Below are 144,179 nucleotides of genomic sequence, written 5' to 3'. Positions count from 1 at the left end.
GGCATTTACTGAACTTGACAGGGTTCTTTTAGGATTTGTAGACCAATTGAAGTCCTTATCTCTAATTTAACAGATCTACAGCTTTGTGGAGTACACTTTCTCTAACTAACCAGCAGGTGGCGTCCACGAGCCACCTGTTCGCCACAAGCCAGTTCTCCCCTGCTTAGCCTTTTTGGTGAGTGGGGGAGTGAGTCTTGTGGGGTCCAATTGGTGTACCAAGCTTGCGTGTGTAGTTGGTGTTGCCTGCCCTGTGTATGGGGCGTGTTTCTGGGCAGTCAGGGAGGGGGGGGTGGCTCTAACAATCAAATCTCCCTGGTGATCCTAGAGTTTTAAAGCTGCTGCAATAGTCTAATCCTTCAGTTAAGTCCTGCCACAGTTTGTCTCTGCCACTGACCCACAAGTCCTTGGTATTGGCGTATGGCTCCTGAGACTTGCAAGTGGGACCCTCTTCCAGGCCATGCATCCCGGGTCCTCTGTTGAGGGATGACTGTGCTATGTCACAGGTGAGTGCCGTCCCCCCAGGGCAGTTCTGGGCTGCTGGGCTGTGTAGGGAGGCTCCCAGTCTGCTGAAATGGTGGCTGAATGGGGCTTTGTTAATTCACACTGCTCTGCCTTCCCAGCTCTGGGACACTCAGCTGAGGTTGCAGGGAAGTCTAATGTCCACACCCAGTTTTGTGGTGTGTGCCTGTTATTTGAAGCACTTCCGTCACACTGGGTTGTCGGGCAGTTCTGGGCTATGGGGCTGGCGATGGGCAGGAGTGTTTCCTGTCCACCAGGATGATGGCTGTGAGCGGACACCCCCCTTTTCTTGGGAAGTTTTGGTGTTTAGTGAATTTTCTCAGCCACTGGATTATTGCCTTTTGTCTCAGAGCTCTCCTAGTTCTGCTCTTGACTTGACGTGCCCAAATTGCAAGTCTTTGAAGTTTTCTGTATTGGGCTTCTTAGATTAATTGTTTTAGAAAAAGAAAAAAGGATTAAAAAAAAAAAAAAAAAAAAAAAAAGGGCCCTCCTCAGAGATCTAATGGGTTATTGAAATGCTAAGAGACAAAGCAACCAGGGCCATTAAGGAAAGGTCCACAGGGCAGAGAGATCAGCTTTTCTTCAGGATTTGCATATGCACCTCAGGGCCCTTCCCCTTTCTATGTTCACCAGAACTCCAAAAATCCTCCGCTTTTATTTTGGAGTTTTTCGTGTTGTTTTTTTTTCTCTGTGCCTGTCTCCTCTCTGCTGGTCTGGCTGCTCTCAGATTCTCTGGTGTCTGGTCTCAGTCTATCTATGGCTGGAGTTTGGATCAGTAGAATGAGATTCCGATAAGGGCTGCCACTGCAGTTCTCCCTTCTCCTTCCCGGAGCTGACAGCCCCTCCTCCCACGGGACTGAGCCTGGCAGGGAGGGGCGCGGGTCCCCTGGCCGCAAAAACTTACAGATTTCGCTGTTCTCAGCAGTTCCACGTTTTCATGAGTGTTGTATGATGTATGCCCAAAGTCAGATTGCTCTGTGGTGTCCAGTCCACGCAGTTCCTGGCTTTCTACCTACTTTCCTGGAGGAGTAACTAAAACATACAGCTCACCAGTCTGCCATCTTGCCCCCCAGTGATTCTTTAAAGTTAAAAGGTCCGCAGTAATTCAGGTGGCCTGAATATTTTTGTCTTACTCTCAATACGTTTAATTAATCAAAATACATTTATTATTTTGAGGGACACAGTCCTTTGCTTAATTTCACATAATTTGTTCCCATTTCCTCCCATTGGGTGCAAGACATTTTTAAAAATGAAAGGGAAGGAAATGAGTTTTGTCTTGAGAATTATATCTCGGAAGTTTTCTGTATCCTTAGAGATGAGGGGTGCCTGCTTGCAGTTTTCCAAAATCAGGATTAGGAAACAGCAGAGTAAGGCAGGGAATGTTTCTGCATAATCTGGGGTTCATTGGTGCAGGGCAGCCCTGTATAGGCTATTTGACAGGTAGTGGCTTTTCTGAGAAAACAGATTAGCCCTTTCAAGATGATGTTTCCACCTAGGATCAGAAGTTCGGTACGCAGTGGGCAGCAAGGTAGCCTCGGTGTGTCTGGCTCTGTGTTGCTTGGCTGGCTGGCATGTGCCATTGCCTCTTGCTAATATGGTACATCAACCTCACCAGCCCTTTCCCTGCTGCTCCTGGCTGGGAGGAGAGGCAACAACACGTGATTCCAAGGGTGGCAGCTGTGGGGCCAAGTGCTTGTTCCTACCCTTGTTTCTGTGCCAAAGCAGCTTCTAGTAAAGGCAAACCATAGGTAAGACTGACTGGCCTCCTGTTACTCCTCAGGCATTGCAGCTCTTTTAAACCCAGACTGGTTGAAAATTAATATCCTAGCATTCTGACGTGCAAGACCACTAGGCCAACGTGAATCCAATAGAATTTCGTATCACTTACAACAGAGGTGCTGTGAGTTTTGCACTTGTGCATAGAGAGAGAGGAAAAAAGAGAGATGAAGAGAAGAAGCTGCAGATCCCTGGGCCAGTTGTCAAAGAACCCTTGATGCTAGAGACAGGAGCTAAGCCAATCTTTTCTGGTTCTTTTAAAGTGAAGTGGGGTTTGAACAGAGAAAATCCTACTGTGTTGAATGATACCATCAGGAGAGAGGTAGAGACTTTGGAATATAAATGAGTATATTTATGAGTTGCAGAATTAAGATTCTCCCTCATCCTTATATTATAGGCTTCATGCATGGTGAACATATGTGTTTCCAGATTAACTGCAACCTGCCAGGGCCTGTTTAATGGTATTATTATTAATAGAATCTTTGATCCCAGCATATGTTTACCGTGCCAGTCTGGGGGGCCTCTGTTCTGATTGGTTTTGGGACCTGGCTTGAGCACGTAGGGCAATCTTGAGGGAGAAATAGGTGATTTTGGATTCCCTGTCATGATGGGTTGGAAATGGGGGAGCGGGGGAACTTTGGTTGTGAAGGAGGAGAAAATCTACAGAAGAATATATCCTTCTTAAGATTATTGTGGGTCCAGGTTCAGTGCTCAGTTGGAAAAAAAGTAACTGATTTTGGAAATTGGTATGAAGAAAACTGGATCAGAGTGTAAATCTGGGGAGAAGAAAGAGGATAGAGGATGGTAGGCATGAAAATATGTTTTTTTTAGAGAAAGATGTGTGAAGAAAGAAAGGTTTGGTAGGAAGCACATTAGTGGAAAGGAAGGTCACGTGGTGGAAGGAGCATGGCCGTAGGCTGCCTGTGGCCTGCCCCAGCCCCCTGTGTGCTTTCCTAGTGGAAAAGGGGGAAAGGAATGGAAAAGTCTTCAAGGCACTGAGTACCACTCTTTCCCCTTCTCTTCTCCTCTTCTTTCTCTCTCCCTTCTCATCATTTCTTCTCTTTATTTGCTTCCTTTGTTTTTGCTTCCTTCCTTTACTACCAACTTCAAAGATTTCTATGAAATTATAGCCTGAGTCTTGGTGATCAGAGCCCTGGTTTTGCCTTTGCCACTAACTGCATGTTTGACTTTGGGTAAGTCTCATAATGCCCCTGATTTTGAGATTCCTCATCACATGTGCATGTGAAATACTCTGTCCTTCAGAATGTGCACACCAGTGAAAGCTAACTGAAGATTATTTGTGTTGTCAAACTGTGTGTGTGTGTATGAGAATCATCTTTGAAAATCAGAACTGCAAGATACAAGATGCATTTTTAAATGTACAACCAAATAGCAGAAGTTCAATGATAGTTCTTCCTTCTGGGTCACTTCATGTGGTTTGCTCAACTGTTGCCTTGGAAGTGAAGCATTCTGGGTATGTAAGGAAAGGTGTGTGGTCTAATCCCTCTTCTGAGAGGTAGGATCTAAGGAAGATTTTTTTTTTTTGGACAAGAAGCCAAATGTATTTACTCTGAATAAGATAAATGAACAAACAAAAAATATTACATGTTATTACTCAACATTGCTCTACTTCAGAAATAATAAGCCCAAATAGACCACTCTTTAAAGAATCGTCTATCCTTCTAGCTTTTTCCCAGGGAGGACCTTGATATCTGGTTACCAGGTATGTAAAGGAGGGTGGGTTAAACTAACTGACCAACCAAATAAAGTCTCCAAATAATGTAGACTTCCAATGCAGTTTGAGATGCATCTAGTGTTAAGTGAATTATGACGTGTTCCACTCATATATTCTCCCTCTTTTCATGGTTGGAAGTGTATGCCCTCCCATCTACCCAGGCACTGAGGAAGTTCCAGGTGGTGGAGAGGTTGACAAGATTTCCCCACATACTAAGACAAGGGCAGAATGTCCCTTTGCTCACTGGAGCAGATGGCTTTGTATAAGTTCTTTAGAACAGCCCGTGTCCTGGCTTTGAGCTCAGATCACTGAGCTGGAAACACGCCTGTCCACAGAGACACTCACCTTGGAACAGTAGTCAGCTGTCCTTTAGCCTTTTGCATCTCTCCTCCTTTCTGACGTTTTGTCCTTGAAATGGAGCTTCTGAGTAGCCTAGTAGTTGAAGCAGATGGAATGGTGGCTGCCTAGACTCTCCAAGCTGTAGTTCACCTGCTTTTATTTTGTTACCAGCTTTAGCTTTAAGATTGTCGACTTGTACCCCATCCATTTGCATCACAATGTAAGATAAAGATGGCAGAGGTTGCGAGGGTGTCTGCCTGGCAGTCATACCTTTTTATGCTGGACCAAGAGTGCTAAAACTCTTGGACATTTCAATATTTCAGACAATGGGAACCATTTTTGCAAGCAAGTGTGTTTTCACAACAGAGAAGATTTTGTACTTGAGAGAGAGGTCAGTGATAAGGAAGCAGTGCTCATTTTAAGTGTGAAGATGCTTCACTGATATGAACAAGCATTGGGATTCTTGCTTTTTACTCCTCCTTCCCTATACTTTCAGTCTCCTGACTACAAATCCCTTTGTAATTATCCCCATCATCAAAGCCTGGAAGGTTCACCTTCTGCAACAGGGGCTATTAGAAGGGCTAAATGTCTCCCGCCACACAGGGAGAAATATTCCTTTGTTTGAAGAGGAGTTTTCTCATCCAAAGATTAAGTCCTCCTGTGACTGTGCCGTGATCAGAAGAGAGAGAGATTTTCACGTTCCCTTGTGCCTGACCATTGTGGAAAACAGTGATACAAGGGTTTAGTAATACCGGGGAATCTCAGAAGATGATGAGGCGGCCTTTTTGCCATTGAAAGGTAATATGACATTGTCCAGGATTAGAGAAAATGGGAGGAGGAAGCTGCCTCAGTGGGGGTTCTGTCGTGTTATGTGCGATCCCTCTGGTCTTAGGACATCCTCCTCCTGGCTTAGCTGCAAGCCAGTGCCTGTGGAGAAAAGAATGGCGCTGGTGACCTAGTTTGTTACATGTTCAGTGTCCCATTTGGACACTCTGCTGGCCTAAAGTGATGTTTTCCAGGCTTTACCCATTAGGAGCATCAGAGTTAGGACAGAAAAGAAAGAGATAGGGTGTTCTGCTTAGATTGGATATAACCTGAGACTTTCAAAAAACGATTAGTACAAAATGATTAAACATGCACTTTCAAGTAGATTATACACCATTTATATGTAAGTACCTTTGTAATAAATATATAATGGCAAATTACAAATAAGATAACTGAAGTGTAGTTTGGTTGTCAACTACAAAACCTGCCTCACTGAAATTTGGGTGAGGATTTTAGCCAGGAGTGGTCTGGAGCTGGATGGCTTCATAGATAGTCCCGAGTCCATGGGTTTGCTCCTGGATCTTGTGAGGATCTTGGGTCTGATGATCAGCCCCCGTAATGCTAAGTAGACCCTCATCTAGGGCAGAAACAGACCATTGATTTTGACCCCCTTTAACCAGGTGAGGTCTCAGGGTGGATCCTTTTCTCAGGCAGTCCAGTATTTGTGGGCTGGTTCTCAGGTCTGTGAAGGTCTCGAGTCAGACTCAGGAATGATAACTACATAGCGAGCCTCCACTTCTCACCCCTAGCCACAGCTGGCATAGCTCATTGCTATGACCTATTTTGCCGTGGGCTCAGAGTCCCCCTGTTCCCAGGCAGCTTCAAGGATTGGCCTGGGAGATGAAGCCCATTGCTTATCCCTTACCCACTGCTTCCCTGTATCTGAATGATGTCCTCATTTCAGGACTTCTCAGAAACCCTATTCTCAGTGACTTGAAGTGCAGCCCTTGAAGTCAAGACTGACTGGTCCACACAAGGCTGGCATGATTTCTATTCCTTATTCCTATTCAGCATATCCACACATGTCAATGCACACAAGCACGGTAGAGTAGAAAGAACATTGTGTTGTATTGTCTGATCTGAGCTTGAATTCTGGCTATGCCACCTAGCAGTGGTGTGACTTTCATGAATTATCCCATTTAGCATTGGGGCTTATGTATAAAATAGGTAAGATTTAAGTGGTAGTTATTGTGAAGATAGGAGGTAGTATAAATAAAGAGCCCAGCATAATTCTGACATGCATTAGGCACTAATAAATGGTGGCTGTTTTTAGAGCTAACACAGTAAAAGAGAGACTAGAGCAAAACCTGGCCTGCTTTCTCTATCCTGCTTATTTCCTTTGTAGGAGTTGTCACTGATTATAGTGATTTTGTTTGTTTGTTTGTTTCAAGTCATCCCAGTTAGAAGGTTAGCTCCATGAGGAACTTGTTGATTTTGTTCACTGCTGTATCCAGAACATAGCTGAATGCCTGACACATAGTTATCACTCAGTAAATATTGGTTGAGATACTGAATTTCCTTTTTTCTTTTCCTTAATAGAATAATAATCTGCAGGGGAAATGTGATGCAGTTCTCCTCTGCAATACTGCCTTAAAAGCTTGCCAGGAGATTGCCTGAAAATGCTGCCTACTTGGCACTGTGGGGAGGGGAGGGATTAATAGGCTTCCAAGGCTTTATATCAGCAGGTGTCTCTTTAGGGTTGGCGGCTGCCAGGAAACCTTTTCCCCTCTTTCTTTACAGCTGTTGTGTGGATCTCGCTTCAAATACCCTGACTGCAAAGATGCTGTCTGACCCTGAGCTGGACTTGGCAGGGCTCAACTGTTGCAATGTATCAGCCTGTGCTGTCCAATAAGGTAGTCATGTGTGCCACTGAAATGCGGCTAGTCCGAATTGAGATGTGCTGAGAGTGTGCAAAACACATGGGATTCTGGAGACTTAGTATGGAAAAAAAAAAGAATGTAAAGCATCTCATTAATAATATTTCATATTGATCGCATGTTAAATGACATTTTTTGCATAAACTGTGTTAAATGATGTCCATTATTAACATTAGTTTTATCTTTATCTTTTTACTCTTTACATATGTGACTTGCATTACATTTCCCTTGGATTAGGGCTGCTAGGAGGGATGTTACACATTGAGGGCAGGGCAGAGGAAAGAGCAGGGGACCGGGTGTCCGGAGAGCAGCTTCTGCAGTAATTTGATATGTGACCTTGAACAAGCCATCTAGCCATTCTGCAGCTTAGCTCTTTATGGAAAAAGCTGTTGAGAGGCTCCAATAGCTATGAAAGAAAAAGTAGTTTTAAAGTACTATACAATAGTTGCAAGGTGCTCATTGTCTAAATTTTTATTCCTTAAGTCACGTTGGAGGGTGTCTGGGGTGCAGGCAGTCACAAATTCCTGATTCTGGGAAGAATACTCCAAGGGAAATTTCCAGCTGCACAAGGCTCACTCTTTGATGGGAGATCATAGTGTTCAACAAGCAAGGCAGGAAATTCTAGTTTTTGGTGCTAACAGGATGATAACACTTTCTAATCAAGCTGAAATTCCCTCCAAAACTACAATTCTTATGAAACAGAATGACAAACTGTAAAATTTTCATCCTTAACCCCTTTCCCCCTTATGCAGTCAATGTTACTTTTAACCACCGTAGACTCATTCAGAAAAACCCCAAGGTTAGTACTTGGACACAGTGCATGCACAATAAAACTTAACCAAACGACCTATTGACCTGGGAAACACAGACCTTTCTGTGTATCAGAGATTCTGGGAAACTTCCTTTCCCACAATCCCTGCTGGGAAGGAATCAAAACTCTGATGATGTTGCTTGTCTAATTGAGATTGTGTCTATTTAATTGAGATTGTGTCTTTCTAATTTATATTGTGAGCCCTCTTGATTGAAATTGAGTCTCTCTTAATGTTCTATATGGTGTCAAGTGTGTTTTCTGTGCTCAGATAATATGAACAATAAGAAACATCTTAGATTCTTGATGTGTTTTTTTGTTAATGTCACAGTTCTTTTATGAAGGAAAATCTCCTTTAGGAGTTGAGGACATTTTAGTTGTGATTATATGTCTCCCAAACATTTGAGGAAAAAGTAGAAAATTGAGGGACCCCCTGTTTATCAACAATTGGGATGATCAGCAGAATATTTTTATTTAAAAAACACAGCTCTTTGTCCTTGAGTAGGAATGGTGTTAAGCTCTGCTCTTTCTTTCACCCACCTGTGTGATTACAAAATTGTTGCATTGAGCAGATCTTTTGGCAGATAAGACTCAAGCCCCTACTGCTTGTATGCATTTCCATTGCTGTGAGTGTACAGAAGGACCCGCAAGTTGCCTTTTGATACATTATTTAATTCCCTTTTTTCTTTCCTCCAGTGGCGTGTGAGAGCACAGACATGGGCTTTGGAGTCTACTGGTATTAGAATCCTTGTTCTGCTGCTTTTCTTGGGTGGTCTTGGGTAAATTATTTCATGATTTTCAGCCTCAATTTCATTATCCTACATTAGGGTAAATTACATCTAGCTCACTATATCTAAATTAAATTAGATCACTTCCATATAACAATGCCTAGAACTTACTGATAGGCTTTCTCATAAAAGTCTAAGTTAGAAGGACACATTTACCTTTCTGCAAATTCATGGATTGCACTAGATTGCATCTACTCAGTACTCTGCCCCCGCAAAGGTAGCCATTTTGGATTTAATTCTGAATATCTTTATTAAATATTTCCTCATGCCTTTGTCTTTCCATGCCTACTTTGCAGAAGGGGGAAGCTGAGGTACTTCAAGATAATCAGAGAGCCCAGTGTTCTCAGCATAGGCTATGATGTCCTTTTGCCAGAACAACTGAAATATGAAAATGCCAACTTTTCCTTGCCAGTGAAGAATCTACTCAACACCATCTACTTTTATATCCCCTGATAGAAACCCGAAAATCCAATACCCAGATCAACCCTACAACCATTACTAAGCTTCTACTGTGTGCTAGACATTGGGAAGATTTCAAACAAGATGAAAAGAAGGTCCCTTCCCTCAAAGAATTTGACATCTAACTGGTGAGTCAGGGCACATAAATACACATGAAAATACCAACAAGGCCAGAGCAAATCAACACGTGTTTGTTGAATCCCCACTATGTACAAAAGCATGTGTTAATGCCTTGTGACTGGCATACAGTAAGGAGACAGGATTCAGAGAAGAGTGGGTTTGCTGAGTGCTGGATGAATGAAGAAAGTTTGCTTGGATGTAACTGTGGCTCCGAACTCGCATTGATCATCAGCATCCCCTGGGCCCTGCCTTCAGAGATTCCCATTCGGCAGGTCTGGAGTGGGACCTGAGGCGCAGCATTTCTAACTAGCTTCTGGGTGATGCTACGCTGCTGGTCTACAAGCCACGTTTGAGTTGTGGGCCTATGGGATGAGTTGTTCTCAGCCCTGGGGGGAGCATAAAAGAGGATATGCCAAGTAGAATGTGCCTGTTTTGCCTGTGTATTCTTGGCCTTTCCTTCCTTGTGCCCTTTAACTGGGGCACCTCTTCACTGTGCTTGGCCAGTGCCACGTGGTTTCATCAGATAGTGGAGTGAAGCTTCTCTTTCTCAAAATATTTGCATTTGAACACTCATTCCTCCACTCTACTTTCTACCCCCATCTCTTATTTTGGCAGCAATGAAGTTGCATGGCTTCCCATTTGAAATAAATTTTAAAAGACTTAGAAATAATCCCACAAATTACAAGTACTAGTATTTACCCAAGTAAAATCCAGTATCCTGTTGCTTTGTTGACAGTAGGTCCCAGCCACCTAACAACTGGGTTAGCAGGGGCCTGCACAGTTGAGCTGTCTCGCCATGGGAAGAGACAGGCATGCACAATCAGATATTTAACACTCCTTAGAAATGATGGGAGTTTATATTCTTTCCCTGGCAGGGAACATAGCCCTTTACTGCAGTGTTTCAAGTTTGCCTCCAAAGCTATCTGATAGAAGTGCTTTTATCCCCTGAAGATACAGTACAAAATACAAATCATCATTGGTTTTATCTCAGCTGGAGCTACTTCTTCTCCAAATACGTTTACTCTGTGCAACTGCCCATCGTGCCCATTTTTCATCCTTCATCCCTGCTCCTTTATGCTAGCTGGGTTTAAGGCCTTTCTTCTGTTCTTTTTTCCTTTAGCTTGGTGAAGTAAACAGCAGGATTGATCTTACACTGCATTTTGGTATTGTTCCTAGTGCTCATCAATAGACACGGCTGGGAATGCACTGACTGGAAAGGAAGGGCAGATGGAAATGCACTTCTTGTTCTTTGTGCCTTTTAGTGTGCAGCGGAATGTCCCTAATCCGAGGGCTGCTACACTGGCTGCCAGTCGACTTGCAAATTCATCAGCAGATGATGAGTCCCATATTAGTTCTAAGGAAAGTCTTTAAAGGTACCAGGGAGGGAAAGAAAAAAAATAAAAAAATAATAAAATGGGCCTTTTCATCACTAGCTCTGTACGCTCAGGTCATTACAGTGTCTTGGGAAAGAGAAAGGGGGCTAAATAAGCTGTTGCCATTGTGTTTCTTTTTGCATTGCATCTGTTCATAGGTACATGAAGAAGTTATTTTTGAGAGATAATAGGATGCAGGGAAGTTTGTGGAAATAATTATCTTGTTTCACATATTCCTTAACAGCGGAACATGCCCCACTGTTTGTCAGGTGGCTGGTAGAGAGGTGGTTGACCTTGCATTGATCACATGGAAAACATCTCTGCTTTGAAAGGGGTCCTCAAATTTAAGGGCAGTTAGGGCAATCCTATATCCTCTCTACCTCAGCTTTGAGAAGGGATGGTTTATCTTTCACTTCCATTTCAAGTTGCATCTTAAGAGTTACTTCTGTGAGCTTGTCCCTAGCACCTTTCCCCCCATCAGTGCTCCATCTAATCCCACCCTCCCCATGTCATTGATCATCCCTCCTTTGTTCTGGAAAAGTACCAGGTACATGTTTTATTGTATACATGTTGTCTATTTTTGATGATCTAGGTTTCAGTTGACCAGCTTGTAAATTAATTGTACTTTTAAAATATGCTCATAAAAATATTACAATGAATCTGCAGATTTCTCTGACTTAAGACTACATAGGCACTAAATTGTCCACTATAACTTTGGAAGACCCCTCTGCCTTTCTAATTAAACATGTACCGTACATCACTAGCAGCCACTTGTGCAGATTTTAATAGTGCAGTATTAGTGAACAGTTATATGTCTAGATACAATGACACTTCCCAAAAATTAAGATATTGGAGTGTAAAAAAAAAAACACCACACAATACTTAACATACTACAAAAACTTTAAAATGTGGAACAGTGTGTAAAAGAATAAAGTATCAAATCAAAACCAAACAAATTAATTCACATATAGCAAGGGGATATAAGTGGTTTAAGGTTAAAAAAAGGAATTAATTTCATTTGCATCCTCAGTGAGTCCATCAAACTGACAGAAAAAATTGACAAAACTGAAAAAATCCTTTTATAACAATCTTGGTAAGACAGTGCTGGTTTAGTTCCATTGGCAGTGGGCAAAAAGAGTGTGCCAGATTGAGCTATGATGAAAAAGCAAAATGTTTCTTTGATGCTCTCAGAACAGAAGGTATCCTTGATTCATCTTTTACTGGTTAAACAATTTCAAACAGGGGCAGGTGATTATAAAAACTGGCATTTGAGACACTTGGCAACAGAGACATAGTGGGGTGGCATGGAGGATACATGCCCCTCCTTATGAGGGGAGAACTTGCAAAAACAAGATCACACTGGTGCATTCTGATCTACTGTTTGCTGACTTCTGTAAGATATGTAGATCTTTTTTTGTGCAAATAGGTTTACTAATGTAAATGAGTTTGCATATAGTTTAAACATCACTTTAAAATCATTTTGTATCCTCTTTCAACTAGTTGTTTTCAAATCCACATTTTGAGTTATATGTGACCTTTCTCCCTCCACCCCAATTTTCTCAAATATCGTAGCTTCCTGGGAAGTAGCTGTTTGTATGTTTGGCTGTGAGCTTCTGAAGGAAAGAGACCCTATTTACTCAACTTTGTTTTCTTATTCCACATCACAGAGCAAGTGCTCATAAATGTTTATTGAATGAATGTTTGGTTGAATAAATAAATAGCTGAATTAAGATCTCTTAGCTCAGATGACCTTGCCAAAGGCATTTATCACAGATCTAGGAGAGAGCTCGAGAAATAGGTTAATCCAGCCCTTTGCCTCCAACTTCTCCTGCAAATTTCAGGTATCTGTGCTGTCCCCATCCACTGGGGCAGACGACTTGTTTTGAGACTCCTGGTTCACCTTCGGTCAACTTTCTCTGGGAACTGCCTGTGCTCCTTGTGTTTGTCGAAAGGAACTGAGATTTAGGATATTGAGAACCTGAGTTGCTTGATATCATGACAGAACAGAGTGGCATTCCTGTGGGAGGAGCTGTCAAGTTACTAGTGAAGACTAGAAGGAAGGCCCGATGACCTCCTTTGATGAGCTCCCCAGAACCATCCTGACTCTAGAACCACTCTCTGGGTCTACCTCTTCCTGGGTCCACCTCCCACTTTTCCAGCTCTATTCTATTTTCTGCCCTCACATTTCAGGAGATCTCTAGTTTTCTAACATCTTACTGCCTCCCTCTCCATACCTTTAATTGAGCTAATTTAAAGGTTCTCTGCAATAAAACCGAATTCAGATTTCTAAATAAAACATTTGGGCAATTCCAGTAATCAAATCTGAAAATCCCTTATTTCTTAGGTCCCCCCTAGAGATGCTGTGTTTAAGTGAAAGAAATTTGTGTTCTCTTGAGTTGCTCTCTGCTGTATTCCTCCTTATCTAAGGGGAAATGTCTTTATTGAAGCCACAGGTTATAAAATAATTTCTCTTCTGAATCAGAAAAGAAGATATGAACTAAGAAACTCAAAAAGCATTAAATTTTAGAGCTGAAAAGCAACAGAAAGGTTTCCACTTAATAGAATCTCAAAAAAAGCTCTTGAGGTGGCTCCCACACTGTTAGCTGTTCCCATCCAACGCCACGACTGGCCAGCTTCCTCTGGTCTGCAAAGTGCTGGGGTCAGTCAGTGACCATATAGCATGAGCAATACCAAGTCATGTGGAAACTTTGGGTAAGTGGGCAGGAGAGAAGATAGCTAGATGATTAATGCAAAGTTCAGATTTTGGTAAAATCATTATTCCACTAATAGCACTACTTCTGCAAAAGTGGCCAAGGGCTTCACCAGTTAGTTTTGCTGGGTTTAATGGCCACCATTTTACCATATCTCCTGTGTTATTTAGGGTGTAGACTCAGCTGCTGTATCAAAGAGACTCCTAGAGACAGTGGATTAACCATCATAGAAATGTATTTCTCTCTAATACAACAGTCAGAGGTTTATCCTCATTAAGTGATCTCCATCTCCTGGTCAAGAGTGGATACTCCAGCCTGAGTTCTCTCTCAGCCAATGGGAAAGGGAGAGAGGATGGGCAAGAAGAGTGCATGCCCATTTATCTTAGGGTACAATCTGGACTTACCACTCACATATCATTGGCAGAATAGAGGCTCATGGTCACATTCAACTGCAGTAATGTCTGGAAAATGTACTATTCTGCTGGGCAACCATGAGCCCAACTCAAACTCCCAACTTTTATTATTAAATAAAAATGCAAAAATGGATATTGGGGATGATAAGCCATCTTTGTCACATTCCCAAACCCACTTCTCCACACAACCTACATACCTCAAATCCATTCATCAGGGAAATAGAAACCCTTTAATAGAAGGGGCACGGGAAACTGAGCTAGAGAATATGGCTAACCAGTACAAATTATATGCCCTGAGTGTGGTCACACTGGCTTTGAGTGATCTCTTTACCTTCTTTGTGTATCTGTCAGCCCAGTCATAGACCTGGGTAAGCAGTTAGGACTACCTCCCCCTGATGAGTGAACATTCTTTATGACTTCCCAGGTAAGTTCTCTCCCCACATCTGCTTGAACACTTAGTCTAAGGTTCATTCTGGGCTTCCGTGTATAGAGAATTACATTGTAAAGATAATTTTGAAATCTAGGGTGGAAAAATCCTTTATTGCTAAATTATCTGCCATTCCCACCATACTCAATAAACAAGAGGAGAGATAACAAGAACATTGAAATTCTTTCCTCTTCTCTGTACATTTAAGTTTTGGAACATAAAATACTGGTGGTTGGCTTACACCTAAAATTGTTGCATGTGACATGCACTGGGATGTAAAGAATCTAAAAAATCCAGAATTTTGAGGTAGAACAATTCCCCCATTTTTGAATAAAATTCCCTAATATTCTTCAGAAAGGTTTTCATTATGTAAATTTAAGATTTTAAAAGAAACTTTGGATTCCTCATGGGGTGGTTTTTTATATCTCTCAATACTCGTGGTATTCTTTCTATGTATCACATGTTATGATCTGCCTCAAATGATCGTTTAAAAATATGTATGTTTATCTCTTATTCAACCAAATATTCTTGAGGAGAGTATCCACTTAAAAGTCTTCTCTGCTCCCCTCAGCAACCAAACACTCTCCTTTCAGTGCAGCAGGTATACCGTATACACTTACTGTGTGGATGAATGAAGTAAGCACTCAGAGCTTTGGACTTGATCTAGGTTTCTACTCATACTTAACCTTCTCAGGGAGGCCTTCCTTGACCCCCTGTTTATATTAGCACAGAGACCCCCTCCCCTGAGCTCATTTTCTGTATAACACTTTCCACTACCCGACATGACTTCATCTACGAGTTTGCTACTGTCTGCCTTCCACTCTAGAGTGTACACTCCATGAGACGAAATAATTCCTCTTTTGTTCACTGCTGTATCCCCAGCCTTTAGAACATTAAATACTTATTGAACAAATGAATGAATGATCACAATGAGATGAAGACAATTTCACTCATCAAAATCCTTTTGGAGAGTTCTATGTATGTATTTCAAAAAAGACTTTGATCAGCCACTCAGGGGTGGTTGTGGTGGGGCTTGAAACAACAAAGAATGTTCTCAAATAATTGAACTGCTTTCTAAAGAGGGCAGTTCTGTTCAATGATGACTTCAGTATTTACTAACACTAGAATGAATTGGGTCATGCAAGTGGGGGGCATAGCTGAATTTTTCTGCACAGCAAAGGGAGGAGAAAAACTTGAAGTTCTTGAAAGAAATTTGGAAGGAGAAGGGATTAATTGGGAAGGGTGGCCACTGGGTCAGAGAAGGGGAGAGAAAGAAAAGTTCTGTCTTGATGTGACCTAGGACGGATTTGGGGAAAATAAAATGCCTAATGTAGAGTTTATAGAATGCTATGTGACCCTTGCATTTACTTGACGCTTCATGAAGCCTTCTTGGTCTTTAGAAAAAGCTACATAAAATCAGCAAATGCTTGGAATTACTGCATTTTTCTTGGAAACTGGTAGGGGGTTGAATTCTGCCTCTGGATTTGTGTGGAGCCAAGGCAGTTTGTATCCCTGGCTGAGGGGATGGGGAGATGTCTGACAGATGTCTGGGTTGCATGTAACATATCCTAAAGGGAGAGAGTGCATCATGTGGGTGTCCTGCCTCTGCTGTTAGATTGTGTGTTCCCCACAGTCAGAGCTTGTTTCTTCAGCTTTCTTTGAAGACTTCACATGGAGTAAGGCACAGTGGTCTGTGTTTAAGGATAACTTAGTGAATGCTAGCTGTATCAGTCAACCACTGCTGTGTGACAAATCACCATATCTCAGTGGCATTCACAGTAAGCATTTATTTCTTGTGTCTGCAGATTGACTTAGGAGCCACTGATCTTAGCTGGGCTAATCTGGGTGACTTTGCTTCCAGTTCTGGGTTCAGCTGGGCCTTGGTCCTCACTGTGGCATAGGCTCTGGTTTGTTCCATGTGGATTTATTTTGACTGAAAGTGTATCTTTTTTAGAGGTGATGGCAGAGTCACAAGAGAATAAGCAGAAATATAAGATGCCTCTTAAACGTTAGACTGGGAACTGGCAAACTCTCATTTCTGTCCACTTTTCACAGGCTAAAGTTGTCACAAGTCAATTCTAATGTCAAAGGATGACTTCTTCTGCTTTGTGTTGGAAGAACTGCAAAGGTTATGGAACCAGGAGTAGTAAAGAATTGGGACCAGTAATCCAATCTACTACCTCAATGACCAGCTGACCAGTCTACCAATATGATGTTGAGAAGCTGGGCCAGAGGGTGAGTCTATTCCCAGCAGGCGTTGGTGTGGCTATGATTTGAGGGCCTTATAGGGAGTTTTCAAATTTTTTTTTTCTATTTTTCCTCTTTGTGAAAATGGCCATTAAAGTTAAAAACCTCATTTTTGTAATAGAATGCACACAACAGTTCACATATTGACTTATGTTTTCAGTCAATATCAAGATTTATTGTCCCTAGAGTCAAGTAAATCGTGATATTGACTCCATCATAAGCCAATATCTGCCTAATGCATTTTTTAAAAAGTATTTTGTATTCATTTATATTAATAGGACACAAGCAATCACTAGAAGTGTTACTTTGTTTTCACATTTTTGCTCCTTCTCCTTTGTTATTTTCTCATTTTCCCTGGTAATTAGTCCACAGTTAATGCAGGAGTTTCTGAAATGGTATGCAAAGCAGGAAAGCACGCCATTAGCAAGTGCCCCTCCATTGTAGAGAGGGATTTGTTTCCTTACAGAACTTTACCTTCTCTGGTTCTGGATAGTGGAAATAAATTCTGTTTTCTTTAGGTGTTTTTTTCTTTTTCTTCTTCCCTGAGGTTCCTCTGCTCTGTGATGTTCCTGTATACATTTTCTTTGGGTCAATGGGGAAATAGGCTTGAGGAAGTAAGACAGAAAGGGACAATGGGCAGGGATTCCTCCATGTCCTTAAATTGGTTCTTCTGGCTTTCGGTCTGTGCTGTTCCATTCTTGATTTCTTTGTCTTTTTCTTTCTTTCTATTTTGTAGCTGGCATTTACATTTTCTGGAGGAGAGGAAAAAAGTATTTCTTTAATACTGAATTCCATTTATCTCCATAAATTGGTTAGGGTATAGGATCTAAAGGACTCAGCTGTTTTTAAAATAGGTTTATTCCTTTCCTTGAAGATTATTTCCACATAGTATAGATGAGTTAGAAGGAGACTCATTTTGTAGGCCTCTGTGAGAGCTGCACATTTGCAAGGTGTCATCTCAGATGTGGAGTTTTTGAACAAAGAAATTAAATTTATATGTATCACCTAAATTATTTTGAATTCATGGTTCAACAAAGGGTTCAGATCCTAATCAAGTATGTAGTTTGCATGGGAGCTACCCTCCTTCTCAATGATACCATGGTAGTTCTATTTGCAGTGTTGACTAGATGGGGTGGGGAGAGATGGCTTTGAGGAAATTTATCCTGGTTTCTACAGTTGGGTCTGTGCTAAATGTGAGGTTTTACCCAATAAAACTTTTCTGAAGAGGTAATTGGGAGAACTTTTCAAACTGATCTCACACCCAACAAATAACAGAGGCTGCCCCCTCCCACATCCACTATTCAACAGTCTTTAAAAGGAAAAAAATTCTTCAAGCAACCTCTTATTTTTCTTTCCGTCTATTAAAATCCTACCATCATGCAAAGTCTCCCCAGAGGCCTCCTTCATCCATGCAGCTTCCCCAGCTGCTGCTCTGCTCCCTTCTCATTCTGACCCCTACTTAGTGGATGGTCTATATCACATTATCAGTGCTTCACTGCATTCTGGGTTGGTTGCATTTTCCTGTTCTTTTTGGTGTCAACCTCTCCACAACAGATTGTAAACTACAAGAGACCAAGGATATAGTTCTTTACTTCTTTAAAAATGGGACTGGGAAAATGATGATGATGGTGATGATGACAGCAGATAACATTTATCATTGCTCACTATGTGCCAGGGACGGTCTTAAGTCCTTAAATAGATTAACTCATTTAATTTTATCACAGCCCTAGCAGAATCAATTATCATCCCTACCTTAGCACAGAGAAGCTAAGCAAGTGGCCTAAAGTACGGGGTAGACCAGTGTTCAGTTTATTGGGCTCTGAAACCCGTGTTCTTAACCACTATGCCCATCTTGTTGGTGAGTTTTGGAGTAAGCCATGGATTTCTTGCTTGAATGTAAGGGAGACTAGAGAAGAAATCTTATAAAAGACCCTCAGGTTCTGCTCTCTTTTACCAGCCCAACTGTATCCCAGCCCACTCACCAAATGGAAAAGAAATCCAAACTAGATTTCTTCTGTGCTATTCTTAGCAGACTGATGCATAATGCTAAGAGGCGATGGCTCAAGGATTTCAGAAACTACAATGCAGGGAATGAACAGGTTTTGCCCCACACAGCTGCCACAGCATGCCCCTGTGCAGGAAAGCTGTCTCCAATTCCTGCTGTAGAATTGTCTAGCTCACAAAGCAGAATACTGTGTGATAGAGGACATACACTTTTCCAGCTGGTAAGCTGCCCTTGAGGCATCGGCCCTTTCCAGTTGGTGGAGAGTACACCCTAACGCTCCATCTAGAGTCCTGATTGGGCTGGGAGTGGCCGTTCTCCTCAGAGGCCATGGGGAGCGAGCCCTGGGCACCACGGAGCACACACAGCAGCTTCCAGCCTACATGGAGTTTCCATATAGGTTGACAGCACAGCTGCTGAATTTGTTTTTCCCTCACAGAATTAAGGTAACACCATTTGGTCATGCATACTGCTGTCACTGGGACTGAACACACATCTTCTTTTTGGTATTCCAGTGGTTAAAAACATGGAATTCATCAATTTTAGTTGTTAATCTATGAGAATAAGGGGGTGGGGGAGCAGAAGGGGGGAAAAGAGGTAGAAACATCTGTGGGCCATGCTGAACCCTTCCACAAATCCCGGCTCAGGGTCCTGAAAGTGTTTCTCTCCTCCACTCTCCTCTGCTCTCCTCTATTCTCCTATCCTCTTCTTTCTTCCTCCTGCCAATTTGGGGCGTTTGGGCATCTGATGTCTCTAGATATAAATCAGCTGGTTCGTGTTCACAGGTGGCAGGCAGATGTTTCTCTGGCTGTTAGTTCCACAAGGGCAAGGTAGAAAGATTGGCTTGAGGATACCTGGCTCCCCTCACTCCAAATGGTAAAAAATTCCTTGTTCAAAACACACCAAAATCTAGATCATCGCCTTCCTCTTCTATGATTCTGAGCTATAAATAGAGTGGATGGTGGGAGGGAAGAAAGGCACTCTGTTGCTCAGCCATGGTCTTTAGTTTGAATTTAGTTCTTGGGTGAAATGGAACCTCTTGAATCTTGCATGTTTTGGTTTGTTTAGTTTGTTTTTTGGTTGGAGTGAGGTGTGGAGGAGTCCTTGAGTACTTGACGAGAAGGGGCTGGACAAAAGATACTCCCTCCCTTCCCCAGGCAAAGCTCTAAAATGGAACATCTTCAAATCCCCTAAGACCTTGTCTGAATGGCTTCATATGCTTTCATATTCCCATTCAGTCTAAATTTCCTGGGTTTCAGTTGAGGTTCTTGAGCATTTTTTCCCCCTCTAACCTCTTTAAGAGTGGAATCTTTTCTAAACTCACTCATTTCTAGAGCTCTCATTTCACTCCTCCACCCCAAAAAATAGTACTAATTAAGATATACATTGATTTTATAATTCAGTTTTTAAGGTTAACCTCAGGATTAAATTCAGTCCTCTGTAAATTCTCCTCTGCAGCTGTTTGACCATAAAGGATCTTGTACAGTGACTACCTATAAGGAAAAGCGGGGATCCTGGAGGTAGGAGGGAAGAGAAGTAATTTAGTGAGTGCCCGGCGGCTCTCTATAGCCTCCTGCTTTTACGCTGGGCTGAGGCACACAGGCAGGTTTCCCTGTTTTACTAAGTGAGCTTTGCGGTTGGAGGCAGGCCAGAAGCCTGAGAAATTTCAGAGGAAATTAACATATGGCTGAGGTCAGTGCTGCAGACATGGTTGGATTGACTCTTGTTTGAAATATTGCTGTTTTCCCCCCCTCTCAGAGGTTGTTTCTACATAGCACTATTAATAAATTAAATAAGAGTTCACTGAGATCTTTTGTGTTTGATAAGCTTTGTGCTGAGTCAGGTGGGAGACACAGAACAAGAATTAGATTGAACTATGTGAAATTGCTGCTATTGGACCATGTTTACCTAAAAAATGTCAATCTCATATGATTCATCCTAATACAAAGAAGCTCCACTTATTCAACAAATATTTATTAAATAAAAAAGGCATATAAATTGCTTAGCACACTGCCTGGTACATGGCAATCACTCAATAAATGGTAGCTATTTTTTTTTTTTTTTGTCAATATCTACTAACTATGGACACTGTGGGTTAGATGGTGTATAATAATCATTCAATCAACTTTAATCAAATGCCTAAAAGTGATCCTTTTGTTTGGAGTGACAGGCCACATTGATCTAAGAACTCATTTTTTATCTAAACCCCTCCCTCAGTTTGCTCAGTTACTTGGTGGAGGGGACCAAGCCCCCACGTTGGTTTGGCAGTGTGGGCAGCTTTTGTCTTTGCTGCTCCCTCTATCACATTTCAGTAGAACAGCCAGTGCTGAATGTCTGACATTTGGGATAAACACAAGTGTTTTCTAAGGTGTGCTTGTATTCTAACCTTTTGAGGAATATTAACCTTTTTCCTAATTTGTGAAATATTCATTTTTCTCTGAATTGTAATTCACAAATATTTTCATATAAACTGCAACATTGAGAACCATAAATCGAATTTGATGGAGATGACAAATTGCAGTTTTTGGATGATTATATCTGATATAACAGCTGGAAAAAGAAAGCCAGAAACACGACAGAGGCCAATAAAAAGCTTTTTTTGGCATGAAGTAGCATATTGTCATAATGTTTCCCCCAAATTGAATTGCCTTAAAAAAAAAAGACTGTAGGAATATTTGAAGAAACACAAATATTTTCTAAAAGGTTAAAATAAGCTCTTTTTGTGAGGGAATGTTTTCAGTACCATCAGCTTTCAGCCTTCAGAGTTTTCCAGAGAGCAGCTCATTCACTGAGAGAGCAAAAACTTTCAGAGTTCTAAGAAGCAATTTCCAAAACACCTTCCATAGACTTTCCACTCTCTCCCTAGACATTTTCCATTCAGATTCAAAATCAGAAGCAAGGGTATTTATGAACTACCTGGTACAAATGACACATCGTGGTGCTTTGAGTCAAAATCCTCCCCATGTTTTTAAATCTCCAGGCTTTCCAAGCAAAAAGAATAAAAGGTCCTTAAGGAATGCCCTTCTGGATTTGTGGCATGGAGGCAGTTATGATGATAGCGGTAAGAACGCCCTACTCCATTTCATCCATCAGGGTGGTCAGTGGTGGCGTATGGATGAAGAGTCCTTGAACGTGAGAGAGGAAGGAGCCTGGGGCATATTTGAGGGACAGAAAAAAGCCAGAGTGGCTAGAGTTTAGGGAACCAGGGGAGATGGGGAGTTAGAAGATGACGTAAGAAAGGCAGACAGTATGAACTAGGTCTAGGGCCTCTCAGGGAGGGAAAGGATTTGCACTTTACCCTGGCTCCTACACTACTAACCGTGTGACCATCAAGCATAAAAAAGGAGGCAATATAACAGAACCTGCCTTGGACAGATGTTTTGTAGACTAAATAATCCGTGCAAAGTACTTAGACCTGTGCCTTACTTACAGCAAGTGCTCAACAAATTATAGATATTATTAATATTTTTGGAAGGCATGGAAGGATTTTGGCAGGAGAGTGATGTGATCTGATTTACACTTTAGAAAAGGTCATTCTGGTCACTGCATGGAAGCTGTGAAGAGGGGAGAGAGGAGGCAGGGAGACCAGTTAGGAGCCTGTTGCTGTAGACCAGCTGAGAGATGATGACTTGGACAGGGTAGTAGAAGGAGGGGAGAATGGTCAGAGTTGAGATATTTATTGGGTTTATAACTGACAGGTCTTGCTGATAGATTGGTTATGGGATGTAAAGAGAATCAAAGATTCAAGACAGTGCTTAGCTTTTAGCGTAAGCAACTAGGTGGATTTTGGTGCAATTTACTGAACCAAGGAATACTTTGGAGAGGAAGTAGTGCAGTTACCCTCTTTGATATCAAAATAATTGGTTGGTTTAGCCAAAGATGGTGAATTCAATGAAAAGCAAGCAAACTTGTGTCTGTGTCTGAATCCTCTGCCCTATTCCTGACCTTGTGCTGGATACTTTGAACTGGGTGTCTCATTTGCTTCTCACAAAAGGCTACATGCTGTCTTGGTCCCTGTTGTGCAGGGGAGGACACTGAGGCTCGTAGGAGGTAATTGATTGGCCCAGATCACCTGGCAAATAATTGGCAGAACCAGGAAAAGAGACTATTGCCTATCCACCAAGCCAGAAGACCTCTCGAATCAAATCATCCAACCTTGTGTGTTGTGGGATAGAGAGGATACAAGGCAGCAGTGGATATGCCTAGAGCAGTATATACATGAATAAATAATTGGCTGAATTTCTCACTTTTTAGCCATAGTTATAACCTTGGTTAGAATAGGGCAATGATGTTGGATGCTTTTTGACTTGCCTGCAAGGCTTTCTGTTCAATATTTCATAGGATTGCATTTATATCTTTGAGGATTTTTTTTAAAAATGATATGAACCGTCTGAACACTCAAACACTTTTCAGAAGGTCAGGGAGTTTCCTTTTTGAAGACAGTGTTAGGCAGCCCTTTATGGGGCTTATTTAAGGGCAGAATTACATAGAGACTGAAGAGTGCCTGTCATGACTTCTCTCAGTTCTGATGTGCACAACAATAGCATTTTGAAACTCAAAGATGAATAAGTATATTGTAATTTGGGTCCCATTTGAATCCAAAGCACAGAGTTACAGTGTAGAGTTCTGATTTCAGCAATTTCTGCAAATGGGTTTGAATTATAAACCTTCAGAAGTCAAGGCCTTGTCTACATTTGCCCAACTGCTATGACAAATACCACACAGTGGGTTGGCTTAAACAACAGGAATTTATTGTCTCAGTTTCAGACGCTAAAGGTCCAACATCAGTTCATCAACAGGAATGCTTTCTCCCAAAGTCTGTAGCATTCTGATGCTGGCTTGTTGCAATCCTTGGAGTTCCTTGGCTTGCATCTCTGCCTCTATAACAAGGTGATCTCTCTCTCCTTGTGTCTGTTTGTCCCGTTCCTGCTGTCTTCCTGTTTCTCCCAGTTTCCTTCTCTTACTGTGTCCACATTTTTTCTGCTTATAAAGAATGCCAGTAATATGGGATTAAGGTCTACTCTGATTCATTCGGGGCACACCTTAACTAAAAATGACATCTTCAAAAGGTCCTATTTATAAATGGATTTACACCCAGGAATGCAGATTAAGATTAAGAACACGTCTTTTGAGAGGCCTCTACCTATACCAGTAAGTCCTGTTTTTGGTCCTTTGTAGCTTAGGACTCTGCAGAAATACTTTCCCTGAGTCATTATGCTCTTAGCATTTAACAGTGATATATAATCAGAACTGCTATAAATGTCTGTAATAGAGCTCAAACTATTTTGAGTACAAAAGTGACTTGCTCAGGTAACTAGAAAGTCCAGGGATAACTCTTTCACATATGGCTGGCTCCAGGCGCTCAACAATGAGGAATCTGTCTTTTTCCATCTCTCTTCCCCACGGTTGACTTCAGTCTCAGGTATATCCTCCCCCAATTCAGTGGCCAAATAACCACTAGCGACTCCAGGCTTTCATTTTATCAATCTAGTAACCCCAGTAAAAAGAGGCCTCTTTTAAAATAGTTTCTTAATAAGTTGCATCAGTCTAGAGGGGGCATCTTTTTCTAACTCAGAGGGAGTGCCTTTTTCTAACTCTTACAAAGGCACCTCTGGTCCTGAAGCCATGGAAGAAGGATAAGAATGGAAGCAGTCAGATCATTTAGGAGGCTCTCTCAGTCACCCAGGTAAGAGAGAGAGGTGGTGCTTGGAGTAGACTAGGTAGTAGAGATGGAGAGAAGGGGTTGGATTTAGGATATGCTTTCAACTGAATTAAGCACAAAGAACAGACCTCATCCTTTGAATTGTTCATTTCTTCAGCACATAGAATAAGTGCCTACTATGTGACAGTTCCATATGCTAAAACAAGAGATAAGATGTGAATAAAGTATGCCCCCACTCTAGAATTGCTCATCATTTATGGGGGAACTGGATGTGTAAACAGGTAAGTCTCATATCATGAAGTAAGTGCTTTAAAAGAGATGTGAAGAAAGTGCTATGAGAGCCTGGAGGATAGAGTGATTTGGTCTTCCAAAAACAGTCAGGGAGACTTAAAGGAGGTGGTGATATTAGAGTTGGACCATGAAGTATAAGTAGGAGTTTTCCAAGTGAAGAAAAAATGAAGAGGGCACTTCCACGGAAATAGCACGAGCAAAAGCAGGAAGGCATGAAGTATGGTGAGACTAGTGGGGTCTATGGTGTCAGATCAGAAAGAACCTTCAATGCCTCTTTAAGGAGTAGGTTTCAGTGTAGGAATACTGAATCTGAGGTACATTAATCCATCAGCACAAACATGTCAACTGGAGCATGCTTAAGTGTTTCATTCTGTATTTGAGTTTCAAACTTCAAGGCCATGTTTACTGTGTAGCACTTTTAGGGATTTTTACATAGTAAATTTTGCTGTATGCAATTTTCTCACATCATGACACTACATTGTAAGATACAACTGCATTGTATTGAGTGGACGCTATATTATTTAGTACTGGAAGTTGTGTAGTATATTCTCAAAGTGCAATAGAAAATTCATAGAATTCTTTTACTTGCAAGTGAAATAAAACTCAGCTCAAATTGACCTAAACAATGAAAAAGATTTATAGTAGTACATAACTGAAAAGCCCAGTAGAAGGTCAGGCTTCAGGTTAGGTTCAATCAGGGCTTAGACTCTATTTCTCTAAGTTTAACTCGACTCCTTTGTATGTGGATTGGACTTCTTTCACAAGCTGGCTTTCCTCTTGGCTGCAAGAGAGTTGACAGCGATAGCTGGTACTATATGCTTCCTAATTCACATCCAGGAGAAGAAGCAGTGCCCCCTCCTAGGAGCATCAAATAAGAATCCCAAGCCTCATCCTGACTGGGTATCCCTGAGCCAGTGGCCCTTTGCAATGTGGCTGAGGCCTGGAGGACTAGTTGGCGAAGGAAAGGAGATTACTATGGATGGCCTTAAACTGTTTCCTGTAGCTGGATGTCTAGTCAGTTCACCAAACCTCATGGGGAGGGTAAGAATAGATGTGGAGATAATCACAGGATCCATTACAGTCATATATAAGAAAAAAAACACCCCCAAACCCCAAAACCCCAAATTATTTAGTTAATCAGAAGGACATCACAGCACGGGTTATGTAAAGAGTTAAAATCCTAGTGGACGGTTGTGTGTGTGACCTGGTGTTGAGGGAATGTGCTCATTGACATTTTTGTCTAATTGAATGAGGGTTGGGATGAAAATATCTTTTTTAAACTAGGTATAAAGAAAAGGTTCTCTCCAAACAAATTAATAAATAAGAATGCAGAAAGGAGAATTGAATTTATGAGAGAAAATTCTTTGCAAATGGCCTTGGAAGATGCATTTATGTATAAGTGGCAAACCCAACTACTGTTGACTGTGCACCAAAACACAGTCTTCTACTTCTTGACAAAATGTGGCTAACCTAACTCCAAATACACAATCTTACCAGAAAAATATTAAAAACTGCATTTCTCTTCAAATACTCGATATGGAATTTTCATCCATTCAGAAGTCACCCAGGCTTTGGTTCAGTTCACTGCTCTGCCACTTGCTACCTGTGAGACCCAGGGTGTTTTCTTGGTCTCACTGAAGCTCATCTCCCTCATGTGGAAGGTGACAATAATGATCACCTACAATAGCTCTGGTTGTGAGGGTGAAATGTGGCAGTGTTTGTAAAATGTCCAGCACACAAAAGTGCTCAATAAAAGTTAGCTGATAAAAATATTGCAAACTCATTTGTGAGCAGTCCTCAGCCCAGATTCTCTTCCTGTGATTGTCCCAGGTATGATTTATTCATTCTGTGAGCAATGAAATGAGCAAAGAGCTCACTCCAAATTTTGTAGCTCTGTGGCTGGTTTTCACATCAAAAGTGGGTATTGTCAGATAAAATGGTGTTTTGGATAGGTGTGTAGTGGTGGAGTTCCCGTCTGTGAATTCAGATTCAGGTATCCTTGCATTCTTCTTTGTAACAGTGGAGAACAAGGGTGTTTAAAACTGTAGCAAACAGATGCACATTTTTTGTCCCCTCTTCTCCTCCCCTAAATGTCATTTGCCCTTTTTCCTTTGGTTTTCCAAAGGAATCCTGAGACCTTTTGAGCTGTTTTAGTTCTGGTGCCCAGATGCTCACACTTGGGTTTCCAGCCTGAGGGTGGAGGCTGTGTTCCCCATATTGAGTCCTACCCTGCCACAGCAAAGCACGACTGAGTTGAAAGTGGTGGGCGGTCTTACTCTTCTCCCTGTGTTTTAGGAACCACCCTGCCTAGGCACATGGAGAGAGTCAGAGACCCTGTTATGCTCTCTACTTCCTGGGGTGTATGTGCTGAGCTGTTGCCAGAAACTTAATGTTGTTTTAGTGCAGTTTGTGCATATGTTAAGAATCCATTTTCCAGGACTGCTGAAGGCAAGCACTCACCTCCATTTTATGACTGAAAGTCAGCTGAAGATTCAAATATGAGACTAATTCTGGAACAATGGGGGTTTCTCTCTCATCCTCCTTCACTGGCCATCAGCTCTTTAATCTTTCACCTGGAAAAAAATTAAATGAACTATTACCAGGATATTTTTCAAAACTAGAAACACTTCAAAACAAGTTTAAATATAAATGAAATTGGTTTCCAGATGTTTTATATTTATTATATCATTTTTGTTTTATCACCCTGCAAAATTTTACAGCATGGAATTTTATTTAATGCAGTGGCATTTTGAACAGCAATATCAGACAGCTGTATTTGCTTCATATTTGGGGACATTTTCTCTTTGGCAGGATATTAAAATTGAAACTATTGTAACCTGGTGTTTTGGAAAATGTGAACGGGTATTTTGCTTATTGGTAATTGAAAATAACAACCTTCTCCCCTAAAAAACACACCCATCAGAAATAAACTTTACTGCTTAGGTAAGTGATTAAATGTTTTCAGAATGCCAGGAAATTCAAATAAAGCCACTTTAAGGAGGTCTTGGCCCCTCAAGTGCAGGGAGGGCATCTTTCGATTTTTACCATGTGGTGCCAGGCAGGGCCTGACGGATTGTACTGTGCATTTGTTGCTTTTGCTGGTTTAGGATTTTGTGAGGATGTAGGGCACAGATATATATCACAATACAGCTAACAAATGGAATTATTTTCAGGCATGGAATAAACAAGTCAAAACTCATTTCCGCCCCTAATTTGTACCTCTTGGCCCCTCCCCTACCTCCCTTTAATTTGCTTTTTCAATATGTTCCACTGGTGCCCTTAATGAGGGACGACTTGATGTTCACAGCTGAAAAAATGCCAGGTTTTTTTTGTTTGTTTGTTTTATGGGTAAAATTTCCTTCTACAGGAGCCGGCAGCTTTCTAGCTCCTTCCTAATGAAACCGCAGACTCTCTGTTGGTTCTCACATCCTCCGGGTCACACCAAAATCCCCTATTAATTAAACTGAAATTATATCCAAAATAAATCACTCAGTGAAAGAAATCCACTGTGGCATTTTTCTAAAGACCTTTGCAATAATTAATGAAACATTTGGTGACTGGTGACATCTTTGATAACTCTTAAAATGCAGGAGGATGTTGATGTGTAAATAATCTCTATGAACTCTGGAACAAGAAGTCAGGTGATCTATCAAGGGCTGAATATTACCTTTTGGTTTTTCTAAAGATATTGTTCCTTTTTGGGGGAGGGTTAGTAGGGCAGTGGGGGAGCTCCTCTTTGAAGAGAAATTCATGGAGGCCAGGGGCCCATTTTTATAAGTCAAGTTTTATTGGCGCATAGCTGTAGCCAATCATTTCGGTATTGTTTATGGCTGCTTTTGTGCAACTTCAGCAGAATGGAGTAGGAGTGGTTGCAACAGAGACCACTGTAAGGTCCACAAAGCCCAAAATATTTACTATTGACCCTTTGCATAAAAAAAGACTTTGCAACTCCAGATGTAGGTGAATTGGTAATTGTTCTGTATTAATTAGAAAAACAGCCCTACTCACAGTGGAATGATTTGAGGATCAGGAATGGCACATGTCTAGCATGTATGTCACTGTTCCCCATGTTCTGACCCATGACAGACATTACAAGTCAATCACAGCACTCTCTCTCACTGAACCCAGGTCTAGTCTTAGAATCCTCAACAGTTTCCAGGCAGCCACTGCCCATGGATCAGAGTAGTCATGGCAGATAAAACCAATTTTCCATCCCTGTATCATCCTTTTTCTCCTATCTGAGGTAAACCCAATTCATCCAAAGTTACAAGTCTGGTGGAAGGTTATGTGATTTTTATAGTTACTACAAAGGTTTGTGAATCTATAAGGGCACCAAACACTGTACAGATTAAAAAAAATGCCTGGCATACATTCCCTCATTGAACAAATATCTGTTGAGGATCTGTCTGCTGTGTGCCAAGCTATGACCTGGACACTGGAGATTCCCTGGGGAATAAAACATGTGAGGTCCCTGCACTTCATGGAACAAACCACCTAGTGTAGAAGGCAAACAATAGCAACAAAAATACAGAATATATTATCAGGTAATGCCGACAGCTGTGAAAAAAATCACAGTTGGGTGAAGGGAAAGAGATTGCCTGGGGAATGCTGTTTTAAATAGGAGGGTCGAGGAAGACCTCTCTGCAGAAGTGACATTTGGACAGAGACCCAAGTGAAGGGAGGGAGAAAGTTCTGCACGTAGAGGCGGAAGAGCATTTCTGGTGGAGGGAGCAGCAGTTCCAAAGGTGGGACAGGGCTGGGTGTCTGCGGGAACATCAGGGCAGCCAGTGTGTGTGCAGCAGAGGGATACCGGGGCCCAGTGGGGTGGAGCGTGGCAGTGAAGGCCCTTCCTCACATCCTGCCCCTCTGATCTCTCCATAACCCTCTGGAGATGACTATCCTGTGTGTTTATAGAGGGAAGACTGCAGCATGCCACTCTTAGAAAGTGAGTGATGTGTTCCAGGTCACACAGCTGGGACATGAGCCCAAAGTCTTGTCTTACAGGCTGTGCTTTTCTGTCTTTCTTTAAGTAACATATTTCTGTTTCTTATTGAGGAGTCTGTCATAAGGCAGAATGTGCTAAATGAGGCTTTGCCTTTTCTTGAGTGTGAACTAGACTTAGTGTCTTGCTTGGAAAGAATAAAGCATAGAAAGAGAAAAATAGTAATTTTGTAGTGGAGGAAGCTGGCAGATACCATCTAACCAGGAGCTCAAGGTCAACATCCCAGCCAGGCTGTGTGTGTGTGTACTGGGTACCTACTGACAGGAGGTGATGACTAGGGCACTTCACCTCCGTGAAGATGTAAACCCAAACCCAAACTCATAGCCCCTTGTCTAACCATAAGAAAACATCAGACAAACCTAAATCAGGGGATGTGCCACAGAGCACCTGACCAGTACTCTTCAAAAATGTCAAAGTCATGAAAGACAAAGAAAGACTGAGAAACTGTCACAGACCAGGGGAGACCAAAGAGACCTGGTGACTAAATGCATCATTTTGGATTGGATCCTTGGGGAAAAAAAGCACATATGATGGAAAACTTGGTGAAGTCAAAGTCAAGCCTGGAGTTTAGTTAATTGTAAAAAATAAAAAAAAAAATTAAGTAATCACTTATTACTTGATAAATTTTGTTCCTTCTGCTCAATAGTTAAACAACAACAAAAAAAAAGCTCTGCCCACTTGGGTGCTTTGGAGAAAGGCCCTCACTGGGTACTTGGAAGGCGCTTTCCAGCCCCCGGATGGGTGGGTTTCAGTGTCTGTAGTGTGACACACCCAAGAACTCCCTTTCCTCTGCTCCCCCAGCACTCTTCTGCTACCACAACAACGTGATAGAGTAGGTAAGGGGAAAAAAAGGACTTAATTAATGCATGGGACCTGAGGGAGTTAAATGTCCTTAAGAGTTTTTAGCAAAAATGGTTGAGGGGAGCAGCCCTTGATTACCTCATGCAGCTTGCTAGTGTGCTGCGCTTCAGGCGGCGGGCCCTAGTTGCCGAGAGCAGCGTGGAGATGTGAAGTGGCGGGAAGCACTGCCGGGAAAGGGGCTGTCCCAGCTTGGGCCCCAGCCACCAGGTTTAGATTGGCCCTTCCCCACCCCACTTCACCAGGGAGGATGGTACTTGTCACAGATCTCTGGAAACATCAGTTAGTAGAGCCAAGCAGGCTTTTGTTGTGGGTGGGGTAGGGTGGTGATGCTATTTTTTAAAATCACCACTCTTCTGCCACACAAATGGCCTACTTTTCAAAGGGACTTAAATGAGGTAGCAGATAGAGGTGGCTTTTCCCCAAGGGGAAACTTGTGGACCTTTCCCAATCACTGTTCTCCCGTCCATCTCTGTTTCCTGGAAGAAGGGATCTAAGAGGGCCGTTCAGTTGGTAGGGGCCTCTTCTTCAGGCCTTCGCCTGTGATTTCTGCTCTGCAGCCCCAATTCTCGGCCACTTTGGGGACTAGTGGATGATGCCTTCCTGGGATGCCCTCTGCAACTGGGCAGTGCCACTTCCTTGCTAGGTGACTTTGGAGAGGTTCTGTAACATTTGGTTTTATCTGTAAAATGAGGATAAGAAAAGCCATTTCACAATTTCTGTGAATTTTTAAACGGTATGAAGCAGGGTTTCTTGGCACAATTCTTCATGCTGTCCTATGTATTGTAGCATGTTTAGCAATGTCATCGGCTTCTTCCACTAGATGTTGGTAGCACCCTGTCCTCAGTTTCCAGAAACTGCCAGATGTCCCTAGGGTGGTGTGTGTGTGTGTGTGTGTGTGTGTGTGTGTGTGTGTGTGTGTTCCTGTGTGCAAAATCACACCCAGATGAGAATAACTGGTCTAAAGAATGGAATGCAGTTTGCATGGTTCATGGCACTTGGAAGGAGGTTGATTGAGGCCTAATTCCTTACCATCCCTAGAGGTCATGGGGTTTAGTAAGATACCTTGCAGAGTTCCTAATTTTCAGATATTTTGAATCAAATTGGAAAGAAAGGACAAAGTCAGATGAAAAGATACTTAATGGTGCAAATTACAGTGGGTATTGGTTCCTTGAGACCATGGCATTAATCACCAAGATTGCTGGGTATAGGGAGGGTGAGTTTAGAAACAGGCCGCTGCGGGAAGAGACAGTGCAAAGAACCTAGGGGTAAAAGCCAGAGGGAAAGAGAGGCAGAAGTAGCAGTTCTGTGGTGAAGACCTGGCTGTTCATGAACACAGCCACAGCTGACCACTCCTCATTTGAGGAGACATGGACAGAAAGGCTTCAAACCAGTTACTCTACACTTCAAAAACAAGGCTCTTCCATCAGATAAAAATATTTCCTATCTGATAGAGGAGTGACATTAAAAACTAACATTCACCCTTGGGCTTATATATTTTTGCAAGTTCTCTACCAGGTTTGACAATTAAGAGGTATTTTTATTGAATTTCCCCCACCTCTCCATTTTATTTTTTCAATAAACATTATTTGTATATAGTGACAGGTGTGGTTTTCCTATAAAAATATTTCTGTGAAAATCAAGATAGAATTGACAAATGAGGCAAAAGAAAGAAAATAAAGAATTGTGGACTTTAGAGTTAAGGAGGATGTATTGATCATCTTTAACTTCCTGGGTTTAATGAAAAGGAAACCAAAGCCCAGAGAAGTAAAATAACTTGCCCAAAGTCATACAGTTCATTAGGGTCAGAGAGGTCTTAAATTTTTTGGAAGAGTTTGAGCAGGATTGGTGTTTATTCTTCTTTGAAGTCTTCTGGTCCTGGGCTTTCTTTGTTGGGAGGTTTTTGATTACTGATTCAATCTCTTTGTTTTTGGTCTGTTGAGGTCTTCTGTTTCTTCTTTTTTTTTTTTAGTAGTATTTTTTTTTTATTTTGAAATAAATTCAAAGTTATAGGAACAGTTGCAAAAACAATACTAACCCCATACAAAGATTTCCATCATACCCTGACCCCCCTCCCCCGATAGCTCAATCCACCAACCTTAACATGCTGTCATACCGCTATTTCTTTCCCTCCCTCCCTATCTATCATCCATCATCTATTGCTCTGTCTTCTGAACATATGAGAGCTAGCTGCACACATCCTTGAACATACACTATAATTCACATATACACTTCCCATGAACAAGAACATTCTTTTATGCAATCCCATTAAGCGCAGCTAAGAAGTACAACAGGTTCAACAATGATACAAAGCTTACATTCTATGTTTACTTTACCTTATGTCTCAACTGTGTCCCTTTGAGCCACCTGTCCTCTATCCTCTAATTCCATCCAAGTTCATCCTTGGCATTCAATCATCTATTTAGACTGTCTTTTTTTTTTTTAGTTGTGGGAACATAATATACAGCCTAAATCTTCCCATTCCACCCCCTCCCTAGCCTTCCATTAGTGGGATTAATCACCTTTAGAATGTTGTAATGCTCTTTACAACCATCCATTACTAGAAATTTCCCTTCACCTCAAACAGCAACTCCACCCTCATTTCTTAACTCCCCATCGCACCGTCCCCCATTTCTCTTAACCTGAACTTTACAATTCATCTCTATGGTTACATTCTCTGATAGTTTCTTTGTGTTCGCTGTGGGGGTTAAAATTAACCTCTTATATCTATAACAATCTTGTTTTTCTTTGATACTACCTCCACTTCAATAGGACACATAAACTATGTTCCTATACTCCTCCATTCCCCTATCTTTATATAGTTGTATAAAATTACGTATTTTACATTGAGTTCAAAACCACTGATTTGTCATTAGGGTTTGTGTAATTTATATCATGTAGGAAGTAAATAGTGGAGTTACAGTTCAAAAATTATTGACTTCTATTTGTATTCCATTGTGGTTGGAGAATGTGCTTTGAGTATATTCAATTTTTTTTCTTTTTTAATTTCTTGAGGCTTGTTTTATGTCCCAGCTTATGGTCCCTTCTGGAGAAAGATCCGTGATCACTAGAGAAAAATGAGTGTCCTGGTGCTTTGGGATGTAAGGTACTATATATTTCTGTTAAAATTCTCTGTATCTCTTTCTTCTTTCTGTTGTTTCTCTGTTGGTAGGGTTCCCTTTAGAATCTGAAGTAGGGCAGGTCTTTTATTGGCAAAGTCTCTCAGGATTTGTTTGTCTATGAAAAATTTAAGCTCTCCCTCGAATTTGAAGGAGAGTTTTGCTAGATAAAGTATTCTTGGTTGGAAATTTTTCCCTTCTCAGTATTTTAAATATGTCATGCCACTGTCTCCTTGCCTCCATAGTGGCCACTGAGTAGTCACAACTTAGTCTTATGTTGTTTCCTTTGTATGTGGTGAATTGCTTTTCTCTTGCTGCTTTCAGAACTTGCTCCTTCTCTTCAGTATTTGAGAGTCTGATCAGAATATGTCTTGGAGTGGGTTTATTTGGATTTATTCTATTTGGAGTTCGCTGGGCATTTATGCTTTGTGTATTTATATTGCGTAGAAGGTTGGGGAAGTTTTCCCCAACAATTTCTTTGAATACTCTTTCTAGACCTTTACCCTTCTCTTCCCCTTCTGGGACACCAATGAGTCTTAAGTTTGGACATTTTATTTTATCTATCATTTCCCTGAGAATCCACTTCGATTTTTTTTTATTTTTTTCTCCATTCTTTCTTTTGTTCTTTCATTTTCTGTTCTGTGGACTTCTAGGACACTGAGATGTTGTTCAGCTTCCTCTAGTCTTGTATTGTGAATATCCAGAGTCTTTTTAATTTGGCCAACAGTTTCTTTTATTTCCATAAGATCTTCTATTTTTTTATTTAGCCTTGCAATGTCTTCTTTATGCTCTTCTAGGATCTTCTTTATGTAGCTTATATCCTGGGCCATGGTCTTCTTGATGTCCTTTAAATCCTTTGCCATGCTTTCGTTCCTCGATTGTGTTTCTTTGATTAATTCTGCGAGGAATTTCGTTTCTTCTGATAACTTGATTTGTGTGTTTGGAGTTGGATTCTCCATATTGTCTGGTATTATCATATGCATTGAGATTTTCTGTTGTTTTTGGCCTCTTGGCATTTGCTCTGCTCGACAGGGTTCTTTTAATTTGTAAAAAAAAAAAAAACCTATCTAATTTTTCAGAAACACTGGTGACATACACTTTCTCTAACTAACCAGCAGATGGCGTCTGTGAATCACCTATACCCCTCAAGTCAGTTCTCCACCTTGTCCCCACGTTATATGGGGAAACAATTCTTGTGGGGTCCAGCCGGAGAACTCAGCCTGGGTGTGTTGCTGGAGCTGTCCGCCCTGAATGCGGGACGCTTGTACGGGTGGTCAGGGAGGAAGGACAGCCTCAATATTCAAATCTCCCCAGTTCCCGGAGATTCAAGGCTGCCGCAAGAGTCCAAGCCTTCATTTCATTTCAGCCCCAGCCACTCTCTCAAACCACCGGACTTGGCGTACTGTCTCTGGGATCTCCGAGCAGGTCCCCCCGCCCATCTGCGATCCTCCAGGACCTCTGGTGACGTAATGCTGTGCTACGTCATCAGCGCGCGCCGTCCCTCAAGGGGAGCCCCAGCCCACCGGGCCAAGCCAGCTCGCTTTCAGCCTTATGCAAAAATGGCCGAACGGTGCATCTCCACACCCCCCTCCTCGCACAGTTCCTCCTTCCCAGCTCCGGAACAACTGGCGGGGCTTGGGCTGTGGGCACGGCCCCAGGCAGGAGTTTATCCAGCCCTCCCAGGAGCGAGCTGCTAGCTGCAGGGATTCTTTCAGCTTCTGGCTCTCCGCTCCCTTCCCCCGGCCCCAGGGATATCTGCAGCAGGCTATCTTCCAGGCCAGACACCAAGAGGCCGGCCCAGCCCCCTCTTGCTGTGTTTTACTGTGTGTTTCCCACAATCTCACCTGCAGCCGATCGCACCTGCAGCCACTCCTGGCTTTTCCCCTTTTTTCTTTTTTTTTTTTTTTTTTATTAAAAGTGCCCGTTGGTCTCCAGATGCCAAACCCCGGTTTCCCCGGATCGCCGCGCAGTTGCGGGACTTTCAGCCAGCTTACTCACTCGTTTCAGAATGCAGACTCTCAGTTTCACCAAGTATACAGCCCCTGGGAACTAGCAGATCTCATCTAGCTGGCACATCGCTGTAACCGGTATTCTGGGTCACTCTCTGGTCCTTATCTAGTGTTTTCCACGGAGGTGTTCCTTAGCCCTGTCTCACCTAGCTGCCATCTTCTAGGTTTTCCCCTATTTCTTCTTAAGTATGTTGAAGTAATTCATGTGTTTCTAGAACTTTGTCCATTTCATGTAGATTCTCTAATTTGTTAGCATACGTTTGTTCATAGTATCCTCTTAGAATCCTTTTTATTTCTGTGGGGTCAGCACTTAATCTTATTGAGGCTCTCTTTTACATGACACATTGCTTCTCTTTTGCAGCTCTCAGGATTTTCAACAGTTTGATTATAATGTGTCTGAGTGTGGATCTCTTTGACATTATTCTGTTTGGAGTTCATTGAGTTTCTTGGGTGTTTGCATTCATGTCTTTCATTGAATTTGGGAAGTTTTTAGCCATTTTTATTTGAATATTCTTTCTTTTCCTTTTTTTCTTCTACTTCTGGGACTCCCATAATCCATATATTGGCAAGTATGATGTTGTCCCACAGGTCTTTTAGGCTCTTTTCACTTTTCTTCATTCTGTTTTCTTTCTGCTCTTCAGACTGAATAGTCTTATCTTCAAGTTCACAAATTATTTGTTCTGCTACTCAGTCTTCTGTTGAACCACTATAGGGATTTTTAAAATTTCAGTTATTGTGATCTTCTGCTCAGTATTCTATTTTTTTTTTAATTTCTCTTTATTGAAATTCTCATTTTGTTCATGTATCATTTTGCTGCTATCTTTTAATTCTTTGTCTGTGTTTTCCTTTGGCTCACTGAGTATACTTAAGGCTATTTTTAAAAAGTCTTTGCCTGATATGCCCAAAGTCTGTTATTCTTTGTGAATGGTTTTTGATGTTTTATCCTGCTCCTTTGGACGGGCCATCACTTCCTGTTTCTTCGTGTGCCTTGTAATTATTTTTTGCCTTTTTTTATTAGAGAAGTTGTAGGTACAGCATTCCCATTACCATCCTATTTGTAACACCTTGCATTGTATGGTATATTTGTTACAATTCGTGAAAGAATGTTTTTATAATAGTACCATTAACTATAATCCATTGTTTACCATAGTGTTTATAGTTTGTTTTGTACAGTACTGTGGTTTTAAAAAATTTTTATTCTGGTAACATTTTTCTTACACATGGTAACTTTTAATATTTTAACGTGTTAACTCTGGAATTTAGTCCCTGAGGTGTCTGTTCTTTAGGATTGTGTTGATGTAGTGAGATTGACACATTTTATTGAAAGCCGGCAGCTAACAAACAAAAACAAATAAACCTTTCACTGTCTTGGCAGATTAGCTCTGTGTTGGCTAGTGCTCTCCTTCAGAATTTAGCCCTCCTAACAATGAGCCTGAAGAACAGTGTAAGGTTTAAGCACAGGTTCTCTCCAGTCTTTTCTGAGCACGTATCTTGTCCTGGGCCATGTGCTCATGGATTTAGGAATTCCCTCTTAACATGTATCTGAATGCCACCTCTTCTCCAAATGAAATAGCCTTTCTCCCTAGTCCTGTGTAGTCTACCTTATGTCTTAAAACCAGTAATCCTTTGTCCCAGATTGTTGAGATTTAATTGTTTCTTACCCTGATTTAGCTGTCTGCAAGCTGCTTCTGTGTGTGCAGGGCAATTCTAGGACAATGAGCCAAAGATGAGTGTCATTATTCAGTCTTTCATGCTGCCACCAGATAAACTGGTATAGACATACATGCACCCCACTATGCACATAGAGGTTATTCTGTACCCATAGGTATCAGGTCCAGGGACCTGCACTGAGAGTGTAGGCTGGCTTCACACTGCACCAGGGAAGGGTAAGGGAAGGGACAGCAACAGCATCATGAGGTTTTCCTACCATTTTTAAAGTTGTCTTTTTCTTGATTTGGTGCCTTTCCAGTTACTGCAACCCTTTAACTACTTTCCAGAGCACCGAGAAAGATAGATCTGCCAGTTTTTGCTGGTTGCTTAAAGATTCAGTGGGGGGATGGAACCCTGGAGCATCTCATACTACCATCTTGGTGATGTCAGCTACCCCTGTGTCTTTAATATTATCTCCCTGGGCAATTCTTGCACAAGCTGCCACTACTGCACTACAGGAGAAGGCAGTGCTTGCCCTAGTGCTCATGGGTGAACTTTTGCTGTGAGGCATGTGTCTCCTGGCCCAGGTAGGAGTGTTTATGTCATGGGTGGCCTTCCTGTGGAACATTTGGCTACACGCAGAACATTCTGTATATTGGAACTAGACCACTTTGCCAGCTAGAAAAGCCAATAGACACATTCCTTCAGCCAAGGCTGTATTTGCTCATTCATGGGCCATAAATGCTACAAGCTATCACATCTCCAAGTGGAGCTATAAGATTCCCACTGCTCTGTGGGAGACCCAGATGAGGGCTTTGACACTTACCAAGATGGAGGCCTTTTAGCTGGCACATCAGGTCACTATTTTAAATTGCATGCCTAGATCTAAAGACTCAACATCAGTGGGTCTTAATCTGGCTTGCATTCTAGAGTCATGGGGAGAACTTTTAAAAAATGCCACCCCAGAAGTTCTGATCTAATTGGTCTGGGGTGGGGACACTGGGGCCATGTAATTCTAATGTGCAGCCAGGTTTGAAAACTGTTTGAAATCCTTGCACCCATTTTCAGAGCAAGCCATTTCTGCCTCTGGTCTGTGGTGGTGATTATGATGATGACATTGGTGATGTTGATCAGAGCTAACATTTATTGATACATGCTATATGCTGGATTCTGTTATAAGCACGTTTACATGCCTCATCTCAGATAACCTTTGCAGAAACCCTATGAAGCAGGTTTTATTATTGTCCTTATTTCAGGGATATGAAGGCTGAGTTCAGGTCACCCAGCTAATATGTGGCGGAGCCCAGGAAGATCTTGTGTTGTAATCAGGCACTGTGAAGGGAGATTGGGCTATTAGGCCACGTGCCTCCTTCTGAAGGCCCTCCAAAGTGGAGGAGACCCCAGTCTCCTCAGACAGGGCTATTCTGGTCTTGTCTCTTTTTCTCTGTAGAACTGGACATGGACATTGCTAGGCACAGAGTGAGGAGACATCAGAATGTGGAACATAGCCCCTGACAAAAATCTAGAACTCCACCAGGGGCCTCTCGTATCTGAGTGGGCAGCCACTGCCAGGTGGAAATATCTGTTGGGACTTCTGTACTTAAATGAAGTGCCATCAGGGGGAAGCATTAAAGAGTGATTGAAAGCAAGGACAGTAATGCTGAGCTCTTTTCCTAACATTGCGTTAATTGGAGAACTCAGCCAGTTCCTTTTGACTCATGGTTAGCTGTCTTACAGCTACTTCTGAGAGTATCAGGCTGGGTCTTACAAACCCCCTTCAAGGATAACTGCACATCTCAAGCTGTTTTGCAAGCCATCAGGCTGTCCAAAATGCCAGGCATTTTTCCTATGGAAATGTGTTCTGTCTGGTTCTGATTAATGCCTCCTCTTCTCCTACTGTCCTCCTGGACTGATTTTCATTTCCTGCTGCTTCCTACAGTTTTTTCCCTTGGTCCAGGTCTGCCTTCTCTTGGTGCATCTAGTGCCCTTCTCCAAATGGCCCACATCTTGCTGCTTTGTTAATGACTCTCTGGTGTGACTGATGCTCATCTTCCGAATCCCTCCTCTGAGCCCACTTTTCCCGTAAAGTCTATGCAAAATATGAGCCTACTTGTCACTACTTCCCTCCAAATCTTAGCAATGCCAGAAGGAACAAGGAATCACTGATACAATTGGTTCTTTACCATCTTCAAACTAATTGTTACTTGATGTGTGTGTGTGTGTATGTGTGTGTGTGTGTGTGTGTGTGTTTTGTGGAGGGGTTTTATTTATTGATTTATTCAGTCATTTGTTCTTCTCTTTGGGTTCTGAATTTGGGTGGTGTTTCTCTCCTTATACTGCCTCGAGAACTGCACCACTGCTTGCTTAATGCTCATCAGTGTGAAGCTAATGATTTTTATTCAGGGAATCTTTACATTCACGGTATAGAAATTGGATGCTAAGGTCTTAAAATAATTAACATTCTCTTAGATTACAGTCGGCCCTTCATCTTGTGGTTTGTGGATTTTTCCAAGTCATTCTCTTCTTCTATCAATTTCATTTATCAAACTGCTTGGTGCTCATGGGCAGATGATTGGGGAAAGTGCAGTCCAGATTAATCAAATCAGCTGTTTGGCAACTACTCCTATGAAAAGCGATGTCAGGCAGGGAGTTCAGCTCTAGGCATACTTGGGTTTTGAGGTCAAATGGGGATCTCATTTATCTATGCCAACCCCATTGCCCTTTGCCCTCTGCCAAGTGCTCTTTGCCCTCACCCAGTAACCGAATTTGTGTTTGAAGAAGAGCAGCAGTTGCAACAGCATCTCAAGTTCCAGCCTTAAGTCAGCCTGGAGAGCAGATCAAGAAATCAGGTGGGGATCTGTCAGGAACCAACAGTGTGCAAAGCCCAGCAGGAGACCCACGGGCCAGGTCTCTTCCCTGGCTGAAGGTATTTCTCAGGAGGTCAGAAGCAAGGATCTTCGTGAGGGGGAGGCAAGGAAAGGGTGAAAGGCAATGGGGCAGAAGAAAGGGTGCTTTCACAAAGGGAAGTTGCTGATTCTGTCTGTGATCAATCATGCTTAACAAAGAGGCCAGTGACACAAGGCCTGCCCACCCCCCACCCCCCGAACATTGCCTTTCTGCCATCCAAAGCCTATCAGAAGACACCGACGTTAATTTAAATGAATGTCCCCTTTTCTTGTTGGCAGCTTTTTCCAACATGGATGGAGTTGACAGGCTGGCGGCAGTGATTTTTTTTTTTAATTCCCTCCATGTTGTCCGGGGTGGGGTGAAAGGGGACCACCTTCACGAGAGACCACACATTTTCCTAGATGCGTCCCCAAAAATGTCAACCTCAACTATAAAGCTGAAAAAGACATTTCACATACATAAAATATGTAATTAAAATGATGAATTATTGTAAGATAGAATATTAGCCTTGTGACATTTTAATCTGAACGCAAGAGAGAGGAAGAAAGAGAGCTCAATCTGAACTGCTCAATTAAATTTAGAATTTTCCCCCCTCCATTGTTATGAATAAATAGAAAAGATTCTGTAGCAGTCGGTGGAATTATTAATTGTGACTAGTGTAGAAGGTGCATGCACCATATCATGAAATGGAATATTATTGTTAGTGACTATATTTCTTGGTAATTAAGGCCCAGACTAATGATGCAAGTTTTCTCCAGCATGATTTTCATCTGATTATGAGGCTGCTTCATTAAGAGCACTCAGCCTAACGAGCTGTAGCTGTAATAAAGTAATTTTCTGTCTTGTGCTCTGATTGATAAAGAGTTTCTATAGCTAAAAGGAATTGAAAATATAATTATAATTAGAAATGGTTGAATAAAGTTATTACAGGATTGCTGAAGGGTAGTGCAATTGACACCATAATGTTTTTTGGGAAGTGAGCATCTTAAAATTAGACTTTATAAAGCAACAAAACTCCTTTGCTAATAACTGGGCTGAATGTTGCTGCTTCCATAAAATGAACATTTAGATTAAAGGAAAATGAGACTTTCCCACATTGTTCTCGACAAGAAAAACATACGCAAGAAGAATGCCGTCGCCTTTTTCCCCAGCATTCTTCCCATGTGAAGTAAAGCTTATGAACATACTTTTTACTCCATTTATAATAATTTTCCTTCTGCCATATGTTGGGAAAAGATCTTTTTGATTAAGCTGATGTCTTTTTAAGCATACAGTATAATTTTGGAATTTCTCTTTGCCAATGTGCAGAGTTATGCTGCCTTTTTATATATTTTTATGTATTTATATTTATGAAGCAGTGGGTTTCATATAATTTTTCAAATTGTATAGAGGATTTTTCCCCCTGTCTTTGTCATGCATTGGTTGATATCAAAATATAACTGGGGAAGATACAAGATTCTGCCCCCCACCCCATGGGAAATTCTAATCAACTTTTTATCCTAGAAACCTTATTTCTTTTTATGATGGTCACATTTCTAAACCATGAAAACTCTGTTAGAGCAGTCCTTGGTGTGTATGTCATTGGATATGTCTGCAATATTGACATATAAATCTGTGGCAGTGGTTTTATTTAGAATTAGCTGATACACTTTGTGCTCCAAATTAGTTTCACATATTTAACGTAGCCTCTTTTGTCCTATTTTAGCGCCTTGAACTGCATAAAAAACATGCATATACTTTAAAGCTATATGGTTATGTAAATCTATTTTATGCAAACTCACCCAGATATTATTGGGTCTGAACTGAACTGAGGAGTGGATCTTTCTAGATCCACACTTTTGACTGATTATTGCAAAGCTACTATTTCACACTGATTCTGACAATTGGAAAGATTTTTAGAATTTTTAAGAATCATTTCTAACATATTATTAGGTAATAAAACCATGTTATTGGAATACCATTAGTAAGATTAGGGAGAAAAAAAGCAGAATTTTATTGGTTGTTCATTGAAAATGTTAGCTGTGATTAGTTACATAATCCTACATTAACCTGTAAATTAAAATTCCTTAGTGCAATTTGATGGCTGATTTAATTTTGTCTTTCTTTGTTTGCCGCAGGCTAATTCCATTATGAATTCTTTATACAGCCTTTTCCCTCAATGATTAGCAGCTTCTACTCAAGTTCTGATTACTATTGTACACTTAGCACTACATAAAGCCGGGGATTAATATTCCCCTGAAGAATTGTTGCTATGGATCTGCTCTATTCCTTCTAAGAGATGTTTCTGCAGCTTCAATTGTCCATAAATTATGATCTCTAGTGAATTATCAGTGGGAGTGAGCTGAGCTTAACAAGCTAAAGAGTGCACTCTAGTTCGGAGAGAAAAAAGGCAAGGGAGAGAGAGAAAAAGAGATTCTCAATTATTAATTTTGAGGTTTGATCATTCAGAAGAAGTGCTATTTTCCCCATCTCTATCCTTATAGACATGTGCAAATCAGATTAAGGTTGTGGGTTCGAACAGAAGCTTTTTACATCTTTCAATATTGGGTGATCATAACATGCCAAGGGTTCTTAATTACCTGTAAACAGGGAGAGAAAATGCTGGCTCTGCTCCCCAGCAGGGTTATAGGGTGTGTTTTATTTTGAGAAGTGGCATTGTCTTAATTTGCAAAGAGTGATTTCCCCATCTACCAGTTTAGGAATATATGTTTGGGAACCGTTGTTTGAAAACATCCCTGGGAATAATAGAAGACTGAAAAGGAATTGACTTAAAGATTTTTCAAAATGAAGGTTGTTTTTTTTTTTTTCAAGAAGCTGATATTTTCAGGTAAAGTTGACCTATAGTTTGCAAAGTGTCTCAGTTTTGCTTTGCCAGGACTTTAAAAAATCAGGGTTTGGATAACTATTGGGCATGCTTCCCCTTGTGAATATTATATCACAAGAGATTGTGTTCAGGGTTTGTTGGGGACATTAGCTTGGGTAAACCCACATGCCCATCCCTCCTGCTATGCAGCTTTCTGAAGGGTCTCAAAGAATGAGTCTAGGCTTTTCCTGAGCATTGTTTGCTGGATGGATTCTTGCTCCTTAGCAAGACGTCTGTGGTCCTGCTACATGTGGCAGAAGCTCTTATTGGCTCAGACGCTGGGAGTGAGTTTAAACTGAGAAACTCATTGGAATCAGGCTAAGACCACCAAGCCTGCTGATTTCCATTTACCAAGACATGTCCCAGTCCAAGAGAAACAAACATTTAAACAGTACATCGTATAAGATGAGTCTCTTTTCTTGCTTCCCTCTTTCCTCTCACTTAATTTCCTTCTTCCCTTTTACTTCCTTTCTCTTCTAATTTTCACCTCCAATTCCCATACTTTCTCTACCGCATATTTCAACCTTCCTTTTTTGGTTTCTCTTTTTTTTCTTTTCTCACTCTTCTCGTGGCCACTCATCTCCAAAGGGCTAAAATACTGAAAATATGCTGGCACTTTGAAGTTGAAACAAAAGGTGAATTTTATTGCTACTTGGAAGCCAGCTAAGGGCAGTGTAAGGGAAGTGAGATAAAATAATGGAGCCTGAGAAATGCACTTAACAGAGCAGACACGGTGGAAACAATCTTGTCCAGGAATCATCACTTCCTGGTTTTCCAACTGTAAAGCAACAAATCATATACCAAGCCAGGGCAATTCCTTTGTTAGGGAAGTAGTTCCTGTGAATCATCCTTAAACCATCCTCAACTTGTGCTGAGCAGTTTCTGAAAGTGGAGATCTTGTCCATTTTATCAGGAGCCTGGTCTCTGCAACACAGTTCATGGCAATTTGGGTGCCCGCACACACGCACACACACACACGCTTGCACACATGCACACGTGCATGCACATGCATGCACACGTGTTTGCACACACATGCACACAAGCTAATTCCTGTGTACCTCATTTGATGCTCAGTGCAGGACATGAGTCTTAGGAAGGGTGATGATATAAGTAATTTATTGTCCGAACCACAGTACTTCTGAGTGTGCAAAAGGTGTTACTGATAATTCAGCCAGGACAAGAGGCATAAATGAGATGGTCTCAGGCAAGCAGGATGCCTGGTTCCCCCGGTCTTAGGAGAAGATGGCCATCAAGGACCTTGAAGGTGAAGTCTTGCCTCTGAGTCCTGCATTGGAATGTTTACTTTTCCTTTTGGTCAACCTGCATCTGAGCCTTTCTTTCACGTGTGAGGAGTTCAATTCCTAGTTGGTCTTGTAGGAGTCAGAGACATCTCTGACTCTTTTTCTCAGACCCTTTTGCCTCTATTCTACAGGACTGTGAACCTGATGGGCCCACCAGCCACACCAGCCCAGACTTTGGCTTGGGGGTGAGTGATGCAAAGAAGCAGGGTCTCCAAGGAGCTGCCTGCAGGCCCCAGGTGCAGCAGGGTTGGCGTCCTGCAGCGGGGTCCAGAGCCCAGGGCTGGGGCTCTGTGAGGACCACGACTATAGTAAGATCTTGTTCCTTGACATGTAGCAACCCAGTCTCATTCTCTAGTCCTCCTAGAGATTCTGTGAAAACTAATATCTTATCATCAAGGAGTTACTATGAGAATTAAATGTGCAAACATATGGGAGACAGTTACAGTACAGTGACCAAAATTCACTCCATTTTATAAATATGTTTTGGAGGTTCCATGTTTCAGCTGTGGGGCAGTTTGGGAGGGGGCAAGTGATGGGCAGGTGAGGTGTGGAGGAAGTTTGCTGGGGTTAGCTGCATCTTCTGTATGACCTGAAAATTCTTCTGTAGCCCTGAATGGGTATCCTCACTTCACTCACTGGTGAGGGCAGGATAGGGCCATTAGGGTTAGCTGGACCACCCTCTTCAAAAGGTGTATGCTCTCTAGGAAGAATCATCTACTTGCTCAAGAACATAATGCTGTGTTTCTCAACAAGGGAGTCGATGGCATTTGATACAGAAAAATGATATTTTTTGAATTATTATTTTGTTTCTCACTCACTAAGTGCCAATAGTGCTCTCCTAATCATTGTAACTGCCCAAATCCCGCTCCCCACCCGATTCCAGACACTCATGGAGAATGTCCAACCCCAGGTAAGAACCATTGGATTGATGTATTTTTTTCCAATCATGTGCAATACTGTTCCCCAGAAGAGTTTTGACAAACAATATTTTACCCATTTCATGAAATTTCTACTAATGTTCTATGTTCTTGTGATGTTTTAGTGCTGTTTACTAATTGGTCCCTTCAGAACTTCCCACCTCCCTCTCTTCTTTAATCCAGTTCTGCTTGGAGTGGACTTGGGGTAGTTACCAGAGACAAACAGATTTCACCCATTTGGTCTGGTCAGAGAGCCATCTTGAAGCCAAACTTGAAGGAAAAATAGAAGATCCAACACCTGTTTTATTTTGACCTACAGTCTTGCACAGCATTTTCACATACTAAAAGTGCGTGCTATTTGGGGAGCGATGCCTGCTTCTAGAATCTTCTTCTCCAGAAACTTGAGTGCAGCCCACTGGAAGGAATCTAGTGCAGTGGAGACCCTGGAGGTGGTGTTTGCTGTGCGAAGATGTGCTGGCCACGGGTGGAGGCTTATTCTGTGTTGAGGAACGCCAAGGGTCCTGATTTATAGCAAGCTAGAAATCCGGGGCCTTCTCACCCAGAGGCTTATGCAGCTGTTTTCCCGTGGAATGTGCAGATAATACATATTTAATGAATAGAATGATAGCATATTACAGATGAAAGTAACTGGTTCAGTTTCTTTTCTTTTTCTGTACAAGAAGTGTTGAAGTGACCTTTACCAGATCATCATCTTCATGAGAGCAGCTCACACATACTATATGCTGGACACTGTTTGAACATTAACCATTCTAAATATTAGCTCATTTGATCCTCTGGATGGTTCTATTAGGTAGATATCATCATCCCTATTTTATAGATGAGGAAACTGATGCACAAAGAGGTTAAGAAATTAACCTGTATAAATCATATGAACAACAAGTGGCAGAGTTGGGATTTGAACTGTGGCCAATTGATTCCAGAGTCTGTGTCCTCAGCCATTATGCTGTGTATCTCTGGATGGGGAGACTTCATTGGAACTTAAGATTGTTTGCTGTTAGGTGTAGTGTGTTTTGGTGTTTCTGGTTGCCCAGAGCCCTTTCTCACTCCCTAGAGGCACCCCAGAATCCTTTGGGGATATGCCCCTCAATATTGGCAAATGCAATGCCTGCCTCCCATCCCTGAGGCCAAAGAAGACAGCTCCTCCCTCTCCCTTTACAGTAGATGGCCCAGCCAGAATCCTCTTTACTGGGTCATATATCTATCCTCTAGCTGCTGGGCAGCTTTGTGGCTAACAGTTCACAGTTGGCCTCCTCTAGAGAATTGCCCTTGGCTGATGGGAGCCAACACTCTAGGAAATTATGCCTCTTTCGAGGCAACCCACAGTAACGACTGACTAGTACCAGGGCACAAAAGGCACTTGCCTAAAGGGGAGCAACTCTGTGGTGTGGTTTGTGCTCCAGAGCCCACTGTGGAGCAGACCAGAGCTAAACTTTGAGACCTTGTTCTTCGCTATTCTGTTTCCCTCCTTTCTGATAGGTTTTCCCTGAAGAATGTGCTCTCAGTGAGGCCAGTGCACTAAATCCCTGGTTCAGGCTTTGCTTCTAGAGAACATGACTTAAGGTTCCCTATACCAGTCCAATGACGGTTGTTCATCGTCGCATTGCTAAGCTGATCTAGTTGATCCTCCTGGGAGACTCTTCCTGTATAGCCTGTGTCTTGGCTCTCTGGTGTCTCTTGGAGTCTTCCCACTTCCAGGCCACAGTCTTCTTGATTCCTGTCAGTTCTATGAGCAGCTTGAGAATTTGCATTTCCACCCAGTTCCCAGGTGACGCTGATGCTACTCTGGCATGTGCCTAGGTCATTCCTTGGGGTCTGTTTCTGTAACCCATTTCCTGGGGTATGATTTTACGACTGCTAGGCTGCCTCAGTCCAACCTTAGCCTGTCCAGGCAGAGGAGAGCAGGCAGCTTCCTGCATAGGTTGGGGAATGTGGAGCTGTGACTGTGGCCAGTAGAATGATGATGATGGCATGATGGGGCAAAGCAGAGCCAGGGAAGCAATTCAGTTCAAACACATAGGCAAGGAAGCTGGGGAAATGGCGCCTAGCTTACCTGCTTTCCAAGCTCTAGGAAAGTGCAAAAAGGCTTTGCCTCAGTCCTTTGCTGAACTCAAGAGATGGGGCCTGGAGTAGGCACTATTCGTATTTTAGAAATAATACACAGTTCCCATAAATAAATGTCTGACCTCTTTCCTGCCTTTTTCCATCTCTTCCTCCCTTGTTCCCTTTCTCCTCTTTCTCCCCTCCCTCTCCCCCCCACCATCTATCTGTAATTGAGGCTCCTCCCCAGAGGCTGCTCCTTGTTGCTTCCTGTTCCTGCCTCATTCAGACCCTCATACTGACATTTACATGCCCACTGCCTCTGTTTTTACTGCCGCCTTTCTTGCCAAATACAAATAATGACTGTTCTTTTGCTGCTCCTTGTTTCTGGTGCAGCAAGACAATGAGGGGAGCATAGATAAATGTTTCACAGAGCATGGCTGTTGTGAGCCTTGAAAAGAGGGAACCCTGGTAACAGACCCAGAGGTAGAGACAATTTCCTTGCTTCATTGATGTCTCTTCCAGGAAAGAGATTCTCAGTACTGGAGCCAGCCCTTGATGCAGAGGAAGCAGCCGCGCTTTCAATGGTGTGTGTGTGTGTTCGTAACACTATTTAAGGCACAAGTTAAACATTTTCCTGTTGGCCAGTGTGAGAGAGAGAATAAAGACTCCCATAAAAGGCACCACATTCTATGGATGCCTTCTCTCTCCTGTTATTTCCCCTCCATTCTAGCCACAGCTCAAGTTTGCTTTTGAGCCAAGGAAGCTGAATAATGTTCCTTCTTTGTGGAAAGACTTGCCGTCAAATTCCATGCAAGTTGATTCTGCTGATTTACATGAGATGAAATATAATCTGATGAAGATGTAAATGTACACAATTGTTTTCTTATCTGTAGGCTTTCTGTTCCTTGTTTGTGAAGAGTCTGATTTAAATATTCCCATTTGAAGAAACTTAGAGGGGCTTATGCAATGCCGAGTGATTACATTTTTAAAGACTTCTCATCAGCTAATTCCAGCTTTTCTTCTTTTGTTTTAATTCATTTAGCCATGCTTATAATCAGGACTTCTGAGCATTTATATAAAAATATTATGAGAGATAGGATACAAAGGTAAGTAAGAAATGGATCCTGTCTTCTAGGTGCTTGCAAAAAAGACACATTTTAAATTTTATTTTAAAATTTATTTTAAAATTCATTTGGAATTTGGAATGGATTTTCCGTAGAAGTGAGTTTCTAACACACTGCAACTATTTAACACTTTATAGCTTACAAAATACTATTGTAATCCTAGGCAAGGCGGGAAAAGCCTCTTTAACTCCTGATGTAGTTGAACCAGCATAAACTGGAAGCCAGTTAAGCATCATTTCTTAGGTTATCAAAACCCAGAACTACCATCGTAGGGATCCTGAGCTTCTCTGTCATGTGCTCAGGTCTGAAGTGGGATTACTAAAATGTCTGGTGCCAGGACCTAATCCTGCATGTCGGGTGAAGAGTATCACTGGGTCTCAATTTTTGTACACCCCCTCACTATTGCACATTATACTTGGTAACCCTAAACTATCTTATGTGAGTCTGATTTAGCCTTTCTTACCTCAGTCAATAAGATATTTCAACATTGTGGTGTCATCTGCCAGCCTTTAGGAGTTTGTGCAACATTTCTTTCTGTATCTGTAGCCAAGTTTCTATCTTTATCTGTTTATCTATGCAATTATTTAAATATTTAATGTAATTTTTCTCTGAGTATTAAAAAATAAGTCAAAATAGGGGAATGAGAATGGTGACTCAAAGTGTAGGTTTCATCAAGTGAATCTAAATGAGACAGAGGGATCATTTTTGATATGTCCTAAGTGGGCGCAGTAGCCTCTTTGAGCCTATTGAGTCAGGTAAATGTGTGTGCTCAATTGTGAAGGAAAAGAAGAAAATGAGAAGATGTATAAAATGTGATAGAAATAGATTTTTAAAGATTGTATATAAAAAGGCAATGTAGAATTAGGAATTTTATAAGATTTTTTTAAGCTCTCTGAGAACAGAATTGCTATGTAAGTTTACAGTTTAACTTGCATCCTTTTGACTTGCTCACATATTTCAAGGTCAGTGTGGATGGAATTAAGGGATAGTAGGACTGTGTAGAGTGGAAGGGGGTGCATGGCTGGAGCCTTTGGCTGCAGAGCAGTATCGGAGGAGGGGAAGGGGAAAAAGGACAGAGGGGAGTCTGGTCCAAGCCAGCAGCAGCAGCAGACAGACCATTCTGGAGGCAGGAAGGGGAAGGTGAGCCTCTAGCTGGGTGGGCACGTCTATCAGCAAGGGGGATCGAAAAGCCAGGCAGAATGTTTTAAGTCCTATGTGAGATGGAAGGACAAACTGCTCTGCATGCTCAGGGAAAGATGAGATCATGTTTGATGGTGGATCTTGGGAGACTTTAGGGTCTGTATGAAATTTGAGCTGAGCCTAGAAGCATACATAAATTTTTTTTCTGCCAGAAATTTTGGGAAATGGTATGAGGAGAACAAAAAGGGATGGGATGAATGAGGAGAAGAAAAGTGTGGCGGTAGGAAATTCAAGCACATGTTTGAGGAACGGTGAACAGTACGACAACTATAGTTGGTTTAAGGCTCATTGAGGTGAATAGAGCATGATTAAACTGGAAGGCTAAGTTGTGGCCAGATCAAGCAGGTTCTGGAATTCCAAACTAAACTGTGATTTAGAGTTAATTTATTAGCCACTTGATTTGGAGGTGAGGACCCTGGGACTTAAGAGGAAGGAAAGGCAGTTATAAAGCCCTTTTAATATTTCAGGTGACAGTTTTGAGGGCTGGAATCAGGGCAGTGTTAATGGAAACAGCTGGCAGTGATGAATTCAAGAGTTAGAATAGGCATAATTTGGCTCGATTGGATTGTCAAGGATGAGCTAATGAAAGGAGTCAACTAATTGTGTGAATGGGACGTTAGTAGTATTAGTAATAGAAACAATTAGAAGAAAGACAGGGAGAAAAAGGATCAAGGCTAATTTTAAAGGTGTTGAGTTTGAGATGCCTGTGGAATATCCTGATGGAATTTTCTGGGCTGTTGGATGAATTAGAGGCATGAAATTTGGAAGCAAGTTCTTGGAGATGATAGCAGAAGTGATGGATAAGATTTCCCACAAGAGGATAGAGAGCAGAGAGGGTGAAGCCTATGGTTCAGAATTGTGGAAATTTCTGCTTTTCGAGGTTGGAGGAGAAAGATGAACCAATGAGGATAGAGACAGGAGAATTGAGTACAGTGTAAAGGATGGCAAGAGAAAATTGAGCTACAAGAAGGAAGTGGTGAGCAATAGGATAAAATGCTTGGATGCTGCTGAGGATGTGGCTATTAGAGGGCACCAGAGACTTGTAAGTGAGTGGGTCCATTTAGAGAGCTGATGTGATAGCTCATGATATATTGACTCGAATGGCTCAACAACACAGGAGGCAAAGCCATTGCTGGGACTTAGAGGGTTGGGGATGAGAATGGGGCTCTAAGAGGAAGTTTGGAAAAGCCAAGGTGAGAGATTCATCAGCAGTGAGGACTCAACTAAAGTGAAACAGCATTGAAAGTGGATCTAATCAGTGTGGCTAGGGAACTTTTTTCTAAGAATGATTCAGAGAAAAGTAGATAATGAGGGTTCCCAGGACTGAAGAATGGCAAGAGAGTTTCAGCAGGATGTCAGGGATTACAGGACTTTAGGGTGCTTGCAAGGCTGAGGGCTGAAATGCCTCGCATGGGATTGAGCCTGGGAGGTAGGATGGAAAATGAAGCAAGAAAGGACGTGAGGCCATGTTAGGAGAGCAGAGAGGGGCTGAATGTCTGGCTTTCATGATAAGGGCAAAGGATAGGTTTAGCAGAAGTGAGCAGGTGGAGAAGCAAGGCATGATCTGAAAGGAATTTCAGAGTTTTGAATATTGAGCTGGGGTAATTTCCAGTATTTTGATACCACAGGATATGGGTGAGATGGTGTTAAAGTACAGTGGAGTTCCATAGGTTTGGGAGATGTTAAGTACTGTGCTGAAAGGATCACCAGTATGAATTCTGAACTCACCAGAATTCAAAGCAGGAGACGGAAAAGGAAGGAAGGAAACCACTACTTACTGAGGTCCTCTGTGTCAAGCAGTGTGGTAATTTTTCACATCTGTTGTAGCATTTAATCCTCACAACAACCCTGAATGGTAGGTAGTACTGCACCCATTTTACAGATGAAGAAGCTGAAGCCTAGGGAGGTCAGCTCTAGGTCTCTCAGGTAGACATCCTGTAGCCTGTGCTGCTTTGTGAGGAGGCCACAAGCCAAAAGTTGACATCATTAATGCAGAGTCTGCTGGGTGTTATCATGGGGATAGTTTGGTATAAATAGATTGTATGGACTTCAAGAGAAAGTATATTGTTGGGTGTGTTGAGAGAGATGCCTGGGAAAGGAAATGCAGAGCCAGTGTGATGTTGGTCTCCCATGGAGTTACTGGAGTGTGTGAGAAACAGTGGGTTTTTAGGGGTTATTAGGAGGAAATAATATTCCAGTTAAGGGATAATGTCCATTTTAGAATGGTTTAGACCTATTCTGAGACTTCCTCATTGCCTGCTTTCAAGCAGATGCAGTTATAACACCCGTTTTCGTCCTCTCCATTTCTGCTCTCTTGTCTGGCAGGGTCAGTGCTTTAGGATGCACACTTCTTTATGAATTGTGATCAGGTATGGTATGTATTTCAGGAGCAATTCAGCTGGATTATTTTGAATCCTGAAACACTTCTATAAAAGAGGGAATGTGAAGTGATAGCTTTTACTCCTCTCAATAGAGACAGTGGGTTTGGAGCTTTCTAGAGAAATGAGTAAATTCTTCATCCTCCCCTTCACTAATGGGAGGACAGTTAGAAGGAAACTGTTTTCTGAAGCTAACTGTCCTCCGATATTATTCATACTCTTTTGCCTTCCAGGTCCCCTAACTAAAATCATTTGCTCTTTGCACTTGGCATATTTAATCACAAACTCTTACAGTGGGTGATGTGGCATTATGAAGACTTTTCATGGGTGTTGCCTTGTGGGTAGAGTTATTTCCTGGTCACGAATAAGAAGTAGTTGACATCAGTGAGTGATTAGTAGGCTCCTGAATGTGTTGTTTTCTGACCTCTCTAAAGAACTGTTACATGAGGCTGATATCTATAGGGACCAGGTGAGGCCTGCCTGAGTCAAAAAATGTTAGTCTGTTATTCAAATTGATCTGAGTTAGGACTCTTTTGTTCATAGTGAGTTTTTTTTTCTCAATGCAACAAACTTATAAACTGAGTGGGTCTAGTTTAAAATTTTTTTCCCCTTTCCCTCCTTGGGAGAAATTCCTTTGATTTTTGTAATTGTTGAACTTAGAATTTCTGAATACACTAAAATCCACTTATTTTAGGCTTTGTTCAGTAGAATATTTTTTTAAATTCAGTTTTATTGAGATATATTCACATACCATACAGTCATCCATGGTGTACAATCAACTGTTCACAGTACCATCATATAGCTGTTCATTCATCACCCCAATCTATTTTTGAGTATTTTCCTTATACCAGAAAGAATCAGAATAAGAATAAAAAATAAAAGTAAAAAAGAACAGCCAAATCATCCCCCCCTCCCACCTATTTTTCATTTAGTTTTTGTCCCCATTTTTCCACTCATCCATGCATTCAGATAAAGGGAGTGTGATCCACAAGGCTTTCACATAGTCACCCCTTGTAAGCTACATTGTTATACAATCGTCTTCAAGAGTCAAGGCTACTGGGTTGGAGTTTGGTAGTTTCAGGTATTTACTTCTAGCTATTCCAATATATTAAAACCTAAAAAGTGTTATCTATATAGTGCGTAAGAATGTCTACCAGAGTGACCAGTCGACTCCTTTTGAAATCTCTCAGCCACTGAAGCTTTACTTCGTTTCATTTTGCATCCCCCTTTTGGTCAAGAAGATGTTCTCAATCCCACAATGCCAGGTCCAGATTCTTCCCTAGGAGTCATATCTTGTGTTGCCAGGGAGATTTACACCCCTGGGAGTCAGGTCCCGTGTAGGGGGAAGGGCAGTGAGATCACCCGCCAAGGTGGCTTAGTTAGAGAGAGAGAGAGGGCCACATCTGAGCAACAAAGAGGCTCTCAGGGGGAGACTCTTGGGCACAATTATAAGCAGGTTAAGCCTCTCCTTGCAACAACAAGCTTCATAGGGACCAGCCCCAAGACAGAGAGCTCAGTACACCAAGCCGTCAGTCCCCAGTGTTTGTGAGAACATCAGCAACAAGCCAGGTGAGGAAGTCCAACACCTCCGCATCCTCCCCCAGCTCTTCAGCGGGGCCCCGAATATATATTTTTATTCTCCACCCAGATTACTTTAGGACATGTTGCTGTTTCATTCTAATCTATACAGACCTACCATAGCTCACTTCCTAGTCAGAGTTCCATGTAATTGTAGTATTTGAACAAACTGACTAGAAGTTACATTGTTTAGAAAATATAGATCCTACACCAAATAAACATCTCTTCCCTTGGTCTCACATGGAAGTTGAAGTTTGAACACAGTCAGTTTCAACCTTTCAGTAGTATATTTTAATCACATTTCTTTGTTACATGAAAATGTCACAGATACTTTAGAGTTAAATGGAAATATCATTCCTGACTTTTCTGGTGGATGACTGAGAGATGGCCCACTAAGAGTTAATTTTCCCTGTCATCATTGGCCAGGTGGTAGGGTATGGAAAGGTCCATTTGTATATGCAAAAATATGCATGAGTGCCTACTATGGGTCAGGTGAAGTTCTTGTTCCTGGAATTACAGCGGGCAACAAGTCAGACAGAAGCCTTTACCCATGGATTTTCTGGTGGGGGAGACAAACAATAAATAAATAAACAACTAAATATATAAATTATAATATCAGAGAGTTGTAAGTGGTGTAAAGACAAGCAAGGGAAGGAGATAGAGAGTGAGAATTGTGATTATTTTCATAGTGTGGTCAGAAGAGGTCTTTCTGAGGAGATGGCAGTTGAGCTGAGAGCACACCTGGTAGAAAGTTGGGAAATTTTGGTATTGAATGCTTTGCTTTTGCTTTTAAATGCACATAGTGCTTTGATAGGTCATTCAGTCCTCACACAACCACCCTGTGAAGAAGATGTTAATATCCCCACTTTCAGATGAAGAAACTGAGGTGGGGGCAGTCAAATGACTAGGTAGCTTGCTGGGTTTTGAGTCTGACTGCTTTCGTCCAAGTGGAGTATCTACCCCCCACCACACCATAGGTCAGACCTGCCAGTAACTACCCACCCACAAATCCAAGAGAGACTCCAGAGAAGCAGCTAAATGTTGAGGCATAATGCTGGAAAGGATAGGCCCTTAAAAGAACCCACCTCCGAAAAAGACGGATGCAGATGGGCACTCATTGCCCCTTCTGGGTTCAGCCAACTCAGACAATGAACTTTGACCTCTGAGGGCCAATGTCTGACCTTGGGGTATCCCCAGTAACCTTTACTTGAAGGCGTTTTTGCAAAATCTGAAAACTGCCTTAATTTAAAATGATACCCACTAACCCCTCCCCACCAAGTCACGCCTCAGGTGTTTAAGAAATGCTGTGAAGTCACTGACAGCAAGCAAGATGCGCAGTATGCCTTTTGGTTCTTTATTTTCCATTTCAGTTGGAGAATTCAGGCTTTCTGTAGCTCCCTCTGGTAACAAAACATCTAAACATGTTCAAAACAGTGTTGTTATCTTTCACTTCACCCTTGAGCAATGCAAAGAAAATACTGTGAACTGGCAGGAATCGTTTTGCTAACACGCTCTCGTATATCCTGGCTGTGTTTCTCCTAGGAAATCTGCCTTTTCATTTTTAGAAGGATGTTTTCTACTTTGTATTTTGGTATCTGTTTCCAGGAAGCACATGGCTTGACTTCCTTTTTTAATTTCATCCTAGCCTTATCCATTGTGTCTTTAAATGAATACTGTTCAGCAGATGCAGAACCAAAACTTATTTCTAGTTTCATGGAAGGGATTTTATTTGGAATACAAAGAGGTTGGAGACCTGAGCTTTGTTTCAGGATTTGTAGAGGCTCTGGGTTGGTGTGGTGGTTTGAAGCTGTATATACACCAGAAAAGCATGTTCTTAAATTGAATTCCTTCCTGTGGGTATAAACTCATTGTAAGTTGGACCTTCTGATGAAGCTGCTTTAGTTGAGATGTGACCCACCTCAATCAGGATGGGTCTTAATCCCATTACTGGAGTCCTTTATAAGAGAATGAAATTCAGACAAAGGGAGAAAGCCACAGGAAGAAACAAGCTGAAACAGAACGTGGAAGAGGGAGAAGAGACCAGGAGATGCCGCCGTGTGCCTTGCCGTGCGATTAGCTAAGGACGAAGGTCACCAGCAGCAAGTCCCAGAACACCACACTTGGGGAGAAAGTGTCACCTAGAAGATGCCTTGATTTGGATATTTTCCTGGTCTCAAAACTGTAAGCTAATAAGTTCCCATTGTTTAAGCCAACCCATTTCATGGTACTTGCTTTCAGCAGCTTAGGAAACTAAAACAGGTAGGGAGGTGAGAGTATGGCACACGTGCTACCTCATCCCTCCCTTAGCCAGTGACAGCAGCACTAATCAGTCCTAGCATTTTTTCTTGTTGGGTCTGGACATGGCCCCAAAGTCCTTCCTAACACTGTATATCTGGCAGCCACTGCCAGTCCACCAGACTTACTCATGAGATACAACCTACTTATCGTATCTAATGAGCAGTGTAATTCCCCAGTGACAGTTGCCTTTACTGTGCTCACTATAAATTTTAAAGTAATTTAAAATGCCCTTATTTTACTTTTTATATCGCTTCCCAGCCTTTAGGCTACGATCAAGTGTATTTTACTCTTTGTGATAGCATGACAAATATAACAGATTATCTGTGATTTTCAGCATGAGAAGATGGTAGATTGGAATCTTTTGGTGTAAGAGATCTAGATAAATTTTTTAAAACTTCCCTAGGCTTTGCTAATAATCCCACCTCTGGGTTGAGAAACATTGGAGCACACATTTCCACTTTTGCCTGCCTTTACCATGGAGTAGTCATCTCTGGACAAGTCTGGGGAGGAAAAGACTGGAAAGTACTATGTGTCGATGAAAGGCTCTGGGAGGGCCTCAGTCTCCTGAGAGCAATGCTCAAGCCTCCTCCTCGCTTCCCAGCAGAGGGGTTGTGCGCTGGCTTTGTCCTTCCAAAGACTCATTTCAGACCTAGAAAGAAGGGTCTTTCCAGTGGTGGAAGAGACCCAGTTCCTACCTGCCCTTGCTCTCTGAATTCTGTCCTGAACCCACCCAGAGCAGCCAGTGTCTCTGTCAGCGTTCAGCAGTGGCACACCCAGCCAGGGCAGAAGGTGACTTCTCACAAAAGCCCCATTGGTAGCATCCAGAAGAAACTGCTGCTCAGAATGCCCAAAAGCAAGTCATAAAAGTACTTCTTGGAGGCAGTTCATTAATTCTAGCAATGAATTCTCTTAGCAGGAAGAAATTATTTGGCAATTATAAGTCAAAATTCAAATAGGAATATGGGACTTATTTCTAGAGAAACAAGCAGGGTTCCTTCTCACTGAACAAAATTGTACATGGAATTTTCATAGAATTTATTTTCCCCAAGGACCTTCAAGAACTGAAAACAAAACAAAACAAAACAATTCATCAATGATATCTGTGTTTCTAGATGATCTATAACAAAGGACTCAAAGTATTTTAGAGGTGGCCTCTGTGTAATATTTGTCCTAGGCAAGAGGACAGCTATTATTATCCATGTTTGGATGAGGGAACTGAGTGAGAAGAATTTGGCCAGAGCATATCTGAGGGGCCTGTCACTCTGTGTAATACCCTAAGTGGAGCATGGGGTGGGTGCTATGGGGCTCGTGAGCAGCGGAGGGTGTTGTGGCTCCTGGTACCTACGGGTGACGTAATGGCCCTGAAGTCTACCTGCTATGTGTTATTATAGCAGTTAATGCCAGTCTGCTGTTACCTGGCATAATCCATGGATTTGGTTATTCATTCACTGATTCAACAAATGTTAATGATTGCCTACTATATGCCAACCCCTAGGCCATATGCTTGGAAACAAATGAGTAAAATTATTGCCCTGCCCTCACATAACTCAATGTCTAGTGAGGTAAACAGACTCATGCATAAATGTTTTGAAGCAATGAAGGAGGGCAGCAATAGAGAAATGTCCTGAGCTTTCTGATGCATAAGGAAAGTTGTATAATCCTGATAGGGAACTAGAGGGGTGTGGGGGGAAGCTTCCTCAAAAAGGTCACAAATACGTGCATCTTAATGGATACCTAACAGGATGTGGGTTTTCTTTTCTTCCTATTACCTCCCTCCGTAGGTAGGGCCTGGAACATTTGAAAGTTAGACAAAGAGAAGGGCCTTTGGTGATGCAACCCAAGACAGAACAGGAGACAAAGATTCTTTGGGCATAAAAATGCAGAGAAGATGTGCTGAGAGGTGGTCAGCAGGCTGGAATATGGTCTGAGTTTCTTTCTTTTTGCTTCTGAACCCAATAATTGCAGCTCCTCTGAAAGGTGAATTTCAAGCCCACTGTTCCATGAGCAGCACCTTCTAACCTACCTCATCCATCCTCATCCATTTGTTCTTACCACTTTTTCATTTCCAGTCCTTCCCCTTGTCCTAACTGCTTCCTTTTCCAGCACAGATTCCATGATCCATCGTTAAAAGCACTCCCTCCAAAGGAACCTTGACACCTTTGTCCCACTCTCCTTCTGTGATACTCACTCATCTAACAAACCCTGATCAGACTTAAACCATCTATTTACTACTCAATACCTGCATCAAAGCAACTGGATAAGTGGGAGGACAACACACAGCTTGCCTCAGATTCATAATGACAAATCTCAGATGGGTACTCAACCCTTCCTTGCATCAGCCACACTTCCCTGGTAGTGTGTGTGTGTATGCTCACTCTGTCCAAACGATTATTTCATTAATCCATTCAAGATCCATTTGTTGAGCATTAGCTTTATGTCTAGCAATTTCAGGTCCCTGGAACAGAGCAGTGAACACAGATGAAAAGAACCTTCTCTCCTAGAGTTTTCATTTAAGGTAGGAAACCAATGACACACAAGTAAATATCAGATAACACTTATAAAGAGCAATGCAGGGAATTCTGGTTGAATTGACAGAGGGCCTGGCAGGCTGCTTTATATTGAGTGCTTTGGGAAAACCTCTCTGAGGAGGCATTTGAACAAATTTCTGAATACCAAGGAGGAACCAAGCAGGTGAAGATCAGAGGGAGGAGTGTTCTGGACAGAGGGAACAGCCGGAGCAAAGGCCCTGGGATAGGATTGAGCTTGTCTTGTTCAAGGAACAAAAGGCCAGTGTGGCTGTGTGATACTTGGCAAAGAAGAGTCGTATGAGACTAGTGGAGACACTCATGGATGTAGAATAGGAGATGGAGGGAGGTTGGAGGTTCAGGAAGTTCTACCTGATGGTCCAGATTTCCGTGTGGAGGGGAGCCAATCTCTTTTAAGACTCAGGGTGAGAGGCAGGTGTTGTGTAGGTGGTTAAGGAGTGTGAAGGAAGTTTTGTAAGAGTCTGGGAGGTGAGTGAGGAGGATGCTGACCAAGGACATGGGTAAGGATGGAGGGTGGAGCTGTGGGCCCCTCTGGTGCTACGTCAGATGTGCCATGGCCTACTCAACCTGGCTGTGGTGTCTAGGGAACAGAAAAGGTATATTTTCTCAATGCAGCATCTGAGGATGGTGCTTTTCAGATTGGATTTGGAAAAAAATGTATAAAGATGTAAAAGAAATCAGGCCACAGGTGGGTAAATAGTTTGAAGATTATGCATAGAATTCAGGTTTGTTAGGGAAGGAGAGAGGCTAAGAGGGGGTGTGAGAGTCTGAGACAAAATGGAGAGTACAGGAATCCTCTGTGAGATTGAAGAGCAGTTGTAGAATTGATTTTCATTAGTAAACCCAGCAGCAGCAGCCTGAGTTCTAGCTCGGAGCCTGCACTTGATAGCAGAGTGAGATGTCAGTCTGGCTTCCTGGCAGGCCAACTGGTCTTAAAGAGGTCCATTGGAGTGGGTTTACCTTCCCCTTACCAAAATATTTCTTAGGAAGACCAGAGGCAAGGATGTTGGTGGGAAGAGAAAAGCAAGGAAAGGGTGAAAGGAAATAGGCCAAAAGAAAGGAGGCTTTCATAAAGGAAAGCTGCTGAATCTGTTTGTGATTAATCATGTTAACAAAGAGGTCAGATACAGCCTTGTCCTTCCAGAACATCCCCATTCTACTAACCGACCCCATCAGGAAGTGCTGATGGTGATTTATAGGAAGGCCTCCTACTCGCTTTGGCAGCTTATTCCACTGTGCATGGGGTTCTTTGCTGGTGGCACACCTTCTTTTAAAGTTCCCTTTGTGTGCAAGCAATGGTCAAATTTTCATACAAAGCAACCTTTGGAAGACAACCATTTTTTCATCTTTCATGTAAAAATAAAAAAAAAAAAGTTTCCCAATAAATTACCCTTGCCTGAGTTTTGATAGGTATCAAAACATTCAACAACCAGCCTACAACAACCAATTTAACCAGATCTGAATTCTCAAAATTTTGCTAGCATTTTTCATTGGGATCTTTCTTAGACTTTCTTGAAATAACACAAAGTTTCCATTGCTTTTATGTTTGTGGGTTTTTTGGGTAAAATTTATGTAATGGGCAATTTGCCAGTTTAACCATTTTTAAGTGTGCAATTCAGTGGCATTAATTACATTTGTAATGTTGTGCAACCATCACTCCTATCTATTTCCAAAATTTTTCATCACCCTCAATTATGAATTTTTAAATTTTACTTTATTGGGTTAAAAATTCAATGTAATACATGTTCCCATTGTTTCAGAGCCTTATTTTTAATTAAGCATTTGATGCATACTTGATTGATTAGTTGCCTGGCCTTTCGCTGTTCTTCCCAGGGGCAGCCCTGACGGTGATCTTTAAGGCTAGTGTCATAGGGTGTTAATTAGTGATAAGCCAGAAAAGGTTCAGTGGTCAGAAAGGTTGGAGACACTCTGGATAAAACAATATTAAACAGATTTTATTTTACTGTCAGCTTTCTGAAAGATTCTCATATGCTAACATTGAACATTGAAAATTTCCAAGCGGGAGTAAAAGTACATCCTTTTGAACACAAGGTCCTCTTTTGTTGGAAAATATTATGGGATTGGTAGTCCACAGAACAAATTTTGGGACATGCAGCATTAAGATTTCCAATAGATAATAGTAGGGACAAAAAAGGAATGAAACTCAGAATAATGGACTTTGTATGCAAGAAGTCACGATGCCCAAATCTTTAATTCTGCTTTGTTAATTGTTTCAGCTATGCTTCATCTACATGCTCTTTTCCTAAAACATAACTTTTTTCATATTGTTCTGACACTCAAATGATTTTTTGTTATCTAAAGTTGTGAGAATATATATATACACACACACATATATTATTCTTATAGATGGTGTAAGATATGCATATTATTCTTACAACGTGACTAACACTCCTCTACCCAAGAAGTGAGTTCACCCCTTAAAAATGAGGGTGGGGCTTGTAACTGCTCCTACCGAAAGAGGATGGTGAAAGCAAAGTGACACATTTGACTTCCAAGATTAGGTCATAAAAATGATACATCTCCTTCCTTCCTCCCTCTCCGTCTCCCACTCATCTGTATCTGTCTGTCTGTCTGTCTATCTTCATCATCATCATCTGCCTCATCTGTCTCACCTATTCACAGTCATGTATCATCCTTCTCTTTCAGCACTTTCCCTTCAAACTTACCCACTCTGCTGTGAGTCTAAACTAGCCTACCTGGAGAGGCCCATGTGGAGAAGAGCTGAGACTCCCCAATAACAGCCAGCAGCAACCTCCAGATATGTGAATGGATGAGACTTCAGACGATTTGAAATCTCAGCTTTCAGGTCTTCCAGGTGAGGCCCCAGACACAATGGAGCAGATATAAGCTTCCCCTGCTGTGCCCGCCTGAATTTCCAACCCACAGAAACCATGAGCCTAAATGGTGGTTTTACAGCGGTAAATTTTGGAGTAATTTGTAACAAAGCCATAGTAATTGGAACAAAAGGATAATGCTCCAGATTATTACCTGATGTTAAAGGCCCCTCTCCACTGTGGTCCAAAACTACCCTTCCAATCTCTTCCTTTATGAAGTCACTGCTGAAATGCAGATTCCTTATTTTTTTGTGCCTATTCAAAAGCCTTACTTACTTTTCCTCCTCCACATCTTTTCCCATTAGATCATAAGATCCTTGAATAGTTCTTTCAACCCATATTTCTCAAGACCTACCACAGTGCTTAGAATAGAGTAGGTGCTTCATAATTATTTGAAAATGAAATCAATGAATAAATGAATGAGGTCATTCTCATAGTCATACCATTTCTACTTTTCCCACATATTCAAGTCATATTCATCCTAAAAGACCAAGTTCAAATATCACTGCTTGCTGAAGCTTTCTCCAATTATTCCCAATTAGGCAATCTATTCCTATCTTGAGTGCTAATATAATGTATTGCTTATACCTCTTGCATAGCCCTTAACAGTTACCAACTGCTGTGGCTGTTCATCTTTCCATGGGCTTTTATATAATTTCTCCAACTAGGTCTTAAGGTCCTTTGGGACAGGACTATGCCCTGTTAGCCTTCTCTTTCTCCTCCTCCTCCTCCTCTTTCTTCTTTAATTCTCCTTAGAACCTAGAGTATACAGTGTGTGATCAAAGCCTATTTGTTGATTATTTTGAGCCAAGACCAGAACAACAACAACAGTGGCAGCAACTCCCAAAACAAAACAAAACTAACAGAGAATCTGATTCAACCTTTGGCTGCATCAGCCTTGTAGAGTGTCTGGCTCCAGGCGACCACTCTGAGCTCTTGGCACGATTCAGCCCACACTGTGAGCTTCGCGCTCTTCCAGGATGATGGCATATCTATGAGAGGGGAGCAGGGGAAAGGTGAATCCAGATGCCCACCCCTTCTACCTTATCACAGTCTTCTGCATACAGTTTTATTTGGCCAAATCTCTGTGGCTAAAACAAAATCGAAATGGGCATAAGCAGGGAAGTGAGGAATTTGGAAATCATAAGGACGTGTTGTAGGTGCTGGGGGTGTACAGGTATATCTGAGAGGACATAACGTGAGAAGACATGATACTTATCTTCAATTAATGGAAGGGTATCAGGGACATGAAGGTCTCACTCTGAATAGCTCCCACTGATGACCTAAAGGAAATGAATGGGCAGATTTAGGATCATTCTCAGGAAGACTCTATAGTAAAGATTGCCTACTAAGCAGTGTGCTCTCTGTATTGAAAGTTTCCAAACGGAGCCAAATAGATATCCTCCTTTTAGGAATGATGATTTAATGACGGGAGGTCAAATTTAGTGAGTGTGTTTCAACTTCCCATTTATAAAATGAATTTAGTCAGGAGAAAGGAAAGGATTCTAAGTATTTCAAATAGAGGGCATTATATAGGATATTGGTTGTAAATTCGTAGGGTGGGCTAGAAGAGCAAAAGGACAGTGGAGCAGGCTTAGATGGGGCAAAAGGAAGAGGGAATGATACCCAACTGTCAGAAGCTGCCAAGGTCGCTGGATGAAGCCCCTGAGGCTTCACCTTCTGCTGCTCTGTTGGAGACACTTTGCAGCCCAATCTGGATGTGTTGCAAAGAAGCTGTAATAACCAGGCCTGAAAATCCTGAAAGGCTGCTGCCTCTGCCAAGGCTGCTGCAGTTGAGAAGCCTCCCAACCTTATTGCAACAACAACCACCACCTGCAACCGATGGCAGTTGCCACACTGTCAGAGCCAGAGGTGTGAATCTCCTCTGTTTCTCCCACTCTTTGATCTCCTGCCTGGGCCTCTTAGTGGCAGAACCTAACAAGAAGCTGGTAGACAGTGGAACCTGATTAATGTAGTTCACAGACTCTCAGCCCAGCAGAATAGAGCAGCGTATATAAAGTGGGTGTGGGGCTGAGAGACAAGAGGTCAATAATGGTCATGTGGGCCCACAAAACCACACTGGTGCAAGCATCCATCTCTCACATGAACAACTGTAGTGGCTTCTAACTGATCTTAAATCTCTTCTTCCCTTCCTCCTGTCTTCTCTCTGCTACAGCTAGAAGGGTTGCTTTCAAACAAAAGTCTAATTGTGCCTCTCTGTCCAAAACTCTCCAGTAGCTTCCCATTTCCATGAGGATAAGAACCCACCTCTTTGCATACTTGGTCTTGAAGTCCCTGTGTGGTCGTCCCTTATTGACCTTTAGAGCTTTCTCCTACACTAGGCTTCTCCTCCATCTTTGCAGTACTGCTATAATGGTTCCCTTTCAGTTTCTGGAATGTTCTTTTCTTCTTTTAGCCACAGGTCCTTTGCACATGCTTCTCCCTCTATCTGGTATGTTCTCCCTTAGATACCCCACACATTATTTTTTCAGAATTCAGTTCAATCAGTCTTCCTTCATGGAAACCCTCTTTTGCCTCCTTGATTGGGTCATTCACATCACTTTAATATATACCTCTCCGTCTATCAGTTATTTACATCTATTTATCTATTTATCTTTCTCTCTCCCTACCTACCTTACTACATACATATATATTGAAATTTAATTTCTGTCTCTTCCCCTAGACTATAAGCTTCATGAGTGCAGGAATCTTGTCTTTTACTTTGCTCAACAAAGCTCACTCAACACATACCTTAGGGACTGGTATATAAAAGATGCTTAATAAGCAAATAAAATCATGAGTATATGATTTGATCATCCATTCTTATTGAGTAAAAGTTAAAAAACATCTTGGAACCAGTGTCAGTTTTCTGTTTATTTTTATTTTTTTATTGTAGTCTTGAAACACTGAATTCACTACTGGGCTTATCTTAAGCATCATTTAAGTATTAGAAAAATGGCAATCATTTTTCTCTGATCTATTTGAGAGGACTCTAAGGAAAGTCTTTCTCTGTATAAAAACATAACGTGCCTCTGAAGATATTTTGCCTTTTTCTTGTACTCCCAGAGATCTCCAGCTCTCCCCAGGGGCTCCACAATTCCATCAGGGACTCTCTCATGAGAGATACTCTATAAGAATGCCGCTTTCGTTTGCTGGGTGATTTTGAAGTCTCATTCTATGCAGGGAATGAAAACACCAAACTAAAATGGGTTGAGTTTGTCAATTGGGAATTTAAGCCACTTGATTCTAAGACCGTGGTGACAGTAGCATAGGGAAAAATAGAGAAGGATCTATTCCCAGGACTCATTGGAAAGCTATCTAAAGAAGGAGGAAAAAAAATCCAAACAGTTATCTACAAAGGGCCCTGCTGGGGTCAGCACCCTGTCACTGATTTATTTCTTTGGTTGTTTTTCCAACCTCAGTAGTTGTCCGTGAACCTGGCAAATAATTGTGGCACCATTGTTCCCCAAGTCAGTTTGTGGGAAGGTTATGTTTGGTAGTGCATGTGCCCAACAGATTTTCAATTTGTCCTGAGAACATTCTTGCCTGCGCTTAGGGTTTTTAGAGATGGTGAGAGGCCAATGAAGAAGAAATATGACATTGCTCATGAGTAGTTTTTGCTGTTGTTTATTCCCTATCCCTTAAACCATAGGTGATGTGGCCTAGCCAAGGACTTTAGTTGACTGGGGCACTCCATCTGCCAGATGGAGGAAATATGAACCTGATGGGATATATTTTTGCAGTGTTTACAGTGCGTGGAAGTTTCCTTAAATATATAATCAGAGGTAATTAGACTATGTGGCGTAAGAAGGGGTATAAACACTATTGACATGCTAGTCTCGGAATAGGCACCATTTGAGTTGATTTGCCTTTGACAGTTCCTGATTTTCGATATTTTTGATATTTTGGGAAGCAGATGTGATGAGGGTAAAGAAGTTTAAGCTTGAGAATAACATCTCTTGGTTCCAAAATAATATTGCTTGTTTGCATCCTCCGAACATCTTAACCTATGAATAGACACCGGCACACAGAGGGATGTTAGTAAATCAGATGATTCCAGATGGCAACGTTCTATTTGCCACCAGATTAACAGGCTTGAATCAAAGGTACTGAATACTCTACCACAGGGGTTGGCATCCTATACTCTGGGTTAAGTTTCTTAACATTCACCCTTCTGGGTCTTCAGGCAGAGCTGATATCAAATTGTCTGTTGTGGCTGTAGCACCATAACAATGTAAGAATAGCATGATTATTAATGGTTCCATATAAGAGCAAATGGTGTTTCCTGTATTTGAAGCACATTTGATAACTTCAGATATATTCCTCATGTATTCATACACAATAGATGTGTCCTAGGACCATACCGACCTGGAGATAGAATCTGATATGAAACACTAGCACAGCATTTATTCCAAGGCTTGGCACCTTCCTGCAGAGCTCCACATAAATGCTTCCAGACCTCACTGCTTGAATTGCTGCATAACAAATTACCATAGGGCTTAGTGGCTAAAAGCCGCAAACAGTATCTCAGGAAATGCAGTTTCTGTGGGTAAGGCATTTGGGCATGGCTTAGCGACTGGCTCAGAGTATCTCAGGAGATTACACTCAAGGTGTAGGCTGGGGCTGCCGACATCTGAAAGCTTGACTGGAGCTGGAGGATCAGCTTCCAAAATGGCTCCCTCACATGACTGTCTTCTTCACTGGCTGTTGGCAGGAGTCCTTAGTTTCTCTTCACACGGGCCTCTCTGTAGAGCCACTTGAGCACCTTATGACATGGCAACTGGCTTCCCTCAGGGGGAGTGATCCAAGGATAGGAAGGAGGAACCCACATTGCCTTTTATGTCCTCAATTCAGAAGCCATACTCCTTTACTCCACCACATTCTATTTGTCAGGTTACTAAGTACAGTTCACACTTAAGGGGACAGGAATTAGGCTCCACCCTTGAACGGGAGGAGTATAAAAGAACGTGTGGACATACTGTAAAAAGCACCCCATTGCTGAGTGTGACCTGCTCTCCTTTGAAATATTTATTTCTTGTATGCATTGTAAGATTTAATCACTTCCACTGGTCCTGAAGATGGCACCGTGATACCTTCTTCCAGGAGCTGTTGCTAATTTTACAACCCTCTCCCTTCCCTGCCTCAGGAGGATCACAACCAGGCACACCTTGCAGGGAATCTACTTTGCCTAAACCTAAACCTAAGTCCTAGACAGGAGACAGACATTTGGGGTTTTGCAAGCAGTCAGTTTCTAGTGATGGGGAATGTCAATTAACTTTGGGATCAGCTTCCTTTGTATTGGAAAAATGTTTTCAGACTAAAGTTAGTTACCCCAAAGTAAGGTAAGCAGTCCCCTCCCATGCTGAAAGGAGATGGGGCATTTCCTCTGCAAGCACCTTGTAGTCCTGGCCTTTGTCAAGGCTACATGAGTCCGTTAAGTTGCTGTCCTAAGGGGAGTGGGTCAGAGACTGTTAGGAGAGGTATCGGCAGAAATCTTGACTCCTGGTGCAGATTTACCACAACAGGGACCAGGTCTTCCTTTTAGGAAGGGCTGGCTCTGGACACAGCCTTTGGCCAACGTTTGAACCCCACCTGGCTCTGACACCCTTGCAAGATCAACCAAGTCCATTGCTTCTCAGGGGGGCCTTTGCATTTGCTGTTTCTTCAGCCTGGAATGCTCACAACCCACATGGAGCTTAGCCAATTCCTTTCATGTCATCTAGGATCTCGGCCCAAGTGCCACCTCCTCAGTGAGGCCTTCTCAGACCCCTCAGTCTAAAGTAATGTCCTTCCCACTGGCAAGCCCTCTGTAAGGCTCCATCTTACCTTATTTTCTTCAAAGCTATGCTCTCTCTAAACTTATCTTGTTCATTTTTTGCTCACTTGTTGTCTACCTCACCCCACCAAAATGTAAGGGTCGTGAGAGCAAGGGACCTTATTTTTCTTTTTTTCTGCTTCATCCTTAGTGCTTACAGCAGTAACTGATGCTGGACGGGTGCTCAGTAACTATTTATTGGATGAATGAATGAGGGAGCATGAACAGATACAGTTTTTACTGTGAAATTAGAAAAACCAAGACCAGCATTATGGACTGAGGGCTTGTGGTTTCTTGAGAACATCTGGGGAGGAGAAGCACTGCTCACTGGGCAGGTAGAGCCTGAGAGTCATTACAACTGAACATCAAAGAACTGTGGCTTTCTTGATACCTAAGTTATTGAAGCAGGATATACCTGTTACACATTTTCTGTTAATGTATTGGGAACCCCATCCCAATCCTTTGGATAGCTCATTAGGGACACATCTTCCCATGCTTCACTGTCCCAGAAGCAAGAATTTGATTGTTTTGAATCCAACATGAGGTTGCATCTGCCTTCCCTTTCTTCTCTCCCTTGTCTGCATCCATTTTTTCTTCCTTATCCATGTTTCCCTTAGTTCAGTGGCCAAATTCAACTCATGAACCTAGTCATCTCTCTTCCAACCACCTTATGTTTTTCGCCATTTTGGAGTTTTTGATATGCATAATTACAAGTTCAAAAGTGATGAAGAAAAAAATAATCCAAACCCTGGTGACTCTCTAAGTGCAAGGAATCTGCAGTTATTGGCATTTATTTCTTTTGTATTCCAATGGTATTTTCATTGTTCCTCTGCCCCATCTCTCTTCTTTGTCTCTAGAGAGAAGTCTTAGCTGCTGATCTCTTAAAAGGGTTATAGACAAAGGTAACATAAAGAACAGATTTAAAAGAGGGAAGGAGACTATTATTTGAAGCCAGGCGAGGCCACTTAAGGAATCTGGGTACAGAGATGATTGCATGCTGTCAGAGTGTGACTTGACCTTTATCAAAGAGTTGACAAAATGCAAAATGGTTTGACCATTTGGATTCAGAAAGATCCTGTAATGGGGCAATGACTAGATTAGCATTACTAATAAACAGGTGCAATAACAATGAAAATTCCAGCCAGGGCAGGCAACAGAGTGATCTACCCACCCAGATCTACTCTCTGCTCTCTCTCCATCCTGTTCTGAGTCCCCAGGAGGCTGTCCTGTGTGGAACGTTAGTAGTGCGCTCTGTGCCTTCTGGTTTCTGGTTGGATCTGGCCAATGGGAGGCACCAATCAAAGGGCCAGAGGAGAGTGAAGTCGGGATTTATTCTCCTGGCTTCTTCCTAGTGGATGCTCTTTGGTTGCTCCCTACATATGCCCATCTCCCCAGTTTCCAGAAACGTAACCTCCCCCTCCCCTTGTCCCTTCAGACAGCTCTTCACATCTGCTGGCCACAAGGTGCTGTACTATTCCTTGCTTGTTTCTCTAAATCTTGTCCATACCTTGGAAAGCAATCCCTTTGTTAATTTCTCCTGAAACTGATGACACCATATGTTTCCTCGCAAGACCTGACTGCCTCTGTAATTCAAGCTTATTTTTCCCTCAAATCCTAAAGGCAGAACACATGCCTTTCTCTCTGAAAACCTGGGGACATACCTCTTAGCAGTTTGCTCTTCAGTGTTCTAAGAAAGGAAGGTGTAGTGCAAATTATTTATATTGAAAACTGTATATACACATATGCAAATGAATTAGGAAATATTTTAATCCCATTTCTAAGTGAGGCCCTGATGACTATGGTTTAAATTGATCAGCAAAAGCAGGAAGTCCATCAGGAGCCCTGGGCTAGCGAAATCTTCTGGGAGCCTTAGCAGCTTAGGCCATCACTCAAAATTTAATGGTGGCAGGCTCTGCTTTCAACATTTAGGGTCACTTCGTGAACTAATGTGTGCCCTACTCCATTATCTGATGGATTCACTTCTTCACCCTTAGAAAGCTGGAAACAAGAAATAAATAATTGCTTTGTCATCGATTATTAAAATGAACTTTATTTCCAAATAATTTTATGCTTACAGAAAAGTTGTGTAGAGAGTACAGTGAGTTCCCACATACCCTTCACCCAGCTTCCCTTAACGCTAACATTTTCATAACAATGGCACATTTGTCAAAACCAAGAACTTAACATTGATAAGTTACTATTAATTAAATTCCGGACTTATTTGGAGTTCCCCAGCTTTTCCCCTCATTTCCTTTTTCTGTCCCAGAATCCATTCCAGGATACCACACTGCATTTCATCATCATGTCTCTTAGTCTACTCTAATCTGTGACAGTTTCTCAGTTGTTCCTTGTTTTTCATGGTCTTGAGTTTGCTCAGCTCTTTTTTTAAATTAGCTGGAAATTCATGAATGCTGTTAGGACACCAAGTTTAATCTTAACGTGTCTATCCAGGATAGGCGAGAATTGTTTTCAAGTAGCTGTTGCCATCCTCTGGGTCTCTTCCTTGGAGGGTGGGTCAAGGCCTTCACTGCCCACCCCCCTTTATCTTGCACGTCTCCATCACTGATAATGTTAAACATCTCATGATTTATGGTGAAAATAGAATGATTTGAGGGCATGCTTCTTACCTTGTGATCAGCATCTGCTATTGTGGTAGTGAGTGGCTTTCCATCACCTCCCTATCTGGAGAAAATGAAAAGACCTCTTTTAGGAAACAGGGTCCATTTATTTTCCCAATAGCTTCCCCTTTGAAGCCAATCTATAAACTCCCTTAGATGGCAGTCTCATTTGTAATAATTTTGAATCACGTCCTTGAACCTAAGCTCCCTAAAAGCTTGGCCTGTTGGTTGGTCTTTCTTGTACTTTTCTTGTTGTGTGTTACCACATTAAGGGTAATATTCTTTCTTACAAAGCTTTTAAGCAATACTTTGTGAAAGGTGTTGGAAAGGTGAAAATGGTAATTAAATCTTATCTCAAGTGTAATTTTATGATTACATAGTACTGTTCCCCAGAACTATGCTTTCAAAATTGTTACGGGCCCACAAATGCCTCTTGTGTATCACTGTGGAGAAAGTGCTAAAACAGGGCTTGTTGTTCAATTACTTTTATATCAGTGTCTGAAAGGATCCCTAATCTAGACAGTTGCTCGCTTGTGTGCTTCCTTCTCACCCATTTTACTAAATGAAAAGGCATGACTCCAGCAGTCTTGTACTTGGATGATTGTAAAGCTGGGGCACCAAAACCAAGACACTGGGGCAAAAGGTATAAACCCTCCTCCACCCTATGACTCTAGCCTCTGGGGATTGGCTTATTTTATAAGCTCCAGAGGCTGGAGGACAGACAAGCTGCCTCCGTTTTGAATGCTTCAAATATTTGGTGGGAAAAATCTTCACTTACATTCACTCATTTGTTCAAGCACTTACTGAGCCTTGACCATGGGTCAGACATTATATCCATTTCTTAGGATATCAAGATACAATCTAAGAGGAGAGAAAGGCAACAAAAATTGCTGCTTGGTGTGGCCTGTGCTGTGGGAGAAAGAAGCAAAAGGGGCACTGGGAGCACAGGGGTGTGGGTTCCCAGGGGAATGCAGGCAGCCAGCTGTCTTGGCAAGTGGTTTCAAGGACAATCCCCTTTACAGCTTGAGACTCCTCAAGTCAATACCACTTTAAACAACACTTGGAGGAAATCCAGTCATATGTAGTGAGAAGACGATGGGATGAAACTCAGAGTGGGAACATTAGTTAGGAGGCAGATACAATAGTCCAGGCAGGTAGATACAGCTCTCCATCTCCCTCTTGTTCTATCCTTAGAGGAGATCACAGTCTATAGAAACAGGTTTGGAACTGGTTTGTAGTTAAAGAACTTGTGTTCTGATTCTAGCTCACCACTTACTGCCTGTGGGATCTTGAGCAAGCCAGTGGATTTCTCTGAGTCCCCATTTTCTCTTCCACAGAATGAGTTAAAATGTGGAGAGCCAACTGCCCGATTGCTCTCAGATCCATTCTTGGCCCTCCTTTGCATTGCTCTGTTTTACTGGAAGCTACATTTCTTTCCCAGACTTCCCTGTCATTTGGCTTCAGGATTGATTGGATCAATGAGAGACAGTGGTAAGAGGTTAGAGATCAGCAGTGGAGAGAAGCCAGGGAATTTCTCCTCCTCTCTGCGTCCTGTGGCATCCTTGGTGGAACGCTGTTTCCTTCCCAGCTCTAGCTGCTGCTGGATGGCCCTTGCTTCTGGGCTGTTGGACCTCCCCTTGTCCCTCCAGCTCTAGGTGGGGGTGTCTTCCCGCCGTGGATCGTTTTGGGGTTCCCTCAGTGACCCTGACTGCATACCTAACTTTTCCATCACTTGGGTAGCTAATTTTCTTTATTCACTTTCTTCTGATTTTAGGACAAATAGTGGTTTCTGTTATCTGACTAGATCCTGTCTGATATAACATGTGAAATAAAAGAACTTTTTAAACTGTGATGCAAATGTAGATATGTTAGATTCTGCTATTACTATCTGACGAGATCCTGGAATGAAAAATCCTGTGGTGGGTTGTTCTTTGTCCAGGTAGACAGTCTCTTCAGTTTGGGGACCTGTCTCTGAATCTCCATACCAGAAGCCAACCGATAGTTGTGTATTAATGACACTTCTGGTCAACTCTGTGTATTGAGCAGAACATACACATAAACTACAGATATATAAGACATACCCTTGCCCTCAGGGAATTTATAATCTAAAGGGAAATACCTAATATGATAGTAACACCCACCAGAATCTGTACCTAAAAGAAAGAATGAAAGCAAAGAACAAATCAAGACAATTATGTTGAAAATCTCATCTTGAAGAATTAACCAGTTATTAGGAAATCAAAAATAATTGAGCTTACGCTATATAGAAGGCATTGTTCTAGACAATACTGAACATACAAAGGAGGACTAAGGCATTATTGGGACATATGAAAAAATTAGGATATACACTGTACACTTTATATCAAGATTAAATTTCTTGAACTTGATAACTGTACCTGAGGTGGATACATAAATGAATATCCTTGTTCATTGGAATTGTACATGAAAGTATTAGTGTTCAAGGAGCTTAATGTATGTAACCTATTCTCAAATATCCAGAAAATAGTTGGATACATAGATCATTAGATAGATACATTATCGATGACAGATCGATAGATGGATAGATAGATAGTAGATAGATGAAATGATATGGCAAATGTGGCAAAAGGTTAAAATTGGTCGATCTGGAGATGGGTTGAGTGCTTGTTGGAGTTCTCTGTATAGGTTTTGTATTATTTTTCCAACTGTCCTATAGGTTTGAAATTATTTCAAAATAAAAAGTTTAAAGAAAAGAAGATATATTGGACTTCAAAACAAGTCTCAATAAATGTAAAAGAATTGAAATCATATGCAATATGATCCCTGATCACAACAAAATTAAACTGGAAATAATTACCAGAAAGCTATCTATGATATTCCCAAATATTTGGAAAATAATTCATATACTTCTGAAAATCCATGGGTCAAAGAAGAAATCACAAGGGAAACTTGAAAATATTTGAACTAAATGATAATGAAAACGCAACTTATCAATAGGTACAGAATGTTGTAAGCAGTAAGCAGTGTTTAGAGGGAAATTTATACCATTAAACTTTTATGTTAAAAAAGAAGGAAAGGTCTGAAATCAATTATTTGTTTCTACCTTAAGAAGTCGAAAAAGAAGAGCAAAGTAAACAAAAAAGAAGTAGACGTTAGGGAATAATAAAGATAAAAGCAGAAATAATTGAAATAGAAAATAGAAAAACAATAGAGAAAATCAGGTAAACCAAGAACTGGTTCTACAAAATAATAATAATAATAATAAAATTGATGATTCTCTAATTAGGCAGATCAGGAAAAAGAGCAGATAAATAAATACCAATATCAAAAATAAAAAGAATTGATACCACTACAGGTCTTACATACATTAAGGATAACAAGGTAATATTATGAACAGCTAAGTGTCAATAAAGTTGACAACATAGATGAAATGGATATATTCCTTAAAGACACAATTGACCAAAATAGAATAAAGATGAAATGCATTACCTGAATAGCTCTATACATCATATACAAATTGAAATTTTAATTAAAAACTTTTTTACAAAGAAAAATCCACTCCTAGATGGTTTCACTGAAGAATTCCTCAAACATTTTAGGAAGAAATAACACTAATTTTATGCAAACTCTTTCAAAAAATGAATAAGATGAGAATATTTTCCATTCATTTAACCAGGCCAGCAATACTCGATACCAAAATCAGAAACAGACATGAGAAAAGAAAACTATATGCCAATAATAGTTCCTCATGAACACAGACACAAAAATTCCTTAACAAAATCTTGGCAAAACAAATCTAGCAACATATAAAAATGGTAATATACCATGACTATGTAGGATTTATCCCAAGGAATGCACAAATGATTTAACATTTGAAAATTAATTATATTCTTCAGCACAGTAGTAATAGAAGGGAACTTCTTGAAGGGAACTTCTTAAACCTGATAAAGGGCATCTGTGTAAAACCTACAACTACCAATATCTTTAATGGTGAGAAACATGATTTTGTCCCTAAGATTGGAAAAAAAGCAAGGATATTTATTTTCGCCACTTCTATTCCTCATTGTACTGGAGGTCCTAGCCAGTGAAAGAAGGCAAGAAGAAAAAATAAAACATATATTGTTTTTAAAGGAAAAGACAAAGCTGTCTTCATAGAGGACAGATTATGTCTGTAGAAAATCCTAAGGAATCTACAAAAAAAGCACAAGAGCTAATAAGTGAATTTATCAAGGTTACAGGACATAACTACATACAGTCAAATGTAGTTCTGTGTACTAGCTACAGATAATTAGAGATTAAAATTTTTGTAATATAATTTAGAGTGACATCAGAAAACACAAAATACCTAGTAAAAATTTTACCAATATGTGAAAGATTATACACTAAATAATACAAAATGTTACTGAAAGAAATTAAATGAATGAGGAGCTACACCTTGTTCATATATTAGAAGACTCAGTATTAGGATGTCAATTTATATTAATCTATCTTAATCTATAAATTCAATGCAATCCCAAAGTCCCAACATATGTTTTTTTGTAGAAAGTTACAAACTGATTAGATGCCACTGTATACTTATTTTGAAAAATTCCCTGCTTTGTTTAAGCATCTTTGATATTTTATATACATAAATGTATAAATACTTTCATTTCTACCAGAGGTTTAAAAACAAATGGTATGGGATGGTGAGGATATTGCCTATTCCTGGTATGTGTTGGCCTGTGTGCCAAAAGTGAATGTGATTTTGAATGAAAAATCAAGGTCACTCTTCCACTTCCTATGGCTTTTTCTATCTAACTTTGAGTTTAGAAAATAAGTACTGTTGAGTTTTGTCAAATAGCCAAAGACATTGTAATAGATTGTGTGTTAGTTAGGGTATGGGTTGGGTTTCTGTCGCAATGGCTTAGACAAGACGGAAATTTATTACACTCTACTTAACCATCTGAATGTTGTTATGTAAAGGAGCTGATAAAGCCTGTAGAGTGCCTCTACTGTCCTCTTCTGTCTCTGTGTTTAAAGTGGCTGCTCCTGATCCTGATATCATATCTGCATCCCAGTCAATGGGAAGGACAAAAAGGAATGTCCTTCCTTTTGAGGAGCTGTTATGAGTTTGCACATAACACTTCTGTTCACATTACGTTGGCCATAACTTAATTGCATGGATACACAAAGGAGTTTGGAAAATTAGTCTTTATTCAGCTATAATTAGGGGTTCTATTACTAAAGGAAGAAGACAGTGGATATGGGAGACACAATTGCAGAGGGCTGGAGAAACATGAAATAAGGAAAGGGGAATTTAGAACAGGGACCTTGGTTGATTCTATAGACAGAGGAAGACTTGAGTACAACAAAGTTTTAGGATTTAATCTGACACTAGTGTGCCCTCTGGGTAGGTGTGAAAATCAGGTGTGAGGTTGTCTTGGTTGCTCAAGTTTGACTAGACAGATGGCCATGGAAATGATGAGAAACAGATCCAAGTGCAGAGGAGAAGAGATTTTCAGGGATGACTTCAAGGTTTCTAGTTTGTGAAATTGGAAGACAGAAGGTTACGGTGACACAAACAGGAACTTAGGAGAGGAACATAATTCTTCGGAAAGACAATGACTTTGACAGACGTTAAATTTGTTTTTTATTATAGAAAAATGCAGAAAGTACAGAGTTCCCATATATCCACCTCCCCACAGTTTTCCTGAGTATTGCTGCTTTGCATTAGTGTGGTCACTTTGTTACAATTGAAGAACCAATATTATTATAATTTATATTATTAACTATAGTCCAGAATTTACATTAGGGTTCACTCTTTGTGTTGTACAGGTCTATAGTTTTTTTAAAAATTTTTATTCTAGTAGCATATATACAACATAAAATTTCCCATTTTAACCAGTTTCAAGTATACAATTCAGTAGTGTTAATTACATTCACAATGTTGCGCAACCATCACCACCATCCATTATGAAAACATTCCAAAAAAGAAACTCTGCACCAATTAAGCCTTAACTTCCCATTCCCCACCCCAACCATACCCCTGGTCACCTGTATTCTAATTTCTGACTCTGAAGTTGCATATTCTATTTATTTCATTTAAGTGAGATCATAGAATATTTTTCCTTTTGTGCCTGGCTTATTTTTTATTCATCCATTTTTGCAGTTGCCTTGATCATAATTTAACTGTTGCTCAAAAATAGTTTGATGCTTGGTCCATTCTTGAATCAGTGGGCTGATTCTGAACTCGCCCAATTTCTCTTTGAATTTTCCTACATAAACATACTCATAAACACCGAGGAAATCTGGATCCTGGGAGAGTTTTGAGCGGTGAGGTGGAATGAGATTCAAACAGTGTGCCCCATCACACCTTTCATCACTCTTCAATTTTGTTATTTTTAGAAATATGCAGGATGGAGTAGCCTCATAAATACTGGCGCAAATGTGCATTGACTCCGTTGATACCGTTTTTGCTCAACTCTCATTATGCTCAGAAACCAAAGGTTTGTGATATTAAGTCTTAGAAATGTCTTTCTTTTTTACTAGAAACGTCTTTGTATTTATCTTTGAGTTCAGTCAAAGCAAGCTATGTGCCAAAACAACTTCTTACCCCAAGCAATATCCAAGTAATAATCTCCAAACTAAATTGTTATTTTGCAAAAATTATCCAGATACTTCTTGTAAATCCTTTGGGTTTCTAAAAATCTTGACAGAAGTAAGTAAAATTGTTGCATTCAATTAAATGAGATATTTTCAAAACAACTGGATGAACTGAGTCAAACAATTAGTTTATAATTGGCAACCAACTGGTGAGAAAAGAAATGAGCCATTTGTCTAAGTATAGTCTGGATTGACATTTTCCACCCCTAAGTTGGTTTGTATATGATGTGAAGACTAGGAACTTAATTTTCAGACACATTGCTGCCCAGAGAACTTTCCTGTGAGAATTTGGGGAAAAAGGACAGAAGTGAAAATGTGTAGGGAGATTTTCTTCCTTCTCTCTCTGATGTTCAGGAATTGTTAGGACATTGTGGTCTTAGTGGTGGCTCACCATTTGAGGCTGGCTTAACCTTTCTGTCCAGTTTCTAAACAAATCATTTAAAAACGTAAGTGAACTTGTCCTTCTCACACTGGAGAGGAAGGAGCATCGTTGTCTATTGTGAAATGCTTTTTCGTTGTCTATTGTTCATGTTGCTTTTTCATTCAACATTTCTTTGAATATTGGGTGGAGAAAATTCTAACAAAGAAGTTAGGTTTATCTTTTGAGTCAAGAGATCCATTTTTTTATATATGAAAACCCTGTCTAGGTAGTTATACCTTATAAGTAGGGACCAGTGGTTCTTCTGATAAAAAATACCTGCAACGTGGGCAGAGATGAAAAGGCTGCTATATGGGTAAAGGCATAACTGTCTTTCTAAACTCAGTGACTGTTTTCTGCTTAATTTCTTTTTCTTTTCAAAAAGTCATGGGTACCAGACAACATATTGGACTAATGGCCTGGAAAAATTCATTATAAAATCATTTTGAATTACTCAGGGAAAGTGCAGAGACGGAAAACCACTGCCTTCTCTTTTATCCTGAATTCCTATAAAATTTGTCCATTGTGGACATTTCTCAAATTTGGAATAATGAAAAGGCTTTGAACTGACTTTTCCTTGCCACAGTGGAGATCTGAGCAATTGATTTGGATAAGTTTCCCATCTCCAAGGAAAGGAAAAGCAGTAAGAATTGGACATATTCCTTTTCAATAGGTGTAGTTTGGCTGTAAGGATATTTGAGATGGTAGTTTAAAAATTTTAATGGTAACATGGATGTTCTAAAGTATCACAGTAGTAATGTAGCTGGGTGCAGCATTTACTTCTTAAAAGAATGTATTTTTTGGCTCTCATTCTATATGAGGAAGTGACTACAGAATATCATTCTACAGCTATTATGCATTTAAGAAAAGTAGTACTTATTTAACTTAAAACATGAGCTCTTTTTAAAGTGTGTTAGTGTGTATGTGCGTGTGCACAAGCAGAATAATGTAAAAATAGTCCCTGATCTGACTGGATGTTGGTCGCTCAATTTCTGAGCACCAGATAGACCTTATAAATAAGGATGGGGCACCACCACAGAGGGAGGAGGAAGTAGCCCATCCATGCCACCTGGAGACCACCAGCTCATCTGTGACACTGGTTCAGGTTAGGCAAGAGCTAACAAAGTGAAGCACAGCTTACTCCATCAGCTGTATGTGGATGAGGGTATTTTTCATTCCCAGCCATTCCCAACAGAGGCCTGTAGCAGACACACTTGCACATGGCCTGACACACTGGTGTAGAGGTTCAGAAAGCAAAGCCCACAGAGAACCCAGCCAGACTCGGGTGTGCAGCACATATTCTTAATATATAAATAAATCCACTTAGACGTATGGTTTTGAACATGGGCAACTCTTCGGAAGCGTTTTGTCTATACCGGTATATGCACTTGCTGGTATGTTCTTGCTCGCATACATAAAGAAGTCTCTATGCTGGGCTGGCTCACTGGCTCACTGGGCTCGATTGTCAGATTTTCAGGAATTTTGCAAACTGGATGTTAAACACAAGCATTATTAAAGATTGAATTATACAAACATAAAATTAAATAAATCATTTTAAAAACAAAAGTAAAAGTGCTCAAAGCTCATCCCCTCCTAATAAATTTACTACATTTTCCTGTTATCTGTGGCTTGAGGTCTTTGCGACTCTCGTGTCTGTGGTGGAAGCTCTCTAAGGTGTGTCACTGCAAGTCTCTTCTGCACTCCTCCTTTAGCGGGTCACTCTGGTAACTTGAAACCAGGCACAGCAGGAACACAGGTGCCAGGGAGATAAGCCAAGGCCACACCACGGCCTACATTTATTATTTTACTGATTGTCTGCACTTAAGAAAGTGATAGAGAAAGTGTTAATGCAAAATTAACTTAAAATAAGCAGTTTCTGTGACTATTACATTGTGAATACCATCACAGTTGAAGAAATATTCTTTCATTATTTGAAAACTACTATCCAGTTGCGCATCATGTCATTGATAAAGCAGTGAAGTTCTGACATATGTCTCGGTTGTCTTGGTTGTTTCACTTTCCTATTACTTGTTAGTGTAAATGAAAATATCAAACAATGTTTATGTTGGAACTACACTCATTTATCAATTGCAACCATAAGGTGGTTACAAATGTGAGAGTACAGCAAAAATCAACAAAAGTCTCTTAGGATCAATTGACTATATGGATAGGAATGATGGTCTATATGGATAGGAAAGATACAGGATACCCAGTTATGCTTTAATTTCAGGTAAACAAGGAATAAATTTTTAGTATAAAGTTTGTCCCATGCAATATTGGGGCAGCCTATATTTAATTTGCTAAATTTAGCAACTTTATATATGGAATTTGCAAAAAAGACTATTGCATATTTTATTCTTATTTTTAAATTTTGTGCTATAATCCTTTATATTAGTAAACCTTATAATACATACACACATGTACACAATCACTTTTTGGAAAGGTGGTTGTTAAAAATTTACCAACACATCACTGTGCAGACTGACCCACAAATGTAGTGTAGGAGGTAGTGGGGGCGGGAGGGGGGTCAAATGACCAGTCTTGACCCTGACCCTACTGCTTGCTGTCTTTGAGTGTGTCTGTGAGCTGGGCCTCTTTGAAGTAAACAGGGACCCAGGACACTTCCTTTTCTTTCCTCTTTCTTTTTTTTTTTTAAATAGGCTTTGATATGTTAAAAAAAAGACAAAAGGCCAAAATAGGTTTTAAAAAATAATGATGCATTTAAAATATTTATATTGAACATACATTTTTAATACAAAGTACCATGTATTATGATTCTGCTATTCACAAGAAAATTTTAAATTTTAGAAAAAATATTAAGATATAGTACATTCAATGATGTATCCTCCTGGACTTTAATTGGAGATAAAGGTTAAGATATCTATTTTCTACGGTGTTGGGTTCTGTCCGAGATGAATGTCACCTCATTTGGAGATGAAGTGAAAAGTCCAAAATCAAGGGCAGCCCTGTACGAATCTGAGGCTGGGTCACTTGGAACTTCTGGTCACTGCCAGAGAGGCCTTGCCTCGTAGGATTTGACTCTTCATCTGTAAAACAACAGCAACAACCATCATGATAATAATAGTAATTACTGTAAATAAAGCTGCAGTGGGCACTCAGGAAATCACTGACAATATCTGGTCAAACTATATATAAATGGTACATATTAGAAATTCTCATTGTTATGGTTAATTTTGTGTGTCAATTTATCTAGGCAATGGTGTCCAATTTGTTCAGACACTGGCCTAGATGTTGCTGTGGAGGTACTTTGTAGATGGGACTAGGTGCTCCAATCAGTTGGCTTTAAGTAAAGGAGATTACCCTCAGTAATGTGGGTGAGCCCCATCCCATCAGTTGGAGGCCCTAAGAACAAAGAACTGAGGATTCCATAAAAAGAAGAAATACTGTTTCAAGCCTACACCCTTTACTCCTTTCTGACTTTCCAGTCTGATGGCTCCCTCTATGGATTTTGGACTTAAGACATCACTCTTAAACCAGATTTTCCAGCCTGTTGGCCTGTCCTGGATTTCAGGCTTGCCAGCCCCCATAGTTGTGTGAATCAACTATTTGAAATAAAACTTTTATGTTTTCTGTTGGTTCTGCTTCTCCGGAGAACCCTAACTAATACAATAATGATCATCTTAATTTATTGAGCGCCTGCTGTGTGTCAGGTCCTATTCTAAGGACTTTACCTACCTTATCTCATTTAAATCTCCAACAACCCCCTGAGATAAGAATAGCATTATCTGCAATAGCAATTAACAGATGAGGAAACAGAGTGGTTTAGTCTCTTGTCTGAGGTCACGCAGCTAGTAAGTGGGGAGTCCTGATTTGAACCCATGAAGTCTGCCTCCAAAGTCCATCCTTTTATATCTCAACACTCTCAGTTTATTCCTTCAGGATCCCTCACAAAGCATATAGTGGGTGTTTAATAAAAATGTTTTCATAATGTTTATGATGCTTCTTTCTAATGTGGTCAGACTTACTTCTTGGCTCCAGGTCACCAGAAAATTCCATTTTTCTTGTGAGGATGCTAAAATAATATGTTTTTCTTTCTAAGGGCCATTTTTTTTCTGGTCTCCATTTGTGATGCTATTAGAGAAGTTTTGTTTTAGTGGCTTGTGTATCTGTGTTTATGAACCTCTCCCAACAAGGCCCTATAATCCAGCACATGGTAACAATTCTACCCAATAGGATTTACCTTTATGAATATCTGAAAATCTTTCCAGGAGAAGATTAAATTGTTTAGCTCAGTATTTAATCTGTTACTTCCTTTCTAAAGACACCCTGTGGACTTTGTCATGCATTTGGCTGATACGAGGGAATATTGATCAGTCATAAAGCAAAAAAAGCAAGGAAATGACCAGCACAGCCTCTCCCATCCCCTTTATAATTAAATTTTGATGTGAGCTGCTTTTGATTAATCTTATTTGTGAGTGTGTGAATCTGAGAGGACTGCTAACTTTCTGAAGTTGCTGGGCATTGGTCTCTGGTGGATGGCTCAGCTAAAGAACAGTATGATTGCATTTTTATGGTTTTCAGATATTTAATAGCTCCTTCCTGTCATTTTCTGAATGACTGAAGACGGTTTAGCCCTCTGGGAACAGCGCAGCATCCCAGAGCCGGGAAGATGACGGAGGTCTGTGTACTTGACTGATTGCCGTAGTCTTAATTGTTCTCTTAATTAGCTGCAGTAGCAACTGCATCTGGGGAGAGATCACGGTATTGGTAAACAGCCCCACCTTGGAGCTCTGGGTAATGCCTTTGGAATCCTGACAGCCAGCAGCTCTCCTCGGAGACCCCGACCTGCCAAGCTAGCAGCCCCAAGGCTGAGGCTCCCTCCTGCTGTCTGTCACTCCCACCTCCAACTGTTTGCCCTTAAACAAATTAAGTTTTAATATGCAAAAAGCTGTTTTTTGAGCTGAATGGACAAAAGTGAAAACAAAAGGAAGGGGATGGGAGGCACTGAAAAAGTGCCCAGCTGGGCTGGGAAGGAGGCTTGGGAACCAGGAAGCCCCGGAGAAGCTCCTCCTAAGCGATTCCCTGCTTTTCAGGAAGGAATCACAGAAGGGCTTAGCTCAGCTTGTCCCTGAGGTGTGGTTTAGACCCTCAAACCCGGCCTTGCCTTATTCTTGTTACCCACTGCAATGGTTTGAAGCTGTATGGACCCTAGAAAAATATGTTCTTAACGCTAATCCATTCCTGTGGGTATAAACTTATTGTAAGTAGGGCGTTGTGATTAGGTTTCTTCAGTTTAAGGTGTGGCCCAGGGTGGGTCTTAATCTTCTTAACAGAGTCCTTTAGAAATGGGATAAATACGGGGGTTGGGGGGAGAGAGAGAGAAAACCATGGAAGGGGAGACCAGCAGATACTGCCATGTGCCTTGCCATATGACAGATGAGTCCAGGTCGCCAGCAGCCAATCTTCAGAAGAAGCATAGCCTGATGATGCCTTGATTTGGGCATTTTTCTCAGCCTGAAAACTGTAAGCTTGTAAGTTAATAAATTCCCATTGTTAAAAGCTGGCCTATTTCACAGTATCTGCATGTAGGCAGCCTAGCAAACTAGAACACCTAGTTAGGCTTTTTCCTTCTCCTTTGTATTTCTCCACTGAGGTGTTGCATTGAGAAATGAAAACTTTATCTCAAAAAACAAACAAACAAAACCCAAAGCACAACAACATAAAAACAGGAGTGAGGGGTTTGGGACCTTGTTTCCCTTTTATGTGACAACACATTATTGTCGTGGTGATCCAATGAAGGTATTTTCGAGCTGGTAGAACCAGTTCAGACTCACCTTCAAGTACAGAATGGAAAGGAAGACAGATGTTCTGGTGACCAATTGCAGGGTCAGCACTTGGTACACATATCCAAAGCCTACATAAAATGGTAAGAAATTGGCATGGAGATGCCACACAATCTTGAAAATGAGATGAGCTAAATTTCTGTATTTTGAAAGTAAACAGTAGAGAATCCACTGCAGTAGGACTCAAGGACACAGGTTGAATCTATGAGATCTCAGAGAATTCATTTACTGTCTCTATGTCTGATTATTCTTTGATCTAGGCAAGTGAGTGTTACCTACTCCAAAGGCTTGCCATAAGGAACAAATATGATAGTAGCAAACTTGTTTTGAAAGCAAAAGGCATTTTTCAAAACAGGCTTTAGATAATTGTGATTATCCTCCTTTTAAAATCAAATTCTAAAATTCTCATGACCACTGCTATATTTTCTTTGCATTGAAAATAAACATGCAGCTCAGACATGGCAGCTTTTCATACACATTATACATGGCTGTACCATTAGACATCGTTTTCCACTGATCTTCCATAAAGTTACTTACTATTAAGTTACAGGTCCAACTCCACTGACACAACTCCACTTTTTGAAGGTTGCCTCTGAACCTGAACTGTATAGAATGTTCACAAAAAAGCAATGTCTGGAAGTTAAAATGAGTTAAACTATGAGATCGTGGTCTGAAGGCGTGTGTCATAATATTTTCAGGACAAGACTGAAAACCACGGTGCTAACAACCTATGGCCATTTCAGTGGAAGTGCTGCCTCCCGTCAAAAATGTAGTCAGCAAGTTAACCCTGTTATTATGCCAATATTGGGATAACAGCATTCCAGTCACCCAAATTCCTCCCAGTATTTCAGCAAAATACTCTATAATGCTTTAAGTCTAGGCTTCACCTTTCTATGGTGAGCTGCTTTCCATAGTGGCAGAGATTATCTACGTTAGCTCTCTTTATATATAGCAAATCCCTCTTTTATACTTTCCTTGGGTCAAGGATTGGGGAAAGTCACACATTTTGATGAAAGAAAAATTGCTTATTAATATGAATAAAATACCAATACTAACAAGGCCCGTTAAAAGCACCAGTGCAATTGTCACACATTTCCCAACAATGCCTTTTCATCAGGGATCGTTGTTACAGCTCTGTTTTGAGCATATGCTCCAACTTCTGCCCTAGGATTCATTTCTTATCTTATGTACCATGTCCTGTCTAAAATCGTGCCTCAGAGGTGTATGGTTTGGATGTTCTCGATTCCTATTCCCAGCATCCTTTTCCCTCACCTTTCTCCACTCTGGAGATTATTAAAGTAAATACTAAATTCTCTGGCCTTTCAACAACGGTGGCCACCCATGTGCCATAGTCCTAGCTGATGAGAGACATGTGGAAATCTTTTATCAGCTGAGTTAGAGATGTTCCTGGGAGCTCTTCTGCTTCTCTGATAATATAGGGGGAGAGTGTGGCTGGCCCATCCTTTGTCCTTCTCCTTTGCTTCCTCAGATTAGGATGCCTGACGGAACACCAGCAGGTGCATATGAGATGACCAACCGACAGGCTGAGAATGGTGGAGGAAAAGAGCAAGGGTCCATGGAGCCGAGAAGGGAGGGGCAGATGCAATGTGGTGGCAACCACCTAACTGCACTTGTTGTTGTAAGAGAACAGTAAATTGCCATATGGATCAGCCAGGTGATCAGGCTCTCTGTAACTTGCAGCTGGAGGCATTCCTAAATGATGAAAGGATCTGTGAATGTGAAGAAGGTGTGAAGCACCAAATAAGTGGCCTTAATAGAAATTCCTATTTCAATAGAAACATATTTCTCTTCTAGAGAAGATCTGTATTCTCTAATGCAGGAGTTGACCAACCAGGAGTTGGCCAACTCTGCCTGTTTTTGTAAATAAAGTTTTATGGGAACACAGCCACACCCATTTATTTATATATTGTCTGTGGCTGTTTTTGCACTACAAGAACAGAGTTGAGTAGTTGTGACAACAGAAGTTGTGACAGAGACCATATGGCCCACAAGGCCTTAATAACCCGTGCAAAGATGTTTGAATGGCAGTGACAAGTTAAGCTGTTCCCTCTGGCCTTTTACAAAGCAGCAGAGCCTTTTGATATAGTCTTTTGAGGAGTGACTTTGTTGCGGGGATGGATGTCTGGCAGGGTATGTGTAAAAATTAGCCTTTTAGTTTTCAACAGAGGCAAAGATACAACTTTTCCAGAGAGCTTGTTTATGCAGGAATGGGGATGTACATCCTCCGAGCCAGGAAACTTGTAGGCATGTCCTCAGCCAGCCTTCTCCCCCACATCCGATTGCTGTAAAATGGATTCTAACTGGACACTCTAGGCTGAGGACAGGTTTACATACTGAGGAAAACATATCACGATTCTAGGGGATGCTGTTCTGAAATCTTTTAGCCAATTGCAGTGCCACAAGGCCACTTCTATAGTTTTCAGAATATCAGGTTTGTCAGGTGTTTGCCTATCCTTGAGTACAAAAGTTTTTGGTGTTTACAAGAATAAAGGGAGAAAATCAAAATAACTGAGAACTCCAAAAATTACACATTCACAAAAGTAGATAAGAACAAAGTCAGCACAGGTCTTACCAATTTCCCCATTCTGTCATCTCCCCCACCCCCCACCCCACTCCCTAGATCTTCCTCTTGCTCTAGAGATGGAGGAATACTTACTCTCTCTTTACTGTTATTTCATTGCAATTCAGTAGATAATAACCAATGTGCAGCTCTCTCTCTCCACTTCCCCAAATGTGCCTTTATGCTCTTCTGATAAGAGAAAGTAAAAAGGCAAAAGCAAGTCATAGGTTTTGATATTGTCTCCACCTTATTTTGTTCTTTTCTGTCTCTCCTGTTAGAGATGGGAAGGTAGAAATCCAATAAAAATAAAAAAAGTAGAATGGGAGAAAGAACAACTATAGCAACGCAAAGATGAATTTGAGCCAGGTAGCATTGGGAGTTAATCTATTTAGAGTTTCAATCTATAAGTGGTTTTCGTTTTTGCTTCAGTGGGGCAAAAGAAAAAATCCTAAGCTCCCACAGAACATCTGGAAAATGAAACTTCTGCCTGCCACAATAAAACGAGCTGGAGGATTAAGCAAGCCTCCACACTCCGGAAAATACTTAGCCAAGCTAGTCCTCTTGTCATTCTCAGCTTCTGAAAAGAAAAGGATTGGATTATATGAACTTTGCCCTGTGGCTTGGAATATAACGTTGGGGGAAAAGAATGGTCTGGTGCATTCAAGAAATCTGGATTCAAGCTTAGAGCGCTATTCTAGAACACCTCTGACAGGGTAGTATACTGACCCTGACAACAAAGGCCCAGGGAGATTAACTAGATACTGAATTTGCAAAGTGCTTCCTGTAGAGGAAAAGGATATTTTCATGATGTGCCTGAGATGCTTCCAGTAACTTGAGTCTATAATGGAGGCAGTGGATAAGAAGCAGAGTCCTCTGAGAGGCATGAGGGGAAGGTGCTTTGGAGTCTACTTGGCAGGTGTGGGCACTGAAAATGTACTGAGTCCTCAGCCCAAAAGAAGGTGTATTTCCATTCAGAGATGGGAAACATTTTGTCTTGGACCAGCGTTTCCGCTGTGTATCATGTTCTCCCCTCTTCCCTCATCCATGGGCTGGAGATGGCAGGCATGACCACCCGTAATTTACAAACAAGGAAAGAGAGAACCAGAGAAGGCAAAAGAATGGAGAGGAAGAACAAAGTCTGGACCTGAAGCTTACTCTTTGTATCCCAGCCCTTCCTTGTCTTTCCGCTACATCTGATGCCTCGGGTGCAGGAGAAGTTGACGACGATTGGTGTATATTCTGGGATCTTAACCTGCAAAGAAAACAGATAGACTCACACTTGAATGCTGGTTCAAGATCTGTCTGTAAAACGAAAGCAAATAGTTTTTTAGGTTAACCTCAACCCTCACATCCACAAGTTTATAAAGCTCTTATCAGGAAGGGTAGGTGGGAGCCCAGGGTGTTTGGATCAACCATTGCAACTCCTTGACCCAGCCACAGAATGTTGCCTTAACACCAGGTGTCTCTCAGGATAACAGCGTTTCCTAGGGGGTAGTAAAAGAGAAGTTTTCTTAAAGGATCTACTTTAAAAGCACAGTCTTACCCCAATTGGTGCTTGAGTTTCCAAGCCATGGAAATCATTGGTATTTTTAAGACTGCCTTTCTTCTCTACCCCTTATTTTTCCCCCAGATGATTATTATTTGCAAATAAGGAATTGTGTGACAGCTTTTCTTAATTTCTTCTTTAGTACGAGGTTTTATAAATTACACTTTTCCCTTTAAAAACTCTGAGCTTTTGTATTTAAATTTTATTTAACCTACAGCCTAAATACTCCAACTTTAGAGATTCATTAAGGACCTAATACTGAGGATCCTGTACTCATAAAAGGCTATTCATAAAAGAAAGCGTAAACATTGGATAGACTAATGCTTGTGAGTGTCAGGAATTTCCAAAAACTGAAAATTGAGGATTCACGTTGTAGGGACAAGATGGTATGTGGAGGAGGCGGGGCAAGATGGCGGACTGGTGAGCTGTATGTTTTAGTTACTCCTCCAGGAAAGTAGGTAGAAAGCCAGGAACTGCGTGGACTGGACACCACAGAGCAATCTGACTTTGGGCATACTTCATACAACACTCATGAAAACGTGGAAATGCTAAGATCAGTGAAATCTGTAAGTTTTTGTGGCCAGGGGACCCGCACCCCTCCCTGCCAGGCTCAGTCCCATGGGAGGAGGGGCTGTCAGCTCCGGGAAGGAGAAGGGAGAACTGCAGTGGCAGCCCTTATCGGAAACTCATTCTACTGATCCAGACTCCAACCATAGATAGACTGAGACCAGACACCAGAGAATCTGAGAGCAGCCAGCCCAGCAGAGAGGAGACAGGCATAGAAAAAAACAGCACGAAAAACTCCAAAATAGAAGTGGAGGATTTTTGGAGTTCTGGTGAACATAGAAAGGGGAAGGGCAGAGCTCAGGCCCTGAGGCTCATATGCAAATCCCGAAGAAAAGCTGATCTCTCTGCCCTGTGGACCTTTCCTTAGAGGCCCTAATTGCTTTGTCTCTTAGCATTTCAATAACCCATTAAATCTGTGAGGAGGGCCCCTTTTTTTTTTTTTTTTAAATCCTTTTTTCTCTTTCTAAAACAATTACTCTAAGAAGCCCTATACAGAAAGCTTCAAAGACTTGCAATTTGGGCAGGTCAAGTCAAGAGCAGAACTAAAAGAGCTCAGAGACAAAAGGCAATAATCCAGTGGCTGAGAAAATTCACTAAACACCACAACTTCCCAAGAAAAGGGGGGTGTCCACTCACAGCCGTCATTCTAGTGGACAGGAAACACTCCTGCTCATCGCCAGCCCCATAGCCCAGAGCTGCCCCAGACAACCCAGTGTGATGGAAGTGCTTCAAATAACAGGCACACACCACAAAACTGGGCACGGACATTAGCCTTCCCTGCAACCTCAGCTGATTGTCCCAGAGTTGGGAAGGTGGAGCAGTGTGAATTAACAAAGCTCCATTCAGCCATCATTTCAGCAGACTGGGAGCCTCCCTACACAGCCCAGCAGCCCAGAACCGCCCTGGGGGGACGGCACTCACCTGTGACATAGCACAGTCATCACTCAACAGAGGACCAGGGGGTGCACGGCCTGGAAGAGGGACCCACTCGCAAGTCTCAGGACCCATACGCCAATACCAAGAACTTGTGGGTCAGTGGCAGAGACAAACTGTGGCAGGACTGAACTGAAGGATTAAACTATTGCAGCAGCTTTAAAACTCCAGGATCACCAGGGAGATTTGATTGTTAGAGCCACCCCCCTCCCTGACTGCCCAGAAACACGCACCATATACAGGGCAGGCAACACCAACTACACACGCAAGCTTGGTACACCAATTGGACCCCACAAGACTCACTCCCCCCACTCACCACAAAGGCAAAGCAGGGGAGAACTGGCTTGTGGAGAACAGGTGGCTCGTGGACGCCACCTGCTGGTTAGTTAGAGAAAGTGTACTCCACGAAGCTGTAGATCTGATAAATTAGAGATAAGGACTTCAATTGGTCTACAAATCCTAAAAGAACCCTATCAAGTTCAGCAAATGCCAAGAGGCCAAAAACAACAGAAAATTACAAAGCATATGAAAAAACCAGACGATATGGATAACCCAAGCCCAAGCACCCAAATCAAAAGACCAGAAGAGACACAGCACCTAGAGCAGCTACTCAAAGAACTAAAGATGAACAATGAGACCATAGTACGGGATACAAAGGATATCAAGAAGACCCTAGAAGAGCATAAAGAAGACATTGCATTGCTCTTTTTCACTCTAATTATTATTCTTGTTATTTTTGTGTGTGTGCTAATGAAGGTGTCAGGGATTGATTTAGGTGATGAATGTACAACTATGTAATGGTACTGTGAACAATCAAAAGTACGATTTGTTTTGTATGACTGCGTGGTATGTGAATATATCTCAATAAAATGAAGGTAAAAAAAATTGTAGCTTATGAGGGGTGACAATGGGATTGGGAAAGCCATAAGGACCACACTCCACTTTGTCTAGTTTATGGATGGATGAGTAGAAAAATAGGGGAAGGAAACAAACAAACAGACAGACAAAGGCACCCAGTGTTCTTTTTTACTTTAATTGCTCTTTTTCACTTTAATTATTGTTCTTGTTATTTTTGTGTGCGTGCTAATGAAGGTGCCCAATTGATTTAGGTGATGAATGTACAACTATGTAATGGTACTGTGAACAATCGAATGTACGATTTGTTTTGTATGACTGCATGGTATGTGAATATATTTCAATAAAATGAAGATTTAAAAAAAAAAAGAAGACATTGCAAAACTAAATAAAAAATAGATGATCTTATGGAAATTAAAGAAACTGTTCACCAAATTAAAAAGATTCTGGACACTCATAGTACAGGACTAGAGGAAGCTGAACAACGAATCAGTGACCTGGAAGATGACAGAATGGAAAATGAAAGCATAAAAGAAAGAATGGGGAAAAAATATTGAAAAATTAGAAACGGACTTCAGGGATATGATAGATAATATAAAACGTCTGAATATAAGACTCATTGGTGTTCCAGAAGGGGAAGAAAAGGGTAAAGGTCTAGGAAGAGTATTCAAAGAAATTATTGGGGAAGTCTTCCCAAATCTTCTAAACAACATAAATACACAAATCATAAATGCTCAGCGAACTCCAAATAGAATAAATCCAAATAAACCCACTCCGAGACATGTTCTGATCACACTGTCAAACACGGAAGAGAAGGAGCAAGTTCTGAAAGCAGCAAGACAAAAGCAATTCACCACATACAAAGGAAACAGCATAAGACTAAGTAGTGACTACTCAGCAGCCACCATGGAGGCGAGAAGGCAGTGGCACGATATATTTAAAATTCTGAGTGAGAAAAATTTCCAACCAAGAATACTTTATCCAGGAAAGCTCTCCTTCAAATTCGAGGGAGAGCTTAAATTTTTCACAGACAAACAAATGCTGGGAGAATTTGCTAACAAGAGACCTGCCCTACTGGAGATACTAAAGGAAGCCCGACAGACAGAGAAACAAAGAAAGGACAGAGAGACTTGGAGAAAGGTTCAGTACTAAAGAGATTCGGTATGGGTACAATAAAGGATATTAATAGAGGGGAAAAATATATATGACAAACATAAACCAAAGGATAAGATGGCTGATTCAAGAAATGCCTTCACAGTTACAACGTTGAATGTAAATGGATTAAACTCCCCAATTAAAAGATATAGATTCACAGAATGGATCAAAAAAAATGAACCATCAATATGTTGCATACAAGAGACTCATCTTAGACACAGGGACACAAAGAAATTGAAAGTGAAAGGATGGAAAAAAATATTTCATTCAAGCTACAGCCAAAGGAAAGCAGGTGTAGCAATATTAATCTCAGATAAAACAGACTTCAAATGCAGGGATTTTTTGAGAGACAAAGAAGGCCACTACATACTAATAAAAGGGGCAATTCAGCAAGAAGAAATAACAATCGTAAATGTCTATGCACCCAATCAAGGTGCCACAAAATACATGAGAGAAACACTGGCAAAACTAAAGGAAGCAATTGATGTTTCCACAATAATTGTGGGAGACTTCAACACATCACTCTCTCCTATAGATAGATCAACCAGACAGAAGACCAATAAGGAAATTGAAAACCTCAACAGTCTGATAAATGAATTAGATTTAACAGACATATACAGGACATTACATCCCAAATCACCAGGATACACATACTTTTCTAGTGCTCATGGAACTTTCTCCAGAATAGATCATATGCTGGGACATAAAACAAGCCTCAATAAATTTAAAAAGATTGAAATTATTCAAAGCAAATTCTCTGACCACAATGGAATACAATTAGAAGTCAATAACCATCAGAGACTTAGAAAATTCACAAATACCTGGAGGTTAAACAACACACTCCTAAACAATCAGTGGGTTATAGAAGAAATAGCAAGAGAAATTGCTAAATATATAGAGATGAATGAAAATGAGAACACAACATACCAAAACCTATGGGATGCAGCAAAAGCAGTACTGAGGGGGAAATTTATAGCACTAAATGCATATATTAAAAAGGAAGAAAAGGCCAAAATCAAAGAACTAATGGATCAACTGAAGAAGCTAGAAAATGAACAGCAAACCAATCCTAAACCAAGTAGAAGAAAAGAAATAACAAGGATTAAAGAAGAAATAAATGACATAGAGAACAAAAAAATAATAGAGAGGATAAATATCACCAAAAGTTGGTTCTTTGAGAAGATCAACAAGATTGACAAGCCCCTACCTAGACTGACAAAATCAAAAAGAGAGAAGACCCATATAAACAAAATAATGAATGATAAAGGTGACATAACTGCAGATCCTGAAGAAATTAAAAAAATTATAAGAGGATATTATGAACAACTGTATGGCAACAAACTGGATAATGTAGAGGAAATGGACAATTTCCTGGAAACATATGAACAACCTAGACTGAGCAGAGAAGAAATAGAAGATCTCAATGAACCCATCACAAGCAAAGAGACCCAATCAGTCATCAAAAATCTTCCCACGAATAAATGCCCGGGGCCAGATGACTTCACAGGGGAATTCTACCAAACTTCCAGAAAGAACTGACACCAATCTTACTCAAACTCTTCCAAAACATTGAAGAAAATGGAACACTACCTAACTCATTTTATGAAGCTAACACCAATCTAATACCAAAACCAGGCAAAGATGCTACAAAAAAGGAAAACTACCGGCCAATCTCCCTAATGAATATACATGCAAAAATCCTCAACGAAATACTTACAAATCGAATCCAAAGACAGATTAAAAAAATCATACACCATGACCAAGTGGGGTTCATTCCAGGCATGCAAGGATGGTTCAACGTAAGAAAATCAATCAATGTATTACAACACATTAACAATTCGAAAGGGAAAAATCAAATGATCATCTCAATAGATGCTGAAAAAGCATTTGACAAATTCCAACATCCATTTTTGATTAAAACACTTCAAAAGGTAGGAATTGAAGGAAACTTCCTCAACATGATAAAGAGCATATATGAAAAACCCACAGCCAGCATAGTACTCAATGGTGAGAGACTGAAAGCCTTCCCTCTAAGATCAGGAACAAGACAAGGATGCCCGCTGTCACCACTGTTATTCAACATTGTGCTAGAAGTGCTAGCCAGGCAATCCGGCAAGACAAAGAAATAAAAGGCATCCAAATTGGGAAAGAAGAAGTAAAACTGTCATTGTTTGCAGATGATATGATCTTATATCTGGAAAACCCTGAGAAATCAACGATATAGCTACTAGAGCTAATAAATTTAGCAAAGTAGCGGGATACAAGATTAATGCACATAAGTCAGTAATGTTTCTATATGCTAGAAATGAACAAACTGAAGAGACACTCAAGAAAAAGTTACCATTTTCAATAGCAACTAAAAAAATCAAGTACCTAGGAATAAACTTAACCAAAGATGTAAAAGGCCTATACAAAGAAAACTACATAACTCTACTAAAAGAAATAGAAGGGGACCTTAAAAGATGGAAAAATATTCCATGTTCATGGATAGGAAGGCTAAATGTCATTAAGATGTCAATTCTACCCAAACTCATCTACAGATTCAATGCAATCTCAATCAAAATTCCAACAACCTACTTTGCAGACTTGGAAAAACTAGTTATCAAATTTATTTGGAAAGGGAAGATGCCTCGAATTGCTAAAGACACTCTAAAAAAGAAAAACGAAGTGGGAGGACTTACATTCCCTGACTTTGAAGCTTATTATAAAGCCACATTTGTCAAAACAGCATGGTACTGGCACAAAGATAGACATATAGATCAATGGAATCGAATTGAGAATTCAGAGATAGACCCTCAGATCTATGGCCGACTGATCTTTGATAAGGCCCCCAAAGTCACTGAACTGAGTCATAATGGTCTTTTCAACAAATGGGGCTGGGAGAGTTGGATATCCATATCCAAAAGAATGAAAGAGGACCCCTACCTCACACCCTACACAAAAATTAACTCAAAATGGACAAAAGATCTCAATATAAAAGGAAGTACCATAAAACTCCTAGAAGATAATGTAGGAAAACATCTTCAAGACCTTGTATTAGGCAGACACTTCCTAGACTTTACACCCAAAACACAAGATAAATGGGAACTCCTCAAGCTTAGAAGTTTCTGTACCTCAAAGGAATTTCTCAAAAAGTTAAAGAGGCAGCCAACTTAATGGGAAAAAAATTTTGGAAACCATGTATCTGACAAAAGACTGAAATCTTGCATATATAAAGAAATCCTACAACTCAATGACAGTAGTACAGACAGCCCATTTATAAATTGGGCAAAAGATATGAAAAGACAGTTCTCTGAAGAGGAAATACAAATGGCCAAGAAACACATGAAAAAATGTTCAGCTTCACTAGCTATTAGAGAGATGCAAATTAAGACCACAATGTGATACCATCTAACACCGATTAGAATGGCTGCCATTAAACAAACAGGAAACTACAAATGCTGGAGGGGATGTGGAGAAATTGGAACTCTTATTCATTGTTGGTGGGACTGTATAATGGTTCAGCCACTCTGGAAGTCAGTCTGGCAGTTCCTTAGAAAACTAGATATAGAGTTACCATTCGATCCAGCGATTGCACTTCTCGGTATATACCCGGAAGATCGGAAAGCAGTGACATGAACAGATATCTGCACGCCAATGTTCATAGCAGCATTATTCACAATTGCCAAGAGATGGAAACAACCCAAATGTCCTTCAACAGATGAGTGGATAAATAAAATGTGGTATATACACACGATGGAATACTACGCGTCAGTAAGAAGGAACGATCTCGTGAAACATGTGACAACATGGATTAACCTTGAAGACATAATGCTGAGCGAAATAAGCCAGGCACAAAAAGAGAAATATTATATGCTACCACTAATGTGAACTTTGAAAAATGTAAAACAAATGGTTTATAATGTAGAATGTAGGGGAACTAGCAATAGAGAGCAATTAAGGAAGGGGAAACAATAATCCAAGAAGAACAGATAAGCTATTTAACGTTCTGGGGATGCCCAGGAATGACTATGGTCTGTTAATTTCTGATGGATATAGTAGGAGCAAGTTCACAGAAATGTTGCTATATTAGGTAACTTTCTTGGGGTAAAGTAGGAACATGTTGGAAGTAAAGCAGTTATCTTAGATTAGTTGTCTTTTTCTTACTCCCTTATTATGGTCTCTTTGAAATGTTCTTTTATTGTATTTTTTTTTTTCATACAGTTGATTTAAAAAAAAAAAAGTTAAAAAAAAAAAAAAAAAACAAGGAAAAAAATATGTAGAGCCCCCTTGAGGAGCCTGTGGAGAATGCAGGGGTATTGGCCTACCCCACCTCAATGGTTGCTAACATGACCACAGACATAGGGGACTGGTGGTTTGATGGATTGAGCCCTCTACCATAGGTTTTACCCTTGGGAAGACAGTTGCTGCAAAGGAGAGGCTAGGCCTCCCTATAATTGTGCCTAACAGCCTCCTCCCGAATGTCTCTTTGTTGCTCAGATGTGGCCCTCTCTCTCTAGCTAAGCCAGCTTGAAAGGTGAAATCACTGCCCTCCCTCCTACATGGGATCAGACACCCAGGGGAGTGAATCTCCCTGGCAACGTGCAATATGACTCCCGGGGAGGAATGTAGACCTGGCATCGTGGGACAGAGAACATCTTCTTGACCAAAAGAGGGATGTGAAAGGAAATGAAATAAGCTTCAGTGGCAGAGAGATTCCAGAAGGAGCTGAGAGGTCACTCTGGTGGGCACTCTTACGCACAATTTAGACAATCCTTTTTAGGTTCTAAAGAATTGGGGTAGCTGGTGGTGGATACCTGAAACTATCAAACTACAACCCAGAACCCATGAATCTCAAAGACAATTGTGTAAAAATGTAGTTTATGAGGGGTGACAATGGGATTGGGAAAGCCATAAGGACCACACTCCACTTTGTCTAGTTTATGGATGGATGAATAGAAAAATAGGGGAAGGAAACAAACAAACAAACAGACAAAGGTACCCAGTGTTCTTTTTTACTTCAATTGCTCTTTTTCACTTTAATTATTATTCTTGTTATTTTTGTGTGTGTGCTAATGAAGGTGTCAGGGATTGATTTAGGTGATGAATGTCCAACTATGTAATGGTACTGTGAACAATCGAATGTACAATTTGTTTTGTATGACTGCATGGTATGTGAATATATCTCAATAAAATGAAGATTAAAAAAGGAAACAGGATTAAAAAAAAAAAAAGATGGTATGTGGAGAGAAGCCAACTATTGCAGGAGGGCAAGTTCAGGGGCAAGGAGGACAGTTCAGGAGGGCTTCTGAGCCCTGCACTATCTGGCACAATATCCAGGATAAACCCAGTCATCAGGGGAACTGTCTACTCAGTCAAGCCATTCAACCAACACATGTTTGTGAGTTCTACTATACATTTAAGCCCTCGGGTAGCTACTGTATTTTTGAAAACATGACCATGCTACCTTTCAAAAGAAAAATCAAAGCGCCATCAAGTCATGGGGATTTGTTGACCTCAGAAGTGCTGTGGGTCCTTGGGGCTGCTGGGGGGCATCCTGGGCATTTGGTGCCCTAGAAAAGGTGGCTCTCATCTTTGTTCCTCTTTTGTTTTCATTTTGTTCTGTGCTGTTAGTTGGGAGGAAAAGAGAGCAGTGGCAATGTTTGTCCTTCTAGGGAGCTCAGAGCATGATGAAGGAGTTGTTTCCTGATAAATGCTCATTTTTCATTTTTCCATTCTTCTGTTCTGGGCCTTAGCTCCCCCAGCAGCTGCTGGGATTGAGATCCCCTAGAGCCTCTGTACCCACGGCCTTTCCTCACACTCCCGGAATACATGTTCCTTTCTGGGTGCACTTTGTTCATTCCGTAATTAGACTCTTAATTCAGCCATAGCTCTAGCCAATAGCTATTAATTATCACTTTGCTCGCCTCTTCCCATAGCAATTATTAATTAAACCACCCAGAGAGTCATAATGAGAAATTAAAGACTGTGATAATATTTTAGGAAGTAGTGTCCCTTGGTCTTGCGGGTCTACATTCTGTTCTAAAGGCAAAGCAGAGTTCATTTTTTAATTCACAAACATTTGCTGAGCCCTCTGTAGGTGGAAGGCCCTGAGCAAGTGTAGGGAAGGCATGTAAAGCTCTGGAGAGGAACTTAAGTTCGTGGTACTACCTGTGCTTTGATCTGCTCTTTAATTCCCATTATTTCTGCTTTTTTCACCTGTTCCATTTCATGGAGGATAAAGCCTCCACAAAACTTTCCTTCTACTGCCATTGCCTACTGTTCTCTCCTACAACCTTAAGGGGCACTCAGGTTAATTGCTCCTCTTCTGGGTTCCCATGGTAACCTTGCATAAACCTCTATATAGCCCTAATATTTAATCATCTTTTTTTTTTTTTTTTTTTAACTCATGCTCTTCCCACTAACCAGAAATTTTGCCAGGGTGAAAATTATATTCTCTTCATCTATACCTCACAATACCTAGCCAAGGGCTTAGTTAGCACTTGGTACTTAGTAAATATTAAAGTTTTGCTATTTCAAGTAAAGATCAGCCTCTGGGCATAGGCCTAGTTCTAGAAAAAACCTTTTGAATCAAAACAGGAAGGAAAAATCTTGAACCAAGGAGCAAGCTAGTTAGGTCCCAGGGAATGGCCTTCTGTAAAGGCCAAGGTTCTGTTCAGTCTGCCCCTCATAGAGAGCCAGCCCACCACACTGCAGGCCAGGGCAATGTGCGTTTCCTCTCAATCCACCCACCATCTCCAGCATCAGCCCAAATTGGACCCATTTCCCTGTTCTCCTTGATCTCATCTTCCCTGGCTAGTAGCACAATGGCTTGAGACAGGGCCAGCCTTCTGCCGGGATCATGCCTTTACTGGGCAACATTCACCCCTCCCCCAAAATACTGATTATTGTAGTAAATAAAGTCAAAGGCCTGGGCTTCTGTCACTCATCGGTTGTGTACTTAGCTTCTTGAGCCTCAGTTTTTATCTGTAAAATGCAGTGAATGATACTTATATCACCGGTGTATTAGTCAGGGTTCTTGGTGGTAAGCAGCCAAAAATGACTATGGTTAACTTAAGCTGAAAAGTAATTTGTTGGAAGGATATCAGGTAACTCATAGAATTGAGAATGCTGAGAACCAGGGTTGGAAAATGGACATAGAAGGAAGTCAAGCAGCAAGAACCTCAGCTAAAGTTGAGCTGAAAGAACAGTCCTGTGGACCCTGTCTGGAAGCACCACTGGATGATACCCCAACTGCAGGATGCTGCGTGGCCCACTTGATGTCACTTGCTCCACTTTCAAAGCCTGCTTGGGGATGTACATCCTACTGGCCAAGATTGTGGAGAGTGCACCCAAAGAGAAAAGGATTTTGGATGATGAGCAGCCTAATGTGATGACAAAAGTTCATGACAAAAGAGTCACTGAGAAAATTGCTGAGAAATGGCTGGTAGGGCCCATCACCATGCTCTAAGTGCTTGATCAGTGCTAGTTTCTCTTTCCCCTTTTCACATTTTTGCCAAGGGCTAACACTACTGAACTCATAAGCCACTCTGAATTCAGAGAACCAACAATGACCAAGACACCAATCTAATAGGCAGAAAAGAGGCAGGAGACCCTAGTTGGTTGACCATAGGTTCTGTCCTCTGCATGTGAAAACCTTCAGTGGCTTCTCCTCTCACTGGGTTAACTCTCCCATTCTGCTGAATTTGTCCAGTTTTCCTTTGCTCTGTAGTCTCAGCTACTTAACAAGACTGTTAGGTTCTTGAGGGAATGGCCAGTGTCTATTAATGGTTTCCCTTACAGTGCTTAGGACATAGTCTTGCTCTGGGTAAGTGTTCTTTGCATCAATGTTTTTATTGATTGGTCCAAAATTTAGGACTGGCTTGATGATTATCCCAGGGAGATCATGGGTGGGTTGTATCCTGGTGTCAATAACTGTACTTGACATGTATGTGCCCAATAAATACTGTTGAATGAATGGTAAGTGGTGCACTCTGCTTAATCTCAGGTGTGCCCTGGGGACTTGTGGGGGTGGGCATGTTGAATGGACAGGCCATTCCAACCACAACTTGTATCCACGAAGCACCAATTATGTGCTGGGTGCTGAGGTACAAAGATGAAAGAGATACAGTCTGTGCCTTTGAGGAACTCAGAGTCTCGTGAGCTCGAAAAACCTGGCTCCCTAGATGCTCTGAAATTTGTCCTTAGCACATAGTTATTCTTGGAAAGCATTAAATACAAGGAGGGACAATTTCTGTATTGGTGGTGCGTGCCACTTGTGTGTTGGGATGCAAGAAAAGGGTGGGGTTCCAGAGGACTGAAGTTCCAGAGGATTCTCTTGGGGCAAGTCTTTCTTAACATTTCTATTATTCAGGTCAGACTCACTCGCATCATACAATCTTCCTCATTTCCCATCAATTCCCCCAATGTCCATCAAAATAGCCTATTACTAAAGTTGTAAGGCTTAATCTTATGCAAACCTTTTTCTACCACAAATTGGTAATTTCTGTGTATGTGTACAAGTGTGTGGCATTAGAAGGTGTTGTGGGGAAGTATGGAAGCCAGGGCTAGGCAGAGAGGAAGGATGATATGTAGCTGTTAGCACTTCCTTTCTTGGCAATCACCATTAGTGATCCCATTAATACTTTACCTATTTAACTAATTTGTATTAGTCTATTCCTGGGGTCTTCAAATATTCAAGGAACTCTAGGTCTTCTTATTCTTTGAGTTCCAAGAGCCTGGCGGTGGCACAGCCAGACAGGTAGGGGTGGAAGGAGATTCTTTCTGGATCCCCACCCCCACTCTGAAATCCCAGCCTGCCTTTGTTGATAAGCATTTAGAGTCTCCTTTAAGAGCTGCCCATTCACTAAAGTACTTAATGCAATTTGCACTTTAGTGACTTCAGGGATAATAATTTCTCCTCAACCTCCCTGCCACCTAGTTCAATGCCCCAGACTTAGGAGATGTTTGGTAACATGTTGCTCATCACTGCTATTCATCTGTCCCATGCAAGAGCTTCGCCACTTGGCCTTCTGCTCAGTGAACTTTCCATTGTCTGTATTTCTCCCAAATGCACTCAGTTGTTCCACAATCCCTCAAAGGTCATATGGTCCATGCACCAGGCATGTAATTTGCTGATCCCATGATTAGACATGCACACAAACCTCAGTCTATTAAAATGAATTCTGCAGTTGGCCTTTGGATTGCTTTCCCCTAAGCAAATCTCCTGGGCACATATGAATGGAATTAGTCCTTAGATCACTCTCTTTAATACTTTTGCTCTGTAATACTTCTGAGGGTCTGGGGCATCCTGGGTTTCTGTGATCAGAGGCACATGTCTTGGTCCTGGGTGCCTTCCTTGGGTCAATAGTCCCAGGCGAGAGGCACCTCAATCTTAGTCTCCAAGTGGTTTGGGTATAGAATTTTTGGGAGGGTTTCTTGGTTACTTTCTCTGATTTTGTTCTTTTGTTGTCTTGACAACTAGAATAATAGTCTTGTCTGTGTTTGTATATTCTTTGGAGAATATTTTATCACAAATCTTTTCCAAGAATGCCTGTCTCATGATGCATTGATTACTCCTCAGTGTCTTCCTTCTTTTGCGTGGGCTTGTCTTCCACATTTGAGAGAGAGAAATGTTAGCATGATGTAACCAGCCCCTGGGTTGAGGATCAAGAGTCTTCAGCTAGCACAGGGCACTTTACCTTGCTGTCCTTCACTTTTCCAGATTATATGGACCAGATGATTTCCATCAACTCTGAACTGCCATGACCCTAAGTCAGAATTAGGTAAGAATGTGTCATTACTTACAGTGATTCTTGCAATACTCTCCTCCATTATGCATGGGAATTTTCTAATTCTTCACTCTTTCACTGACAGGAATACTTTTCATTTGCTGAAATATTTTACTTCATTTACCACAGTAATCAGTATTTTGGGGGAGGGATGAATACTACTCAGTAAACACATGATCCCGGTAGAAGGCTGGCCTTCTCAAGCCAGTATGTTGCTGTGGTTGGGACGAACATCACGGAAGGTTCTCCCTCTGTTCTCTCCCCCCACCATCCCCTCTGTTCTTGCATAGACCTCTTGTGCTTGTTTCCTGCCCCCTGCAGCTGGCTCTCCTCATCCCCTCCTCACCATATATAGACTTGAGGACTTCAGAGAAACTCCTGGAAGTGAGTCCTCATGGAGGGTCCACAGGAGGCCCCTGGGAGGGTAAAGCATCCTTCAGCCCTGACTTTGGAGCCATTCAATTCTGCTTTGGGGCCAGGAGGATGTTTGTGAAGGGATCTGTGGTGCCTGTGGCAGGGTGGCTCCTCCTCAGCCATATCTCATGCCTCTTTCTGAGCCAGAATCAGAACACTGGCTTCACCTAGGGTAAATTTTTCTTGCATCATTGGTCAGTAAAAGCTACATACAGAAGACAGCATTCTTCTTGTATTGTATAGCATGTAGGCAGAAAAGAGAAATACCGAAGATAACAGCGTATGATATGACTTTATACAATGGATATGTATTTGTCACATACGATATAACAATAGTACACCAGTTGTTAAATGCCACACCAGTTGCTAAAATGTTGAAACACTTTTCTACGGGGTGGTAAATAGCTGCTGCCTCACGTTTCCTGCTGCTTAAGTCTCCTTGGTCATTATCCCCAGACCTCTGGGACTTCCCCATGATCCTGGCATGGTAGGTGGTCTCCAGGACCCTGCTGCAGCTCTAAGACTGCTGTTCATTCCCACACGTGAGTTCTTGTGCTGTGCTGCTTACTAAGTATCTTGCACATCACTGGTAGATAAATGTAAATGATAATAATAGTGATGGTCTACCCTGCTCCCACTGTGTGCCTGGGGCCACACTGTATACTCTGGAGGGACATGGCTGTGTCTCCCATCCTTAGGGCTGGGCACATGCAAGCACCCACTAAATATTCTCAGCAGTAAACTGTCTCATTGGATCACATCAGCACCATTTTAAGGCAAGTGTTTTTAATCCCATTTTATTATTGCTCAACAGGAGTCCCAAAGAGTCCCAATAACATGCCCTTGGTCCAACTTTGGGGTGGTGGAGTGGACATTTCAACCCAGGACTGTTATTCTAGGTGTAAAACTCAGTTCTCCTAGGGTGCTGTAAAATGTCTGGAACACTCTCAAGTCCCTGCTAATTAAATGCTCTATAATCCTCTATTTTAGGTAATTTGTTCTTGAAGTTCCCCATGAAGGATGGGTGGGAGCTAGGGGAATGTGTATATGAAATACAGCAAGAGGGAGGGGCTATGGGTCCAGGAGAAGGGGCCCTAGATCATCACTAGAGATTAACCCCCTACCACAGGCCTTTCCCTGTAGGAGATGGAAAAAGAAAGAGATTTCTAAGAGAAGGAATGAGAAATCAGCTCCCAACCACCATACCTGCTCTCCCATTATCCCTATGTGGTCTTAGAGAGAAGAGAGCCTCAATTTTTCCAGAGGTATTAATGGTTTCTAATCAAGGCAGGGACATAGGGTGGAGTGTTTGGAGACCTTCTTTGCTGTATGAAATAAGGCCAGGGCAATTGGAGGAAGCAACTCAGAGCAGGGAGCATGGGGTGCTAGAGACACACCTTTCTAGCTTCAGCATTTGTATGGAGCGTCTCGGTAGCTTTGCTTGGTTTACTTGTGTCATTGGAGTGGCACAGATACAGGGACCACAAGCCTGAGGCTGTGTTTCAGAATTACAGTTAATAAAATTTATTAAAGGGCAATAAAGGAATGTCCAACAGTTTCATTTAAAAATTTTTGTATATATAAGCATATATATCAGAAAAACTACTTGTCAACCCATAATAATAGCTATTATTTATTTAGCTCCTACTCTCTGCTAGGCTGTACATAATTTGGTCGCCATTTCATCTTTATAGCACCCTTCTGAGATAGTTAATTCGATTGTGGTAGATTGGATTTCAGTTCTTCACTTACCCTCTGAGTCTTTACAAAGGTTCCATGGGGGTTTCACTTCCTTCCGCCTTGACTTTAGATTTAGTATCCGACTGTAAAAACAAATACCATACAAAGGGGTAGTTTAACAACAGGAAATTATGGCTCATGGTTTCAGAAGCTAGGAGCCTTGCTTCTACCCAGGGTCAGTATCTTCTGGCTGGCTGGCAATCTTTGGGGTTCCTTGGCTTTTCCATCTCATGGCAATGCAAATGGCAGTGTCTTCTCCTCTGTCTTCTGGGTTCTGCTGACTTCCAGTTTCTGGGTGCTCCCAGTAGCTTCTTTCTTCGTGTGACTTTCACTCTGTTATAAAGGACTCCAATAATCTAGATTAAAGCCTAACCTGTTTCAGGTGGACCATGATTTAAGTGAAGTAACACCTTGAGAGATCTTATTTACAATGTATGCACACCTATCAGGATCAGATCACGACCAAGAACATGTCCAAACTGGGTTGCACAATTCAATCCATATCAGCTGAGATGAGAAGAAATGCCCTGGGTTGCTATCTGTCCAGTGAAAATGAGGAAACATGTGAATGCAATCCACAGCCTGGAGCCAAACCTTGCTGATCCCAGCAAAGGTGCAAACCATTGGCAGACCCATAAACAAGAGAGTAAATATTTTTTAAGACACTGAGGTTTTTGAGCTTATATTTTATACAGCGAAAAAACTGACTATACACAATTCTAAGTTTCAATTGAGGAATCTGAAGTTCAAAGTTAAGCAGTTTGACCAGAACTGCCCAAATAGCACAGCAGAGATTGGATTCACACCATGGTCTACCTCATTTCAAATCTACATATAGTTTGGGAAAAAAAAATGGTCTAGATGGGAGCAAGCTCAAGGTTAAATTAGAAGTGCGTCTATACCTAAAGAAGGATAGAGACAGTGAGCTAAAGGATGGTGGTCACAAGGAAGCAGATCAGACTCCTGCTGTCTCTCTACTTCTAGAATATATGATTCTTTAACAGCGAAGTGAGAATGCTGCTGGAGATATTTCAAGTTGCTGTGGCAAATGGCAGCCCCGAACATCACTGAGTGTCATCCACTTCTAGCTCCATTAGCTCTGTTGCCCCTCCTGGGTCGTAACAGGATGAGTCTTCATCAAAAACCTTTCCTGAATGTTTAATATCCTGGAGGCTTATTTAGATTCCACATGAGGAGCTCCATTTTTCTTTTATTAATTGTATTGAGAGTTATTTTTGTTGTCTTAAATATAAAACCTCCCTCCTGGGAGTTCTGGGCCAATTATAGGCACAAAGAGCCCAACAAACCTCTGTCCTTGTAACAAGTCTAGGAGGGAGGCAAAGCAGGAGCCACTTAATCAGAAATTGTAATGAGATGAAACTCCTGAAAGCTTTAAAATGGAAAACTCCAAGTGAAACAAATTAAGAAGCTAAAGCATAGTGGCTGTTGTCAAATCAGCCCCATAGGGAAGGGACCAGAATACACAATAGAGAAAAGACGAAGAGTAAGGAAACTAGGATGAGGTAGGATGGTGGTGAGGAGGAGAACCAGAAGGATAAAGGCAAGTTCTAAAATCTGGAGATGAGCCTTGCTTGGTGGGAGGTTATTTTCATGACTTCCCAGTAAGCTGCCCCATGCATTTGGTGCCACAGATGTGTATCTTTCGAACTGTGGACACATCCCCAGGACTGACCCCAAATTTTAAGGTATGATGATGAAAGCTGAGGTTGCTTCTCTGTTGAGTAGTAGTCATTCGTGCATTTGTAGTCTTGGGCCAAGGGCAAATTTAATTTAGAAACTTCTTTCCCAACTACTGTCCTTATCAAACTAGTTTACCTAAAGCAATCTAAATTAATTCTTTTCAGCCTGAATGCAGTAATTCTGCACTTTCTGATTTAATCTTGGCTAACCTTCTCTCTATGACTCTGCTTCTCAGGACATACCAGGAAGGTACATTTGCTCAACAGTAGTTACCTTTGTTACAACTATGAAAGATTATTAAAATAGTAGTATTAACTATTGTCCATAGTTTACATTACATGTATTTTTTCCCATATACCATCCTATTATTAACACCTTGTATTAATGTCGTGTATTTATTGTAATTCATAAAAGAACATTCTTATAACTGTCCCATTAACTATAGCTCATTGTCTAAAATAGGGTTCACTGTGTTATACAGTTGTATGTTTTATCTTTTAATTTTTACTCTAGCAACATATATGACCTAAAGTTTTCCCTTTTAACCACATTCATCTATATAATTCAGTGCTGTTAATTATACACACAATATTGTGCTGCCATCACCATCCATTTCCAAACCTTTACAGTCAACCTAAATAGAATTCTATACAAATTCAGTATCAACTTCCCATTCTCTAACCCCACTCTATCCCCTGGTAACCTATATTAGTTTGCTTATTATAATTAGTTCATATCAGTGAGATCATGCAATGTCCTTTTGTGTCTGGACTATTTCACTCAACATAATGCCCTCAAGGTTCATCCATATTGTTGCATGCAGCAGGACTTCATTCATTTTTACAGCTAAATAATATTCCATTGTGTGTGTATATATATATATACATTCATCGCTTGATGGACACTTGGGTTGCTTCCATCATTTGGTAATTGTGAATAATGTTGCTGTGAACATTGGTGTGAAAATACCTGTTCAAGTCCTTACTTTCAATTCTTCTGGGTCATATGGTAATTTTACCCTTAGCTTTCTCAGGAACTGCCAAAGTGTCTTCCACAGCAGTTGTACCATTTTACATTCCCACCATCAATGAATATATGTTCCTACTTCTCCACATCCTGTCCAACACTTGTAGTTTTCTGTTAGCCATGGGTGTGAGATGATATTTCATTAGGGTTTTGATTTGCATTTCCTTAATAGCTACTGATATTGAACAACTGTTCGTGTGTTTTTTTAACCATTTGTATATCCTCTTTGGAAAAATGCCTATTCTAGTCTTTTGCCGTTTTTAAATTGGGTTGTTTGTGTTTTTATTGTTGAGTTGTAGGATTTAGTTATATATTCTGGATATTAAAATCTTATTGGATATGTGTTTTCCAAATATTTTCCCCTGTTGAGGTTGTTTTTCCACTTTCATAACAGGGTTCTTTGCAGAACAAAAGTTTTTAATTTGAGGGGTCCCATTTGTCTATTTTTTCTTTCATTGCTTGTTCTTTGGGTGTAAAGTCTTAAGAAACCATTGCCTAGAACAAGATCCTGAAGATGCTTCCCTATATTTTCTTCTAGGAGTTGTATAGTACTGATTCTAATATTTAGGTCTTCTATCCATTTTGAGTTAATTTTTGTATATGGTGTGAGATAGGGGTCCTCTTCCATTCTTTTGCATGTGGATATCCGATTCTCCCAGCAGCATTTGTTGATGAGCCTATTCTTTCCCAATTGAGTGGACTTGGCAGTCTTGTCAAAAATCAGTTGGCCATAGATGTGGGGGTCTATTTCTGAACTCTCAGTTCAATTCTATTGGTCAATATATCTATCCTTGTGCCAGTACCATGCTGATTTGACCACAGTAGCTTTGTAATATGTTTTGAAATGAGTCTCCAACTTCATTCTTCTTTTTCAAGATTTTTTTAACCTATTTGGGGCCCCTTACCCTTCAAAACAAATTTGATAATTGGCTTTTCAATTTCTGCTAAGTAGGCTGTTGGAATTTTGATTGTGATTGTGTTGAATCTGTTTATCATTTTGGGTAGAATTAACATCTTAATTATATCTAGTCTTCCAATCCATGAACATGGAATGCACTTCCATTTATTTAGGTCTTCTTTGATTTCTTTTAGCAATGTTTTGTAGTTTTATGCATACAAGTCCTTTACATCCTTGCTTAAATTTATCCCTAGATATTTTATTTTTTTGGTTGCTATCGTAAGTGGAATTTTTTTCTTGAATTCCTCCTCAGAATGCTCATTACTAGTGTAGAAACACTACTAATTTTTGCATGTTGATCTTGTACCCCACCACTTTGCTGTATTCATTTACTAGCTCTAGTGGCTTTATTTTAGATTTTTTTGGGCTTTTTATATAGGATCATGTCATCTGCAAATAGTGAAAGTTTTACTTCTTCCTTTCCAATGTGGCTGCTTTTTATTTCTTTTTCTTGCCTAACGGCTCTGGCTAGAACTTCCAATACAATGTTGTATAACAGTGGCAATAATGGGCATCCTTGTCCTGTTCCAGTGCTTAGAAGGAAAGCTTTCAGTTTTTCACCACTGAGGATCATATTAGCTGTGGATTTTTCATATATGCCCTTTATCATGTTGAGGAAGTTTCCTTGTATTCCTATTTTTCTAAGTATTTTTGTCAAGAAAACGGATACTGAATTTGGCCAAATGCCTTTTCTCCATCAATGGAGATAGATGATCATGTGAGGTTTATCCCTTCATTTTGTTACAATGGTGTATTACATTACTTGATTTTCTTATGCTGAACCAACCTTGCATACCTGGGATAAAATCTACTTGATCATGATGTATAATTCTATTAACATGCTATTGGATTTGATTTGCAAGTATTTTGATGAGGAATTTTGCATCTATATTCATAAGAGAAATTGACCTATAATTTTCTGGCTTTGGTATTAGGGTGATGTTGGCCTCATAGAGAATTCACCTGTGAAGACATATGGTCTTGAGCTTTTCTTTGGGGGAGGCTTTTTATTAATGATTCAGTCTCTTTACTTGTAATTGGTCTGTTGAGATCTTCTATTTCTTCTAGATTCGGTGTAGATTGTTCATGTGTTTCCAGGAATTTGTCCATTTCTTCTAGGTTGTCTAATTTTTTGGTACACAGTTGTTCATAGTATCCTGTTATGATCCTTTTTATTTCTGTGGGGTCAGTAATGATGCCCCCCATTTCTGATTTAATTTATTTCTGTCTTCTCTCTTATCTTCATCAATCTACTGAAGCATTTGTCAATTTTATTGATCTTTTCAAAGAACCAAGTTTTTTTCCTTATTCTCTCTATTGTTTATATTCCAATTTCATTTATTTCTGTTATAATCTTTGTTATTTCTTTCCTTCTGCTTGCTTTGAGAATGCTTTGCTGTTCTTTTTCTAGTTCCTCCAGGTGTGCAGTTAGATCTTTGATTTTAGCTCTTTCTTCTTTTTTAGTGTTAAGTGTTCAGGGTGATAAATATCCCCCTTAGCACTTCATTTGCTGCATCCCAAAAGTTGATATGTTGTCTCATATCATTTTTGTTGTCTCAAGGTATTTACTGATTTCCCTTACAATTTTTTCTTTGACCCATTGATTGTTTAAGAGTGTGTTATTTGACTTCTATATATTTGTGGATTTTCCAATTCTCCACCAATTTGTTGTTTTCCAGCTTCATTGCATTATGGTCCGAGAAGATGCTTTGTATAATTTCAATCTTTTTATATTCATTGAGACTTGTTTTGTGACTTAACATGTGGTGTATCCTGGATAATGATCAATGTACACTTGAGAATAATGTGTATACTGCTTTTTGGGGGTACAGTATTCCTTTATCATATTATTCAAATTCTCTGTTTCTGTATTGATCTTCTGCCTAGATGTTCTGTCTATTGATGAGAGTGGTGTATTGAAGTCACCAACTATTATTGTAGAGTTGTCTATTTCTCCCTTCAATTTTGCTAATGTATACCTCATGTATTTTGGGGCACCATGGTTAGGTGCATAAATATTCATGATTGTTATTTTTTCTTGATGGGTTGTCCCTTTTATTAATATTTGGTGCCCTTCTTTGTCTCTTATAAGAGTTTTGACTTAAAGTCTATTTTCTCCAACATTAGTATAGCTATCCCAGCTCTCTTGCAGTTTTTATTTGTAGGGAGTATCTTTTTCACTCTCAACCTATTTGTATATTGGGTCAAAGGTGAGTCTCTTATAAACAACATATAGCTGGATCATGCTTTTTTATCCATTTTGCCAATCTGAGATTTTTGATCGAGGAGTTTAATCCATTAACATTCAGTGTTATTTCTGTAAAGGTACTTACTTCAGCCATTTAGTTCTTTGTCTTTTATATGTCAGATCTTTATTTTGTCTCTCTTTTTCTTTATTGCAACCTCCTTTTCTGTACTGTTGATCATTTGTGATGTATCTGACTGATCCCTTTCTCATCTCTGTTCCTGTATATTTTTAAAATACTTTTTTTTTGTTACCCTGAGGTTTATATTACACAACCTACATGTATAACCCACTAGTTTGAAGAGATACCAACTTCAATAGCATACACATTCCCTGAATCTTCATTTCTTCACACTACTCCAAGCCACTCTGGCATATCTTTTCCTTTAAGGCTACAGAACTCCCTTTAGTAGTTCTTGTAGGGCAGGTCTTTTGTTGATAAACTCTCTCAATTTCTGTTTATCTGTGAATATTTTAAACTCTCCCTTTTTTTGAGGGACAATTTTGCCAGATAAAGAATTTTTGCATGGCAATTTTTCTCTTTTAGTACCTTAAATATATCACACCACTGCCTTCTCACCTCCATGGTTCTTGATGAGAAACTGGAACTTAGTTTATTCAGGATCTTTTGTATGTGACGAATCATTTTTCTCTTACCACCTTAAGAATTATCTTTAGTATTTGTCATTCTGATTAGTATGTGTATCTCAGAGTAGGTCTATTAGGATTTATTCTGTTCACAGTACAGTGCGCTTCTTAGACATGTATATTTATGTCTTTCATAAGAGTTGGGAAATTTGGGGCCATTATGTCCTCAAACATTCTTTTTGCCCCTTTTCCCTTCTCTTCTCCTTCTGGGATACCCATAATGTTATGTTTTTGTGCTTTGTGCTGTCACTCAAATCCCTGAGACATTGCTCATTTTTTTTTTCTATTCTTTTCTCTATCTTTTCTTCTGATCATATAATTTTGATTGCCCTGTCTTCTAGTTTGCTGATTCTTTCTTCTGCCTGTTCAAATCTGATGTTGTATGCCTCTAGTTTATTTTTAATCTCTAGTAGCATGCCTTTCATTCCCATAATTGCTGTTATGTTTCTTTTTATACTTTCAAATTTTTCTTTATGCTCACATATTGTCTTCTTAATATCTGTGATGGTTAGGTTCATGTGTCAACTTGGCCATGCGATGGTGCCCAGGTGTCTAGTCAAACAAGCACTGACCTAACCGTTACTGCAAGGACATTTGTGGCTGGTTAATAAACCAGAAGGCTGGTTTATTAAATCATCAGTCAGTTGGCTGCAGCTGTGACTGATTACATCAACAAAGGGCATGTCTTCCACAATGAGAGAATGCAGTCAGCTGGATTTAATCCAATCAGTTGAAGACTTTTAAGCCAGACAGATAGAGGACCTTCACTTCTTCTTTGGCTAACCAGCAAAGCGTTTCCTGAGGAGTTCATCAAACAGCCTTATTGGAGTTGCCAGTTCACTGCCTGAGGAGTTCATCAAGCACCTTCGTTGGAGTTGCCAGTTGGCTGCCTGAGGAATTCATCGAACACCTTCTTTGGAGTTGCCAGTTTGCTGACTGCCCTACCAAATTTGGACTCATGCATCTCCGCAGTTGCATGTGACAGTTTTATAAAATCTTATATTTAGATATCTCTTGTTGATTCTGTTTCCCTAGAGAACCCTAACTAATACAATATCCTTTATCTCTTTATGCATATTTTTCTCCATCTCCTTGAATTGATTTCAGAGATTTGTTTGAACATCTTTGATTAGTTGTTCCAAATTCTGTGTCACCTATGAAATTTTAATTTGTTCCCTTTTCTGAGCTGTGTCTTCCTGTTTCTTAGTATGGCTTGTAATTTTTTGCTGATGTCTATGCATCTGATTATCTTGATGAGTTAACTATGAATATCAGTTTCTCCCTCTTGTCTAGTGTTTTATTGTTGATTGGCTTTGTGTTGAGGCTCTTCTTTGAGGTTTGGTCCTACTTATTATCGACCTTTAGAATAGCCCAAGTTTAACTGATCAGAGTTTCTCAGCTCTTCTTCATCTGATTCTTGCCCTGGATATGTGGTATAGTTTTTAAGATTGTGCTTTATGTGTAATTGTTTCACCTCCAGGAGAAAGCTCCCTTCCCTCTGATCCTTTTTCAGGAATCTTGATCTTTTCTGTTTGTTTTTGTGCCGAATTTTCTCCTCAGCTCCTGTGATTTTTCAAACATACCTTACACTTTTCAGTTCTGGGACCCTCCTGTATTATAGCAGTTCAGTTTAACCCCCCCCCCTTTTTTTTTCCACTCTGTGAGTATTTTCTGCCTCTGGTTTCTTCCGTGTTAGGGTATTCACCCCAGGGAGCCAGCTGGGGTCAATCCAGAAAGATAGGTCACTCCAGAAAGGTCCATTTTGCATTTAGGTTGTCCAGTAAACAGTAACTGGATTGAATGAATACACTGCTTGGCAGCCACTTCTTCTGCAGTCTCTCCTCCCACCCCCACCCCCACGGCCCTTTTTTATGCAGCACTGCTCAGCAGCTTGTGTTTTGTCCTGGTGTTCTAACTTGCTACTGTGAGTTCCTCTATAGTCTCTTTTCCAGGTGGGAGAGACCCAGGCCACTGCCTCTGGGAAACTCCCAAGCTGTGTGGGACTGAGTGAGGTGGTGGGGGGAGGACAGTGTGGAACAGAAGATTCCTACCTGATATTTTTCTCTTTCTTCAATTCAGCATTTGTGGAGTCCTTCTACACTCTCTGCGCTCCTCCATTGTTTTAAGCAAGTGGAATTTGTCCTTTTATTTACTGAATCTCTGGTGAGGTTTTTATCAAGGGATGTCTTATGTCACCATGTTGAAGATATCATTCCTTTCCTTGTTAACAAAGCATGAGATGACCTTCCTGTCCTTTCACATCAAAGAAGGAGTAATTGAACTCCACCCTGTTCTTCCTATGAAAATGTTCTCATGTCTGAAAGTGGTGTTTGGTGCCAACAGCCAGTGGATAAGGCCAACACATGATGTCAGAGACTGCTGCTGTGCTCCAGGCTCTCACATCCTTGGCACCACAGTCCCTCACCATCTGGGTGTGCCTTGCCCCATCCCTTTCCTTTTTACCAGAAGTACCCATGAGTCTCAAATTAGTCCAACTATGAGCTTGGGACCAAACAGGAATAGGTTATATATTTTTGGTAGATCATAACATTGAGCGTGCCATAATGCTGGGATCCTTCTTACGCCACTTGTTGCTTAGTTAAGAAACCCTGGATATTGGTGTATATCTCTGTAAGAAATCTGGTTGAATGAACGTCATTCCTGGAGAGCAGCTATACCTTGGTGGCAGAACCATTAAAGTGAAAAGACCTTTAAACATTAGGCTGGTCTAAAGCAAGCTTTTACAAAAGCTTATTAGCCTTTGGCTCTCACACAGCTCCTTTCTGTGCTCCTTTCTCACTCCTTGATCCCATTTTTCTGATGCCCTGAGCTTTCCTGTTGCCTTCTAGTGCTCTGTCTCCATCTGCCTGTTTGCTTTTAAGGCCCTCAAATCCAGAATAACTTGATTCTTCATCCCTCCGCACTTCCTTTGAAGCCCCTATTAATTGATCTTGTCTCTTGTTCAGTTGATCTTGTCTCTTAAGAGAGGCTCATAGTTCCCCACCTCTCCTTGATTCCACTTCCAAGGAGGAGGAATTTTGCTCTATGTGGATTGTGGATGGCTGAGACTTGAGGGCATTTGTTGGGTCGTATTTTCTAAGAGGTAGGACCTTATCTAGAATCCTGTAAATAAATCTGTTTTGTGGCAAACACCCCTTTAGACTTTCTGGATCCAGCTTTTTGAAGGGCCTGGAGAGAGGTAAGCCAGGGGCTGTCTGAAGACTTACTCCTGCTTGGAGGAAGAGCTGGCTAGGCTCTTTGTTTCTCTTCCCTCTGTATTTCCTGTTCTCTCTGTAGATGCTCTGCTCTTTAGGAAGTCAGAAGTAAAAGGTACCCCCTTTCCACTATGGAAGAAGTATATCCTTCCCACTCCCTTTACATAGCTAAGTGGAAACTAGAGCAAGGTTCAGAGAAAGGAAGCCACTTCAGCCTACCTATTTGGCCAAGAGGAATGCTGCCAGTAAGTTTAGCTCACCAGGGCTGGAGTTCCACTTTGGGGTTTAGGATAAAAGCCCCATCTAGTGATAAAGGACCAATGTCCTCTGTGTGTCTAGGTTTCTGGACTTCTCACAGTGTGGGATGACTAGCCAAAGCCAGGATTTTGCAGTTCTTGGGCCTCCCTGGACAAAGGCCTTGATTTTTTAAGGTCAGATGATTGTGGGACCTGTCTGTCTGTAGCTCCATCTCTTCACCTTCCCCATACTGACCTGAAATAGATTTTAGAAATCCAGAAGACTTTTATGACTTCTTCACTATAAGGTCTGAATGCTTACAAATCCAACTTCCAAATAGTATTTACATTTAAAATGGTCAAGAATTAATCGTAATTTTTTCCATTTATTTAAGCCGGAGTACATAAGCAAGGGAATGATTTGGGGAGGAGTCAGAATGTAAGCCCCAGTGACCTATTTCAACCCCACTTAAACCTGTGTCCATTTGTAATACAAGGCTATCCCTTAATTTTTTTTTTTTTAATCACTCTGAGTAGGAAATGTGTCTTATAACCTTAGGTAAAGATCAGCTTTAAATAAAATTCAGCCAGTTGACTCTCTCACACACAGCATGATTTCATGAGGGAACCCTGCTCTAAGGGTAGGATGGTTGAGGTACATACTCATCACCCTGTCTTTCGTTTTGAGGAAAGGAACCTTCGGTACTGGAATAAAGGCAGATTGCACATTTAAACCTCAAATTTCAGGGAGTTTTCAACATGCTCAAAATGTTTTGACTTTTGAAAAGGCAAACTGAGGTCTTTCAAGTTTTAAGATGTTCCAACAAAGGAAGCTTACTACTTCGAGTTTTTTGTAGTACTAATTGAACATTCTTGAATGGGTGAACTGTTCAAGCTCATTATTTTTGAATGATTTTGTGCACTCTTCTCAACCACTCTTTAGTAGTCTTCTTTGATGTAACCCTGAGTTTCTCAATCTCAGCACCATGGACATTTTGGACCTAATAATTCTTCATCGTGGGGGCTGTGTCCGGTGCATTATAGGATGTTCAGCAGCATCCCTGGCAAATGTCCACTAGATGCCAGGAGCACCCCTCCCCCTCCAGTTGTTACAACCAAAAATGTTCATCAAAATTTTTCAAAATTTTGACATTGCCCAATGTCCCCTGGGGTGTCAAAATGCCCCCAGTTGAAAAATGCTGGCCTACCAGTTCCCTTGGGGATTGACGTAAGGAAGAACTATCTGTCTCCCTTAGGTATTTTGAAGTCTGCTGGCAGACTCCTGATCAAGTGAATGATAAGCTTCCTGCTCTTTTAGATGCCTTTTTAAAATAAGCACTCATGCAAACACAAACGTACCCACACTGCAAAGTTATTTGGGGAGTTCATCTTTTCGGGTTTACTCACACCTGGCATAATATCATGGGCAAAATTATTTAAACACCTTATGAAACAGGGCATTAGTTATTCTCCAGCAGCAATGCAGAGGGTGGTATGGCTGAACACATGTCATATAATCAGATTTTTACAACTCCAACTCATCAATTGATGATGATAATATTCTTGGGCATTGCCCATGTTGTTAACCTGAGCAATCAAAATAAAGTAATTATACTAATTGCAATCCTCTCAAAACCCAGCTCAATGTCCTTGTGCATGAGAGGCAAGCTGTGGCAAAGTCAATTCACAGAGCTCTGATACCCTATAAAGGGTTTAGTAGCTTACTATGGCATGAGTAGTCACTCTGTCAGGGGAAAGGAGAATTAGAGGTGAGTCCATGGGAAGAGTGATGGTTCTTTCACTCAGGAATGGCTTTGCACGCTGGAAAGAGGGACAAAAGGCTGGCTGGGCCTGATGATCTGGAACCAGAGATTTGAGGAGCACCCAAGCCCAGCGGGATGTAACTGTACGAAGGGTTCTGGCTAATAGAGTTAGTCATCCACTCAAGCAGGACTGCTGAGAGGGCATTAAAGGGAGACCTGGTAAATGCACAGTTATTTGGAGGCCTCTCTGTTGGGAATTGAGGTGACGATGTGCAGCCCTGCAAGGGAGCCACATTTTATTACCACATATCTTGAGCTGACAGCCAGGCTAAGTGAGTAAAATGTGGTAAATCTGAAACTGGTCATGGTAAAGAGAAGCCTAGTTACCAAATCAGAAATGGATATCACTTCAGATGTGACAGCTCAGATCTGGGAGCAATGAATGGAAACATGAATAAGGGTATAGAGTGTTATGAAAGATATAAGAAGGAAGAAAGATATAAAAATCTAATTGAACTGTGATTGCCTTTGAAAATCATGGTACTCAATAAGTCTTCATCATGGCCTTGAACTTCTTTCATATTTTGACCCAATAAAAGACATCACTTTTCCCAAATTTCCCAAGTTGGACTATTAGAATAATATGCATTATCTCAGTAGCCAAATGACATGTCAGGTCTAAAATAATATACATAAAGCATTTACTTTAGGATTGTTATAGCAGTAGGAAAAATGATTTAAATTAATCTATGACAGTAAATGGGTGAATAGGGTGAAATGTAGTAAAACAAAGGGACAGAAATTTGGCAAAGTCACCAAAAGACTGGGAAAGCTAATGTGGTATAAAAATAACTACAGATCTGACAGACTAAACAATAAAATTGCTCAGCTAATTAGTATCTTATATTGAGTGACTTAAGTGAAGATAAGTTTATGGGAATAATTGACAAATGCACACAAAAATTAACTCAGTACTCAAAACATTACAGAAATAGAAGGAAATTCAGGATTTGAAAAATTAAGATAAGTAATTCCAGGAAAACCAAATAAAATGTTCTTGGGCTTGACAATAGCTTCAATTAGCTCTCACTAAGAGTATTCCTCAAATATGATGTGTGATTGAATTGTTGGCAAATGTTTGCCAAGTTCTTATTAACTAATGGCTGCAGCATTGTGGTTGTGAGAGAACCAAATGGGGCACGTGAACTATGGAATTGTTCACCTATTGTCATATCTGAACAGGAGGTTACTGAAGCAATCCAAATAACAATTCGCTAGAAAGCAGCAGGTTCTGACTTGCAACTAATTTAGGTTAAGAAGCTCCCAATAACACATCAGTATTGCAAGATGTTTCCTCCAAACACCACATCAGTCAGACATAAAGGTTGATTCATGACATCTGGTAACAGCTGCCTTTTACTGAAAGACAATGAAATTTAAAATTGTGTTAAATATAGCTTGCTAGTTCACTTACTTGCCATCCACAAATCATTGACAGACATTTGGGGCTGAGAAGATTTCCTCACATTGTCAGAAAAATTAGGACATGACTAATAAACAGAAGGGATATTATAATTTGGACAAGGAGGTAACAACCAGATCCCCTAAAGGGTCAATGACAGTGAAGCCAATCAAAACTGTCTGGAATTGTAATTGTGGTTATTCAGAAGTGATGGGGTTTGTGAGTTCACATGAGTGGACAGGCCTATAAAACTTGTATAATAGTGTCTTTTTTGGGAAAGATCCATGCAGCCTGGAACCAAAACAATATCCACAGACATCACCCAGAAATCTGCTAAGAATCTAATGTACTCCTATATCATCTAAACCTTGATCACTGCTTATTATACATGGTGCTTTTTTTCAGAGCTTAAATTTAGGAGTCAGGAACGTCTGAGTTCAAATGTAGCCCCTTCAGTTTGATGTTTTCGTTACTGAGATTCACAAGGCCTCATTTCCCTCATCTTTAAAATGGGGAAGACAATGGTACCTACCTCTTTAGGGTTGTTATGAGATTTGGATCAAAATAAAATTGGATAATGTACATGGAATGCCTTTTGGTAGCTAAAATTCAAAATCTGACTGGGTAGGACTTTTGTAGGCCATGTACAATATATTTTCCTAAAACGTCCATGTCCTGATCATTTTCTCAGAGAATGAGAAACCCTCTGTAGGTTTGTGGGCTGGTGCTGAGGTTGAGTCTAGGGATTTGGACCAGAAATTGTCTGAGGTGACAGCTTTTGTGGAGAGAAGGCTCAGGCTGAGGAGTAAGTGCCAATCATTGGGATGAGGTGATGGACAGAAGGACCTGTATTAGGGTCACGGTCAAGGGGAGGCCTAGAGGCCTATGTATAATACCTTGGATAGAAGGTGAAATCAGAGGTCTAGTGCCAGGCGATCCAGAATTGGATGAGACATAGAGTGCAAGGTGGCAAAGAGCTCACAAATCCAGGGGTGCCGCAATCTGTGTATTCTCAGTATTGGGGGTATGGCATAAAAGTGGTTAGGTGGCCCAAAGTGCATGATTGAGGTGGACAAAGCAAGTCCCAAGGTTTGTCTTTAGTGAGTCTTTATTTGTTGGGTTATCTAATAACTGTGTTTGTTTTATAGAGATTATTTGGGAGAGTCTCACAGTCTTCATGCTGGAGGCATCTCCATCCTAATGTACCTGTCCTAATAATGATTTAAAATCTGATCAATCAGCTTTTTGTTTTTCCTAGAGTCTCACTATAGCAGACAGTGCTGGATGCTCACCAAACCCATTTCCTCTTCTTGAGAATACCACTCAAATAAATTTCCGGCCTTCCCTTTTGTGGCCATACGATTGTTCTAACAAGAGGAATATGAGAAGTGGTATGTACCACTTCCAGGCCTGGCCCCGCAAATCCTCCTACCTGTACTCCCAAGCAGCTACCCCCTTTGGCTTTTTAGCATGACACCAATTTTCATAGTGGCCTTGGAAGCCACATGCTGATGATAACAGAACCAAAACATGGAAGGAGACTGGGCCTTTGATTCACTCCTTGAAGGGCAGCCACTCATCCAGGAATGATAAATTTAACTGTTACATGAGTTCATTTTTCCAAGCCAGTGAAACTTAGGGGTTTGTTTGTTACATCTGCTAATGTTACCTTAAGTCATATGGCTATTTAATTAAGATGTTTGAATTTGAGCTAGCACAATAAATAACACTCCCGTCTTCCCTGCCTGAATCTTGAGCCAACTGAAACATCAGGAGCCAGTCAAATGGAACACAAATGGTTAGCTTTAGTCTTGATACAAGCTGGGATGTAGGACGTGGCTTATATATACAACCAAATGGGCGTGCTAATATTCTCTGCTCACCCTCCCCAGTCTAGAACCTGAGATTGCCCGCCGGAGGGGAAATTAGCATTTGCAAAGCAGATGCACTCATCTAGGATTATGGCAGTAACTGGTCCAAGGCAGAGGAAGGGAAAAGAGAAAAAATCCTTTTGTAGCTTTCATAACTTAGCTTGCCTCAAGGAAGACATGTGGACCCACAGGCTTTACTTCTTGTCTGTGAATTGTTTGCAAGGAAAGGGTGGCCTGTTACAAGAGGAGTATTACTCTACTGAATGTCTCTCCACATGTTAACACAGGGAATGAAGGGTAAGTGTTTGCCCCAACTGGAACCACTAATCTTGCCACTTTGGGTGGCCTTTTGTGCAGAGAGTCCGTGTCTGCAAACTGCACATGGCCTAATGGGCACAGGATGCATTCCTTTTGGAACTCATTTCAACACCATGGCCTTTCCTTGGATACTTTGTAAACCATCTAAAAGCATCCTGGCTCTTTTCTCCTGTGAATTTAGATTTTTCCGTTTGGGAAAGTCATTCCCTTCATTGATCAGGCCACTTTGGGAGGGATGTTTGTGGAGCAGTGAGGAAGGGCACAAACCTCTAGTTTACAGACCAGCTGAATCAATCTTCAGGGATTCGGAGATGGTGATGGCATGTCTGGGTCAGGTTACCTTCCAGCTGTCCATATCTGTAAAACCTGGATGTCAATGGATTTTGTCATTGTCCTGTGGAGCATTTCCCATCGTGATTATGATGGATTTGAGTCACTGAATCATCATGCCAACTGATTGTGTGGAAATTAGCTATTAATAAGGCCCCAAAGTCAGAATAGGTGATGAGAGGTGTCACCCAGTCATATAAAAGAATGCAAATTTGTTCTCTCACTTCCACTTCTTAGATGATTTGTCAGTTTATAAACCCTCCAGTTCTTTGTTTTGTTGCCAAATGGAATGAGGCATTATTACAGCTTTCAACTGGGGAAAGTACCTTGAAAGTGAAGGCTATACTCCTAAAGCTGTGACTGTTTCAGGGAGACTTGCTTGGTTCATTACAATTCTGCTTATGAGCTGAATCCATAAAGAAGAAAACTAAATAGCACTGACTTTGGGTTTAAGATCAGACATCAGGACAAATATCATTTCATAAGCCATTTGCTGTGCATGGGTAACTTTGAGCTCTCTGTCAACTCAAAAGCACTGCACTGGTAGCTATTAAGCAGAATAAGAAACTTAGAGATGATCTGCAGTTGGAGTGGGGTATCAATGAATGCAAGCCAATCCAAATGATGAAGCAATATTCTATTCTGATGACTGGGCCATGTCAGTAAATTGAAATCTTTTGAGCTCAGAGGGCAAATGGGGAACTCATCAACATCTGGGATTCCAGTTTTTCAGAAGAGCTGACTGCACAGAAACAAAAGAAAAATTGAATTAAACATTCATTTTTATTATCATCATAATTATTGTTACTACCAACAAACTTAAAATTTCAAAGCTCCTTTTTTTCCAGTTACACAAAAAGGCGGCTTCCATTCTATGAAGCTCTTTGTGCCAGGTTTATTCCACTACTTTATTTGAGCTTCACAACAAACCAGGGAAGTAAATAAAAGAGGAGGAAATTATTTAACACATGCAAGGAACAAGATGCGGGCCATTGCTGTGTGCTGACACTTGCTGGGGAGTATGTCAGAGGTCAAACGGCTCAATCCAGACCTCAGGGTCCCCAGGCAGTGATAGTGTATCCTGGACGCTGGACGAATGATCTGAGCAGACTCTGTGAGTAGCAAAGGGAAGGATCTTTCTGTCACACAGGCAGAAGAATCAGTGAAAGTCTGTAATTGGTTTTCTGCATAGATGGTGTTCCGGTTTGCTAAAGCTGCCGTTACACAAAATACCAGAAATGGGTTGGCTTTTATAAAGGTATTTATTAGGTTACAAGTTTGCAGTTCTGAGGCCATAAAGGTGACCAAACTAGGGCATCAACAAGAGAATACCTTAACTGAAGAAAGGCTGATGGCATCCAGAACACCTCTATCAGCTGGGAAGGCACATGACTGGCATCTGCTGGTCCTTGGCTTCCAGTTTCTGGTTTCAAAATGGCATTCTTCAAAATGTCTCTGGGCTTCTGTCTCTCTTAGCTTCTGTCCTAGTTTGGTAATGCTGCAGAATGCAAAACACCAGAGATGGATAGGCTTTTATAAAACGGGGGTTTATTTCGCTACACAGTTACAGTCTTAAGGCCACAAAGCATCCAAGGTAACACATCGGCAATCGGGTACCCTCACCGGAGGATGGCCAATGGCCTCCGGAAAACCTCTGCTAGGTAGGAAGGCAGCTGGCGTCCGCTCCAAAGCTCTGGCCTCAAAACGGCTTTCTCCCAGGACGTTCCTCTCTAGCAAGCTTGCTCCTCTTCAAGACGCCACTCCCAGCTGCACTCAGTTTCCTCTCTTTGAGTCAGCTCATTTATATAGCTCCACTGATCAAGGCCCACCCTGAATGGGCGGGGCCACGCCTCCATGGGAACATCTCATCAGAATCATCTCCCACAGCTGGGTGGGGCACATTCCAAGCAAATCCAACCAGCACCAAAAACGTCTGCCCCACAAAACTATAAAGACAATGGCATTTGGGGGATACAATACATTCAAACCGGCACATTCCACCCCCTGAACCCGAAAATGACATTATCTTTCCAAATACAAAATATATTCATTCCATCACAATATCACAAAAACTTAAATCATTTCAGTAACAAAAGTACAAAATCCCATCAAAATCAATTATAGGCATGGCCAGTCCTAAGGCATAATTTTTCTTTAGCTGTGGATCTGTGAACTTAGAACAAGTTATGTGCTCCCAATATACAAAGGACAGACATTCATAGGATAAACATTTCCATTGCCATAAGGAGAAACAGTAAGGAAAACAGGGTTAACAGGAGCAAAGCAGTTCCTAAAACCCACAGGACAAACTCCATTAGATGTCAAAGTCTGAGAGTCATTAACAGAACAACGTTGCATCCTTGGGGCTTGAGAGAGTGGGAGCCTAACCCTTCCCAAGGGCCTTTTTGGCAGCTGTTTCCTCTCCAAATGCTTGGGTGAGTGCTCCAACATATCCACACATTGGGGAGACCACCCTCTTGGCCCCACTCTCCTCAAACATTGGGGCAGCTCCCGGATTCCTTTCCATCTCTGGGGCACACGCTCAACCCCTTCAGAACAGTGGGGTGGCAGCCAGGCTCTCCCCAATTCCCTGGAAATGTGCTCCACCCTCTTTGGGACCTGAGGTGGCAAAACTCTTCCAGAGCATTGAGGCGGAAAGCCTGCCCTCGACCTCCAGGGCAAACTCACCCTTTCCATGCATGTGGGCTGCTCCGCTCTCCCAGCCTGAGACCTCCTGACTCCAGACCTCAACCTCCATGGCTCTGTCTTTGAAGAAAATTTTCCTTTAATTTTTTCCTTGTCTGTCTCCTCCAGTCCAGACTGGCAATGGCTCCGTCTATAAAGACCTCGCAAAAATTCTGTTGGCTTTGCATGAAGCACGCAGAGGTCAAAGCCATCAGACAATAGGACTTTCCACAAATCCTTTCTGCTTAACTCCTTTTCCAATCTTGGCTTGTACTGAAATAGCAGCTGGGTTCCATGTTTGGTTACATCCTCACGTTGGGCTGTAGCTTCAGGGATTCCACCCCCTGGAAGCTCGTAATTTTCCAAGCCATCAGCTTCTGGTTTCTTTGAACCCAAGAGTTCAGTTCTAAGTTTATCTCTCTCCACTCACATTTTACTATAAGCTGCAAGGAGAAGCCAGGGTACGTCCTCCACACATAGGCTGGAGATCTCCTCAGCTAAGTATTCCAGGTTGTTGCTTTCAAATTTTTCTTTCCATCTGACACCAGGACTCAATTTTGCCAAATTCTGTGCCACTTTAAAACAAGGATCACCTTTCTTCCAGTTTACAACAACATATTCATCATTTCTGTTCAAGGCCTCATCAGAAGTATCTTTAGAGTCCGTATTTCCACAAACAGTCTCTTTAAAGCAGTTTTGGCCTTTTCTATCAAGCGCCTCACAAGTCTTCCAGAAACTCCCCATTATCCATTTAAAAAGCCATTCCAACATGTTTGGTATTTGCAAACTCAGCAGCAAAAGCACCCCACTTCTCCGGTACCAAAATCTGTCCTAGTTTGGTAATGCTGCAGAATGCAAAACACCAGAGATGGATAGGCTTTTATAAAACGGGGGTTTATTTCGCTACACAGTTACAGTCTTAAGGCCACAAAGCATCCAAGGTAACACATCAGCAATCGGGTACCTTCACCGGAGGATGGCCAATGGCCTCCAGAAAACCTCTGCTAGGTAGGAAGGCAGCTGGCGTCCGCTCCAAAGCTCTGGCCTCAAAACGGCTTTCTCCCAGGACGTTCCTCTCTAGCAAGCTTGCTCCTCTTCAAGACGCCACTCCCAGCTGCACTCAGTTTCCTCTCTTTGAGTCAGCTCATTTATATAGCTCCACTGATCAAGGCCCACCCTGAATGGGCGGGGCCATGCCTCCATGGGAACATCTCATCAGAATCATCTCCCACAGCTGGGTGGGGCACATTCCAAGCAAATCCAACCAGCACCAAAACGTCTGTCCCACAAGACTACAAAGACAATGACATTTGGGGGACACAATACATTCAAACCGGCACAGCTTCTCTCTCTAAGTTCCTGTGTATCCTTGCTTGTTCTCCCAGGGCATTTCTCTCTAAGCCTCTGGGGGTCCTCTCTTAACTTCTCCAGGGAAACTCTGGGCTTAATCTCTTAGCTTAGCATCTCCAAACATCTTTGTCTGCATCTCCAAGCCTGTGGGTGTGTGTTGGCTCCTGATCTCCCTTAAGTACTCCAGTAAACTAATGAATGGGCAGGGTCACACCTCCATGGAAATAATCTAATCAAAAGGTCTCACCTTCAGCTGGGTGGGTCACATCTCCATGGAAACAACCTAGTCAAAAGATCCCACCCACAATAAGTCTGCCCTCACAAGACTGCATTAAAGAACATGGCTTATTCTGGGGTACATGATAGATTCAAACCAGCACAGATGGCAAAATTGAATGATGATTAATTTAAACATTTCAAAATTAACCTGTACAAAATTGTGGTCTGGATCCAAGAGCAGCGTGGACCATTTCCCCACAATTTTATAGGTGAGTTGGGTTTAGAAATAGATGGTACTCAAGTTTATTTGGATTAGGCAAATAAATGTAAGTGAGGATTAGCCAAAAATGACAGGTCACAATGAAGTGTTAGTTGTGGAAAGTCAAAATAGGGTGGTGTGGAAAACACTGGGTTGATATAATTGTAGAAGTACAGTAGCTAATGAGAATTACTCTTGTAATTGAGGGGTGTGACACTATTTTATTGTTAAAGTATGCAGCTAAAGCTACATGAGACAGATTTTCACTGGGAGGAAGTACGTTGAAACTATGTCCACATAACTTGATAAACAAAACAAGGGTGTCTTGTTTATTTATCTTTTTTAATTGTTAAAGTAGTAGATATTAGTGCTGTTGTTTACTAAACAGAAATGTCCTAAGAGCATATACCAGAAGGTAAGAAAGATGGGTCAAACGTAGACAGATTTGAAGATGGCGGTTGATGGCAGTAAGGCAACTCATCAGCTGGCCACCAGGCTGACCTCTGTGAGTCCCTGTGCTTGGGACACTGGTTAGAAAGCCACGTTGACCACAGACAGGGGTTGGTCTCACTAACTTTAAGCTAGGCTTCACACATTAATTCAGAGGGCTATAATTCTAAATGTCTGACACAAGTGAGAGATTAGGAAGCTCAAAAACAGTTCAATATAGCTCATGTCCACTTTGTTATAAGGTAATACATGAGACCAGATCAATCTAAATATGATTGATATGTAAGATCAATCAGATATAGAAATATGAAATAATAAAACCCAGAATTTATAGGGCACCATTGCTCCCAAGAGTATGAAATGTTTTTATGTATACTCTATTTGATTTAAGCTAATATCTTCTCCATGAAATAATGCAAGGGGGTGGAATAATTCCCTTTTAAGAGAGAGAAGAACCAAGGTACAGGGAGGCAAGCAATTTTTCCAGCATGTAAATATCAGACAGAAAACTAGAACTTTCAATGCATCAGCCACTCCCATAAATGCTGATGGTGTGGATTGTAGTGGATTACCCTAAGGGCATCAAAAACACTGTAGAAGCCAAGTTCTTTTCTGCCTCCTTATACTATTGTAATCTCTTTGTCGTTTGTGTTCTCCAATTTGAAGATTTCTCATATCTCAGTGAGAGAAACAAGGCTTAAAAGCGTTTCTTTGGAAGTCAAGGAAACATTGCTTTTTTTGGGGAAAGAAGGAGAACTTGGCTAATTGCCACTCTGCCACTTTGGAAATGCTGAAAAATCAGAAGCAAAGGCTTAGTTAAAGCTTAAAAGGAGTAAGTGCAGGACAATAGGCTTCCTGCCATGGCAGGGGGTGCAGGGACAGTAAATCCAGGAGGTGGTTTTCGTGTACAGTGTACAATTTGGGCCCTGACAGAGCTCAGATGAGGAATAGGCCTATATAACTATTGATCCACAGAGCTATCAGGGACATCATTTAACTTGATGGCCTGTGTTAGTCCCTTAGGATGTGGAGTCAGCTTTAACCTGCAAGGAAAAAAATATTAAAGGTAAATGAAAGCAGTGGAAGGAGAAAACCATGGAGAGTCTTCCTTACCCTCCCTTCTAATAAGAAACATTTCCAAATGATCCTGGTGTTCAGCTGCCCTGATAAGTGTTGGTTTATTTCATTCATTTACCTATCTAATTATACTGAGAAATGCCTATCACTTAACATTCTATTACACATGTTTTTGACAGTGATTATGGCCTAGGAGACAAAGAGAAACAGGCTGCCCCTGACCATCATAAGTAGCAATCTTAGGCCACTCTGAGACCTCAAAGGGGAAAACGGGCTGCTGTCACATGGCAGGGGCATTGGCTGCCAGTCAAAAATAGAGATAGCTCCTTCCATTGAGATTTTGCTGTATCTGGAACTGCAGAAACTGGTGCGTTTTATGCAATTAATCCAAGCCTGTGAATACAGGCATATTCCTCTGCCAGAAATCTGCCTTCACATTTAGCCCATCTCTGCCACTTCTGCCTTGGTTCTGGATCCCTTGCCCTGGCCCGCTTTGGATTCTACTTCCCAGCTTGTTTGCCTTTTTTCCTGGTTTCTAATTCCATGACTGTGTTTTCTGTTTATGGCCTTGCTTCATCATTTTGACCTAACTGTCTGGCAGTGCTGCTTTAGTTTTGACCTTTCCTCTCCTTCTCTGACCACAGTTCAGACTGTCCTTCCAGTTAAATTGCTTTCAGATGTCTTTGGTAAACATCCCATTTGGTCCTGACCACATTCTGGAAACTTAAACCTCCGTGTATGCTTTCAAGGAGGCAATCCTCCTCTGGCTTCACGTCATGCCCAGGGGATAAAAATCACACATCTAAAGGCTAAAAGAACAAAATATTAATGCAAATTTCATTTTAAGTGTTTGATTTCTTTCTACCATTAACTTGAATGTTTTGTTTTTAATCAGTCCACAGTCATTATTCACTGTTGGTGAGAAATAAGATGCTTGCATATCATATCTATTAACTTGCACACCTCCCCAAGACTCAAGGTCCTTGAGGGTGAGGACAGGGTCTTGTAAATATTTTTAAAAGGTGCACTCTCAACAAATATTTTGGCTTGTTTCATTTAGTGAATTGGTGAATTGAAAGAAAAATGCTTTAAGTCTTATATCTTCTAAAAAGCGTGCACCTTATTTAGGTCTTGGAAATCTCTGCTTCTTTGAGTGCTCTGACCTCACACTCTTTCAGTTTCTCTTCCATTTCCCTGACCTTCCTCAGTGTCTTTCTTGTTTAAACCTCAACCCTCATATGCTGGTGTGCTTCATGGTCTGTTCCTGGCAGACCTCTTTGTACACATAATTTCTCTGGCCACTCCCAAATCTATAGATCAAGCAATAACATTCTCCTGAGTTACAGACATTTTAACCCAAATTCCTAATGGATATCTCTACTTGATCATCATAAATAAATTGCCAATAAAATTGTCCAAGCCTGTACTCATCAACTTCTCCTTCCCAAACCTGAGTATCCACCTGTATTCTCACTCTCAAATCATACCCATCTCTCCCTTCTCACCACTACTTCTAGGTTCACCTGAAATGGCTCCCATCTAATGCTTCTTGGCTTCAGTTTTGTTCCACTCATACCCACTGTTAACACTGGGCTACAGTGATCATCCAAAAACACACAACAGATTAATTCATTTGTTCGATCCATATTTTTGAGCACCCCCTGTACACAAGGGTCTCTGTTAGGCACTGAATATGGTAGTGAATGATACTGACTTCATCCCTGTCTCTCCTCATGGAGTACATGTACCTTCCTCATTAAATCCTTTAATAGCCACTCATAGCCTTTGGGACAAAGTCCATACTCTTTAGCCAGCCACACAAGACCCTTCAAAATCTGGACTTCTAGCCTCATCTCTAGCCATTCCCCACACATATTCTGCTCTCCAGCTATTGAAGCCCACTTGCAGTTTTTCACACATCATAGTATGCCTCCTTCTGTTGACCTGTTAGCCCTCAAGATCCTGTTCAACAATCTCCTTGGGTAGAGTTGATTTCTCCCTCCACTGTATCACCTTTGCGTTGAATGTGCTTCTATTTTAGCAGTCCAAAGATAGATTTGCTTACGTTTCTGCCTTTCCAACTAAATTGTAACCTAGTATGTCTCTTTAATCTATGGTGTACTTTGCATTTAGCATAATGTCTGAGGCACTGTCAGTATCTTTTAGACAAAAATTTTTACTTAAGCTAACTCATGATTGTCCTGCAGAGAATTGCAAGCTTAGTCCTAATGAACAAAGGAATGTCCTAGTTTTTTATCCCATGATAATAGACACTAGCTATCATGTAATTAATTCATAAACTGGATAATACTCACTGAGACTCAGCAATTTGATGCTTATAATACTTGTTTTAGAATTGAATAATGGTTGTACATTTTCATCTGATTCATTTCCTGGTCATTAGTTTTATCAACATGGTTTCAAGTTTTAAAGATGCTTAATAAGAGCAATTAAGTAAACAAACTTAATTTGAGAATGGAAGTGTCAGCAATTTTCTAAACTGTTGATAGATGATGGATCCCTACGTAATTTTTATCAAGAATTTGAGTTCCTATTCTGTTCAAGACAATAGGGAGTAAATGGAAGTAGAAGATGTGGCTGCTGCTTGTAAAGTAATTGTAGAAACAAGATATACATAGAAAATAAGTAGATTGAATGATATATGAAATGATAAATAATATGCTAGGGTCTATAGGACAAGTTCTACTGGATCACACTGTAGTTGTGGGCCAAGGGAGATGGGGATGGGTCAGGAAGGCTTCTTAAATAAGTCTTTATCTGGTTCTTGCTCAGGAGCTAGATACACTGAATATGTTGAGAGTGAGGTCTATTGATCTCTGTATTCCCAGTAACAAGCACAGTGCACAGTATATAATAGGAGCTCAACCAATGTTGAATTAATGAATGAATAAATCAATGAATTAATGGTAGGTAAAGACCAAAGCCTTAGGGGTGCATACAAGCAAAATGCGAACAATTAAATTTCAATGAGGGAAGGCAAGGACATTTCTACTCTCTTGCCAATTGAAGTCTAATGGTAGTGGTTATCTGGAGCACTATGTTTTAGGAATGTTAGGTCAAGGTTGGGTTCAGCAGGTATAGTACAGTAGTCAAATAGGAGGTCATAGGAGAAGAAAATTTCAGCCCTCTGGCAGGGATTTGCCATTTTTACACTCTAGGCAATGGGATTTCCTCCAATTTGTAGAGGAATAAGGAGAACATGACATTAAGAAACATCACAGATAAAACAGTTATGTATAGGATGGTGTGCTGCTTTGAATCTGTTATGTACTCTTGTTCTTTTAATCCATTCTTGTGAGGGTAGACCTAGTATGGGTAGGACCTTTCGGTTAGGTTATTTCAATTGAGATGTGACTAAACTCATTCAAGATGAGTCTTAATCCTTTACTGGAGTCCTTTGTGAAGAGTATAAAAGACAGTAAAATCCCATAGAGCTTAGAAAGAAATGCCCTGGGAGAAACAAGCAAGGACTCATACAAGTTGAGAAAGAAATGCCCAGAGACATTTGGAGACAGCTATTGAAACCACAACCAGGAGAGAAGGGCCAGCAGATGTTGCCATGTGCCTTCCCATGTGACAGAGGAACCCCAGATGCCAACAGCCTTTCTTCAGAGAAGGTATCTTCCAGTTGACGCCTTAACTTGGATATTTTCATGGCCTTAGAACTGTAAATTTATAACCTAATAAAACCTCATTGGTATATTGCATACTGGCAGCTTTAGCAAACTGAAATAGATAGGTTATGTTGGAGAAAGACTGGAGCCTCTGGGTATGTTTATATGCTTATGGGTACAAGCAGAAGGATTATTTTCATCTTGCTTCTTGTAACATACAACTTTCCTATGTCTGCAGATGAGTTTCTCTATTGTTCATAAGTTCCTAGAGTGTGGGCACCTTGTTTCTGAACATTTTTTGAATGAATATTTCTTGGGTTATCCCCTACTAATGGACCCTCAGTGGATGATTTCAGGATCAGTGGCCCAGGTGGATTGCTCTGGAATGGATTCTCCCAAGAAGCTCCAAAGCTTAGTGCTTGCATTCCTCAGAAAAACTGACAAAAAGTGGCAGGTATAGACAAAAATCATGTGTGTATTATCCAGAGGTTTCCCATACATCCCTGAGACCAGAAGCTTTGCTGGGGCAGAATGAGCCCAAATGGTCTGACAGGTAAAGGAAGTGTGCACTTCCACACATTCTTACTCTGTGCAGAAAGTTTTAGCACGTTTACAGGGTAGCCCTGCCAAAGAGTTTGGGGCTGTGTAGTTGTAAAATGTTGCTGGAACACAAGACAAATCAACACAGAGGCTGACTTTCCCCAGTATTCCTTACACCCTTGCCTTTAGAAACAATCTTTCCCCTTTCTAAATGGAATTGCTGCTAACTGCACACCCCATGGAACTTCCCTAGTTAGTAGAGAATAAGGGGACCAGGTAATTGAACAAGGAGAAGAGAGAAGAGCTGCTGTTCCTGGGTGCTCTGGTAATTGTTTCTCATCTCTTGGATTTATAGAGCATTACACATTTAATAATCAGACTGGAAAATTTATTTGAAGGCAGTTTCAGGTTATGGAAATGTAGTATATTGCTGGCTGAAGGTAAAATAGGGTAAAACAAATACCGTCATCTGAAATTGACAGAAGAGTATACTGGTGGCGGGAGTTCACTTGACTGCAGAATGTGCATATCTGATTTGAGCGAGTGGTGAGTTTATGCCTGGGCCATCTCACTGTGTAGGCAAGGAAGGCTGCGTAGGTATCTACTGCTTTCCACCTGAAGTTGCTCACTGGGGATGAATACAATCCTACACACTTCAGCATGATTCTAAAGTAACTGTAGTAGGTGTGGAAGTTAGGAGCTCTAAGTTCTAGCCCAGATGCTGACCTGACACAAAGTTGTTTAGGACAAGTCACTTTATCTCTAGTGCCTTGGTTTCCTTATTATCATATTCAGATGGGCACAATACTTAATCTACGTATGTCCCCTCATTCTTGAAAGAATAAGGAGAGCTTTGCCTGTGAATGAGCAGTACATATTGAGATGAAGCCAGCTAAGTGAATTTCGAGGTATGTGGGTAGAAAAATATGAGATACCACAAAAGTGAAAACTGAAGACATCAAGAGATGTAGGAGGCTGGGGAAAGTGGAGTTATACGTACCAGCCATGCAGAATCTGGCACAAGCAAAAAAATTGCACAGCTATCAGCAGGAGGAGGCAGATGTTTGCTTTGACAATATTTCTGTAAAACACCCCACCATCCACACAGGCTGTACTCCCACTGATCAGCAAAGGGAGGCAATTGGTAGCCAGTCTTTCCCTGCTTGTTCTCAGTCCAGTCCAATCCACATGGCTCTCAGCTTGCCTCTGCAGGCCCCTTGCAGGAATCTGACTTGGGCTCCCCATTGTGGGCTGCCTTGTACTAAAGTCCTGGCAGCTGCCTGCTGGCTGTGGCCCAGGCTGGTCTCAACGTGCTCTCCCAACAGGAGTATTAAAGAGAACTCTAGGAATTTAGTTGGACCCCTAAGATTTTCTCTTTGTCTTTGATCGAGGCCATGAGGGGGTGCTAGAGGTCATTCAATTTGAAACTTTAAAGATAAGGAAAATGTCCAGAATTGTGGTGTAGTGCAAACTAGGGAGGATGTGGGGAGCATGGACAGAGGAAAAAAGGAAAACATAGAGGCCTTGATGGCGTTTTTCTTCAGGAGAAGAAAAGTGAACTTGTGTAGCCCCTAGGAAGGTAAGAAAGCAACAGAAATAATCCTTTGGGACACATACTGGACAAGGGTCTCCCTCTTGAGGCTAAAAGCAGCTACTCAGTGAAACAATATAGTGGGAAAAGATGCTATTTATAGTTTATCGTATTTATGAAGGCAAGGAGTTCAACGTGACTTTCAGAGCCACGGAGGAACTGGAATTGGCATAGAGATTCTGTCAGGAAAAAGGGGACTTCTGGAAGAAGCAGTGGGCTTTAATCGAGCAGGTTGGGGGCAGAGGCTCTGTTCATTCTACTCAGGAATGAAAAGGCAAAACAGAAAATACTATGACTTTATTTAGGAGGGATCTCGACCTTGTGGTAACAGTTCCAGTAAAGCAGCTTAGTTTGAGCCCTTGAACTTGGGGATATAAATGACAAGTGGCTATATAAGTTGGAGGATGGCTTCTACTACCTGCTAGGAGATTTTATTTAGGAGAGACAGAGAAGGGTTATAGCTGGAAAGAGGATGATTCAAGATGTATAGATGTGACCCAAGAAATCATTTGTGCTTAGCAGTGTGCCTGTAAGTCAAGTGGTTTTTTTGTAGAAATCAAGGATACAAGGTTACTGCACCTACGTGAACATTTGAGAAAGAGACTTTATAAAAAGAATGTATCATAAAGAGAAATTTGTAGGTAAATTAAAAAATAAAATTAAGCAAACTCTTATATAAATATTTGTTAAAAGATGAAAATTATTATTCTAGACTATTTAGACATATATGAACTGAGAACACCACATAAAAATATATTGGATGTGACTTAAAGCTATAATCAAAGAAAAATTTATAATTATAAATGTTTTACTTAATAAAGAAGAAAGACTAAAATAAACAAACTAATCACTCAATTCAAGAAATAAAAATAAATCCCATCCTCAAAAACACATAAAAGAGAAATCAATAAATATGAAAGAAGATTTTAATAAAAAGAAAATAGACTGAGAAGAGGGAGGTTAGTGGAATGAATTACAGTCCTCACTTCTGCAGCTGGGTCTAAAACAAAAACTGATATTCTGTGTCTTTATCCACAACCATCCATTCCAGATTCCCCTCACCCTGGGCAAGTACTTGTGCTGCTCTATGGCCTTACTTTGTGTGATAACTGAGACCAATGTGCTTGAGGGGTCCGAGCCCCTGGTCATCGTGCCCTTCTCAGGCTGTGTATTTCCCTATTTACTGTTAAAATTGGATGAGGGAATACCAAGAGATGCCCAGTGGATTGGCTGGTTTTCAGACATATTCTTGGAAACCATTTATAATAGCAGCCCCACCTCCTCCTGATGATCAGGTCAATTACTCTGGTGATTCCATTCATTGCCTCTTGGTATCTTGGCATAAAGGTCCTGAAGTGACCAAACAGAATTCAGAGCTTAAAGTTTAATGGGGAGGGCGGGGCAAGATGGCAGACTGGTGAGCTGTATGTTTTAGATACTCCTCCAGGAAAGTAGGTAAAAAGCCAGGAACTGCGTGGACTGGACACCACAGAGCAATCTGTCTTTGGGCATACTTCATACAACACTCATGAAAACGTGGAACTGCTGAGATCAGCGAAATCTGTAAGTTTTTGCGGCCAGGGGACCCGCACCCCTCCCTGCCAGGCTCAGTCCCGGGGGAGGAGGGGCTGTCAGCTCCGGGAAGGAGAAGGGAGAATTGCAGTGGCTGCTCTTATCGGAAACTCATTCTACTGATTCAAACTCCAACCATAGATAGACTGAGACCAGACACCAGAGACTCTGAGAGCAGCCAGCCCAGCAGAGAGGAGACAGGCATAGAAAAAAAACAACACGAAAAACTCCAAAATAAAAGCAGAGGATTTTTGGAGTTCTGGTGAACACAGAAAGGGGAAGGGCGGAGATCAGGCCTTGAGGCGCATATGCAAATCCCGAAGCAAAGCTGATCTCTCTGCCCTGTGCACCTTTCCTTAATGGCCCTGGTTGCTTTGTCTATTAGCATTTCAATAACCCATTAGATCTCTGAGAAGGGCCGTTTTTTTTTTGTTTTGTTTTGTTTTGTTTTGTTTTTTTTTAAATCCTTTTTGCTTTTTCTAAAACAATTACTCTAAGAAGCTCAATACAGAAAGCTTCAAAGAATTGAAATTTGGGCACGTCAAGTCAAGAGCAGAACTAAGAGAGCTCTGAGACAAAAGGCAATAATCCAGTGGCTGAGAAAATTCACTAAACAACACAACTTCCCAAGAAAAGGGGGGTGTCCGCTCACAGCCACCATCCTGGTGGACAGGAAACACTCCTGCCCATCGCCAGCCCCATAGCCCAGAGCTGCCCCAGACAACCCAGTGTGACGGAAGTGCTTCAAATAACAGGCACACACCACAAAACTGGGCGTGGACATTAGCCTTCCCTGCAACCTCAGCTGAATGTCCCAGAGCTGGGAAGGGGGAGCAGTGTGAATTAACAGAGCCCCATTCAGCCATCATTTGAGCAGACTGGGAGCCTCCCAACACAGCCCAGCAGCCCAGAACTGCCCTGGGGGGACGGCACTCACCTGTGACATAGCACAGTCATCCCTCAACAGAGGACCCGGGGTGCACAGCCTGGAAGAGGGGCCCACTTGCAAGTCTCAGGAGCCATACGCCAATACCAAAGACTTGTGGGTCAGTGGCAGAGACAAACTGTGGCAGGACTGAACTGAAGGATTAGACTATTGCAGCAGCTTTAAAACTCTAGGATCATCAGGGAGATTTGATTGTTAGGGCCACCCCCCCTCCCCGACTGCCCAGAGACACGCCCCACATACAGGGCACGCAACACCAACTACACACGCAAGCTTGGTACACCAATTGGGCCCCACAAGACTCACTCCCCCACTCACCAAAAAGGCTAAGCAGGGGAGATCTGGCTTGTGGAGAACAGGTGGCTCGTGGACGCCACCTGCTGGTTAGTTAGAGAAAGTGTACTCCATGAAGCTGTAGATCTGATAAATTAGAGATAAGGACTTCAACTGGTCTACAAACCCTAAAAGAACCCTATCAAGTTCAGCAAATGCCACGAGGCCAAAAACAACAGAAAATTATACAGCATATGAAAAAACCAGACGATATGGATAACCCAAGCCCAAGCACCCAAATCAAAATACCAGAAGAGACACAGCACCTAGAGCAGCTACTCAAAGAACTAAAGATGAACAATGAGACCATAGTACGGGATATGAAGGAAATCAAGAAGACCCTAGAAGAGCATAAAGAAGACATTGCAAGACTAAATAAAAAAATGGATGATCTTATGGAAATTAAAGAAACTGTTGACCAAATTAAAAAGATTCTGGACACTCATAGTACAAGACTAGAGGAAGTTGAACAACGAATCAGTGACCTGGAAGATGACAGAATGGAAAATGAAAGCATAAAAGAAAGAATGGGGAAAAAAATTGAAAAACTCGAAATGGACCTCAGGGATATGATAGATAATATGAAACGTCCGAATATAAGACTCATTGGTGTCCCAGAAGGGGAAGAAAAGGGTAAAGGTCTAGGAAGAGTATTCAAAGAAATTGTTGGGGAAAACTTCCCAAATCTTCTAAACAACATAAATACACAAATCATAAATGCTCAGCGAACTCCAAATAGAATAAATCCAAAAAAACCCACTCCGAGACATATACTGAACACACTGTCAAACATAGAAGAGAAGGAGCAAGTTCTGAAAGCAGCAAGAGAAAAGCAATTCACCACATACAAAGGAAACAGCATAAGACTAAGTAGTGACTACTCAGCAGCCACCATGGAGGCGAGAAGGCAGTGGCACGATATATTTAAAATTCTGAGTGAGAGGAATTTCCAGCCAAGAATACTTTATCCAGCAAAGCTCTCCTTCAAATTTGAGGGAGAGCATAAATTTTTCACAGACAAACAAATGCTGAGAGAATTTGCTAACAAGAGACCTGCCCTACTGGAGATACTAAAGGGAGCCCTACAGACAGAGAAACAAAGACAGGACAGAGAGACTTGGAGAAAGGTTCAGTACTAAAGAGATTCGGTATGGGTACAATAAAGGATATTAATAGAGAGAGGGAAAAATATGGCAAACATAATCCAAAGGATAAGATGGCCGATTCAAGAAATGCCTTCACGGTTTTAACGTTGAATGTAAATGGATTAAACTCCCCAATTAAAAGATATAGATTCGCAGAATGGATCAAAAAAAATGAACCATCAATATGTTGCATACAAGAGACTCATCTTAGACACAGGGACACAAAGAAACTGAAAGTGAAAGGATGGAAAAAAATATTTCATGCAAGCTACAGCCAAAAGAAAGCAGGTGTAGCAATATTAATCTCAGATAAAATAGACTTCAAATGCAGGGATGTTTTGAGAGACAAAGAAGGCCACTACATACTAATAAAAGGGGCAATTCAGCAAGAAGAAATAACAATCGTAAATGTCTATGCACCCAATCAAGGTGCCACAAAATATATGAGAGAAACATTGGCAAAACTAAAGGAAGCAATTGATGTTTCCACAATAATTGTGGGAGACTTCAACACATCACTCTCTCCTATAGATAGATCAACCAGACAGAAGACCAATAAGGAAATTGAAAACCTAAACAATCTGATAAATGAATTAGATTTAACAGACATCTACAGGACATTACATCCCAAATCACCAGGATACACATACTTTTCTAGTGCTCACGGAACTTTCTCCAGAATAGATCATATGCTGGGACATAAAACAAGCCTCAATAAATTTAAAAAGATTGAAATTATTCAAAGCACATTCTCTGACCACAATGGAATACAATTAGAAGTCAATAACCATCAGAGACTTAGAAAATTCACAAATACCTGGAGGTTAAACAACGCACTCCTAAACAATCAGTGGGTTAAAGAAGAAATAGCAAGAGAAATTGCTAAATATATAGAGACGAATGAAAATGAGAACACAACATACCAAAACCTATGGGATGCAGCAAAAGCAGTGCTAAGGGGGAAATTTATAGCACTAAACGCATATATTAAAAAGGAAGAAAGAGCCAAAATCAAAGAACTAATGGATCAACTGAAGAAGCTAGAAAATGAACAGCAAACCAATCCTAAACCAAGTAGAAGAAAAGAAATAACAAGGATTAAAGCAGAAATAAATGACATAGAGAACAAAAAAACAATAGAGAGGATAAATATCACCAAAAGTTGGTTCTTTGAGAAGATCAACAGGATTGACAAGCCCCTAGCTAGACTGACAAAATCAAAAAGAGAGAAGACCCATATAAACAAAATAATGAATGAAAAAGGTGACATAACTGCAGATCCTGAAGAAATTAAAAAAATTATAAGAGGATATTATGAACAACTGTATGGCAACAAACTGGATAATGTAGAAGAAATGGACAATTTCCTGGAAACATATGAACAACCTAGACTCACCAGAGAAGAAACAGAAGACCTCAACCAACCCATCACAAGCAAAGAGATCCAATCAGTCATCAAAAATCTTCCCACAAATAAATGCCCAGGGCCAGATGGCTTCACAGGGGAATTCTACCAAACTTTCCAGAAAGAACTGACACCAATCTTACTCAAACTCTTTCAAAACATTGAAAAAAATGGAACACTACCTAACTCATTTTATGAAGCTAACATCAATCTAATACCAAAACCAGGCAAAGATGCTACAAAAAAGGAAAACTACCGGCCAATCTCCCTAATGAATATAGATGCAAAAATCCTCAACAAAATACTTGCAAATCGAATCCAAAGGCACATTAAAAAAATCATACACCATGACCAAGTGGGGTTCATTCCAGGCATGCAAGGATGGTTCAACGTAAGAAAATCAATCAATGTATTACAACACATTAAAAACTCGAAAGGGAAAAATCAATTGATCATCTCAATAGATGCTGAAAAAGCATTTGACAAAATCCAACATCCATTTTTGATAAAAACACTTCAAAAGGTAGGAATTGAAGGAAACTTCCTCAACATGATAAAGAGCATATATGAAAAACCCACAGCCAGCATAGTACTCAATGGTGAGAGACTGAAAGCCTTCCCTCTAAGATCAGGAACAAGACAAGGATGCCCGCTGTCACCACTGTTATTCAACATTGTGCTGGAAGTGCTAGCCAGGGCAATCCGGCAAGACAAAGAAATAAAAGGCATCCAAATTGGAAAAGAAGAAGTAAAACTGTCATTGTTTGCAGATGATATGATCTTATATCTAGAAAACCCTGAGAAATCAACGATACACCTACTAGAGCTAATAAACAAATTTAGCAAAGTAGCGGGATACAAGATTAATGCACATAAGTCAGTAATGTTTCTATATGCTAGAAATGAACAAACTGAAGAGACACTCAAGAAAAAGATACCATTTTCAATAGCAACTAAAGAAATCAAGTACCTAGGAATAAACTTAACCAAAGATGTAAAAGACCTATACAAAGAAAACTACATAACTCTACTAAAAGAAATAGAAGGGGACCTTAAAAGATGGAAAAATATTCCATGTTCATGGATAGGAAGGCTAAATGTCATTAAGATGTCAATTCTACCCAAACTCATCTACAGATTCAATGCAATCCCAATCAAAATTCCAACAACCTACTTTGCAGACTTGGAAAAGCTAGTTATCAAATTTATTTGGAAAGGGAAGATGCCTCGAATTGCTAAAGACACTCTAAAAAAGAAAAACGAAGTGGGAGGACTTACACTCCCTGACTTTGAAGCTTATTATAAAGCCACAGTTGCCAAAACAGCATGGTACTGGCACAAAGATAGACATATAGATCAATGGAATCGAATTGAGAATTCAGAGATAGACCCTCAGATCTATGGCCGACTGATCTTTGATAAGGCCCCCAAAGTCACCGAAGTGAGCCATAATGGTCTTTTCAACAAATGGGGCTGGGAGAGTTGGATATCCATATCCAAAAGAATGAAAGAGGACCCCTACCTCACCCCCTACACAAAAATTAACTCAAAATGGACCAAAGATCTCAATATAAAAGAAAGTACCATAAAACTCCTAGAAGATAATGTAGGAAAACATCTTCAAGACCTTGTATTAGGCGGCCACTTCCTAGACTTTACACCCAAAGCACAAGCAACAAAAGAGAAAATAGATAAATGGGAACTCCTCAAGCTTAGAAGTTTCTGCACCTCAAAGGAATTTCTCAAAAAGGTAAAGAGGCAGCCAACTCAATGGGAAAAAATTTTTGGAAACCATGTATCTGACAAAAGACTGATATCTTGCATATACAAAGAAATCCTACAACTCAATGACAATAGTACAGACAGCCCAATTATAAAATGGGCAAAAGATATGAAAAGACAGTTCTCTGAAGAGGAAATACAAATGGCCAAGAAACACATGAAAAAATGTTCAGCTTCACTAGCTATTAGAGAGATGCAAATTAAGACCACAATGAGATACCATCTAACACCGGTTAGAATGGCTGCCATTAAACAAACAGGAAACTACAAATGCTGGAGGGGATGTGGAGAAATTGGAACTCTTATTCATTGTTGGTGGGACTGTATAATGGTTCAGCCACTCTGGAAGTCAGTCTGGCAGTTCCTTAGAAAACTAGATATAGAGCTACCATTCAATCCAGCGATTGCACTTCTCGGTATATACCCGGAAGATCGGAAAGCAGTGACACGAACAGATATCTGCACGCCAATGTTCATAGCAGCATTATTCACAATTGCCAAGAGATGGAAACAACCCAAATGTCCTTCAACAGATGAGTGGATAAATAAAATGTGGTATATACACACGATGGAATACTACGCGGCAGTAAGAAGGAACGATCTGGTGAAACATATGACAACATGGATGAACCTTGAAGACATAATGCTGAGCGAAATAAGCCAGGCACAAAAAGAGAAATATTATGTGCTACCACTAATGTGAACTTTGAAAAATGTAAAACAAATGGTTTATAATGTAGAATGTAGGGGAACTAGCAGTAGAGAGCAATTAAGGAAGGGGGAACAATAATCCAAGAAGAACAGATAAGCTATTTAACGTTCTGGGGATGCCCAGAAATGACTATGGTCTGTTAATTTCTGATGGATGTAGTAGGAACAAGTTCACTGAAATGTTGCTTTATTATGTAACTTTCTTGGGGTAAAGTAGGAACATGTTGGAAGTTAAGCAGTTATCTTAGGTTAGTTGTCTTTTTCTTACTCCCTTGTTATGGTCTCTTTGAAATGTTCTTTTATTGTATGTTTGTTTTCTTTTTAACTTTTTTTTTCATACAGTTGATTTAAAAAAGAAGGGAAAGTTAAAAAAAAAAAAAAATGAAAAAAGACAAACAAGGAAAAAAAAAAAAAAAGATGTAGTGCCCCCTTGAGGAGCCTGTGGAGAATGCAGGGGTATTCGCCTACCCCACGTCCATGGTTGCTAACATGACCACAGACATAGGGGACTGGTGGTTTGATGGGTTGAGCCCTCTACCATAAGTTTTACCCTTGGGAAGACGGTTGCTGCAAAGGAGAGGCTAGGCCTCCCTGTATTTGTGCCTAAGAGTCTCCTCCTGAATGCCTCTTTGTTGCTCAGATGTGGCCCTCTCTCTCTGGCTAAGCCAACTTGAAAGGTGAAATCACTGCCCTCCCCCCTACGTGGGATCAGACACCCAGGGGAGTGAATCTCCCTGGCAACGTGGAATATGACTCCCGGGGAGGAATGTAGACCCGGCATCGTGGGATGGAGAACATCTTCTTGACCAAAAGGGAGATGTGAAAGGAAATGAAATAAGCTTCAGTGGCAGAGAGATTCCAAAACGAGCCGAGAGATCACTCTGGTGGGCACTCTTACGCACACTTTAGACAACCTTTTTTAGGTTCTAAAGAATTGGGGTAGCTGGTGGTGGATACCTGAAACTATTAAACTACAACCCAGAACCCATGAATCTCGAAGACAGTTGTATAAAAATGTAGCTTATGAGGGGTGACAGTGGGATTGGGAATGCCATAAGGACCAAACTCCACTTTGTCTAGTTTATGGATGGATGTGTAGAAAAGTAGGGGAAGCAAACAAACAGACAAAGGTACCCAGTGTTCTTTTTTACTTCAATTGCTCTTTTTCACTCTAATTATTATTCTTGTTATTTTTGTGTGTGTGCTAATGAAGGTGTCAGGGATTGATTTAGGTGATGAATGTACAACTATGTAATGGTACTGTAAACAATCGAAAGTACAATTTGTTTTGTATGACTGCGTGGTATGTGAATATATCTCAATAAAATGATGATAAAAAAAAAAAAAAGTTTAATGGCATTTTTTGCTGGGTCACATGGAGGATGCTTTCCTCCTCTGGGATCCAGGATCTTGAAACCTACCAAGTTTAGAGTTTCAGTGACTGAAGCACAAATGCCCCTGTCACAGAGAGTGATAGTTAGTGGCTCCACTCCTGTTTCCACTCGTTTTTTCCTGAACCAATGCATTCTATCCCAGGTCAACACTGGTGAGAGTTGTAATCATTACACAGCTGCAGGCTGCCTGTAGTTTTGTGTTCTACCTACCACTAGAGTAAGGTCCTCTTTGCCAGCTGATCAGATTATCCAGATCTAAAGTTGCATTTTAGTTCAGTCTTCTTCCTCAGAAGAAGAACATGGCAACAACTGTCAGGACAGGTTCCTTTGCAAATAGACTCTGAGATGGAGACTTAAGTGCAGGTGGTGTATCCCAGAGTGCTCTCAGGATCAATACCTTTGGGGGAGTGAAGCCAGGTGTTGAAAATTGATGTAGTTGCCACAAGAGCCTCCTCCACTCCCATGAGAAGCACTGGGACTGGGATGGTTCTTCACAGTTTCCTGCTTTGAAGCAAGGGGTCTGGACCCTTATGCCCCCACCCTACCAGTTATTGGCCATGGGCTGCCCCAGGGAGGGGTGCGACCTTGGGTGAGCCAGCTCTCTTCTGCTAAGGGCAGAGCCCAGAGAGGGACTCAGCTGAAATCTGTCATCTACCAACACCCAGCAGCTGAGGGCAGTGAGGGCCTAAGCCAGAAGAGCGGATCCGAGCAGCAGGCCACGCATCCATTACAGTTCCTATAAACCAGCAATAATCCATGAGAAAACATGACGAGAAAGGCAATCCCATTAATGATCGCAACCAGAACTGTAAAACATATTGGTACAAACTTAACAAGGAATGTTAAAGATGTATTTGGAAAAACAACAAACCTTTATTGAGAAACATTACCATCTTAATAAATGAAAGTATTTGCCTCATTTCTGAATAAGACTAAATAGTAAAAGTGCCAGTCCTCTCCAAATTAACAGAATAGAATATCAAAAAAATAGACCTGAGTATATATAAGAATTTGTATATGATAAAGGTGGCCCTTAAAATCACTGGGGAAAAGAAGGATTGTTTGATAAATGGTTTGAAACATCTGGCTAGCCATTGGGGCAAATATTAGATTTCTTACCTTATGTCATATACCAAATTAGGTTCCATATGAATTCAGTATTAAAATATGAAAAAGAATCAATAAAAATACTAGAAGAAAATACAGGTATTTTTAAAAATCATCTGTTGGTGGGGAAGACATTTAAGGCATGATGCCAAAGGCAGGTCAGATAGAAGAAAAGAATGATAGATTTAAATTACCAAATAAATAAAGACTATTTCTTCAAAAAATAATGAAAATTAAAAGCAAGTGACAAAATAGGCATCCATATTTATAAATGTAGGTATACTATCCATAACAGAAAAAGAACTCTTATGATTTAAGAAAAAGGCAAGCATTTTAGTAGAAAACATGTACAAAGGACATAAGCAGATAATACACAAAAGCAGAACAATAAAGGCAGTTGAACATATGAAAAATATTACCTACTAATAACTAAAAACATACAATTGAAAGCAAGAAATAATATCATTTATCACTTATCAAATTGGATAAGGTTTTTAAAAAATTGTCTTATTTACTCTTATCCTGGATATGGGGAATATAAGTACAACCAGGATATAAATTTACAGAGAGCATAAAACCCTCATGGAAGGTGATTTTGTGATATATACACAAAAACTTTATTCATACTCTCTGACCCAGCACTTTCATTTCTTGGAATGAATCCTAAAGAAACAATCACTGACATGCACAAAGATCCCATACGATGATTTTCATTATACAACTGTTTCTAATGCCAAATGCTGGAAACAACCTAAGTATCCCACAAAAGGCATTTGCTGAATCAATAATAGCTTATTTGTGTAATGAAATACTATATAGTCTTTAAAAATGATGTCATAGGACAATATTTAGTGACCTAGAAAGATGCACATGGTAGAATGTTAAGTGAATTTAGGAAATAGTAAAATGGAATGAACAAATCATCCTGTTTTCTTGCTAATGTATGGGAGGAAAACTCTGAACGTATGCTTCTGCTCCAAAATGTCTGTGATGATTATCCCTACTTGGCCAGATTTTGGATCAAGTTAATCTTTTTTCTTTTTGATTAGCTGTATTTTTTACATGTTCTATGAATCAAGTTTGCTATGGATATATTAAAAGTAGATGTGAAGATAAAAACAAAAAGATAATCCTGATTCCACCTTGACGCTATTCTGATGACTTTAGAGGAGTGGTTCTAAAAAGTAAAAGAAAAGGAACGTATAGAATCCAGGTTGGCTGCACAGGTCCCTCCCTGATGTGCTCAGATTTTTAAAGATGTACAAAAATGTAAAAGAATAAATCCTAAGCCAGGGATGCATAAAAAAAAAAAGGATAAAAGGAAAGGAAAGTTAAAGCCCAAAGTGTGAAGCAAGGCTTTCAAAAATGCTTAGAATAGGGAAAGGATTTGCAACTAAGTGTAGAACAAGAAGAAAAGAAACCCTTTTTGGCCAGGGGCTTGGCTGCATTTGGGCACTGTTGATGAATGGCCGGTGAAGTACAAACTCCATCAGTCCTATGTGACATTCATCTTTTCTGCCTAAAGGACTGACGCTGGGACAGTAAAAGGAAGCACAGACAGTAGGAAGGAACGGAGGCCCAACGTGAACCAGCAGATCGGGGACCTCCCTGTTCCTGCTGACTTCTCATTTCCCGGCCACGGCCGATTCTGTTCCCTGCTCCTGCGCTTTGGAGGGCTGGCTCCCTGTCAGCTCATTGGCCAACTGCGGGGGGTGAGAGAAGGTTGGCAGATGGGAGATGGGCAAGTGTATCTCATTGCTTCACAGAGGAAAGAAAGGGAGGACCCTTAAACTTCAGTCTGGTGAACAAGATTCCCAAATACAGTATTGAGGGGAAGGTTTCGGAGGAAACCCAAAATATGAAGCAATAATAGAGAAGAATAAAGGTGAACTAAGTGGGGCAAACACAGTATAAATCAGAGAACAAATGAAAGATGTCTTTGTAGATATTGTACAGGTGATGAGGGATGAGAGAAGGTCAAGGAAAAATAACAATGCCACCCACCTGCCCACAGCTGGCGTGTGCTAGGAGCCTGTGCATGAGAGAGACAGAACAAAGTAGTTTTTGTCATTATTTTCAGAAGAACAGCAGGGAAAGGGAAAAGGCTGGGGACTAATTCTGGAGTTTCAATCAAAGATGCAGAAATTGGTGATTCAACGTAGGCATCAAAGCTTCACAACTGAGCTGAAGTCCGGAAGTGCTACTACAACCGATGACCTCACTGCTGATTCTGTGTTAAGTTTGGTGATTATCTAATCTATTTTTTGGCAGCTGTTTTCAGTGGCTAATAGGAGAAAATGATGAAATAAATTCAATAAAAAGAGAAGTTGTAACAGTTTTTAAAGAAAGGAAAGATGAAAACCATTACGAACTCCCCTTGAACATTCTTTCCTCCCATCCTTCCTCAAATATTTATTTAGTTACTACTATAAACAAAACATTATGCTAAACATTGAGAACATCCATTTGTTTAACAAATATTTAAGTGAGGCACTGAGGATTCATCCATGGTGTGCACAACAGACAAAGTCCCTGTCCTTATGGCACTTAAAGTCTAATGTGGTGGTGGGGGGAGGGGGACAAAGACAACAGTAAGCAAATGAATTTATAAGACATGAATTGTGCACATGATATGAAGAAAATGGGATCAGAGCAAGAAGATGGAGAGTGATGGAGGGCCAGGTGTGCTGGTGAGGGCAGGCCTCTGAAAAGGCAACATCTGAGTAGAGAATTGCAAGAAGTAAGGCCCAGAGCTCTGCAAAGATCTAGGGGAAGTTCATCTGAAGTGAATACTTGAGTGATGAATAGGAGTTTGCCAATTAGCCAGATAAAATGGAAGAGGAAAAGTCTTACAGACAGAGGGAATGATTTGTGCAAAGGCTGGAGGTGAGAAAGAGCAAGACATCTAAGCGACTGAGAGAAGTTTGGTTGGAAATGTGATTCAGGAGCAGTGAAAGATGAAGTTGGAAATCAACAGGAGCCAAAACACAGACAGCCTTGCAAGACATGCTCAGGGTCTGGACTCTCTCTTAATGACGATGGGGACTTGTTGATGATTCTAAACAGGTTTAGTGACATGATCACATTTTTTTTTGAACTCTGGCTGCAGCAAGGAGGTTGGATTGCAGGTGAACAAGAGGGGAAGCAGGGAGATCACACAGGAGCCTGTGGGGGTAACTCAAGTAAGGCATTGGTGGCCTGACCTAGGCTGGTGATAATGAGGATTACCAGGGGGGCAGATCAAGAGATTCGTTGCAGGAGGTGGGAGGGGAAAGAGAAATGAAGGGTGACAGAGGAATCAAGGATGATACCTAGTGTTTGATGGTATATTCACCTGGGAGGAGTAGCAGGTTTTAGAGTGGGAGAAGGGGTTGGGAAAGGTGAGGAGTTCTGTTATAGAATTTGAATGAGTTAAAAATACATTTAGGCAAGTAGGTGATAATGTCAAGTAATTGATGAGTATGAAAGTCAGATGGGAGATGTGACTGGACCAAATGTTAATATATGTTGCAAAAACCACAAGGCTGTTGAAGTAAAGTGATGGAGAGGCAAAAGTGAGCCTTAGGAGTTAAGTGTTGGGATCCCTGTTTACTCAGCCTTTAAATGAGACAGTTGGATTAAATTTCATAGGTCTCTTTCAGCTTTAAAATCATGTGGCAGTTATCACCTTTCTGCATATATCTTATATTTCACAATAAGGAAATAACTGAAACTGTGGAACTATAACCCATAACATTCTTTGAAATTACCTATATAACTACTTGTTAAATTGTACTCTGAAAGTTATCACCTTTTTGTGTATATGTTACATTTCACAATAAGGAAATAAGTGAAATTGTAGAACTGTAACATTCTTTGAAATTTGCTCTCTAACTACTTATTAAATCATACTTTGAAAGTTATCACTGTTATGTATATATGTTAAATTTCATAGTAAGAATTGCATTTAAAAAATCCTGTGGCAGGGATGTACTAAAGGCTCAAGTGTAAAGAAAAACATTTGTAAGGATTCTACGTACAAATGGAGAATTCCATATTGAAGTCAATGAACTTGAAACTAACTTCAACTTACTTTGTGGAAGCAGAAACAGAACTATAGCAAAGAAGGGCAAGTAAATGTTCTGTAGACATACCACAAAAAAAAAAAAAAAAAAATCAAAGTATTGAAGGATAAGGATAAAAGAAGGGGGTCATGAAGAAAAAGTAAAAAAAAAAAGGGTAGACTGCAAAATCTATAGTGAAAGATGTGGGCAACATTTGACTAAGGTTATGGGAATATAAAAGAGGGAGTAAAAAAAAGAAAAGAAAAGAAAAAAGAGAAATGGGCAAG

The sequence above is a fragment of the Choloepus didactylus genome, chromosome 17 (genome assembly GCF_015220235.1).
Source record: "Choloepus didactylus isolate mChoDid1 chromosome 17, mChoDid1.pri, whole genome shotgun sequence".
NCBI lineage: Eukaryota > Metazoa > Chordata > Mammalia > Pilosa > Megalonychidae > Choloepus > Choloepus didactylus.
The sequence above is the reverse complement of the archived record's forward strand: the minus strand, read 5'-3'. Positions refer to the sequence as shown.